This window comes from Pseudopodoces humilis, chromosome 9 (assembly GCF_049639895.1).
Source record: "Pseudopodoces humilis isolate 2021_Gansu_Grassland_sample_001 chromosome 9, ASM4963989v1, whole genome shotgun sequence".
Lineage (NCBI taxonomy): Eukaryota > Metazoa > Chordata > Aves > Passeriformes > Paridae > Pseudopodoces > Pseudopodoces humilis.
In genome coordinates, this window is record NC_142208.1 from 28,267,973 (window position 1) to 28,385,741 (window position 117,769).

General features: G+C 42.9%; 2 protein-coding genes across 5 annotated transcripts; one reads left to right on the forward strand and one right to left on the reverse strand.

Moving 5' to 3' along the window:
• The first annotated feature begins 47,879 nt into the window (after positions 1–47,879).
• ADRB1 (adrenoceptor beta 1) lies at positions 47,880–51,017 on the forward strand. 2 transcript variants are annotated; one of them, XM_088059626.1, is made up of 2 exons: positions 47,880–49,157; positions 50,903–51,017. In XM_088059626.1, the coding sequence occupies exons 1-2, from the start codon at positions 47,880–47,882 to the stop codon at positions 50,981–50,983; spliced, it is 1,359 nt and encodes a 452-aa protein (XP_087915752.1). In that variant the 3' UTR covers positions 50,984–51,017. The 2 variants fall into 2 exon arrangements, with proteins under 2 accessions (XP_087915752.1, XP_005520815.1); XM_005520758.3 differs by lacking the exon at positions 50,903–51,017 and having other exon boundaries at positions 47,880–50,524.
• Positions 51,018–76,757: 25,740 nt separating this feature from the next.
• CCDC186 (coiled-coil domain containing 186) lies at positions 76,758–112,270 on the reverse strand. 3 transcript variants are annotated; one of them, XM_005520759.3, is made up of 16 exons: positions 112,159–112,270; positions 97,742–98,432; positions 95,316–95,442; positions 93,195–93,323; positions 92,063–92,275; positions 91,086–91,205; positions 90,425–90,529; positions 90,038–90,136; positions 89,206–89,292; positions 88,366–88,508; positions 85,725–85,980; positions 84,958–85,147; positions 83,825–83,905; positions 82,595–82,805; positions 81,329–81,548; positions 76,758–80,637 (listed from the first exon to the last, which is right to left on the reverse strand). In XM_005520759.3, exons 2-16 carry the CDS (start codon positions 98,413–98,415, stop codon positions 80,554–80,556), a joined length of 2,739 nt encoding a protein of 912 aa, XP_005520816.2. In that variant the 5' UTR covers positions 98,416–98,432; positions 112,159–112,270; the 3' UTR covers positions 76,758–80,553. The 3 variants fall into 3 exon arrangements, with proteins under 3 accessions (XP_005520816.2, XP_014105911.2, XP_014105912.2); XM_014250436.2 differs by having other exon boundaries at positions 112,127–112,264; XM_014250437.2 differs by lacking the exon at positions 112,159–112,270 and adding an exon at positions 99,443–99,487.
• Positions 112,271–117,769: the final 5,499 nt, after the last annotated feature.

Below are 117,769 nucleotides of genomic sequence, written 5' to 3' on the forward strand. Positions count from 1 at the left end.
ATTTCACTGTGCCTCTCAGCCTGGTCATTTCCTATTTGTGAGATTCTATTTCAAGATACCAACTCCAGCCTCTGGGATTTTTTAATCTTTCTGCATCATTATCCACTGTTGTTGCAAATATTGCACAGCTAAGCTCTGAGGCTTCCCTTAATTTTTCAGAAGGATTTCCTCATCAGAACTGGCAAAGCTTTTCTTACAACACTGAAATGTCATCAACTTTTAGGCTCTCCTGGACTAAGATCACTCATTCCTACACCAGTAATATCTCATTGTTTGCTGTCAGACTCTGGCTGTTGGCTGTTCTGTGCCATTTGGTGTCTGGTGGTGTCCATCAGTTGTAAAACCTCAGTGTAAGCTCCCATGGACATGGGACTTTCTTCTCCTCATGTGTTTACACAGCACTCAGTGCCATGGAGCTTTTCCTGAGAACTGTGGTGATATAAATGGTAATAACAGTTGGTATGACAGGTTTATTTCCCTGGCAGTGCTTAATCTTAGCAAAACAGCTTTTAAAATCGATTTGGGAGCCAGAAGAATAAAATAGGTGACTTGTACAAATTTTTAATTTCTGCTTCCATCATTCCAATGTCTTGATTTTGCCTACGTGTTTGTAGATAAATCTCCCATTGCTTGTCCCACTGAAGCTTAAGCAATGTATAGGAAAATAAATTTTAAAAAAACTTTCCTGAACTGGGGGAATTTTGTCCTTAGTTCAGGAATTCCAGAAGGGCACATGGAGTTCAGCTGAGCTGGATGTCTGTCCAGGTTCAAATCCTAAAGGATCCAAAGATTTTATCATGCTTTTTATAGGGATGTTTAATCACATACTGAAAAAATGTTGAAATTGGCTAGAGATGCATCTGCCTTCATGATATTTCTTGTTTTTTCTCCTCCTCTAGTGGATGAGGAGACAATTGATCAAAACAGATAAAAAACACAGGAGCATTGCACTTGGGGTTTGATCCTGTGATGTGACCTCTGACTTCCTCCAAAACACAGCAGATCCTACACATGTGAGGGAAGGGATGAGCCTTCCCTCTCTGGGCTGCTGCAGAGGGCTCATTTGCAGTCTTTGGGAGGCAAGTTTTGTGGTTGTTTAATTCCCACAGAACTACAGTCCATGGCTTTGGAAAAGGCACCAGGCTGTCCCCTGCACTGCTGGTTGTTACCCTTATGTGGGGATCTGATCAATGCTTGCTCTTAACACCTACCTGACTTTTTGGCACTGAGCAGCTGGAAGGTCACAAACAGTTTCCTGGATTTAATTTGAAGGATTAAGATTGGGGCAGAAAGATTCAATCTCCTCAGCCACAGACTTTCTCTTCTGTATAAGCTGTTCTTTCCACACTTCTCCACACTCAGCATCAGAAGCTGCTTCCCATCATTCCCATAACCTTTGCTGCCTGTGCTCCCACTGCTCCTGCAGAGTGGTACAGGCTCTCAGCTCCCTCTGGCAGGGAGAGGCTCTGGGCAGTTTGGACCACAGACCAGTTGTTCTGAGAAAAAGGCAGAAGTTAAAGCCCTGTTAGCACCAGTTAGAGGGCTCTCTTCCACGGGAAGCTTTCTCAGAAGAGAAGGAAGATGTGATGACCTCTCATTTGCTGCTGTCACTGCCAGAGTTAGTTCATGGAATAAGTGATGACTTCACCTTCAGGATTGCAGAGCTGCAGCCCAAGCAGGTGGGAACAAAGGCATTTCTGAGAGCAGCAATCTGCCAGGTTTGGTGTCTCCTGGTCAATGAGAGGAGGTGGAGAGCCTTGCCTTGAGATGGAACTGTGTGATCCTTCCATGTCAGTGAGGAATTGTGGAGCATTCCAGCTGCACCACCAGTGGAACTACCCTGACAGATGGATGGTCAAAAGCCCTTTTTGTGGGGGAAGTTCTGCAATGACACATAAATCTTCTTGCCTGGTCTGGTTTATTTTTACCTTTAATCCTGAAGAATTCCTGTCTAATATTGTAACCTTGTTTTCTGATGTTTTATTAGAACTAACTTGCAAAGCCTCTTTCCAGCATGTGTGGAATCCTGAGCTCAGCTCTTCAATAAAAGCTGCCTTTTTAACTCTTTCACACCTTCCCCTAGCTGATTTTTCTTTTAAGGTAATAGTGTATCTAAGGAAAATATTGGAAGGAACAGTGTGCTCTTTTTCCTTTTCTCTGAAATGGAGGAGCTTGAAGTGTAAAGCACCTAATACATGACATTAACTAGGGATAGAAATATCTATGACACATAAAATTCAGCAACAAATATTAAGATATTATCTTAGGATTTAACTTTTTATTTTCCAGATTCCCTAACTTTAGTGTATTTCTTTTACAGTCTGAAGAGAGTCACATATATACCTTTCAAGATTAAAAAAAATAAACAGCCTATAGTTAATTCAACTAATATTCTAGTCAAGAATGTAAGGCTGCAGAACCAAAGCTGTCATAAAACACAGCAGAGCCCAAGTCAGGTCTTGTCCTTTATGGTAGTGGGAGAAAAGAGGACTCAGTTCTCAGTGATTATGTATCAGTTTCCTACACTCTCAACAATAAATAAACACTGTCCTTGTTGGTACTGGCTTACTAATATACTACTTTCTAGTATACTTGTCTTTCCCCTGCCCCAGAACATCTATATTCTTTCTCAGATGCCCATTATAGAAGTTTTATAAATTCTGCATTTCCTTATTTAAAACCTTTGACTGCAGATCACCTCTTCCAAGAGAACTGACAGCCTGTTATAAACAGGCCTGCATGATGACAGATATGTGATTATATTTAAATAGCCCTGTCATAAAAAGCATTTCCTAGATTTTTTTTTCCTTAGCCTGATATTTAAGAGGTTGCACTACATTTTCTGTGCTGTTAATGAAAACTTTCTGCAGCGTGAAAAAGGTATTAGAAGCCCTAAATTAAGCATGTAGGTACCATTTATCCTACAAAATAAACATGGAAAAAATGAGGGAGGAGAGGGAAATCTGTAATGCATCTATGAGAGCTTCTCATCGTGGCAAAAAATGTTCCAGCCTGCTCAAAGAGCAGATGAATTTGGATCTCACTTCCAAAGAAAGGCTCCTACTGCTAATCTCTGTGTCCTGCTGTTTGAACTCATCAGCCTCAGAGATGATAAGAATATGTTGTTATGCAAACTATCAAAGTTTATTTACACAACTTCTTAAAACAGATTCTTTCAGTGGTATGGCCAGGTGGTTAATGCTGATTGTCGGATTTTTTATGCATGCCAGCTTGGTAGTACACATCCTCCATCCTGTAAGCAAGATATTGTCTGCTGTACAGTGCTCTGTCATCCTAAATCTTAGGGGTTAATACACTCTCATCTTTAATCTCCTGGAATTCTTCTTTTCCTTTGATTTTAAAACATATGAATATTTTCACAAAGCAAATCCTCAATAAACACAATAAAAAGAATCAAATAACCTAAGCAGCTTTAAGTTCAAAATTAAATTATATATCAAGCAGGAATCTGGCAATGCAGTGCTAGTCTAACATAAAGTCTTTCATCCATGCAAATCCTGTGAGCACTTTACTGCTCCCAGATTGTCAGGTGAGCTCTCTGTTCTAAATATTTTTAAGTGGCTTAAGCACTTAAGCACTCAGTTCTGGGATTCCCAACTTAATGTTTTCTCAAAGGATCTAATTTACAAAGGATGGCTGTTCATCTTCTGCTGTCTATAAACTGAGGCAACAATTTAACTGCAAACCCTTTATAACAGCTGGGAATTGTCAGGTCTTCTGTATTTTAAAAAGCTTTTCTTCTGCATGGGGTATAAATCACAGGATAAAATGTATGAGGGAAAATGGGAAATGGAGATCTTATATGCAAAGGAAATACTGAAGATTTATCATCAGTGATTTTCTGAAATCTGCTTATACAGCCAGGACAATGGTTTCCAGAATGGTTATGGCTGCTTTTCATATTCACAGGTCAGCAGTTTGTGGGGGACCTTTGAAGAGCTCAGACTCAAAGTAAAGGGCATTGACAGTAATGAAAAGTCTTCCAGTGAGCAGCAAACTGCCAGGGGCTGCTGGAAGTCAGCACCACAGTGAGGGTTTGGTGTCACCCTACCCCTCACCAGAGTGCTCAATGTGACTGTGGGAGAACATCTCTGAATCAGAGTCACAGGGATCAAGCTTTAACTGCAGTCCTCAGCACGTCAGGGCAGCATTTTGGAAAAAAAAAAATAAAATTCTTATGCCTAAATCAAGTTACAGCAACTTAAAAAGATCAGTTGGACATTTTGTGGCCTGTGTCACCAGCAGGCTTATCTGAGCGAAGGCCACAGTAACTTAGACCACTTTATGTTTGCTGTGGACTAGAAAACCACAGCCTCAAGGGGCAGGAATAATAGAAACAAAGTTACCTGAATGGATTTGCGAATTCTAGACACCTTGGAATCCAAAAATTTCACTTCACTGTCTCTTTTGATATCACTTCCCCTTACAATGACAAGTACTTCAAAAACTGTGTACTGCTTTCGGCTAAAGCTTGACCTTTACTGCTTTTCTTTTTCAACAGGTGACACCAATAAAATTATACAGCAGACAAAAAAGCTAATAAATAAATCAGAAAAAAAAATAAATAAAACAAATAAATAATCCAGCTGTGTAAGACTTATATTGAAGCTGTAGGAAAATATATACTGGGTAGGACATTCAATTCGCCCCTTGCAATTCTTGAGTGAAAGACCACAAAGTTTGCAGAGAGTTTGCAGCAGATATGCAGCAATATCCAAGAACAGTAAAACCCAGACTTCTGAGAGTGTGTGTGGCATTTGGGAGGACAGAAACACTCCCAGAATATTAGAATATTTCAAGTTGGAAGGGATAATATTGTGAGTTTCATTCATACAGATATCATTCTCACTCAGTTTACATCTACCTAAACACTGCTTGTTCAGAAACTAGAAATTTGTTGGCCAGAAGGTTCCCAAGCAGGGAGTAAACAAGAATTGTCCACTTCATAGCTATATAACACCCATTATAGGTAGTGTCAGTCTGTTCTCAGTGGTCATGCAGACTCCAGAAATATGTCATCACAGCTGACTGGCATTTGGCTGACTGCAGAAAAGAAAAGTACTGAGGAAATTGGAAGGGAAGTGCCTTTTAGCAGGACTTTCCAGAACTGAGTTAAAGCATAGTGCTGAAAAGACAATAACAGACACTTTTATGCTGCACATTTCATCCCCCGATTTGGTTAATCTTGACTAGCTGCTGCCACAACTGAGGCTGTTCTGTGGGTGAGAGGAGTGTCCCTCTCTATTCTGAACCAGAAAGAATGTGCAGAAAGCAAAGATACACAAATTCAATCCAGCCAACGTTTTCATTACTTTATTTATGCTGGGAAGGTGAAAGACAGAGAAGACTTTCTAGGCTATTTTGGTAACTAGAATGATTTAAAAACGTGGCTAGGCAACAGTGTGTACAGACCTTAGGCTGTTCTGCCAGCTCATCTAAGTCATCATCTGCGGCATCACTCGCTATTTGGTTACTAGAAAACCTTGGGGCTGAGCACTTCAGTCATGCTGCAGCATTCCAAGTAATTTCAGCTGGGTTTTTCCCTTTATCTCCTAAGGACATATGGCCACAGAGAATATCATTGGATGAGCAACTTCACTTGCCTTTGTGCTCTGCTCCTCGAGTTGGACTGAGGATGCAATGCCCAGCCTGTGCTAGACACACATCAGCTGCAGAGAGGAGTCCCTGGAGCTGCGAGGTCCCACAGCTCATCATGGCTTGGGTATGACATTGGAAGCTGAAAATCTTGGCTACTGTGACAAGGGAATGAGCAGAGAGAGGCAAGAGCCTGGGCTCTGATTTCCAAATCTCCATACACTGGTAGGAAAGGCCAGTGGTACCTGAGGGGGACCCTCTCCTGGAGCAGGGCTGAGCTGTTGGGGCAGAGCTGCTGTCCCACGAGGAGGAGAGCTCCATCACCTCGCTACTGTGGCCCTCACAAACACAGGTGGGTGCCTAAACGGGAATGTAGAGATTTCTGCAGTCAAATCTGGGCATGGTGCTTAGATCCCTCTGGGCTGGGCACTGGGGTCAGGAAATCTGGTTGCTCTCCAAGGCCTAAACAGGCTTAAACAGCACCTGGGTCACAGTCTGAATTTCACCTTTAAGCACAAGTCCTCATTTCAGTGTTCTCTGAAGTCCTCCTTGAGCTTTTAAACCTTTGCCCTGAAAAGATATTATCTTGATAAGATACATGGTTTCATAACCTTTTCAAAAGTAATAAGGAAGAAAGAAAATGGAGAACCCAAGTTGTGCACAGTAAGGTCAAATACTCAGATCCTTCTCCAAACTGAGCTCATCACACTTGGAAAATTCAGGACATAGCTGTATTGGTCCAGCTTTCCTTTGAAGCATTTTAACCTGATGTCCAAAACAAAGCAGTAAATTAGATGAACCAGTCAGCTGAAATTCGATGTCTTTAGCTGAAACTTGGCATGTAGTTTTGCCAGCTCAGTTATAGATTTTTTTGTTGTTGTTTTTTATGACTCTTTGGCTTTTTTATTTCTCTCTGTGCCTTTTTTTTTTTTTCCCTTCTTTTCTTCCTAAAAATATACTTTCCATTACAAGGAGAGCAGGAAAGCACCACCTTACTAACTTCTCTAATGTAGCCATTTTATTTAAATATTCTAGGCACTAGAGACATTTTCTATTAAACTTACAGGTTTCTTTCTTTCTCTCATTGGAACATGGTTTTAAAAATAAAACTATTTTGTTTCTGAAGTGTATGGAAATGAGTCTAATGTGGAAATTCACTTTGCTCAAATGAAGCTAAACAAAACATTAGAAAAGATACAAAAGAATATGATCCTGATCAATGAAGGGGCATCTACTTAATTTCCATTGCTGAGTTCTGCCATCAGTGAAATGAGTTTTTCTCCAGGTAGGTCTTAATTCAAACAGTGTATGTTGAAGATTTAAGCTTTACCAGTGCACATTTTAGGAGTCACTTGACATCAAAATTAGCAGTGCATTGTTTAGAATTAACAAGGTAGTTTTTTATACAGCTGGTTTGTTCCCTTTCTTTTTTACACCTGGGCCCCATAGTGACCATAGGAGCACTTTAAAAAGCTCTGTGTGATGTTTGCTCATAACACTTGGAATATTACATCTTCACTTTACTTGTGGGTCATTACCATCTTGAGAGGAATGACATGGCCAAAGGTTCTTGAATTGTCACTCTCTTCTCCATCCTCAGCTGGTTGGAGAGCAATGCTGACTACCAGGGATAGTCAGAGCTGCTTAGAAATTGTAAAACTGCTCCTCTTTCTCTGGCTTCTGGATTTTCTGGCTTGTTGCTAGTAATTCCAAAGAATCCATGGTTCTGCAGCCCAGACAGAAATATTTACCTCCCTTCTTGAACTTGCCATGATTTCTTCTCAAATTTCCTTCAATGTCAGTAAGAGAAGCAGAAACAAACAAACCAAAAATATGAACTTTACAACTTTTCTTGGGAGGAAATATCAGCTAAGGCAGCTTTCTAAGGAAGTTGAAATTGGCCTTTTTAAATCCAGCTTTAAGGCTTGACCTTCAGTTCTATAGGTCACATGAGCACCAACAATATTTCTACAGTCATTTTGTTCCAAATAAAACCCCAAAAGAATAACAGCATGCACATTCATGTGGCTACAAAGGGAAGTTTGAATTTCCCAGAATCATGCATTTGAAGGGTTTCCTGTGGGTGATGTTATTCTACAGGCATACCTTATATCTCTGTACCAAGTGAGTGAGAATTAGATGCCACATCCTTTCATTCTTGCAGTCATTTCTTAATCAAGATGGTATCTCAAACTTATTTATCACAGTGAAAAAATAGAACAGCCCCACTAAACAAAATAGTACAAATACTATTATTTTTGTGTACAAAAACTAATAATCAATGCAGTAGTGGTGTGTGTATGTCTTAGTTTATATGCAGATATGTCCTTCACATCTATTTAAATACTTATTTAAATATTAATGCATCAAATTCCAGTTGTATCCTGGGTATAGCTCTCTCAGAGGGGTGTGTCTTGGGCACTGAGCTGTGGAGGGAGAAAACAACTGTCTCACAAAAAGAAAGGTTTTAACAGAATTCAGAATGGAATCCTTATCTCCTTTCCAGCCTTTCCTTTTATTGTAGCACTTTTTTCTTTCCCTGACTCATGGAACAAAAGAAATATAGCTTAATGCAGATCTTATCTTCTGTAGAGTAACTGAAATAGCGGCTCCACAACACCACTGTCCTTTACACAGCCCAGAGTGACTCATTAGCTGTGTCAGGGGCTGTTTGCTCTTCTGATCTGCTCATCCACAGAGCTGCATCCAGAAGCCTGTTTGCACATAGGATTCCTGCCCTCTGTGTATTGATTGCTGTAAATAAAAACACTTCCTCCCCTTTCTCTTGACTGCAGGAGCTGATGTGCTCCAGCTGTGAGGTTGCTGCTGTCCCTGGTGTGGCCCAGGGCTCACCGAGGCTCCAGCAGGAGCAGGCAGATGGTCCATGAAGGAGGGAGGCTGGAGTGTTATTTCAGAATATTAGCCACTGTAAGACTATCTGACATCCGTTTTGGAACTGGGACAGGCCCACCCCATGGGCTTTCCATCTTAAAACCACCTGTAACTTTGCAGAGTGAGCTTTTGTTTTGCTGGGAGAGCATCCAGCCCATGCCCATGTCAGGGCTCACGTCTGTGTGTTTGAGGGGACAGCTGGTTCCTTCTGAAGGAGCAATCCCCCCTCTGCCATCACTGCACAACATGCAGAAAATGAAAGAGTTGAGGATATTCTGCTAATTAGGAACTGACTCCATGTTTTTGCCCTATCAGTCTTTTTATCAGAAATGTATGACTGAACATGAGGAAAATGCTGCCCTTTGTGGCAGTCATAGAGCATGATTAAAATCAGACTTTTTGACTAAGATGCAACTCTGTAAACAACAACAAAACAGACAAGAGCAAGTGGAGTTTGATAAGGGGAGAGAGAGCTTCCTCTCTCTCCATCACACTGCAACTAAACCTGGTTCAATTGCTTCTAGTTTATCACAGTTCAGCCTAAGGCTTTAGAAGTTCAAACACTCATATGATCTTTCTCCCTTCTTTACTCTAAGAAGTCCACACTAGTTATTACATGCTATTTTTATTCTTGGTCCACCTCTATAGAGTTTGAGTGGGAAACCTGCAGCAGCACCAGATGGATTATTTCTCCTTTTACAGCTTTTTTTCTGTGTATGTGTTTGGCAACTCCAAATTTGAAAATGAGAACCCAACCTCCCATTACACAGCACCAATTCCCAGTGGGCAGACTGTTAGAGATGAAATAGCAAATCCCAAGCACTGTATAGAGATTTAAAAGAGGAAAATTAAAAGATGTATCATTTGATTAAGCTCTGTGTCTCATATTTGAAAATTAAAGATAATTATGTTTATTTTCATGTAAGCCTAGAAATAATTCTCTGAGAATTTGAAAGCCCAGAGCATTGTCATTTACTTAGAGCTGAGATTCCCCTATGCAGTTTTTAACAGATTATACACAAACCCATTCTTAACTGGTTTTGAATATCTTTGCAAGTCAGTATCTGCAATATAGATCCTTATTTTTACCATACCCTCTTCCTCCCACTGTTCTACAGCTTCACTGGTGAACAAGCCTGGGATGAAAAGATGATGGATTAGTCCCACACTATAATTAAGTGATGGCTAAAGTCAAGTCCCTGATTTTCCAGACACTCCCTTCTTTTATTTTTTCTCTTCCATTCTTTCCACTGACTATGAAGAATAGAAACTTCCAGGTGAACAGAATTGTTTGAAAGAAATTACTTTAATGATGATGCCTTTTCCATGAATCAATGATGCACATTAAAGATTCAGAATGCACTTTAGAGCAACCCAAAATGTGGAAAATAGCAAGATACCAGTGTGATCTCCCTATAAATTATAGATTGAGAATTAGATTCCACTTCCAACCATGCAGGTGCAAATCCATTAATTTCAGAGCAGCTTCTGCAGGTTGACATTGAAAAAAATGTGAAGCAACAGTTTAGTTCTCTTTTTCTCCACTGCCTATTTATTTCTTCCTTCATCTGTATGTTGGAAAGCCTTCCACTTCAAATATCTGTATAAACTTTGACACAGTTTTCAACCTTTCTGATAGACCCCAAAGAAATTCTAGGTAGTTTTTTAAATGCACACTAGCAAATCGAATCTGTTCTTAACACCCTCTTCCTGCATCCTTCTGAATTGATGAAGCATAGAATCTTTTACCTTTTTTAGGCACAACAGGACACACCTAAATGATGCATTGCTGGTGAAGGAAGAGCTATAATGAAAAACTTTGACACTTCTTTGGACAGACCCTCAATTGTGGTAAACTGAGAGAATCAGCCAGAAGTCAACACATACCTCGAGGGGAGATCTAAGTCACATGCTCTACATTTGAGGAGGTCAATGTACAGGGTGAAAATGCATGTTGATCTATCATTTTGGAGGTAATAAAATTGAGTTATAAAGAATTTTGTGCATTTCCTTCCAAATTTAAATAGTGACCATAGAGAAGAAAGGCCAAGAGCTCCATTTTTATAAGTTTAGAGCAATTCCTGTTGTGAGAATTAACCTGGTGTGGGGTTCATAGACCTCTTTTTACCAGACTTTGCCTCCATGAGTGCAGCAAAGGGAGTTTTCAAGCAGCTTAATGAGGTTCCTGGCCTGCAACTTCTAAGGAAATAAAAAGCATGATTTTCTGTATTCCCTTATGCAGTGAGTCCCAGACTCCTCCATCCTCAGACAGCACAGTCTGTATTTGCAAGAATTTGCAGATAGGTTTAGATAAATTTGTCTGAGTAACAAAATAACATGAGGATTAAGAATTGCCAATAAAATGTGAGCTTTGGTAATAAACCAGGATGTGTGGGAGTTCTGCTCTAAGGCAGCAGTATGTCTTGAGTCAAGGAGACTCAGTGAATAAAACCCTCTCAGCATGGTATTAAATGAAGTCCTTGCTAATTTTGGCTTGGCTTGTGATAGATGGGAATACATTAATTTTCCATAAGCAGGAAAGCCCTGTGTGTTTTCTTTCTGTAGTAATGGAAGTGACAATACATTTAGAGGGCTTTGAGGAGGCAGAGGGAGAGAACAGAGATCTGCCAGTACTTTTTCAGCTGCCCCTCCTTACTCTGGGTTGCTGCTGCAGCAGGGGTAGCTGATGCACATGCTGAAAACTGCCTGATGGTCCCCTGGCAGCCTGTCCAAGGAAAAGGATGACGTTTACAGAAATGAATGGAAAAGACCATTACAACTGTGCTGTTTATCACAAATTATTTTTTACCTCTGAGCTTCATCTTTCTGCTATCAATGGAAACATTCCAGATAATGTGATTTTAAAGGGAAAAAGATGTAAACATTTGGCTTTGGTATGCCAGAGACAGGCTTAATTATCTGGAAACTTGCTGGATATGTCTGCAAACCATTACAGGCAGAATTAAATCCTTTTGAAAATCCAGGTCTTATTCCTCTTTACTGTTCTTTGCATCTAAACACCCCGATAAAGCATACATATTTGTGTTTATTAGGCAAGTTGTGCAATCTCTTTGTTCCTTGTTGGTTTGGCCATTTGTACTCATGGTGTGCATGTTTGATGAAGTGATATTGCCCTACTAATGTTTCTCCAGGGACTCAATGGGCTTCTGAAGAGTCCAACTGAAGTAATTATTTACATCCTTTTGTGTTGCAAAGACAACCTGAATATAATGGAGAGGTTCCTCCTCCCCAGGCTCTATCCAGGTAGAAACTCTGAAGTGACTGAATGTTTGATGGGGCGTCTCTCCAGCACTGCCAAGAAGAAATAGAACTTGAGAAGCATGAACTGTCCCACTCCATCTCAGGCAGGCATGGATCCTGAAGCTTAATAAAACTCCCCTTTGTGTGTGGGTACTCTGCTGGTCACAGAGGAGTGGAGCTTTCTGCCCCCACCTGCTCTCTTTAGCGTGGGGGTCTGTGTTATTGAAGCTGAAGAGCTCATCCAGTCATTACCTGTATTTTCTTCACCATTTCTCTCTGGGAAAAAGAAAGTAAAACTGACAATAACATTTCTAAAGCCCGAGGCTGAAAGCAAGTGATACTCAAGCTCAAGTGAGAAATTAACCTGATTTCTGAAGGGCTGTTTCTGGGCTGCTCCTGCTGCTGCCTTCCTCCTGCCTTTCACTAGAAAACCCTGTATTTCAGAAGAATTTGCATGTTGATGAGCATCTGCAGAAAAGATTATTTATGTCAGGCAAGGATGAACTTGTGCCCATCTCCCCATTTATGTTCTAAAGAAGTTCTCAGATCAGAAGATAAGCTTTTATCTTTTTTTCTCTTTCATTACAGAAAGCAAATTTAAAAGAAGGTCAATGTAAAGATTAAGAAGTCAGGATCAGTCTGAGATCTCTTCCTGAAATCTGTTTGCTCCTGCATTACTCTGTATATATGAAGTGGTGCTTAAATTCCAGGTTCCTGTTAAGGCTTTTTAGAGAAAATCATGGAAATTCACAACCTTTGGAGCTTGTGCACTTCCAGATTGCTGGAACCTGACAAATTACAGAGGTGGAACCTATTCCTGGATTTATAGATCTGGATTTGAGGGTGCTTTTATATCATCCACCAGCCAAAGTTTGTGGTGCTTGGTGGTCTGGTTCAGGCCTGTGTGTGATCCAAGAGTTAGGAAAGTGCACACTCTTCTCTGGAAAGCAGACATCACTTAAAAGAGACTTCTTTGGCTTCTGCTGGAGAAAGCCACGCTGTCAAGTAACCACAAAATGTTCAGCTCACTGTGATTTAATTCTTTTGCTAAGAAAAACAGTTAGAACCATCTAAATTCATACATAATGGACACTGGCCATGATTAATTTTTAATTTAAGCCGTGTGCTATTAGTTATAGCACCATCCTAGATGTCCTGGTCTATCACTTGCTGATCTCACTGAAATGTGACATGCACAGCAAGCCAACTAAAATGCAACTGTGGCACAGCCAGGCTGGCTGACTCCCAGGATTTCCCTGGCCCTGCTCAGGTCTACTCCACTGCCTTCAACTTGCAGTTTTCTCTTCATATTATTTATTGCTGCTGAGGGTTAATTAAAAGGCAAATTCTGCTGAGGTCTAACTCTCTGAATACAAATCTAGGAGGAACCTTCTGAGGTAAGTTAGTAAGTTTAAAAACAGCACACAGCCTTTTGCATCCCTCTCCTCCCCATGTACTGTACAAGTCAGCTGCACAACTACAGTAAGATTTTCAACTCTATGAAACCCCAGAGGGTGAAGCCCTTACCACTGGCTGTGTTGATTAACACTTAGCTGGTGAGCAGAGAGCTCTTGCAGATAGAGCCTCTTCTGCAGGAACATTTTCCATTGCTGATCTCCTCCTGCGTGCTCCTACTGCCAATGACACACAGCACATCATCTTTCCAAGCCATTTTACTTTGTTTTCCTCAAACAAAATGATCTAAGAGTGGCAAGGGTGTGCTTTTGCAGTAGTCTCTGGAAAGGCTTATTGCTGCCATCTGTCTCAGCTCAGCTTAACCTCCACTCCTGCTCTGTAGCCTTATTGGTGCCATTTACTCTGTGGTGAAACACAAAGTCTTTCCACCCAGTATCCCAAATCTAAAAGAAAGTCAGAGGAAAGTGGTGTAATCATGGGCAAAATAAAGTAGTAATATTTTGGGGATGCAAACATTTTGTTTCATTCTCCTTTAAACTTATTTTTTGAAGAATTGAGTTTATTCAATTTTCTCTTTCGAGACATTTAGTTTCAAATACAGTTTTTGCAAAGTAGGCTTTTTCAAAAGGGTGAGTTTCATTTGGAAAACATCAAAATATATAAAAAAAAAATCTTTCACTATTTCCAAGAGGAAACATTTCATTTAAAATCCTGTCAAAGGAAAATGTATTTACATTTAGTAAAAAAGCCCTGGTCAGCTTTTTCAGCTGTGAGGTAAAATCTGAATCAATACAATTTCAGTCCCCCTGAAAGTTGTCTGTTCCAGAAATAGGTGCTGACTGTCTGATACCTCAGCCATCATCCTCCTGAAGATTTACAGCTCTTGTTTTGCAGCTGTCCCAGTGGTTAAACCAGAAGTAGGGACAGCCTGGATCCCTGCACCCTGCATGATTTCTTCTTTTTTCCTCCTTCCTCAGCCTTTGTAAGCACCAGCACACTCCAGGCAAGTGCCTGCCCTCCCTCAGCATCTCTCTGTGCCACCAAGGCTCAGAGGTGCAAATTCAGTGTCTCACACTCCCAGTGGCTGTGGCCCGAGGGAGGAAATTGGGTGCCAGCAGGTTCTGGCAGAGTGATGAGCAGACATCCAGGGAGGCCCAGGGCTGCTGCTGCTGCTGGACCTGCCTGGGACCCCCGGGAGCCCAAGCTCTGTCTGCCCATGCTCAGCTTTCCTGCCCTTTCTCCTTCAGCTCCTCTGCTAAAAGCACGTTTGATAAAAATCTGCTGTAATACAGCCAGTCAGCCAGCAAGATTGAATGTAAATCCAACAAAGTCTCAGAGATGAAAACAACTCTTGACCTTAAGGAAAAGGGGTGACATCTAAACTGCTGCCCTGACAGCAGAGTCTGGGAAATGAGAGACTCGTTTCCCAGATGTAGTGACTTCGTGGCCACCAAATGCCTTCCTTCTTGAAGTATCTAAGGCCACCTGCTGCTTCACTGTTGCTGGAGGGGCAGGAAAAATAAGTATTATGGCAAAAAGTGCTCCTTTTCCTCTGTGGAAGAATTTTTTTAAGTTTAAATGAAAAGCCCAGATTTGTTTTCTTTTTCTTTTCTCTTTAACTAGCAAGAATCTCAACGTGCAGCAGAAAGCTTCTCACCCTGATCCCCAGGGCAATCAGCCCCTTGCCATGGGGGGCTGGGTAGGCAGACACAGCATCATTCCAGTTAATTTCTCTTTAAGAAGCAGCTAAATGCACCAGGTCAGCTTGAACTGCAAATTATGTCTGTGTAAGTCACTGGCACTGGTGACAGTTTTCTCTCAGCTCAGGTGAGGTCTTCCCACTTGCTCAACTCATACTGCAAAGACACTCAAAGTGAGCTACAGTCAACTGAAAACATCAGAGCTGAATAGTCTTTCAAGATGCAAAAAATATAATATAAAATATAATATAAAATATAATATAAAATATAATATAAAACATAATATAAAATAAAAAATAAAAATAAAATAAAATAAAAATAAAATAAAATAAAATAAAAATAAAATAAAATAAAATAAAATAAAATAAAATAAAATAAAATAAAATGGTTTCAGAAGAAGTAGTAGGATCTGCCGAGGACTTGAATTCACACATGATCCTACCATACTGCAGAGCTCACCATTTGTCCACTTCTTTTCCTTTATCTGCCTCATGTATGTAGATAGTAAGAACTCCAAGGCAGGGGGGGAGTTTAAAAGCTGAGGATGTGGTATCTGCACAGGGGGCTCTAGTCTTCACTGGCCCAGCAACACTTGTGGGGTGACTGAAAATTAAATCAGGAAAAGTGAGAGAAAAGAGATTGGGCATTGAAGAATGGTGAAGTGCTGAAAGCCCATGCAGAGTTGAGTTCTAACTTTGTTAGACTGACTAAAAAAGCCAATATTCAGACAGAAACACAGGAAGACAAGAGGTAGCTGAGGACTGTAGAAAAGTCAGGAATGGTGAGTCTGTCGTTCCACGCTCTCATCCTTCACAGCACTTAAAAACGTATTCTCTGAGACGTTTATCCACAAGAAATAAAATATTTTTTTTAAATGACTGATCAGACCCTGGACAACACAGAAAGGTGGATGGGATTGGGAAATCAAAGAATGAAATGGAAGGCTGCAAAGAGGACAGTGTGTTTTCCCACAACCCCTGGTTGTCTCAGCCCAGTCCCAGCCCAGTCAGGCACTTGCTGTTTACCTCACTAGGGTAGAGGAGCAGGACCATGCCTGTTTCTGTTTGAAGTTGCTAAGTTATGAAACCACAGGTTCCACAGCAGACTCAGGTATGAGTAGGCTTTGTTTCCACCTCAAAAGAGCCTTGCAATGGTCACAAGGAACAGAAGATCCACAGTGGCCTTGCCAGAAAAGGTAAAGGAAAAAGAAGAATTCAGCTGCACCTGGCTGACATGGACAAAGCTGTGCAGTTCTTCCTGAGCAGTTTCTGCCAGTGTCATATTTGTGTACAGCAGTTCAGATCGAGGAAGCATGGAGACATTAGAGTCACAGAACCATGGAATTGTTAAGATTGGAAAAGACTTTTAAGTTCACCAGTTACTCATCACCATGTTCACCACTAGCCCACGTCCTCCAGCGCCACATCCACATGCCCCACTTCCAGGGATGGTGACTGGATGTCTCTGAGTATCCCATGTCACTGATTAACAACCATTTCTGTGAAGAAATCTTGCCTAATATGCAGTCTAAACCTGCACTGGCACAACTTGGGGCCATTTCTTTGCTACGTGGAGGAGACACTGACACCCACCTTACTACAACCTCCTCCCAGGTAGCTGCAGAGAGCAACTGGGGATCCCCCAATAAAAGAGCTTATAAACACTGAGTCACAGAGTAGCCTTTTTGCAGTTCCCATAGTTTTCTATTATATCAATTTTGATGCAAAGTGACTTATTTTTCATAGTAATTCATGAGAAGAAAAAAAGGCAAGGTAACTTTGTGTGTTTTAAAACCACTAGGAATGTCAGACAGGTATTTTACATTTTTCTGGAGATTTCTGGAAGAATTCAATAGTTCTTTTTCTTCTGTGGATGTAGTTGTCCTTCTAAGAGGAATCCAGGTGCCACCTCCCTTAGAAACAGCCTAAAGGTAAACCCAGCCTTATACTCACAGATTAAATAATTTCCAGTCCGTTGCCTTTTTAGAGGATTATGACCACTATACATAGCTTAATTTAAAACATTTTTCAAATTAAAGTCTAATCAAAGTGTCTTTGCATCTAACCAGAATATTCTCTGCAGGAAACTTGCTGCTTCATTACCTGGAACAATGGAAAACATTTAAACTGGTACCCTTATTTAATAATGACACTACTCATAGGTCTGGTGTGCAGAGTCTTCTCAGGAGTGTTGTAGCAATGCTCTGGTAATAAAGAGGAAAAAACCCTGCTGATACCTCTGATGGTTCTGGGAAGATCTGCATTACATAAGTTGTTTTCTCCAGACCGTTTCAGTCTCTCCATATTTTTGAATGACTAAAGAGATTTATCGTGTAAGAAAGTTTCCTGATAAGCTACTCAACAAGTTATCACACTCCTTCAGTAAGCTATTAGAAATGGATGGTTCACTTCTACAGTTCACTGCCATTTGCTGCTCCTGCTGAGAAATTTCTGACAGTCTTGCAATAATATAAGACCCATGTGGATGTTCAGATAGTGTAAGATAGGGAAATAGCAACTTTTAGCTGAGACAAGCTTAATAAAGTCACAGTTTTTCAGGTTTCAGAGCAATTGGATATCACATTGCAAACTGCAGCTGGAGTCTTATCTAAAATTGGGAATGAAGCACCTTTCTGGCAAGTTCTGCCATAAACACACAAGTAATTCATTGGTGCTATTCTGGTCTCTTGATGTGAGTCAGCAGGCACACTGGTCATACCTCTGTACACAGGCAAAGGTGAAGCAGCCAGAATACCAAATATCATGCGTGGTTAAATTTAGTAAAAGATTTTATTTCACGCTGTTACTCAGAAAAACTCCTTTACTTTGACAGCAAAATGGGGAGGTATGTCCAGAATTTTGTGTTTTCACTTGAATACCTGCAGGTGAAAAACAAGTGACCACACCTGGCAGTGCTGATTCACCTGTGCAATCCTGTGTTCTCCTTTAACTAATTTAGACATGCAAGGAAGTGCCTCATCTGCATCCAGGCAGAACAAAGGTGTTTGGACACCCATTTTTTGAGATCTGTGGGAGTTAAGCATGCTAGATAATGCACCACCACATGAATTGGCACACATGGTCCAGGACTTTGAGTGATCTGGCTCAGGCTAGGAGTCAGAGGCAGGCAGCTTAGGGGTCTCTCTTCCTTGGAAGAGCCTCTGGCTCACGATTTTTGGATAACTAGTATCTTCAAACTGAGTAAGAATGGAAAGAAATTTTGACTCATATCATGACCTTTAAAATAAAAAAGAAGAGATGTGTGGGATTCTAACTGGATTTTTTGAATTAAACCTGTCTTTTAATACCTGTGTTAACCACAAGACAGTTTCCTGGGGAACTGTTACATCTCCTGCTTCGTGTTAAACAGTTGCTGCATTTTTTCCTTGCTAAGAGAACAGGTATTGCTATATTTCTTACAAGAGCACAAGAGGGTTTCAGTACCCTCTTTAGGTTTATGAACCTTTGTGTGCAATGTTTATCACTGCTAAATATAGATGTGAAAAGCACCGATCCTTCTCATGGTATTTAAAATACAATGGCTCTTCAGCCTCTTCAGTTTTCATCTTGTTTCAAGTGAGCAAAAATATTCAGTGTGCCGTATGTTTTCTGCCTCTGAAAGATGTATGTATCTACAGTAACATCATAAATACTTGTTGCCCTGAAACTGTATAAATATTGTACTTCTGCCCAATGAAAAAGTGATTACCTCATTAGCCCAAGATATAGAGCTGAAATAAACATGATATACAGTGAGGTTGTTCTGAGTTTGGCTGGATTCTTAGTCTGTGAGACCCTTTTTACTCTGGGAAACATAAGACATTTTTTTCTGTTTGCAGAACGAGTGATAACTTGCTCCACAGAGAACAGAAGACTTACGTTGAACTTGATTTCAAAACATTGCTTAATCTTGGGGCACTATCTAGAATGGTCTCTGTTTCAGCTGAGGTTCAAGTTCACGTCCCTTTGATGCTGTAAATGGAGCGAGTTGGACTGGCTGACGCAGTATTAAATGTTCTGTGTGCTTTTATAAGAACAAATTAACAAATTATCTGAGGGCTAACATGCTCTGCTTTACATGCTGAAAATACAGAGGTAATGACTTTAAAAGCTGATTTGTGTTTTCTTTCATGTCCTAAAACATCATTCACGTGCATTGTCATTCTTGTTCCTTGTGCTGATCTAGAACATCAGGTTGTCTCAGCAGAGTTTATACACAAATGGACCAGAAGGCTCAAGTGAGAAATAGGATGAAAACTCTTATGCCAGTATTGATCCCCATCACAGAAATTCACGTGGCCCTTGAAGCAAACACTGGATGTGTTCCTGGACATCCAGCTCTAGGGGACTCTGTTTGAGCAGGGGAGGCTGGACAAGGTGAGCTTCTGAGCCCAACCATTCTGTGATTCTGTGAAGTTCCCATTTCCCCAGGAATCTAAGACCTGTGTTTATTCTAGTATGATTAAAAGTAGCAAGATTGCAGTGTCAGATATATTTATGTTCTGGTTTAGTAACAGATTCTAAAGATTTGCATGGATTTTTAAATTATATTTTAAAAAGAGAAGGAAAATTAATAGTATCTCTTCAGCTCTGCACTCCTTCCAATCATTCATTGGATCAGTTGAAGGTTGTTTTCTTCTTTTTCCAATTATGGTACACTTTTAAATTTCAGTAGGAAAGTGTTTTTAATATTTCAGGATTTGGCTTGTTCTTTTCTGCCTACAGTTTTATTTTTTTACCATATTTCCACATGATATCCCTTTCCAGTAAAGGAGAAGGGGTGCCAAGCCTTTCTGTGTTCATTGCCAGTGTCGGTACAACTCCGGCGTGATTGCATCCGCAGTGCCAGCCAAGCAGCCAAGGAGTTGTTCAGCATGGGACTGTCTGTTCCCAGGCTGGCTGCTTTGATACCTGCCTTTCTGCTCCTCCAAAGCTTCCTGCCTTCTATCTCCAGATCTCTTTAGGCTCTGGTTCTTCTCATAGATCATCTGCAGTACTGCGCATGTTGCCTTCATCCAGGAAACATCCCGCTGCACAAACTGAAATTCTTTCTGTATGCCCATTTATAGTGCTTCTGAAGTGATTTTTTTTTATTTTTTATTTTCTTTTCCCTACATCCAAAACATCCCAGTGACAGGCAAAAAATTGCATCAAATATCAAGGAGGTGATGAATTTTCAGCAGTAAGCCAATGTCTGTGTGAACTTTTCTCCATGCTTCTAATGCTAAGAAGCTAAAGGTTTCCCAGTTACCACAAGAAAAGATTTGTCACCCTTTGGAGAATTTTCCCATGTGCAGCTGGTTATATATGATGCTGTGGGAGGACTAAATCACAAATTTGCTATAAATTCTCTCTTAAAGACAAGATGTACTTTTCAGAGGGCTGAAATATTAGAACCCTTGTTGAACCAATGTAGTTCTTGTATCAATGAAGCGATTTCTGCCATTTATGGGAAATGTGATTTTGTACAGCTTCAAGGTAATATTTCATTCAGGTAGGAAAAGTCCTGTGGCTGAAAACAGTATCATAGATCAAGGGAAATATGTTGAAAAGATCTAGACAAAAATCCAGGCTATTGGCATTGAAGAGATCTCAAAAATAAAGATCTTTTCTTTCCCATCAAAGACAGCTCATGTAGCTGATTTTGGATGGACTGTTTTTGGATTTCATTGCTGCCCCATTAAAAAAAATTATGTCAAAAAAACTCCAAATAACATTCAGACCAACACACTGAGTGCTGAATTGTGGGGTCCCTTCCCACTTCTATGTGGATTCCTTGAGTCATCCAGAGGAGTAACTTCATTCCTCTCCACTTTTAATTCTCCTTGAAGGAGGAAGAGAATCATTCTCTGCCTGAGAGGGGTCAGAGAGAAACCAGAGGATGTGTTCATACAATTATAACATGAGGACTGCCTAATGACACCCACTCCCAAAAGAAGTGTTCAGAGAATCTTAAAGAAGCAAGTTCAGCTGCATCTTCAGGAAATTCATCTGCAGAGAACCCCATTATGATTTAAAAGCCTGCTTAAATGCCAAAGAAATCTTCAGTCTCTGGTTCCTTCCTGTTCTGGAGTAAAATGCAGTACTAGAAGAATATCATCTGTAGCCAATAAGGTGTGCTGCTATTTTATGTGTCAGGTTTTTATGGAGAGGTTTAAGGAGACCAGAGGGAGCTTCTTGAATTATAATGTGCAATCCAGGCAATATCAATTTGGGGTTATTTTCTATTCTTTTCTACTCCTTAATGCCTAAGCTCTACTGATCTTTTTAGCAAGCAGATGCCAACATAAATTTCTATTCTCTTTTCCTTCTTTAGTTAAGTCTGACATACCAGCAATGTAATAAACTCAGCAGATTCAACATTATTAGTGCTGCCAGAGTTGGGACCTTGCCCTGGTAGGATTATAGAGCTTCTGCAATTGACTTCCCTGTCAGCTCACTTGACAAATTAATTTTCTTTTAATTGGTAAAAATTGATTGCCTTTTAAGCCCCTAGGAGTTTGCCCTTATTAATATTACCATATGGGGAACTGTAAGGGAGATGGTGAAGGAATTAGGACACTTGGTGGGGTTTAGAGTAAGATGGGGTAACAGCTGTTTTTCTTTTTTTATTTAGTTTACTGTATTAAACTCCTACCAAAGATGGATGGAGCAAACAGGAGAAAGAAATAACTCTCGGACAGGAAAAACACTGAACAAATACTGCTTTGACTAGTACAAATCCAAAGAAAATGGAATTCTGGCACCTTGGATGGCACAAGGTTTACACTGGGGGAGAGGAGGATTTGGCCCTTCTTTCCTAGGGATTTTTGTGTATAAAACAGTACAAGTGCATTTGTAAACTGGAGCCTGAAATCACAAAGCTTAACACCCAGTCAGTCTGACTTGGTACTGTCAGGAATATGAAGCTGCAAGGAAGTTACTTCTGGTTCCTGGTGAGGCCTCATGGAGAGGCACAACTCACTCAGCATGAAAGCTGATATTTCCTCTGGCATCTTGGGCTTGTACAGGACCAGTACAGCCTGAGGAGCTGGTGGGGCCCTTACACAGAACCAGCATCCCACCCCTGGATGGAATTACAGCTTGTGGTGGTGGATCCTCAACTATTAAATGTGCCTGAAGCATGTGGGAAAATCTGTCTTGAAGTTCCTTCAAGTCTTCATCTCTTCAGTGAGCAGAAGTCATCCCACATGTCAGCACAACTCAGTCAGTAATAAATCCTTGGGAGGCCAAGCTGTGAAAAGTTTATGTTGAAATAAAGGATCTCACTGTGCAACTTCATATGGTTTTGGTTGTGAGTAATGGTAACTAACAGATACCATGAAATCAGCTACAATTAAGGGAAAGAGAAGGGAGTCTCCATGTTGCAAATGGAAAAAGGAAAATGAGTACTTTGGATGTCAGGTAACCAGATGAGAACAAATTTCTCTATTCAACATAAATGGATGAGCACAAACACATTTTCTACATATGTTTAATCATGCATTCACAACCTCTTTTTAGTTTTATTTGGCATATAGGCATAAAAAAGAATAGATTCAAATAGGACAGCATAGGATAGGATAGGATAGGATAGGATAGGATAGGATAGAATAGAATAGAATAGAATAGAATAGAATAGAATAGAATAGAATAGAATAGAATAGAATAGAATAGAATAGAATAGAATAGAATAGAATAGAATAGAATAGAATGGAATGGAATAGAATAGAATAGAATAGAATAGAATAGAATAGAATAGAATAGAATAGAATAGAATAGAATAGAATAGAAATGTTTCTGTTGGAAGGGACCTACGTCAATCATCCAATCCAGTTACCAGACCTATTCAGAGCTGACCCAGTTAAAGAGTGTTAAGGGCATTGTCCAAATGCCTCTCAAGCACTGAAAGGCTTGGGCCATTAGCCACCTCCCTGGGAAGCTGTTCCAGTGTTTGACCACCCTCTCTCTAAAGAAAAGCTGTTTAATGTCCAGTCTAAGCTCACCCTGATGCAGCTTTGACTCAAAAGGAGGGGGTCCCTGTCACCTCCCAGTGATGTTTCCCCACAGCACAGTGAGTGCTCTGTGCATTAGCCAGCTCTGGATATCAAAAATGCCTTTGGAACCTTTGCAGCTGGCACAGCAGCTGGCAGCTGTCAGATCCAGAGCTGAGTGAGTTAATAAAAAGCTTATCCAAGGGGTGATGAGTGGGTCAGAGGCAAACAGAGGTCCAGGGATTTGGCACGAGGACTGCACAACATGGCAAGGCCACAGTGCCAGCCACAGGTTTTATGTTTATCAAGAGTTTTCTTGTATTTATCATATTAGCCTTCTAACCATACATCCTGATGCCCTGGAGACCTGGCAGCAGACCCAGGAGCTATGGAGTGACAGCCTGCCAGGCTCCCAGGCTCCTGTTTGAATGCAGACAGAAGCCCAGGTTGCAAGAAGAATCACTGAGATGAAAATAGCTCACTGCAATATTATAAATTCCCTTATGTCTGCAGGATATAAATTTTGTCCTGCACTTCAGTGAGTCATGTGAGATTTTTATAAACTCATATTAACATTTTTTTTTTTTAAATTGGAGAAGGGCAATGGATTTTGGTTCTAACTTCTCATGTCTTGCAGTTTAAACATCATGATGGTGATATTATTGTTACTCCACACAGACCTTCAAATTTCCCTTTGAAGGAGCACTCAGGATACCTGAATATTTTTTAAATGGCAGGCAGTGACATTGTTAAGCTTTGCAAAGTCAGTTATTAGTGAAATAAGTGATATTTTAACTTTGCAGAATGCAACATCCATGCCATCAATTATAGATTAGGTGTAGCAAACAGTGACTAGCTAATGAAAAGTAAAACTGCAAATTAACTTCCTTTTTTTACAGTGGGAGGAGGTGAGGCAAAGACCAAAGGCATCTTCCTGATACCTTATGGGCTCTCCTGAACTGCTTTGTGTTCTTGTGCTCTTCTGAGGATTTTGCCAGTTTGAAGGAGCTGTGTGGGCAACAGCCACTTAGGATCCCAATTAAGGCTTCTGAATTATGTTCTAATTTGGTTCAGTGTTGCAAGGGTGGAAATTATTTAGCTTCCTGCAGCACCACTCCAAAGACTCAAAATCCTCAGCCAGAAAGAAGGGAATGAGTCCTGTCACACTCCTACCTTCAAAATGCCCTCTTTAGTTTAAGGAAATTCATTTTCCTCCATCACTTCCTTGGAAAAATGGCAAAGAAAGGACCAGAAGAGATTTCCCACTCCCTGCCTTCATACTCATCTATTTCACAGGGTAGAAGTGAACAGATGCAGCTTCTGGCTCACAGCATCTCTGTGTCCTGTCAGGATTGCATTTAGCTGCTGTTCACAACTTCTGGGGCAGTGTGAGAGACACAGACTTCATTTTTCACCAGCTGCTGGGTGTTTTTATAAATAGAACTGGATCAGAAAAACACACTTGCTGCTTTTCAAAGATCTACAGGTTGTTGTAACTCAGTTTCTACTGCGCAATTCACAAATTCAACAGAAATTGCAAAAGTGTTTCCAAGTAGACTTGTGTTGAAAATGAAAAAAAATAATTGCACAGTAAGGATACATGCATCAGGCAGACAAAATGTGCTGTCTTTACCCTCACACTTTCAAAAAATTTGACATGAAGTCAAAATGTATTTTTAGAAACTCTTTATTTTGTCTTCATATATGATGTTTTTACATTTCTCTGCAAGCCAGAATGTCACAGAAGTGGTCTTTTGGGGAAGGGCTGTGACTGCTTGTTTTTTAATGACTGTTGTGATCCTTAACACCAAAGGTTCCCAGCCACACTTTGCTAAGAGTGACAGCTGAATTCAGTTAATTCTCCTCCTCCTCCTCAATGTAAGCTGGCTGAAGGCAGAAAACTATTTGGGACAGGCTTTTTTAAAATGTTTGTGCACTAAAAGTATCTTGCATGATTGCCTGTGCACATTTAATAAAAATGTGAGCTGAGGTTGCTAATTCACAGCCATTATCCCCATAGCATGTGTGGTACCTACTTCCTTTCCATGGGAAACACAGACCAAAAGAATATCCATGGTACTTTAAAAGTGCTTGGATCTAGATTTACAGTTAAAGAATCATGGGTTCTACTCCTTCTGCATAGAAACAGCCTTAATCCTTTGTTAATCTTGCTTAATATCTCTAGACCTAGTTGTAATTAGTTATTCTTATTACTGTTATATGGATCTAAATATGTGCCAGGAATTAAGTCTTCATTAACAGAAGGGAGTCATGCAGAGTTTAGCATTAGGTGGGAAGTGCTGTAGGAATGGAAAATACATATGTGCATTCTTAGAACTTCAATGTTTGTAGACTTGAAGGGTACCTAGCTTACCTGTCTGCCAAGTCCTGCTTTTAAAACTCTTTCAAGCTCTTTTTTTAAAGACCTGAGATTGCCAATGTTACATAAACTTTGGTAATATTTGTTCATGAAAGAAGTTAAAAGCTTAACATTATGTGAAGAACAACTTCAAGTTACCAGCAGCAAAAACCTGTTGTGAAAGGGGAATTTTTTGTGTTGGATGTTTGGTGCTGGTAAAAATATCACCACCCACATAATCATTAATAAAAACACACTTTTCTGCTGGCATAAAGTGTTGTTTATGTAAAGACAGTGTGAGTGGAGGTGAGATAACTCATTGACAAGGAATCTTGTATTTGGTGGAAGAGTTAGGTTAGCAATGACAGTCCCCAGCTGGGTCTTGTGGCCCTCTTGTTCTGGGCTCTGTGGAGACTTGCAATTGGAAGGACCTTCCAAACCTTTCTCTACAAATCTCTGTTGTGCCTCCTCATATCTGACAGCATTTATGTCCTATTCCAGTCCCTAGTTTAACATCTTATCTTTTCATCTTCCTAAACATTTGCTAGTTTCTGGTGAGTTCTCCTGTTCCTGACTGACAGTGCAGCTGTGCTCTGCTGAAAGCACCTGGCACACTGATGGATGTGGATCTACACAGCACTTAGGGCTAATGAGCTCTCAGCATCCTCTGCTCCATGAGCTGCACAGGGGAAACACCTCCACTTTGTGAGCTAACTTGAAGAAAATGTAGAGAGTGAATTGCTTTAGGGAAAAGAATCCACTTAAATGTAATGGGGCCTGAAACAGATAGCTCCTTCTTTCTGTGAACTCTCTGATACCACTTCTGCTATTCTGAGATTATGTGGGGTTTTTTTTAATGTTGTTGAAGCAAATGAAAAGTATCAACTGTATAGTTTCCCCCTTTTTCTCCACACAAGTGAGTCCAGAAGTTCAGATAAGCTGGGAAATTGGTGAGGAAATCAATGATCTCTCATGGAGTGCTCCCAGCAATTCCCTTTCTAGCTGTGTCCCACAGCAGCAGACAGCTTCATTCCCCATGGGCTCTGGGAGGATGTCCCCATCCCAGGGCTCTCTGCAGCTGCTGGAAGTTTTGCCAGGAGCATGGGCTTCGTGTCACACAAACTTCTGATTTTAAGAGTCTCAATTTCCTCACATCCAAGCACAACTTTCCACAGAACGCCCATTACCTCTCTGAACTATTCTCACACACCAGGATATCTTGAATCATCTTTACCTTAATGGAAAGGAAGAAAATACAAGTCTGGATCACTGTAATGCCACTGTTGCCTAGGAAGAGCCATTCCTGCAAGGGTCTTTGATTTGAATTACCTGAGCAGAGCATCCACCATTGCAGGTCCCATTTCCTTACACTCAAAAGGCAGGACAAGGCTTTATGGTGGTAATTTCCAGATATTTAGTAGGCTGTAGCTCCTAAGTTTATCTACAGCTACAAAGAGTAGGATTTGCCTGTGTTACATATCTCAGAAGTTTTGAGAGTATTTCATTATTAAGAATTACAGCAATGTTATCCAAGGAATGTGTCTGGGAATAGAAAGTTTTCCAAGTAGCTGTGACCAGTGTTTAGGACAATGTCAGCTCTTCACTTGACTGGGCAATGAAAATAAGAATGTGTGCCCCTTATAAGAGAAACACACCTGGATTTTGCCCTCTTGGTAATATGTTAACAGATTTTTTTTCCCAGCAAGTGGCAAATGACCATGGTATTCACCATGAAAACAAGTCTCTGAGTGCCCAAACAAACTGTATTTCAGAGATGCAAACTCAAGATTGCTTACTCATTGGGTTAACCAAATGTACAATCTGTTCCATAAAGCTGACAAATAATGAGCCTAATTTCTTAACCAAACCCTATGAGCTTTAAAAGAAATATCGGTATATTTTTTAATTAGCCCAGAAAATAAGGATTAGATTATCCTGTGCAAAGCCGTGGTTTCTCTCTGCTACCACTCTCTAGCCCTGTGTGGGTCACTTCAGGGAAAGGATGATGTCCCAGCTGTGTAGGAGTAAAATGAGAATTTCTATTCTGTGGGAGGCTATGAGAACTGCATGGCCTCTGCTTGCTCATAGACTGAATTGTTTCTGGCCTTTTATTGCCTTTGAAGGGCAATGTAAGATGGAGCAGCTCTGACAGTTCAAAGGCAGCACAGGTGAACCAGCCTGACACAAGAAGGAACAGAATCAGAAGAATATGGCAACGATCTTCATGCAGCTCCTCTGCAAGGAAAGCTGACTTGTGTGCTAAGGATCTGGACTATAAAAAAAGAATCTGGGCCTTTCCTCATGAAGCTTCATGTTATAACATTGGCATCTTAGATGAAAAGCACTAAGCCATCAGATCATTAATACGTTTCACGTTTTGTCAAACCATGGGTGAAAACTCCAAACAGAACTCAGGGCAAAGTTCATTAAGTTGGCAACAGTCCTGGGAACATGAGCCAGGAGCTTAAACCCAGACTCCAACGAATTGTGTTTATCTGTATCATTGCCCAAAATGGTCACAGAAGGAAAACAACAGTGAACACCACCGCAGGTTCAATTCCTCTGTTTTAAGTTCCTTCTGCATTTCAGAGAGGAAAAAATAATTAAAAAGGAAAAAAACCAATAAAAACAGTATGTTGACAAACGAAATGTCCATATTTAAAAGTATGAGTCTGTATTTCCCTGTTCTTGGACAGGGACCAGCTGAAACAGTTGCTGCACCTACAAGTTAACCCATTTTCCCCTTTTTCAAGATTTTGTGCTCTCTCTGCAGAGACGAGGGTCTCTGTTTCCTTCAGTTTTCTGATGTTTTTTATGACACAAAAATGCCCAGGAGCATGTACAGAACACCCTTGAAGCTGTTGAAAGCTTGATACAAACTTTAATGCACTCTTGTTATATCCTCTTGCAGCTGCTGTGTGTCATGCAGGGTTTCTCACTCCCGTCTGCAGGAGATATCTTACCGGCACTTGCCTGCAGCAGCATGGTATAAATCACAGAGACCAAATGCCCTGCTGATGTGAAGGGGTGATATTCTAGGCACACCGTGGGGTTTGTTCTTTTTGTACTGGCAAGCAACTGGGGCTAGAAGTGTGTGTGCATGTGTGTGCATGAGCGTGATGCAGAATGAAGCAGTACCAGAACCCAAATCCTCGTCTTCTCTTCCCTGCAAGCACCATGGTAACTCCCAGTGGTGCCCTACATCATGCTATAAACAGCCAGGAAGGGCTACAACATAATAGATAAGTAGCTATAAATAGCTTTAAGATTTGTCTGAAGGAGGAGACAGTTTTATGTCATTTTAAATTCTGTCAAGCCACCTGCACCTGCAAAGAGTTGCTAAGCATTCCTTCTGCTCAAATATCCAGAATAATAAGTTTCTGTTAGCACTGTGGGGATATTTTTGTGACAAAGAATTCATGTTCTCTTTTAAAAATCATATAATAATGAAATTGATAATAAAGATATGGGCTATTGAGTGTTTTATCTCTTCTTTCCCTGGATTAAGAAGCTGAAGGTTCTTGAATGCCTAGGAGACATTCACTGAACACAGAATAAGTAGTGGCATAGCTAAATCAGCCTGTGGGTAGTCCAGCTTGCAGATGCCCTGGAATGACATGCTCAAGCAAAGTGGGAACTTGTTGAGTTGCAGGTTCCACCCAGACAGAAATCAGCTTTGACCACACCAGCAGCCTCTGACTGAGGCACTCCAGTGCTGCACATTTTTAAGCAGTAACACCCAGCACAGCTGGGACAGGTGCTGCCATGGGTTATACAGCCCAAGAGACAAACACTGCTGAATGCACACCCAGAACTGAAGGCCCTCTGGATTTCCAGAGCCACCAGCTCTAGAAAAGTGCTACACAGGGACTCCTGTCTACTGCTGCTTTGTCAAGAGATACAGGCCACAGGTAACAACATTAGAAAGGCAGGTGCCAACTGGAAAACAGTAGATAAAGCAAGTTATCTTGCAGGCCACAGCTGAAGGAGCCCCTCATGACGGGGCTCATCAGAGCATCAGGAGCCTTGCCAGCAAACGTAAACGTTTTGTGAATTTCTCTCAGTTTTATTCAACTGTCCATGAATAACAAACCACAATAAATGGTGAAAGCTGAAATTTTTTCTCTTGGCAACTCCAGCCAGAACATTTGGTTTCCAGCTGGAAATAGGTCGTCATTTAGAAATTTCATTCCCTTTTGTTCAAGGAAATAGGTTTTAGAACACCCTACAATGCTTGAATCTGAAATGAAATGTTTTCTTTACATCAAATTCCAGAAACTTGTGGGGTAGGGAGTTGGAGAGATTTTAATAATTTTTAAAAATAAACAGAACCATCAATCATTGGAAAAGTTCTCTTCCTGGCTTTGCCTCTGGGTTCTGATGGGACTTGGGGTATCTCAGGACATTTACTAAGCCTTTGTTTTTCCATCTTAATTTGGAGCTATAGCTATCCCTGCCTGTGTTTGTGTTACACTGACCTCGGTGGGCCCTACTCTAATGAAAACTGCAAGAGTTCCTCTGCTCTCATTCTCTCCTCCCAAGGCCCCCTGACAGTCTCAGTCCCTCAGTCTCACTAAAACCATTGATGAACCGTGGGCAAGGGTTCATCAGAAGAGAAGACTGCTCAAGGGAGAGCAGATAAGTTGATCTGAAAGGGCAAATGGGCTTCCTGAGCTGACCCCTTCAGTGCTGTCTCCAGAGCACCAAACCACAGCCAGGCCAACCCTGCCAGATGGGATTGGGTCAGTGTCATCTCCTCAGTCCACAGCTCTCAAGATAACCAGTGCAAGATGAGCCAGGACAGATTGTTTTCCATGACAGACTCTTAACTTCTGCTTCTCTCTAGTGCCAGCAATTCCTTAGCCAATCATATTCAAGATTAGCCTTTTCTGTGAATATCAGCACAGTTTTCCCAGTAATCTTCTAGTTTATTTCCTCTTAAGAGTCCTGAGAAAGCTTCTGCTTGCACAATTTATCCTGACTTTACAGAAATAACAGAGCTCTGGCAATTTTTTTCCAAGTCAGGTTCTTCAACCACTTGGCAGGCAGACCCACAGGGCATCAGGGTAACCTGAGAGGAGAATTCAGGTCTTTGTCCCTGCCCTGGGACCTGCCTTACCGAGAGGGAAAGTGGAGCCCAGGGAGCAGGAGTGAAAGTGCAGCACGTTGTTAACAGGAATGAATGTCATCATCGTGCCACCATCATCTGCCACTGCATGTCTCCATGGCAAGGAGTTTGCAGTCAGGACTGCATTGACTCAGTCTGCTTGGCCTCACAAAGCCTCATCTATTTTCTGCTTATTTTGAGTAAAAACAGTGAGGAAGTGGATGGAATACCGCTTTCTTTCATTGGGTGTTTTGGGAAATGTGATTGATGGGCTGGATGGATGGTGTTAGAGCTTGTGCTGTCACAATAACTCTTCTTGCCTGACAGTGCAGGGCTGCACATCTCACCAAACCTTGTCAGAGTAATAGTAAATAGCCTTTATAAATTAAAGAAAGAGTAAAATAATGATTAGTACCAGGAAGGATAGAAATTCTTCTTGGAAGTTATTTCCTTAATATTTGGATATAATCTACCTTATTCAGGAATATCCTTCTGTATGCAGAAGAAAGAAATATGCTTTTGTGCCCTGCAGCAGAGTCCAACAATGAGGTAGTAAGGACTGCTTCCTGAGCACAAACAAATGGGGTTTTTATCTGTGCCAAGAACCTAATAGGAGCACTCAAATAAAACTACAAGCAGACAAGAAAAAGGGCTCATACCTGAAAGCCTTCGGTGACTCTTTCCAACCATCCCCTGAGCTTCACTAGCCTGCTCTAATGAAGCTTCACTCGAGTTTTGTTTTCTGAGAACATTTATATTCTATTAGGAAAGTGCAAACATCTCTAACAATAGTTTTGTGTCAGGCCACAACTGTAGCCCTTGATGCTAACGCAAGCTATTAAAAGACAAAGTTCAGCCAAAGCCCCGTGGGTTCTAGGAGAGCTGTACAATTTGGATGTCAGACTCACTTCCAGTTTCAGAGCTCTGCTATACAGATGACTTCAAAACTCACAATTCCACCAAGAGAGACTAAAGTTGCAGAGGCCACTAAACTGAGACTGCAAATCAAACACAGTCAAAATGCCAAGATATTTTATCTTGGCAGATAGCAAATAAAACTCACAAGTGTAGGAAAAAAGAAAATTCTGGAGGGACTACATCAGAGCAGAAATAATTAAACTGCAGAAAAGGGGGAAACCTGAATTACAGGCTGAGTTTCACGTCTCTCTGTAAAAAGGTGAGCAGCAGGTGGGGCTGCCCAGGCTGGAAACTTCGGGTTCTAATTCTGGTGGAGTGACACTGGTCCAGATGGGGCTGGGAACATCTGAGCTGAAGCATCAACTGCAACATGGGAAATCCAGACAGTAGGGAAAACCTTTTGGTTGAAGCTGTAGGGAAGCAGTGCAGTAGATTTCTTGAGGATGCCATAGAATCTTCATGAAAAGAGATTCTGCAAAACAAGTGGGGAATGAGTGAGAATGGCAAAGGCAAAGCTGCTTCTCTCCTGGAAGAGGGGCATGGTCCAGAGGAGGCCTCCTCTCCTGCTTTCCATGGTTGCCATTCTGGAATTTGGGCCTGAGTTCTCAGATCCAAAATGAGTTAGATTCAATTGCATCCTCACAAGTTGTGCAGGATCATGGGTTGTGCAGGAAAACAGGGTGCTTTCCATGTACTTTCTCAGAGTGTCTTCATTTTAATTCATTGCCCAGGGCTGCTCAACAGAAAGAAGAAGGCAACACTCCAAGGAAAACATCCCTGAGTGACCTTCAATGCCACCAGTTAATCCCTCTGCTCCAGGGGCCTCACTCCATCCCAGTGCCAGAGCACTGCCAGTTCACACTAGCAGCAAGTTTGGGTTCAGTTATGGGACTTAAGCCAAAAATGCAATAGCAACCACTAACTCCACATCTTTTAGGAAATACAGACTTCCATGCGAGAGTTCCTTACCATTCCACGAGATTTGCAAGCCTATAAAGTATCACACTGAGCCACGTTTGTAACCCATCTAGTCAATCAGGCTGTGATTGCTATTTGACTGCCCCTGAGTATTTCCCTGTAAATCAGTTTCTTATTTCAGAAAGGTACCTTTGGATGTAGTCTCAGATTCTGGCAAATGGCAAGAGTGCAGCAGGGCAAAAGAGGAATCTTGCAGCCATGAGTGGTTTTGCCCAGGTCGAAGTTTTACAACTTGTAGACACAGAGTTACAGGAAACAATTTATTCCCTACAGCTATTTTGAAATCACACCTCTTTCTGAGACTGAATCTAGACGATATTCCATATCCTATCCTTCCTTACAGGGCTAGGAACTAGGGGAAACAGACCATTTTTTGTGAAGAATCCTCTCTGTTTGAAAGAGCCTGCATGAATCTTCGTTTCTCCTCATCATCTGTAGGACTCTATGACACACACACAGGAGGAAAACATTTTAAGTACATCCTCCCAGCCTGAGTTCAAAGGAAAGTGAGTTGGACAAGATGTGCCAAAGGGTTTAACATCTACACCTTTCCTATAGAACATTGTTTTGTCCTTCACACTGTGTGAGGAGACACCCACATGTGTTTTCCACTTTCATTGTGAAAGCAGGAAATGTTTAATTAAAATCAAGCTTTAAAAACCCGCTTTGTTTTTTCTTCATGCTGAAGTAAATCAGCTGCTAAGAGGGAGGATCTGTGAGTCCTGGAACACAAGTGGCCTCACCCAGCAGAGGGATGGAGCTGGAGAGATCCAAACAGATCTGCTGGGATGATGTGTGTGTCCCTGGGGTATGGGAACAAATCGGGTCATGTACCTGAAGGGGCACTTGCGGTGGGCTGAGGAAATTCAATCCAGATGGTTGTACTGGGCCAAAATCTGCTGCATTTATACAAAATAACAGAAAATAGGGATGGCAAGTAACTCACCACAAGATAAAATCCTCCTGCCTTTCTCTGCGTCACCCCGGTGAACCACAGTGGCTGGGAGAGCTGAGGTAAGGACAGCTACAGGTACTGCACCCCAGCATTCTCCCAAACCCAGCAGCTGTGGGTGGAGGTACCAAATTAGTTAAAGAAACTCAGAGCCATGACTGATTTATATCCTCACTGGATCAGGCCAAAAGAAGGACGCTCAGTCTTAAGTACAGATTTTATCATGTGTCCCCTTTCACTTGCCAGGGTCTGAAGGACTTTTCAGTCGCCTTTCAGTGGCCATAAAGTAACACAAATCTTTGTGGTCTGTTTAGTAATGCAGGAAACAGTCCTATGGTCATGAGTGGCTTGGGAGGAAGGTTAAGGCTGCATATTCTTTTCCCAGGGACAGCCCCACTTCCAATTTCATATCATTATGTGTCAAGCACAACTCCATTTTCCACAGAAGGTGGTCTCAAGTGCTTTTTGCTATGGCACTTCAAGTGCCAGGAGAGGTACTATTCTCCAGGAAAAAAGAAAAAGTATAATTGTGTAACAGGAACTTTCCATGTAATGGTTAGAGTAAAGTCCTTGGAGACATCCATCAGACCACTTTGGAGAATTCTGTAGCATCAAGGTAAGCTCTGATCAATATACTCTAAAGAACATAATTATTTCCAGTAATGTTTTCACCAACTCAGATGCTCTTGAAATGGAAGTATTGTTCAAATAATTCAGTGTTTTGGGTCAAATCTCTCTGTGCAATTTTCTTGTAGATGATGAGTGATCCAAGTCAAGCTAGAAGCAAATTAACGTTTGCAATTTTAATAAATTTCCCAGCCAGGTGTTAACTTTCTCATTTGCAAGGAAATTTTGCAGCAGCTTGTCAAAGCTGTGAAGTGCTATTTAAAACCCTTTGGGATTGTCCTATTTATCAACATAATCACTGGCATTTTTCTATAATTTAGATGGGGTCTTTAGTTCTTAGAAGAACACCAGCCAGAATATAGTGCTAGCCAGGATCCCATTATCAGAAGACAACCCCTGCCCATGGAAGCATAATCCCTGTCTCAAACACCATATTAAAGTCAGCTAAAATTGCTTCCCCAGTTACCAATGGAGAATCTGAGGATAAGAAGTAAAAAAGTTACTCAGAAAGTAGGATTCCTTTCTTCCATGAAATTGTAACATCTTGCAGTAAAGGGAAGGCTGAAAGACAATGGATTTACCTAAACATTTGTTGTGTTTATGAATCTGAAGTGGGAAGATGATGGGAAGAACTATCCTGTATATCAGTGCTACAGCAGAAGAGGTTTGTCTCCAGTTTTAATCTCTCTTCTTGTGTTCCCTTCATTCCCCCTTTGGCCCATCCTGACATCATCCATGCTTTAACACTTTGGTCCCTTCCTCCTGTTTTCCCTAGAGAAAGGGAAGTAAGCAGAAGTTGAAATGAGCTCAGGAAAGAGCTCAGGGCAGAACAAGAGCATAAAGTACTGGGGCTCACAGGGCTGAAGTACAGCAGTGTTGTTTCCTCAGCTTCAGAGCTATAAAATGACGAGCAGCAGCACACAAACATGTTGTCATGACAATGAGTGTGATAAAAAATGGGGATTTCTTTGCATGGCTGATGCAATGAGGGAAAGGTAACCAGGACAGCAATAAACACTTGAGAGAGTTCACTGTGTTGAGGAGCAAGGCAGCAGCACAGAGTTTGAAACATAATTAGAGACAAATAATTTGTAATTGATGAGATGATCCAAGCTTTCCTATCTGTATTGAGGGACAATAGTACAGGGTAAGCTATTCCAGCCTTACCCAACACCTGCAAAATGACCCTTCTGCATGGCTGCAGCACCACACCCAACCCATCCAACCAAGAAAGGTGCAAAAAGAACCTGTGGGTCAAACATATAGTACAGTCTAACGCCTTGAGAATGTAAAAGAGGTGAACACATTAAAATTGATAATAATTGCACATGCTAAGTGTGAGCCATAGCACAGTGCTCTCTATCCACTCAGGCAGGGTGAGTTGAAGGGACAGTGTACAAATCCAACAGTCACAGCTTGAAGACCCTGTGTGCTCATCACTGCAAAGCTTTCTGTGAAAAAAAATCTCAGCTCATTCAATTTTTTTTAAACCTTTTTCCCCTGTTTAAGCCTTTTTTCCTTGTCACTGATCAGATCAGTGACATAAGAATGCCACGCCATGACCTGACAACAGGCTGCCTCAAAATGTGCAGTTCTCTTGCTAAAGGATTCTTTATTCCTTCTCTCTTGTGTTCATGAATTATTTACCTTTGATCCTAAGGAAGCAGATAATGGCTCATTTCAGACAAAAGACAAACTGATAGTAAGAGATCTCTCAGCTCATAGGAGCTTGTTTTCAAGTCAAAACCTAATGGCTCAGATCCAGCCAGCTGCCTGAGTTTCTGGATGTGGCTCTTGAGCAAGGTTTTAAGACTCCATCCAGGACTGTGTAATTGATGAAGAGCCATATTTTTGAGCTTCCAGGGAAGACATATCAAGCAATAAGGAATAATGGAGTCCAGCCAGACATATTTAATGAACTTTGTGGATCAGCCCATCCACGGGTCTTCTGTTTACACAAAATAAAATCTCTATTCCTTTCTAGTCTCAGTGTCATCTCTCTCTCTCAAAGGAGACAGTCCTTGCTATGTTAATTCCAAAGGCAGGAATAGGCTGTACCTTTCTGTTTGATCACATTTGTGTTCTGCTTTTTGATCTGTTCAGGATCTCAGCTGCTTCTCTAAGACTGCTCCACAGCCCACTAGATCACACCAGCAGGAAGTTTTTAATGATATTTCTTCTTCTTCTTCAGCTGCTGTAGCTATGTTCAAGTGTCTTGTCCAAAGTCATTCTTCAGGACACCTCCCATTATGTGCTAAATACATTCCCTTGCACAGAAGTTTTTCCCCATCCATGTTCACAGCAATCCTCTCCAGCAGCACACCAGGTTTGTTATCTGTCTCACAGTGCTTATTTTCTTTCCCCTCGCAGCTCACCTTAGCCCATTTCCTTCCTGCAATCATCTTCCTGTGAAATCAACAACACATGCAGCCAATTAAAATTTCAAAACCAGGTCCTCCCTTGAGGGCACACCTGCTTTCAAGCCCAGCAGGGCAAAGCATAGTTCACCAGCTGGGATTCTTGGGAATGGGCATCTTGGGAATGTGGTGGGCAACACTCACAGACAGACCATCTCCATTTCAATCACCAAACCAACAAATGTGGGAACTGCCTAGCTAACAAACTACTGATTTATTTGTGTTGCATCTAGGGAAGAGAGACAGCATATAATTTTGTATTGGAACTACTCTGTGCCATAAGCAGCTCATGGCACTGGGACTAAAAATATCCAAGTTATTGGCTTCCCACTCGTACTGGATGGACAAATCTTGTGCCGAAGAAGCTCTATTTCTTCCTATTCTGTCACACCTATGAAGAAAATGCTGGGGAAGTTTTTGCTTCTTTTTCTTAAGTATCTGCTTGTTTAGTATATATGTTGTTTTTAAGGGTATTAAAGTTCACCACTTTCCAGACAACATGCCACTGTTCTTACACAAAATTTTACTGCTTAGAGAAGAAGCCACATAAGGGTTAAATGTCCAAGGCTGGGAGCACAAAACCAAGTGGGGATTTTAACTAAGGGGCAACCAGGCTCCCTTCCTGCTCAGTCACACTGCTGTCTGCACTGCAATGATTTCATTCACCAAAACACGGCCATGGACAAAGAACGGACTCTGCAAAAACAGCCCCTTATCTGCTCCTGCCTGCCTCTTGTCCCAGTCATGTGTGATTAGTTCCCTGACACAAACACCCCTCTGGAGCCAAGGCAGCTGCAGGAGCAAGCTGTGCTCTGATACAGCTCATGCCTCTACAGCAGTGTGAGAGCAGTAGCTACTGTCTAGCTGAGCCCAGGAGCTTCGCTGTTTATGGAGCTGGAAGAAAAACAGTGTTTGATTCTAAGGGATCAAGCAGACCTGGTTGAGCTGGCAATCAAAATTAAAAAGTTAATCCTGGTTCATAACAATAATTGTGGTGAGTATGAAGTAAAGATTGGCTGCAGGGAACAAACACAGGACTGAGAAAAGTAATTCCCAGGTGGTGTTTCACTGTTTCTTTAGGTTTAATTTGTTGATAGGAAGCAAAGGGGTTCAAAGTACTTGGGGCTGGGGGATGAGGAGGAGGTGGCAATAGAGCAAGTCTCTAAGTGCCATAATTCCAACCCCTTACTGTTTAAGCAATTACTCCTCTGAAAATTAAAACTGTGGGGAGCTTCGTTTCAAATATACTTCTGCCATGTGAGTTCTTGGATATCTGCTGTGCAAGAAGCTCTGCAGCTGCCTTTCTGTGAGTGAGGCACTGGTAGGCTTTCTTCATTCTACGCAAATAGTGTTTTCATTAACATTGATAGGAGCTTGTTCTACTGGAGATCTCTTGTCCTCTGTCAGCCCTGGTTGGAATTAGACAACAGGAGGAAAGATTTGAGAAGACAAGGTTAGAATCATCATCATCATGCTTGGCAGTCATTCCATCAGTGTTCATTCCTGCCATGAATGGACCATGGAAATATGGATATAATATATGCCAAGCTTGACTTTCTGTCAAGCTGCAGAAGCTTTTCCAATGCAAGTGTATTTATTCCAGTTTGAAATATCAATTCCATGCCGTTTTTAAGTTTCAGCTCCAGAAAGTTCATTGAAGACCTTCACCTTTTATTTTCTTGCAGGCTTACAACATGAAAAGCAAAGCAAGCACACCCTAAAAGCTCAAGGAAACAAAGATCAACTAGCAAACAAACAAGCAAAAAATAACCAGAATACAGAGCATTCAAGAAAACTTCAGCTTTTATAAATGTAAAACCTCAAGAGTTTTAGGCTAGTATGATTTTTCTGGGGAGGGTATCTCTGCCACAAAACAGTGTTTGGTGTTAAATAACCAAGAGATGCCTCAATACTTCCTTAGTTAACAGTAATGAGGTTATCTATAAACTTTTGTTAGTGCTACATTTTCTGACCTGGTGGGACAGTCAGCTTATTATCATGTTGCTATGGCATAATTTTCTAGTTTTTTTACACTACTTGATGGTGTTTCTGAAGAATCTTTGAAAACTGAGACTAAAACCTCTTTTCCCTTATCTGCTTTTTAGCACTTACACTGGAATATGACCCAGTAGGCAAAATGTTACTCATTATCAATTATTCTGGAAGGAAAATGGTTTAGCTGATAAAGCCATTAGAATCATGTTTATAGTTTCAAAGGGCAAATAACTAAACAATTCAGCACAGTAAACAAATGCTTAACTTTCCTAAAGAATGGAAAATATGTGTAATGTTAAGGTTGTTCAAGCTTTTATGAAGCAAAGACTCACTGCATAAAAGAAGTTGAAAGGAAATGATGAAAGTAGAAACTGGAGACCATGACACAGGACCCACAGGGTCTGAGGATGAGACATAGGCTAAAGGCCAGTCACTGAGGCGCAGATTCATCCCATTTAACTTCAGGCACTTAAATTAATTGGCTAATGTAGGAAGCTGGGCTCACTCATTAGACAACGTAGAGAAAAAAACTTCTTCAATGAGAATTGAAGCACAGCCAGAACTAACATTTCTCTTTACTACATGTAAGAGAAGTTTAAACTCTAAAATTCAGTGATGTTTCTAACCTGAGACCTCACTTAATTGCATAAAGTTACTTCCCAGCCATCCCAGACTCGAGTCCAGCTGTCTCCACTGCAGCCTAAATGGCTTCATTCCATTCAATGGCTAAATTCCTTCTCCTGTATCCAGCAGAGAACAGTTTCTTCCTCTCTTTGCAGGAGCATTTTACACTGTCATTGTGTCCCCTTAGTGATGTCTCTGGAATAAACAAACCCAGTTCTTTCACTCTTTCCACTCCAGCTACAGTATCAAGGCCTCTGATTGTTCTCATTGCTTGCTTTTGGGATCATGCCACTAGGCTCACACATTTCTAAAAGGTGGCGCCTAAACCTGGACACAGACATTGCCAGTAGGCTAAAGCCAGGTGTTTATTTGCTACTCTATTTTCAATAGAGCAGAGGGATTACTTTATGTCTTGCATGCAACTCCTGCTCCTGGTGATTGTGCAAGCGCAGCCACCACTCCCCAGAGGCCTTGCAGCACGTCAGGATTATCAGACCTCTTCACTGAGACAGAAACAAGGGCCCTGCCCCTTAGTCCTGCTCCCACAAGAACGTCTTTTCATGGCATGGTAACTGGTGCCAAGAGTAATAAGAGCAGGAAATGGGCATAAAGAGGAAAAGACAAGTTCATTGCAATCAGAGGCACCAATCCCACAGGCCGAGCACCAGTGGAGATGCTGAAGTTGCCAGTTACAACCCAACCTTGCAATGTTCCTTCTGGGCAAAGTAATTTCTCCTGTCTGACCCTTTGATTTCCTTCCTAACTTTCACCTAATGGATGTGATTAAGTCTGCAGGAGGGCATTCCTGTACCACAGGCCAGATTCAGTCATTCTCCCACCTCACTCAAAATACCAACCCCTCTCTGTAGTACAACTGCAAGTAACAACTGAAGTAAGAAGTTGACAGCAATGCCAGCTGCCCAACGCAGTCTCCAAACAGATGTGATTCCAGAAACAGTTGAATGAGAGGTGCCCAAAACTGGGAAACAGTGAGATGCCCTAACACTCACGTCAGAAGCCCTCCTGTGTTCCTTCCAGAAGTGCCTCACATGGGTTGGAGGCTCATCCTTTGGGGAACAAAAGCAATGCCATATGATATGGTTTGCAGTGACCCATGAGTTCTGTGGACAGTGCATGAGGAACAGCAAACACGCAGGCATCAGGAAGGCAAAGAGTTCATAGAGAGCCTGTGGCCTGAAATGTGTTTGCATAAACAATCTCCCTGAATTATTATGAATAATTAATGCGTAAAAAGTCCTGAACTCATTCCTGGACGGTCTGCAGAACAGAAGGATAAATAAATCATAAGGAACAAGGTGTTTGCTGAGTGACAATAGCTAAGCTAACTACAAGCTTAGCAGTTTCAGATTGCAAGGCTGCAGTGAACAGCCTGTGGTTACTGTCAAGAACAGCTTGAACACAAGGGTGCCTCAATAACAGCTTTTATATTTAAAATAGTCATAATATTCTGTCTATAGGAGACCTTTCAGATGAGGACTGCAAAGTGGTTCACAGCTATTCAGAATCACAAAAGCCCAGTGAGAGCAAAGAGAGTATTTATTAGATACAATTATGGCTTTGTTACTAATTCATTACAAATTTGTTGGCAGATGCAAGATTTTGCTACTCAGATATGAGGGAGTTATATGCATTAAGTCTAACAGCTAATAGAGAAAACCGTAAAAAAAAAAGGCTATTCTTCTATTTTGTCCAAAAACATTGTATATAAAAAGCAGGCATAGCAAGAATTTCTTGCAAGTGGCCTTTATGTTACTTGGTCATAAATTAATTTAGCTTGAAACCATAGTGAGGTATTTGTATATTATTAAATGCCTTGCTGATTGAAGAGGGTTGGGGGAAAGGGAGGTGTGGTGAAACTGACTTCAAAATCAGGCTCTAACAATGAAAATTGAGATAAGACTCAATAATAACTTTGCTTCATCAGACACTGAACAAAACGGGAGAGGGGTCTGACAGGAAGGCTTTGTTGGGTGTGGGGGAAGTTCGCTGATGGCTTCATCCTGCAAGGGGCTCAGCCCTTTCCAATCTTCCCCAAATCTGTGTAAATCTGACCTAGCAATACCAGGCTGGATCAGAGCCTGCACTCTGCCAGTGCTGCTGGTGTTGTGGCTTCACTGTCCAGGATAAAGTCTTTGGGGACCTGGCAGCAGCAGCACCATGTGCCAGGGACAGTCAAGGGTCTGGCAGGAGCTGCCAGCACCGGACCCACAGCGGATCGTGAGCATCCAGAGCACTGCCACGCTCCAGCACCCACACAACACACTGCTTTAAATGCAGGAGACTCATTTAGCTCAAAAAAATACTCTAGGACAAGTCATGATGAAAAGAAAGACGTTGAGACAAAAATCAGACTCACTGATTAAAGGGTCACTTCAGCTTGCCTTTTTCTTTTCCCTAGTTGAAACTGTTAAGACCATAATTATGTTACTGAAAGATGTAGATATATAGCTTTAAATCCTGACCAGATTTCCAAAAGTACAGAACACATATTTATCCACTTTACCTCCAGTAAACAGGGGAATGCTGGGCACTTCACCTTACCATACCAGGTGTCTGTTTCCAAATGCAGACTGAAGAGATATTTCCCAATAGGTGGTACCTAAAAGGGGACTTGCCATCAGAAATGTTGCTTGCAGAGCTGGAGTATCATAATTAATTTGTAGTTACAAATTTATAAGCAAACACATGAAAAGTGAGGCAATTTACCACCATCTTACGATGATTTTATGACAGACTGAATAAATAAAAAAGGTGCCCTCGTCCACAGCTACTGAAAAGCAAAAGATGCAGATGTGACAAAAAGCTTAATCCAAAGAAGCAGTTCCACCCAGAAATGGTCAGCAGAGGTGTCTTGTAACCAGTAAGAAGAGGTTATTAGCAGCAGATGTGTTACTGTGAGCATTGTTTTAAACACTGGGAATGTGTTTAGGAGCTACCACAGGATTCCAGCATTTTTTCTTCCCCACTTGCCAGAGGCTCAGCTGCAAGTCAGTCAGGGCAGTGCATTTACTGATAGGGGGTGAGCTCACCCACACGAGAGGTAGGTGCAAGTCAACCATTTATTCTGTGATGAATGAAGCCCAGCAGTTTTCATTCAGTGACAGGCTTTGACTACATCTGAGGTTCATGTTAAGGAGGTTTAAACTTCTCCAGTAGTTTCCAGAAGCAGGTATCAAAGACATTTATCAGAGAGGTACAAAGCAACAGGTTAGGGGAAAAAAAAAAACAACACGGAATGAAACTGTTGCAATTGTTGCAATATATTTTTCTAAGATTATTGTTAATAGCTGGGTTTTCTTATGTTACTTGATAGCAGCCTTGCATGGCTCTGCAAGATCCCCATCTAACACTGATGCATCCTACTATTTCTTCCTCTTTTAGCTAATCCTGTATTTATTTGCACCAAATACAAGCAGTCACTGAAAAAGCCTGTCACTGAATATTTTAAAGTGACAAAAAAGATATGTTTCAAAATTAAAATTTGCAATTCAGAATCTCCCAAAACCTTATAAAGGCATTCTTAACACCACATAAAAAGAACAACTATTTAACTTTTTCACATGCAGTGACACAATCTCAGCTCTTCAGAGATCTTTCCCATGGTACTGCCCTAAGTTAGCATGAACCACAACTGACTTTTCTTGCTTAAAAAAAATCCAGAATGTATTTTCTCGCAGTGGGAGCCCTAAGCCATGTCCCTACAGGATCCAAGGCCTCAGTGCTGCATCTGGAGACACTCAGCCAACAGCACTTGGCTGACCAGACCTCTAAATCAGTGACAACCATCACCCACCATCACAGGCAGCTGGAGCTGACCCCTCAGCCGTGCTGCTCGAGTCAGTCTTTTGCCATTCAGAAAATAGATACAGATTTCCCACACATCCGAAAATGCTGAATGAGTCTTTTTGAATATCCCAGGCACTTGTTTATGTGCTCTAGTTATCCGTGATGTGAAGGGGAAAGAAATGGTCTCTGGATTCCACATTTCACCACCCAGCATGTTGCTGGACACCGAAACACTGCTGCTGTGCCCTTTCATCAAGACCACACCTCAAGATGTGGTTTTAAGGCACCAGATTTTTACCAGGTAAAATGTGAGGAGGAGTTTCCCAAAGCATGCTACTGTCATCCTAGAGATGGGTAAGCATCAGGATGGAGAAATAAGGCAACTTCTTGCAGCCAGTATGCATTGAATCAGGAATAGACTAACATGAAATCTCAGAGGGCTCAGTCATCACTCCTCTGCTGTCATCTCTGACCACAATCTCTCTGTATAAACAAAGGCTCTGGCCACTGCAGGGTTTTCTGGCCTGCTGTAAAATGTTTTGCCACCCTTCTCACAGGAACTGCTGATGCTTAAAAAAGAGCTAGCTTTTTCTCACAGTGACAGTGTATCTGTGGAGGAGTCAGGATGTCAAGAAAGTATAGGGGGATGCAGACAGGAAGACCTGGCAGCTTGAGCAATTAGTCAGTTGTAATCGGGATTAATGAGCACATTATTATTGCTCCAGATTAATATTAGTCCAGATTGCAAATAAAGTCCATTCTGGGAGAATTGAATGGTGTTGGTCAAACTCAGCCTTCTTATGAATTTTGACTTTTTAGCAACAATGAAACAGGTTTCAGGAGACAAAAAACATGACCTGGCTGTTCTTCAGCACTGTTTTTCTGAGTGTGTGAGAGAGAAACAGAAAGATGTATTGCATCTCTTTTATCACCTGAAGGGAATTAATGAATCAGCATGATTGTAACACAGTCTCTTGATGACAAAAATACTGAAAACAATGGCTGGGTTGCTGTGACAGGGTCTTCCAGAGCATCAGGATTTATTTATATGTTTTCAGACTGGTTTGGAGCTTTTCAAAATGTTGGTATGCTCAGTCCTGTACATGCTAAAGATCATTTCAGCCACAGCCCTTGAGTGAACTAATAATTAATGAATTAAAGAGCATTCACTGCTTTGGACTCCCAAAGTCAAAATCAGAGTGTGCTTCCTAAGGTAGCTCACACTTGTACACAGCATTCCCCATGGAATTATGGTATCACACACACAGCATAGGGCTGGAAAGCAGGGACACTTCTGTTCCTTGATACTTTTGCTTTATATTTTCATGATATTATTTAACTAAAATCGACTACATACAATATTTGGAGCACTGTCACATGTGCTCAGGAGATAATGTCAATGGAATTGCGTGTTGTCACAGGATAACAGCCTCCTGCTGCTGCTGAAATGCCAAATTGAAGTCGAGGCATTTATGGAAAATAAACGTCAAGTCAAAGCCAAGATGTTTATTTTAAAAACAAGAGACATGGATCTTGTGGCAATGTTCCATCATGTCTCTATTTCTCTAATAACAAATGTCCAGTGTGAATAGAGCCAAGTGATGATTTCTTCCTGGGCCGTCAGGGAGAGGGTGAAGCCTGATCACTTCACATGAGGACTCACAGAGTTGTTTCTCACCTGCTTTCCTGCAGGTTTCAGTCAGCTGTCCAGGTAGCAAACACAAATGGTTTATCAGATATCTGCATGCTAAATTTGCAAAGAGATTTAGGAAGACAGTAGGAAGAAAAATGAACAGCAAATGCATTTTTAATTTGCTTTTAGGTAGTTCTTTTTCTCCAGAGAAGGAACGACAACATGAGGCTCCCTGAAATCAATGGGAGGATTTCCAGGCTTTTCAGTGGACTGATTAATGCCTTAAGGGAACAAATAGCTCATCTTTTTAGAGGGCATTATGTTAATAAGAGTGGTCCCTGAATTTTATTCGTGGAGGCATGGCTGGACCAAGCCTGGGCAAGGAACACAAGATCCTTCTGGGTCATAAGGGGCACCACGAGGCACAGAACTCAGAGCAGCCCTGGAGAGAGCAGGATGGCCTACAGCAGCAAGTCAGAGCTGGCAACAGCAAATCCACTGCCCTAGCTACAGCCACAATGAAGGAAGGGGTTAATCCCGGTGCACAGCACCATTCCCAAATTCCTGCCCCATTCCTGGTGCTGCTGGAAGGGACAGAACCCATTCCACAGGACTCTCACCTTGCAATCTGTTTTGCATGGAGGGAGGTACACAAAAACAAGCTGGAAGCTGTGCAAAGCATCTCAAAGGATTGGGTTTAAAAATACACCCAGGAAACCCACTTCAGTTCCTGAAATGCTGCGGTTTCACAGCTCATGCCAATAGGGTTCCTGAAATGCAGCACATTTTGATTCTTATTGGACCTACCTGTCATCCTCTATGCAATATAAGACTGATCTCTCCTAGTAACTACTGACAATTTGGGCTCTCTTTTTAAATTTTTTTTTAAACTTCCAGAGGAAAAAATAAATTAGTTGCTCATTAAAAACCGTGATTTGGAGAGCAACAAACCATTTTAGTGCTGTAAGCTCTTCTCTTGACCTAACCTAACATCCTTAACTAATATGCAAACAAAGGGAAGTATTTAAATCGTGTTAAAGAGCTGTCTGAAAGGAAGAATCAAACCAAAAAACCTAACAAAACAAAACAAAAAACACAACCAAACAAAAATAAATAAATAAATAAATAAAAACCAAGGAAATTTGGAGTTAAAGGAGATTTGCAAAAGGTAATGCTCTGAAAGGGGTTAAATCTAAAGTGAATATTTGGCTGCTCTGTGTTGCAAGGGCCAGAGGGATGTTCTGTACAGAATTTGTAAACTTGCTTATTTTTTCCTTTGGAGATACATTGTTTCCCAAAGACATTCTGGCTCCAGCTCTGATCTGGCGTTCCAGATTGATGCGTGTGGAACCAAGAAAGACACGGAGAAGCAACACACAATTATGTGTCTTCTGTTTTATTGCGTACTTGCTAATAATTTCCTTTACTCCTACAACCTTTAAGCTTATCTTCTCTTATGGTGGGAAGAGACCTCCTGCTGGAGATCTGATAGGACAGCTCAATAGGCAAAGAGCTGGCATTTTATTAGTTTACGGTATTTATTAACTGTATAAAGATATTACAGCCATAATGGATCTGGGCAGATGACAGATGGATGGTGCTCCAGGAATAGCAAATAAAACAGCTGCAGGCTATCCCCACCACTGCTTCACTGTCATCTTGGGAAAAATATTTAAGATTTTATCAGAATTTTTTCTGGCTGATTTTATGCTAAAATGGACTGTACACATTCACAAAATTCATCCAAGCATCTTGTCTGTGAAGGTTTTGGTGCAATGATGCATCATGGACCTCACACTTACTTTAAGTGTTCCAGCTAAATGTAGAAAAGAAAAAATTGTTTCTACCCCACAGCTCCACTAACCTGGTTTCATATTATTACTTTTTTTTAGATCAGGATTACAGATACGAGACCTGGGCAAATACTCCTAGAAACAGCCCTTCTGCTTTTCATTTGGCATAAGATCTCCCTCTGTTCTTGAAGATGTCATGCTTCCTTCCCTTCCCACTAAAGAGGGTCATGCTTTGGTCCAGCAGATGACGAGCAGCAAAGCAAAGTCCATGGGAACATGAGGGAATGGTTTGCCAAGCAGCAGGTCCATGCTGGTGTGTGGCCTTTAGTCAGGGTTAAATAAACACTGTGTAAATAAATAAATAATTTTTCCCCAGGTTGTGACCTTGTAAATCAAGCCTAAGCCTAGAAGGGATTTTTATGGGCCAGCTGGAACAGCAGAGCAGTCTTAGCAGAATAAATATATAGGGGGAAGAAAATAACTGTGCCTTCCAGTTGCTCCCAGAGTGCTGTGGGGAACATTTGGTGCTGCTGTAAAGACATGCCAATGATTTAAAAGGCAGGAGAGAAGGGACATTGTTCTCATTTACTCTGTGGTTGCTCCACATTATTTTAAGAAGTTTAAAACAGGAATAAAATGCAGTAAAATGCAGTCTTACAGCTTCAGAGCAGAATAGAGAGCCACACAGGTGAATGGAAATCTAACCAAACAAGTTCCTAGCAGCAGGTTTCACAGAAGGGGATGGGACCTGGGCAGGACTTGCTCAGTTGGTTATTCGGGCATTGCAGCCTCCTGATGTTTCAGTAATTTACTGCTCATTACCAAATAATGGTACTAACATCATTAATACTTCGAGCAGTCCCTAGATGCAGTGTGTTTGACCAGACTGCATAAAAGCTACTGCACACATTTTTGAAAGTCCAGAGACACTCATTCAATACAGCAGAGAAAAGCCAGAGAAGGGAGCTCCCACCTCCCAACCATGCAATGGCTTGGTCCAGCAGGGCTGGAGGAGATGGGAAAAAGAGGATTCACAATGGGGAGATGCAGGGACAAGCGATATCCGCAGAGCTGGGAGAGGAGGCACTGGGGACAGGGGGCTTGCAAGCGCGACGCTTGTCCCTGACGGGGACATCCAAAGGGATGCAGCCAGTGCTGGCATTTTGCTTTTTCCAGGGGTAAGGAGAAGTAACTTCTGCTCCAGAAGCCGGTAGGAGGCCACCCTGCCCGTATCCCCTGGCTGCCCTGCGGCTGCCAGGCACAGACACCCCTTGCCCAGGACATCCACGCTGCCGTGAGGAAAGGGGGCTCTGTGCTCGGCAGCCGCCGGACAGGCAGAGCGTAGCCAGAGCGAACACGGGGGATCCTGGGGAATTCGGGGCGGTACCGGCAGGAATGGGGCAGGAATAGGGTCAGAGATAAGCAAGGATAGGGGCAAGGAGAGGGGCAGGGATGGGGCAGGGGTGGTACAGGGATGGTACAGGGATGGGGCAGGGATGGTACAGGGATGGGGCAGGGATGGGGCAGCGGTACCGCCGGTGCGCGGGCGGGGCGGTTCAGTCCCGCTCCCTCGGTGCCGATTGGCGGCGGGCGGTGCTGGGCGGTGCCGGGGCGGTACCGGGGCTGTATCGGGGCGGTACCGGGGCTGTATCGGGGCGGTACCGGGGCTGTATCGGGGCGGTACCGGGGCGGGCCCGTCCGGCGGCGCGGCGCGGGGCCATGCGGCAGCCCCCGGGCGGTGGCAGCGGCGGCGGCGCCGCCTTCCTGCCCGCGGCGCGGTGCGGAGCGGCGGCCGGAGCGCCCCGCACAGCCATGGGCGATGGGTGGCTGCCTCCGGACTGCGGCCCCCAGAACCGCTCCGTGGCCGGGGTGACGGCCGTGCCGCCCGGGAGCAGGCAGCTGCCCGCCGCCGAGCTGCTGTCGCAGCAGTGGGCTGTGGGCATGAGCCTGCTGATGGCCCTGGTGGTGCTGCTCATCGTGGCCGGGAACGTGCTGGTGATCGCGGCCATCGGGAGGACGCAGCGGCTGCAGACCCTCACCAACCTGTTCATCACCTCGCTGGCCTGCGCCGACCTGGTGATGGGGCTGCTGGTGGTGCCCTTCGGGGCCACGCTGGTGGTGCGGGGCACCTGGCTCTGGGGATCCTTCCTCTGCGAGTGCTGGACCTCGCTGGACGTGCTCTGCGTGACGGCCAGCATCGAGACCCTGTGCGTCATCGCCATCGACCGCTACCTGGCCATCACCTCGCCTTTCCGCTACCAGAGCCTCATGACCAAGGGTCGGGCCAAGGGCATCATCTGCACCGTCTGGGCCATCTCTGCCCTGGTCTCCTTCTTGCCCATCATGATGCACTGGTGGCGGGATGACGACCCCCAGGCGCTGGAGTGCTACCAGGATCCGGGCTGCTGCGACTTCGTCACCAACAGGGCTTACGCCATCGCCTCGTCCATCATTTCTTTCTACATCCCCCTTCTCATCATGATCTTTGTGTATCTGCGGGTGTACAGAGAGGCCAAGGAGCAGATGAGGAAGATCGATAGGTGCGAGGGCCGATTCTACGGCAGCCAGGAGCAGCCGCAGACGCCCCTGCCCGCTCACCCTCACCACCAGCCCATCCTCGGCAACGGCCGAGCCAGCAAGCGAAAGAGCTCCCGCATCATGGCCATGAGGGAGCAGAAAGCCCTCAAGACTTTGGGCATCATCATGGGGGTGTTCACCCTCTGCTGGCTTCCCTTCTTCCTGGTGAACATCGTCAACGTCTTCAACAGGGACCTGGTGCCGGACTGGCTCTTCGTTTTCTTCAACTGGCTGGGCTACGCCAACTCCGCGTTCAACCCCATCATCTACTGCCGCAGCCCCGACTTTCGTAAGGCCTTCAAGAGGCTGCTGTGCTGCCGCCGGAAAGCCGACCGGTGGCTGCACGGCGGCGGCGGGGAGCTGGCCCGGCTGCCCGGGGGCTTCATCAGCACCGTGGGCTCCCCCGAGCGCAGCCTGGCCGGGACCTGGTCCGACTGCAACGGGGGCACGCGGGGCGGCAGCGAGTCCAGCCTGGAGGAGAGACATAGCAAAGCCTCCGACTCGGAGTCCAAGGTATAGGGGGGCGTGGGGGGCCGCGTCGGAGCCGGGACAGGGGGGAAAGGCAGGCAGGGAGACGCGCAGGAGCAGAGAAATCCCCGGCAGCTGCTGATGGTAATGCTGTTGCCCAGCAAAGCGATCCCTGCCTTGGCAGGGGGAGTGCGGGTGTTTACTTAGGAATAAAAGCAGGTGAACTGGTGTACGACATACCTCATCCGAAACTACAGAAAACAGGAAACCCACTGACCGGAGAACAAAGGAAATAAAGAGCCCATCCCGGAGACAGCCACCTCGTCTTTAGGAGACGCGCTGTCGCGGGGACTGTGGCGGCAGCGGCCGCGCTCGGGTGACTGTCCCAGGACCGTGCTGGTGGCCGAACCAGCGGGTGGTGCTGGCCCTTGCGGCCGAGTTCGGCTGCAGCTGGGGTCCGGCCACCCCCGCCTGGCCCCGGGGCTCATCCCCTCTCCCGGGTTGCCGGGGTTTTGGGAGGCGCGGGGTCGGTGCTGCAGGTGCTCCGGGCGCGGAGCGCGGCCGGCGAGACGGAGACCTGCTGGCAAGAAGAGTTTTAAGCTCGGAGCAGCCGTGCTCTCCTCGTCTGCAGAGTAGCGAGACAGAAAATAATGAGCAATGAGGAGCACTGGCGTATTTTGAAAGGGGGTAAAACAACCCGACCCACACTCTTGTGCTTATTCCCTCTGCATCAGCCAGCAGTGAGTTACTGTGCTTATCTCCTTCGGCCAGACAATAGCAGTCAGGCTGAGAAACTTCTACCTCAAACTGTGCATATTGTACAGGGGAATGAACGGAGCATGTTTATATTAAACAGCATATTTACATCCCACTACTAGGGTTTTATGACAAGGGCCGGGGAGGAGCGGGGGTGAGGAACCTTCTGCAGCTTGTTCATTGCAATTACAGATGAACCGGGGGAGAGGGGAGAATCCCGGAGACGAAAAAATGTACTGCACATTTTTTTTTTTTTTTAAATGGCGACAAAGTCGTTTTTTGCACAGTGTTAAAGGAGTTGTAAAGTTATTTGAAGATATTACTTGCACACACATACACACATGCAGATTGAAAAGGAAACGGAGGTTTGAGTAACACCGACCCTGAACCTGATTTCTGGTTTTGTCTGATCTGTTATAGTTTTATTGAGAGTGACTTTTTTAATATTATTTTTTGAAGGTACTGTAAATATATCCATATTATAAATTAAAATATCTTAAGAGACTTTAATATTTTTATTTTTATTTCCAAATGCCCACGTGAATCTGCTGTTATTTTAGCACTTGTGTGTCATTTCCATTTTTCTCTCTGTGTGTTTTATAACATATTTATACTTGGTGCAATTTACTACTGTGTAAGTAATTGGTCTATGTGCAATAAATACCATTGCAGCACAAGCAAGTGTGTCTCTATAGGTTTTGAAACTATACCAACCAATAATGAGAAGAACAGCATTTGTTTTTCTCCAAAGATGGCTCAGATTACCAATACAACTTGATCTAATGGCTTTTCCTGACAGTGTTGCAAAAAAACCTGTTTGAAACCCAGTATAGTTGTGTTCCAGTTGCACTGAGGTCCACTGACTTCCCTTATTAATAGGAAAAAATTAATGGCTAAATTAATGGCTAAAGACAAGGTGTTTCCACTCTGATAATGAATACTCATTTTCTTGAACTATTCCTTTCTGGGATATATTCTTCACTTTTTTTTCTTTTTTTTTCTTTTTTTTTTTTCTTTTGTTGTTGTTGTCATAGGAGTACATGGCTGGGAGTCAGGAGACCAGAATATTTAAGATTACAGAGGACGCTTATTTTGAAAGCTTAAATTGGTCTTGAGTAGAAAGAAATCTCTGTAAGCATTACATGCCACCCCACAAGTAGGTCCACTTCATGCTGACAGCAGGGCTGATCCTGCCCTAGCAGGTGATGATAACTGAATGTTACATTTTTCATTGCTGTAAGTAAGGAGTTGCAGTGAGCAGAAGTGCTGCAGCTTTGTCTTCCTTTATTGCTTTATTAGACCTTATTATTATAAGGTGTGCTCTATTCTTGTGGTTCCATAAAGTTTTTCTTTACTGAAATGAATACATGGCAGACAGAGAAGCAAAAGGACAGTGCAGAATCAAAGTGAAGTAATTTTTAGTTTTATTGAACTCAGGAGTATAGTTTAATTAAATATCAGCTCCCATTAACAGCACTCCCCAGAGCGAGTTCTTCAGGGTGGTGGCTCACGGTTTGTTTTGGAAACCAGTTGTTCATTTTTCTTTGTTTTCAAAGTTAAGGAATTTGTCCGTTGCAATTTCTTATGTTGCATTTTCAGGGGGGAGAAAAAGAAAGTTACTCTTTTTATGCAAATACAAAATAAAGGGACTGGAGAAGTAAAAAATACTTTTCTATTGATGTTACTGGAGTTTGATGTGAGCTGCAGTTAATGGTGTCTTCCTTGATAACAGTAAAATGGGGTCCTTAAAATGCTGGGGTGACATCAGATCAGGAGCTAAGTGAGGTGGGCTCTGCCACCAAATGATTTTAAAAAACCAAAAATCTGGTTTTATCTTTGATTACAACAAACACAGCAGGACCAAAAGTGTGCACTGGATGGTGATGTCTGATGCCAGCAACTGCAGCGAGATGTTGGCTGTGCATGTCTGGGATGGGGAGACAGTGGTGCTTTCCTTGTGCATGTTGGGGATCACTGAGCCAGGGCAGGGCCAGGTCTCTGCCTGCTGGGTAGAGCAGGACAGGATCCCAGCATCTGCCTGGGAAGTGATGTGGCTGTCAAGCCCTCGTCCTCAGCAGGGTGCTGGATCCTGAGTAAGCACAGTGCCTACTGCATGGAGCAGGACAGCCTAATGGACTTGGATACTCTCATAAATCAGTTCACACACTCACTTTTAACTATCCAAACACTCCTGTCCTTAGCCTTTAAAAAGTGGTGACAATTTTGTCTCAACAGGGTCCAACTTAGGTGGGAAATTTATGGCCAGAACTTGCTCTGTTTGCCCCATGGAAGAGCTGTGCTGGGTGATGCATCTCCTGGACAAGTGTAATGGCGCTGAGGTAGGATGGGTTTAGCCCACTGACCTCAGAAGGGCCAGCTGTGTCAGCAGAGCAGTCAGGGTTCATCTGCTGTTGAATTTTGCCAGTTGACAACCTGCTGAAAGAGTCTGGAGGCTGACACATTGAGTCCCTTTGTAGACAGCTGAAGTAATCCCACTGGCAGCCTGCACAGGGATGCCAGTCCATCTTGCATGGCGTGGAAAAGGCAGTGGCACAGTGACAGTGAGGACAGAGCAGGACATATGGCACACACATGTGCGAGGAAGGGGAGGCTGCTGGCGAGCAGTCTGCTGTGGATCACACTCAGAACAGGCTGTTCTCCGCAGAGAAGGATACTCTGAGAAGTGCTGTGGGGCAGCTGAAATACTCCGGAGGCAATGAGTCAAACACTCGGGATGAATGTATTTTTTTCTGACGAAAACCAGACATGGATTAGCAATTGGAGCTGCAAGTCAGAAAGAAAAGGTGGTAGGCATGCGGCTGCACACGTACGTGGGCAGGAAAGCAACAGCAAAGAGCTGCAGGCCTGCAGGAGAGGGAGACACAGGTAAACCAGAAATCCGCTCAGAGAAAATGTCCTGCAGCTGCCAGGACCAAAATTATTTGGCGAGGATGCCTGGAGACTTCCACATGGAAGACGCCTGATTCTCCAAGGCGCCGGCTGCGCTCTGTGCAGTGTTTGCTCAGCACTTCTGGAAGGAAGGCTGCCTCTCTCCGTGTGTTTAAATGGGAATAGACCGGGTTGGAGGAGTGGATTCAGTTTTCCATGTGTTCAGGGAAGTTGAGGCTGTTTCAGACAAGCAGCAGGCTCTGCAGAAGAACTCCCCACCAGTGAGAGCTGCACAGAAGCCCTCCTGCAAATCCTCTGCACTCTGAGACTGCAACCCTTAGCATCCACTGTCTGTTCTCCAAGCAGCATGGAACTATGTGAAAAAAGGTGGCTTAGGATCTGAGCTGTGCATTTGACAGCATCAGCTGGGTATTTGAGTTGCTGCATGCACTGGTTCTTCTGCAGATGCTGCTTTCCTTCTTGGGTATCCACAATTCCTCAAGTATAAGAACAACTTCTTTATCGACTTTTTTTTTTCCTAAACCCTATCTGAGACTAAGGTTTTATTAATAACCTCTAAGTGGCTATTTTGCAAACCTTCCTTGTGCTGCATACTTTCCTAATTTATTGTAATTTCCCGTCTGGTGGAGTGTACTTACTTCCTTTATGTAATGTATCAGCTGCAGGGCTGGAAATTGGGCAGCTATGAACTGAAAAGAGCAGACTTTCGTGAGGCCAAATGCGGTCAGGCATCATCGCCACTGGGAGCAGAATTTGACCTGATAATCTAATCTCATACGAGAGTCTATCTCCAGAAAAGTATTGTTACCAACAGCAAATGACCTCTGCTAATGAAGCTGGAGCAATTAGTCCTATTTAAAGCTGTCGAGAAAATGTTAACTGCTAAATAACAGTTAGTGCTGGATAGTTCAAATAATGAGTGTTTTGTTTGCTGGTGTGTGTTAGGTGATGTGTTGGGAAATAATTATCCTTTGACTAGAAGCCAGCTTTGTACTAATCAGAAAGGAGAAGTCATGTTCTGTTTGAAGTATTATACCTAAAAATAGTTCTGTTACCGCCACATCAACAAGCAAGATGAAGCAAACTCACGGCAATGTACACACCTTCCTAACATTTCACTTTTCATCCTAAAAACTCATTGTTCAGCTGGGACTTTCTGTTTGTGTCAAGAGCACCAATGTGATCTCCTGCAATAGCACTAAGCACACTCCCCCCAAGGAGCATTATCCTATGCACCACTGACTCGCTTTCAGACCCTGCCAAATTCCCAAACGCCCCAGGAGGAAGTAAGGATTCTTTCTCTTTATATAAACAATCACACATAATGTAAGATCAACAATATTTGTGACAATCATGTTGCAGAAGAAATCGATCTGCTTTTTCTCTGAGATGTTTGTATGCCTGCCCATCCGCGAGGAGCAGCTGCCCATGGAAACAGCAGGTGATTTATCCCCACAATTCACCAACTCCAGCCTGTCAAACTCTGCTGGGAAAAGTGGCCAAGATGGGAAAAGGATAAAAAAGGCGATGCTGGTGAGCAAACACAGGATTGTGAATGCAAAAAGAAAAACTGGGGTGTCTTTGGCCATGCTGTAGGTGCTGCCTTTTACTGGTAGAGTTGTTGGTTTGGAGAGGGATACACCAGGCAGAGGCACTGTGGAAACACAGGTTAAGAGGTATGAGGTCAGACATTCCATACAGGACCATGCCACCAAAGGACTGGCAGCTGAAATATGCCCAAAACATTCCTAGAAGTTTTTTTTCCTATTCTTTAAGGATAACAGCAGCAGACTAAAGCACACCTGAGCAGCTTTCAGCTGATGTAAAGCCACGCAGCTCCTTGGCCAGCCGTGGACACACTGGGCCCCCTCAGCATCTCCCCCTCCTCTCCAAGTGGCTCCAGCTGAGTTTTGTTGGACCTGGAGCCATCCCCCAGCCTGGAGCCACCCTCCTCTTCCGTGGTGCCAAACGGGAGGTGCCCCGTGGCCTTGGGGGTGGCAGTGCTGCGGGGTGTCCTGGGCGCGCTGGCACTGGCTGCCACCGTGCCCCTGCCCTGACTCATCCTCTGTCCTGCCAAGCAGCCACAGAATCGGGCCCACAGTGCTGGAAATGGAACAGTGCTTGGGTTTGTTATGTAAACTGGTGATCAGCTTCCTGGTTCACCAAAAGCAGCAGCTTGGTACTCACATTTGCTTCACAAGCCAACTTTCTTTTCTTCCCTGCCCCACTTGGCTTCCAGGTTTTTCATGGTAGTGTTTGCTTGCTTGGCCTTAGCACCCAGCAGCACAAGGTTTTTTTGTTTGTGCCCTGGCAGTTGTTTGAATCATGAACTGTACCAGGTTGTGGGCAGTTGTCTGGGTTTGGTTTTACCCATTCCTTTCAGTATTGATGCTCAGAGTTATGAATACTGGCTGCACCAGAGTGCAAAATTCCCCAATAAATAGGAAAGGAGTCCTGACCTCCAGGTTCACAGCCTAAAGAAGAAAATAGAAGCTTACCATTTGCAGACTTTTGCCATTGCCATGATTAGCAGAGCATCTCTGATGTAATGGTGTACCCTTCCCATCTGATCCTGTGTAATGCACCGAATCCTGTTGTCCTTAATGAGATTAAATGAGGATTTTCTACTAGTTCAGTGCCTTAGCCATTAGCAACTGTTGTGTGTCTCTAGGCAGTGATGTATCTTTGCAAGCCTGGCCCAGTGTCTCTCTCAAAGCTAAGGTATTTGGCTTCTTCCTACGAAATTTATTTTCATAATTTGTCTTAAGCTCATTGGCACAATGCTTTGAAAGGCAGATCTAAGTGTATACACCAAAGAGGCAAACAGAGACACTAAAGAGCTCAGAATCTCAGCAGCTGCTAGGTGTATAAACATTTCAGCTACCAACAAGCCATTTTGCAGGGCCAGGTGAGTCCTGCAGCCCCCTCCAAATCTGCAAGCTGGCTTCCCTCAGAGGGGGACCCTGCCACAGTAAGGAACAATTGCAGAGACAGCACAATAGCACATCACAAAAGGTTTCTCCAGGTGGTAAAATTTGAACAGTGCTTTGCTGGCAAAATGCAGAGACCTCTTGTTAAGAAGAAGGAATCAAGAAAAGCCCCTGGCGGGATTCCTAGCGGGGAAGGGAGAGCAGCGCTCAGGGTTAAAGTTTCCATGTGCAGATGAGGAGCCCCGCAGTGACTGCTCCAGTGAGGGTCACGGATGCCGCTGCTCACCCTCTGCCACTCTGCTCCCTTTCGGGTGTGTAATGTGTGCCCCTCTCACCTGCCCGAGCGCCGGGCGGGACCCCAGAGGTGTCCAGAGACACAAAGGTGAGTGTCAGCCTGCCTGGCCACCCCGTCCCTCATTGTGCAGAGGAGGGAGGAGCGCTTCCTCTTGGACTGGAGCAGGTAAACTGGGAGATGTCCTACAGAGCTCCCATTGTTCCACAGCTCGCAGAACCCGCCTTCAGCCAGGGGTGGTTTGTTTTTCTGTTCTTCCCTTAAATGCTCACTTGGGAGCCGTCAAATAGAACCTCAATTAGCTCGCTTAGGACACGGAGGGCGGTGTGGGGTGTGTTCCCTGGCAGGCAGCGCTCCATCCTCGCTGCGGGCACGGGAGGCGGCAGGGGCGGTGTGGGACCTGTTGCTCACACACAGCATCGCTGGTACCCTGGCAGGTCCCCATGGCCAGACTAGGACAGCGCATCCGGGCTGGATCCGACACAGGAGCATCTGTAGGGATCGCTCACAGAACAGCTTGTGTCAAACACTCGGGCTTTTTGGAGCTTTTATCTAATATGCAGCACAAGGCAGCTGCTGCAGTAATTGCCAGTGACAACAGGTGTTGTAGCAGTGCTCTGAACCACCTTGAGAACTTCCACAGGAGAGGTTTTGTTCCTGTTTCAGTGCCAGGTAGTTACCAGCTGTCTGATAAGCCTGTCTGTGGTTTTCAGCATCAGCCCATCCAAGCCAGGGCTGGTGCTTGCCCCCTCTCCTCCTCCCCCCAGCCCTCAAGACCCATTGCATGTCCTGCTTCCCAGCCTGGCTGTGCTGCCTGTGGTGCTGCATGGGCAGTGAGCTCCTGTGGCTGAAACCCAGCCCTTTCAGACAAGGCTTGTTTCAGCTGAGCCAGCAGGTTACACGAGCACGGGTAACAATTGCCATAGGAAGATGCAGAGTGATGGGTTAGGGATCATCTGTTCTGGTAGCAGCCCTGGTTTAGATCCATCTCTGTGGTCACAAATCTCATGTCCAGTGGTGACGCTGCAGAAGCTGAGACCCAGACCAGCCCTCTCTGGCCATTGTTTTGCTTGACTGGTGCTGAAAAAAGAGGACTCACCACCCAAACCTTCCCTCCCTTTCAGAAGCTGCTCTGAATATTCTATTCAGGGGTTTAGTGACTAAGCCATTAAGCTTCTCACTGTATGTGAAAAGTCAAAATAAATTTAGGTTTTTACAAATACTGGTGCAATAGGGGGATAAAAAAAAAATTGAATTCCGATTATTTCCAAGACCAAAGCGTGGGGCATGGGACAAACTTTTGACAGAGATTGGGACCAGGGCAGCTGGAAGAGCAATTCCTGTGGATCTCAGCACCAAACTGTCCTCAAATGCAAGAGAGTGACATGGCTACAAGCCAGGGACAGTGGAAAAAAAATTCCCAAGGAGGAGCAGCTCTGTTTCCCAGTGTGTATGTATGAATCCCAACACTTATGGGCACCACTGAGCTGTTGGGGGCTTGTGAGCAATCCCCATCATCTGTGTCTGCTGGTGAATGGTGCTTAGCTGCTTTTATTCCTGCACACTTCACTTACGTGGGAGCAAGGAATGTGGTGATAAAAAGGCTGGAATGGTTTCAGTTCTGGATAGTTTCCATTAATATATTTGTCGTTGTATAATGCTGCCATCACAGTACAAAATCCAGTAAGGTGCCTCTTAGGAAGGTAGAACTTCTCTACATAGCTGTAATTAGGTGAGTGGGGCTGTGGAGCAAGCTGGGCTTTGATCAGACAATTTTTAATTGCACCAGATGTGTTTGGGCTATTGCATGGTACGAATTTCTTTGCCTTTAGGTTACAAGGCACCTCATAAATTAAATGGTTGATGTTGTCAAATGCATGCCATTAGCACTCGGAGCAGATAATCCTTCCCATGGCCTCATCAGAGTCTATCTCAGAGCCTGTCTCCAGATAAGGGCCTGGAAGAAGAACAATGGTGCTCCAGCTCCCAGGGGCCTCCACTCTTCTGTTCTGTGCTTCAGAGAAGAAAAATTATCATTATCTGCATGGCTCAAGCTCCCTTTGAAATGCAGTTATTTTTTACTCATACACTCCCAAGTATTTTTTACATGATATCAGTGAGAAACTTGAAACCCCCTTTGAGAAGAGAAAGATTTCCTGCAGCCCTGCTACTAAAGAAAATAGATAGATCAAGTAGTAAAGTTCAATGACTTACTTAGCGTTAAATAAGAAAGAGAATAATGAATTGGATTTTGTGTGCCTGGTTTTCCTCTGCAGGGAGCAGTCAGGCTAATGGATTTTCATTGCCTTGTGCTTCTGTTCATCAGCCTAGGTGAACTCAAAACACTCTTGCCTTTTTGTGTTCTCCTTTCTCTGCCCACTTGTCACAACTTCAAACATTTGGAGATTAGCAAACACATAGATTTGTTGCCATCAGCACCACCTTGACTGGGGAGGAAAACACAGGGTTAACCCCCTGCACCCAGTGATGACTTTTGGCTGCATGGGCATCTGTATTTTATGCCTGGTAGCTGTTAAGTAGACAATTCCTTACCTAGGGTGGACACTAGTTTCCTACTATTATGAATTCAGGCTGTAACGTCCTTCAAAAAAGACATTATTTCCCCACTGGGTTCACCAAATATTTGTTGGGTCTCCAAACCCTCCTCTTTGTTTACAGGCTTTGCCAAACATGCCGTAAGGATTTTACTGGGGAAGGAAGGGAGGTGGCGGAGGAGGAAACGATTACAAAGCTATTTAACATAAACAACTTTCTCCTGTAAACTCCAGACACGGCTTGGCCAGGAAGAGGTTAAAGCTAGGGGGTGGATGGGGAGACTCATTAGGGCAAAGTAATAAATGCCAAATTGAAAAGCCCAGGGAAAGACACAAGGGAAGAGATGAGCTGACCCTAAATGGGACCCTAAATGGATTCCCTGGCTTGCTGGAAGCCCTCTGCTGCTCTGACCTCGGGGTTTGGACCTGGTTCCTCCCTAAGGCATGCCAAAGCTGGGGGATGCTCAGACAGAAATCCTGCAGAACTGATTGGGAGTCATATTTCAAAGGTGAACCTGAAAGGTTTCTACAGAGCCAGAAATTGCTACTTCCTGCCCCAAACCTTTGCTGGGTCTGCCAGCGCTGCCCAGAGCCAGGGAGCTGCTCTCTGCCCACTTGGAGCAGGATTTCCGTTTTCCTACCAGCCTTGGTGCCTCATGCTTTGTGATCTAGTTTTTGTCTGAATGGGAAATGCATAATGACAAACTGTTTAAACAACTTATGGTACAAGGAAACTTGCTGGAGTAAAGTACAGCACTCTAATTTATTTCCAAGGAAGTGATGCACCCTCCAAAAGCACTCCACTCAAGTACTGCAATTCCAAGTGCAGGTTAATTGCTGGCCATCCTCAGTGCTGCCTTCAGCCCTCATCCAGGCTGGTACTCAGGCACAGTTGAATGCCTGAGGTCCAGGGAAGGTCTGGCTGTTAGAGCTGTGCTGACTTGCTTTGCTTGTGTGGGTAATTCTGGTCATCCTGGTGCTGGGGAAGGAGAGCCCAGGAGCCACAAAAGCCACAGAGGAATTTTCTTGTTCTATTTCCAGCCCTGCTTTTTAAGACACAAAGGGCTTCAGATCAGATGCATTTCTGAAGCTTATCTGTGTGAATATTTCACTGCTTATACAAGCAGAACAAAAACCTTCAAACCTTCTGAGGTCTATCCATCAAGAGCCTTATCTTCCCGTGTCACAATTTGGCTCCTGGCTGATGTTGCTTGGAGCCTCCTGCCACCAGCTTCCCATCTTCCCTCTCTGTGCTGCTCCACAGCATCCTCCGCAGCCACCCTGTGGTCACAGGCTCCCTGCCACTTCAGCGATGGCCTCTGCACTGCATGCAGGAGCAGCAGACCTGTGCTGCTGCATGCTCTGCAGCCAGCCAGCATCCTGATGAGCTGCATTTGTGCTGCTGCATCACAGCCCATCATCTGCATCCCCCCCACACACACGCAGAGTCTGGGATACAGCCAGAGCCACGGCCAGAGCGGAGCACACCAACTCTGCCTGGCCCCAGGAATGAAGAACATTTGTCTTTTCTTACGGGATATTAATGAAGCTTGGATAAAGGAATGCTGTCTCCTCTAACTGAGCTTCCAAGACTGAAATATCCAAGGAGAATACTTCTGATCCTCTCCCACCTGGAAGCTGCTGGTCCCCTCTGGCAGAGGCACCACTGACGTGGGGCTGCTTAGAGATCTCAAGGAGCACCTTAAAAACCCAGGCAGGCTCTCCCCCTTTGTAGCTGAGCATGGTACCTGAACCACTGGGAAGCACCAGGAGCATGGCAAGAACACAGGAGAGGCATCAGCATCATCAGCCATGTGTGAAATTCCTGGCCAAGTAAAACAGCTGCATAGTCAGACTTCGTGCCCAGTTTGTGCCCTGTGCCATTGAGCAGGACAGTCTCTGCAGAGCCTTGTGCTCAGTACCAGGGCCACAGGACTTTTCTTGCTTTGAAGCTGAGCTGGCACAAGAAGTTGTCTGCAGCCATCCTGTCAGAGCCATGGCCAAAAACAACAGGGTGAAGACTTTGGAAAGAGCCACCCATCCACAGTGTAACTGATTTGAACCGGGGACCTGCCTGGCTCAGGGCTTGAGAACAGCTTTTACGCGGGTCAGAGGTTGAAATCCTGAGCACCACGGTGGGGATCAGAGACCTCTGCTGCTTGGTACTGCCTGGACTCAGCCCAGATGTAGACAAGCTTCAGCATCAGGGTGGCCTCTTCCAACAGGGACCATTTTCCTACAGTCCTTTTCACAGGAAAAATTAATGTGTGCCCTGTTTTTGCTCTCCTCCCTGTGGTTTTAATTTTTTTCTCTGTTTTGATGGTCAGAGAGGTAAAGCTAATTCCCATCTCAAATAAAACAATTAATTTGTCTCAGTAACAAGAGGCTAAATGTACTTTTTATACTGTGGTGTATGATAAGCTATTTATAAATTTCATATCACTGCTGGATCCTAGTCAGAGTTTAAAATAAAGTTTTAATTTAACCATTGTGTTGACAGATATGATAAATACATTTTTTTTTTCTATAAAACCTAATTTCAGCAGTGTTTTGCAAAAATCATTAGAAGCTAAGGATTATTTCCCTGGGCTTTTTTTTTTTTCTTTTGCTTTGTTTTTCTCCATGTTCCAGTGTTTAGTTTAATGTTACATTCCATTATAGGAAAAAAGTAAAAATTTTGTCTGTGGTAATTTGTTCTCCAAGGCCTCTGCTTAAGAGATGGAAGGATTTTCCTGAGAAGACCAATGGAAAGAGGCATCAGCTCATGTCACAGAGGCCTTGGGGCAGCTGCAGCACCTCTCTGAGGTAGAACCAGCTCTCAGAGCACTGCTGCAAAGCCCACTGGCAATTTCACAGTGATTGAGCAAATCTTGGTATTTCAGGTGACCCCACAAGAGAGCCAAGAGGGCACAGTGGGGCAGGTTTCATGTCTGGAAGCTGAGTTTAAAACACAAGTCTTCCATCTACAGGAGGGTTGCATTCTGTGTCCCTTCAAAATTTTTCTGGACCCTCTCCAGTTTCCCTGCTTCCCCACATCAACAGCTTTGAAGAAGATGTCTCTTTCTGCAATCAGTCATTTTCATTCTGCACTAAACAGCTCTGACATCAGCTACCATTGTATTGTAGATGCAAATGCAGCACAACAGAGCCCTACATGTTGTGAGGTGAGCGGGTCAGACACTGTCCTGGAACAACAGAGAAACAAGAAATGTTGAGAAGGAAAAAAAGCTTGTTTTAAAGTGTTTTAAAGCTGCTGTCTGTCTTCTCAGCCTTGCAGTTTACAGCCTGTACTTCTCATGCTGCCTCCCTGTTAGACAGACAAACAAGAGATGAAGCTATTTGGGGAGCAAGTCTGTGTTCTGCAGATGTGAAAATACTGACACTTGTGTCTATATGGACTGGCCTTTGTCGGTGAGGAGCTTCCAGAAGCTCAAAATACCCAGGAAAGGAGCATGCAGAAGGGGAGAGAGGTCTTCTTCTGGTGGGCTGCCATGTCTCTCAGGCTGCTTTCATGGTGATACCCAGAGGACGTCATTGATGCAGCCAGCTACAATAATCCTTTCAGTGGGAGCAGGTGCTGGGGGATAATCCTGCTGTTTTCCTTGGTCACAGTTCTCTTCAGTCACTAAGACAGAGCAAACAGGATTATCACAGCAGCCATTCAGGAGGTGAAGTTTTTGGTGGCGCAAGCCCAGGGCTCTGTGGACATTTATTTCCGAGGGAGGTGCTGGCTTTGCAGAGCAGTCTGCTGGCTGCTCACGAGGCTCTCACTCACACTGCCCCTCAGGGATGAGGGATGAATCCCAGGTGCCAAGCTCCTGCTCTCTACAGCTCTCCCAGGATATGCCTTCCCCAGTATCCTGGACATGTGTGGGATGGAGGCTGCCCAGCTGTGCATTGTCCCAAAACCTAGCTGGGCCAAGGCACTGGAAAAGGAGCTGGGGGAGGACAAGGGGTGCCAGCTCTGCTTGGGTTGCCAAATTTTCTGTAGCCAAGAAGGTTTGAGGCACTACAGACACCCTGGGGGTTCACAGTGACCCAGTCTGACTCTGAAACTTCAGCTCTGTGCTTGTGTAAGTGCAGACTCGTGCCTCCAGCAGACTTTAATGTATTGTCAGGTTTTATTTTAAATCCCTGGAGTGCTGCACTCATCCACTCCCTCCCAGCCCATCTCCACTGCTCTTGGACCAGCCTGCACCCCTGGTGACTGTCCTTGCCATGCAAAGCCAATGCCTCTCTGCTCCTATTTCACCTCCTTTTGCTCTGCTGATAACAACCCCTGACCCCACCGTGTGATTCCCTTCTCCACCAGGGAAGGGAGGGCACGTGAGGTTCTTGGAATCAGCCTTCACACAGCCTCTGTGCACAAACACCTGCTCCCCACTATTGGTTTGCTTCAGGACTTCCCTGACCTCTGATTTCAGTATCAGCAAAGCAATTGATCTTGGCTTCACGGTTTTGTGGCAATCTGGGCCCAAGGCTGTTTTAAATAGCAAACTACGAAATAAACATTTGTGTACAGCATAAAGACACTGAACTGGAATAGAAACCCAGGACGTGCCGGGTTGTCAAAGCTGCAGCTTGCAGCCGTGCTGATAAGGCAGCTTCCAAGAAATCACCCAGCCCTTGAATTCTAGAAGCTCTCTCTTCCCAGGTCAACAACCTTCTATGGACTCAGTCCTGGTGTCACTCTACAAGCAAACACAGGCCAGGCAGGACCTTCTGCATATGGTACAAAACAGAGAACCTGTGTTGCTAAGAAGGGGACCAGGCACTCTCTGGCATAGGAACCTGAAACACACAATGAGAAGCACATTGGTAACTCTGGCAGTTTGGGAAAGCACAAGAAAAATGTGTTTCAACTTCGTTCTTCTTTGGGCAAGCCTCCTTTTCTCAGAGGGGCTGAAGGTGGTGTTGGCTGAGCTGCTGCTCTCCCCGTGCCAGCTGTAGGGTGCAGTGCTGCCACATTTGGGCTCCCTCCATGGTCTTCCCTCTTCTGGAGGAGCACTCCACCAGCTCTGCATCCAGGCTGCTCCTCTGCTGCTCCACACCCTGCTTTTGGCCAGCCTTGACTTCAGACAGGAACAATGGCTCTTTGGAGAGCAGATTTGCCAGAGCATCCCACAGCTCTGTTAGTAAAAGCCTTCAGTGTGGCTCTAGTGGGAACACAGGCAGGGCTAATTGGACCCAGTTGTTCGGCTCCCTCATTTCACAGGGGTGTTTTAAAATATCTTATGCAGGTGCAGGAGTTGACACAACAGAGCATACACCGTGCTAGAGTCTGTCCAGCTTGTGTGTAAACACCACTAGTCCCCTTTTCAAACTCTTAGGAGTTGTTTCATAAACACAAAATACTTCACTTAATTTCCAAACCACGTGGGGTTTTCTCAGCCGGGCCAGTGGTGGAGGACACAGCACCAGCCCCGTGTCCTGCAGAGCAGCCCCAGGTCCCTGCCAGGGCTGGCAGCAGAGCCAGGCAGAGGCTACCACCTGCTGGGCCCTCCTTGCTGACTGCTGCTCAGAACCTCTCCACGGTGCCACTTGCTGCCTGGCAGGAACACTGTGTGCATGGCACAAACCCCTCTGGCCAGCCCTGTGTCGCTATCAGAGCTCTGGACACGTAAGCCTTGTAAGCAGTGAGGATGCTTAGTCAGTAGCTTTGGGCACCTGACCTGTTTCTTGCTCATTTTTTGTCTTCCAGAGTCTGTTTCTCTTCCTTATTGACCCCACAGAACAGGGTCATCTTTCTGAACTGAAGCAAATTGCTAGAATTTTGCTGAATTGAGGAACCTGTTATTTCCCCAACGAAACTTGCTCCTACCAAAAACCAAAATGACTCCTCCAGCAGTCCATAGAAAGAGGGAATAAAATTAATGTATACTGGATGGGGACATGCCTGAATTTGTGTGGGATCCCACACTTGCAAGGGGAATCTGGAAAAGTCTTCATGGGAAACACCCTTGCATGTTTAGGGCTCTCCACATGAGCTGGTGGCAGCGCGAGGCGCCAGCTCTGCCGTGCAGTGTCACCGTGCAGGCAGCACTCACGAGCAGCCAGGACAGCTCACAGGGCTGCTGCTTTGGGGAGAGTGCAGAGCCTGGCCTGGGCAATCCAGGAAACACAGGGTCATGTTTGTCTCACTCAGGTGAGTTCTGTAGCTGACCCTGACTCCTGCAGACTTGAGATTAAGGGACTTGGCACCTGTTCTGTATGGGCGCTTTGTGCATCTTGCAGTGCCGAACACTCGCTGCTCCCAACCTCTCCAAGGGGCTCGTGATGCTGCAGCACGTGCATTTCTGGGGCAGAGACTCTGGTTTTGCACCAAGCACACTGAATGCTATTGACATAGTTTCTTGATTGAGCCTTTTTTGTTTGAGTTGCTCTACCAAGCTGCACTGAGCCTCAACAGGGCATGCTGGCCTGCACCATCAGGCTTCATCTTCCCAGTTAGCCAGGCTCCGGGAAAATCACTGGAAGGACTCCAGTGGCTTCAAAATAGGAGTTGACTCATGCCCCATGAGATCAAAACAAAATGTCTCTGCATATGAAAAAATATTATGGAAACTGTATCATTCATGCACGAAAGCCACACTTCAAATTTATCATATAAAATAATATTGTAAATGGAAAGAAAAAATTGCACAAGGCCTGGTGTGCATGAAAATTATTGGCATGTGAAAATGTCTCTTCCCATAAACACAGCTGTGGTCTGGTACACAAGCAGGCATCCAGAACAGGGAAGCTTAGTCCCTTTCTTCTCTTCTTCAAAACTCTCCTGTTCTGTAGGAGTAATTAATTTCCAGACTCATCCCTTGTATTGCCAAGAGTGACCCAGAGCAGAGCTTAGGCTGGAGTGACCATTATGAGGTGGTGTGGCAGTGTGACAGGCATTTCAGGAACTCACAGATAAAGCAGCAGCACCTGAGAGCACTGCCTGGGACAGAGGTGGTGCTCAGAGCACCCACGGCCAGGCTGCAGCTCTTGGCTCACTCAGGTCTTCGTGGGAGCTCTGAGTCTGGGGTCAATCCCAGCCCACTGGAGCTGGCCAGGACGTGGCCGTGGTGCTCAGCAATGCAGAGACCCCGCGATTCCCTCAGCCGACATCTGCGGCTTGGTCACATTCCAGCAAGAGCTGATTGCCACGCTCCAGGGAGCAGGATTTAGCATATCACCTTGAGGAGACAAGCAGAGGATGCTTCTGCAGGCACAGCAAATGAAACTCTAAGGGAAAAAATGAATTAATGTGGGTATTAACCAGCAATTTGTCATACAGCCTCTAGAGTCAGCTTCTGATGCTGTGAAGTGTGCCGTGAAAAGCAGTGGATGTTTCTGTACCTCCTCTGGCTTCTCTGAAGCTCTTCAGCACTGGGAGCAGGTGGATACCACCGAGCCTGTTCACTGCTCAGCAGTGGAGAAGCTGGGATGAGCACTACGGCTGCTGCTGCTGTCCCACCTCTGTGCAGGGCCATGGGGCAGACTGCAGCTCAGGTTTCCCTCTGTGCCATGCTTCCCTCCCTGGGTGGGAACGCCAGGAGCTGGCTGAGGGCACTGCAGAGGTGCTGTCTGTCCCCTCCTGGGCTGGCCCTGACACATTTATCACTCTGTAGTGCCTCAGTGTCCCCTCCCTGTGACACCCCTGTGGCAGAAGGATCCCACCACACACCCTCCAGCAGCTGGGCCTGAACATAAACACAGTCAAGAGTCCAGCGACCCAGAGAGCCAAGTGAAATAACCCACCTGCATCATTTGTCCACTGTTGCCACAAAGTTACCCATTTTTCCCCAAAGGACATGCAGTTCAACACTGCTGGCCACACTGTGCAAGCCCATCACTGATCCCCATGCTTACAGAGAAGAAGAGCTGTGAGATGGCTGAGAGGACTTCTGGCTCTCATGGTCTCCTGCCCCAGTGTTACGGGGCGACTGTGGAACCTTCCTCAGCCAACTGGGCTCTACTGGTTCCCTGCTGGAGCAGAGAGCTGACTGACTGACCCACAGCTGACACCAGGAGATACCCAGCTGCGATGACTAAACTCTTCTTACATTCCAGAAATCCGACAAATAAATGTTTCTTGAAAATAAGCTGGTGTTTTGTTCTGGGAAATGAGCAGACCATCTTCCTGGTTGCTTGTGTGCAGAGGGCAGAGCCTTGCAAGGACCTGCAGGGCACCAAGCAGCAACACCAGCATCTTGCTTGCCCTCCCTCCCAGCTGGCCTCTCCTCCTTTGATGAGTTTGGAACGAGCTCTGGAGGTCTAACTGCGGAGAGTAATGATGTGTGAAAGCTCACTTTCATTTTTCACTCTACTTTTTTGGAAGGTGGAACATTTTAGAGTTGACAGTACCATGCTAAAGCCATATGAGGCAAGTAACTATTTTTAACCAGATGGAGACTATCTGAGAGTCTAGTGCTGGATCATTTCAAACAAGGAAGAAATCATGGAATCAAATGTAGGAGTGGGAGGGATGGGGGTGGAAGGCTTTTATCACACACTTATTCCAATAACTGTCCAACTGCTTCAAAACTTATGACCACTTAACTGAAAATGCCTGTCGGGTCACTTCAAGTAGTGGCTGCATTTTATGAAATGCTCTGAGAGAGAGGCAGCTCCTCAGGTTAGAGCAGCTTGAGAGGCTCCCTGTGCTCAGCAACCCCCTTTGCATCCTGCAGCATGCTCTGAGCTGTGCCGGATGGGAGAAGACACTTGCCCATCTTGGCACTGCCCTTCTCTGGACCCCCATCACCACATACTAGATGGGTGCAATGTGCTCAGCTCTTCTGAGGCCACAGCCTGAGGTGAGAGGAGAAAGGGTGGTCCCAGCCCTGTTCTGGATGTCCTTCCACCTGACAGTGAAAAGCACTGCTTCTGCCTCCCTTGCTCAGAACAGAGGTGGTGCTCCACATAATGAGAGTTTGCCAGGTGAAATTTGCCTTGTGGATAAACTGAGGAATTTTCGTCACATTTCCTTTATCTGACACACCTCAGAATTGCGACAGCAGGACTTTCTCACTGGCAGCCAAGGACTAAGGCAGCCCCTCACACAAAGAAAGGGAGAACCAGGTTACAACTGCCTGACAGGACACGACCTAAATGGTGTTAGAAACCTGTCACCCTATTTGTGTGAATGCACATTTACAGGCACTCAGAGCACAAAGGGTGGTGACCACACACTTGATGTTTAGCTTTGTGCTGAAGTCTGTTTAACTCTGTTGCAGGTGCAGCATTGACTGGTTCCATGCAGGAATGTGGCACTGCTTGGGCACACCCTGGTGCCAAAACAAGGGTTGGGAGGAACATTTCTGGATCAACCTCGCCAAAAGTGAGGCTTTGTGGTCTGCAATGTTTTCCCACTTTGCGAAGGGAAATTGAACCTTCTTCCTTGACCTAGTTTGGTACTTGGCCACTTCTCAGTACCACCACAGTCATGAGTGGGATACGTGCCCTTAGCCCCCTTTAGACAAATCTCTTGGCTCTGATTTCCCAAAATCTGCTGTTCCTGGGATCCTCTACATTGAGAACAAAGTCAAACCCTGCCCTGGCTTTGCACTTCAGCATGGCTGGGGCAGGGTGTGCAAAGATGACACAAAGGCATTGTGAAGTTCCATGTCTGCTTGTCACACAACAAAACATAGTCTCTTAATCTGGGGAGACAGAGAAGTTCAAATTAACTTTCTCTTCCAAGCCATCAAAATCATCTACAGAAGGAATCTTGCACATTTAGAGTACTTTTAGCTCCCAACTCAGTGACACCTGAAAAGAACATATTGTCCATGGTAGGTAGGCTGCAACTCTCTCCAGCATTTGCTGCACTGCAATTGTCTCTGCAACATCCTAAATGTGAGCTATGAGACCAGGTGGACATTCTGGCTGCAAAGACACAGGCAAATTTAGCAAAAGGGACAGGATACATCCCCTTTAAAAGGAGTCAGGGTCAGCATCTTCATCATGGAGAGTGGAGTTCGGGATAAATGATGCATGAAACTCAATGTTTTTAAGAAGAGTTGTGACCTGAGATGGACATAGCAGAGGCTGCTGCCACCTGCAAACGCCTCTGCACACCCTGGTTGTCACTGCTGTCACTGCAGCTGTCACCTTGTGGCTTTGCTCTTCCTGTGCAGAGAACAGCAGTGAGCAGCAAGGCTTGCAGTGTTCCCTGCTATGTCAAACGCAGCACAGGCTGCCGAGCTCACATGTGGGCTGTGACACTGTGGAGAGAAGACTTGCATCTTCCATGGGACTTGGCTTTCACTTGGGATTCCCATCCATGGAGAAGCTCAGAACTTCCTTCCTAGACCTTCTCATCTCCTTTTGTCTGGTTATTTCTGACTCACCCCTCATCCTGAGGCAGGGCTGTGGGGAGGTGATGGCTCCTGCTCGGTGTCAGCCCAGCCAGGCAGGGCACAGCCCAGCCTGCTGCCAGGCTGACCTGGGCCTTTGGCTTGAGGAAATGCCTGCTCGAGCTGATGTCACTGGACTGGTGACGTACTTGCACACCACGTGTGGCTTGTCCCATCCCTGCCCCTGCAATCTTGAGTAACAGGGACTGACACATGTTTTTTCCAGAAAGCAATCTCTTCAGATAGAATTAATTCTGTGATTTCCAGGTGCTTCCTCCTCCACACAACTGATGAAGACTTCCTGAAGCTAACAGCCAAGGCTGCTCAAAGCCAGGACATTTAAATTAATCTTTTGTTCTTGGGGACTTTCTGTAGCTTGATGGCTCTGGGTGCTACTTCTTTCTCACTCACAGACCCAAACAGATCCTAAAGCTGCCAGCAAAGAGGGTTTTTAGGGGGAAGAGGAGGCCAGGGTGGGAAGTGGCTTGTCTGTGGCTTTGAGACTGTGGGGTGGCTCCACCGAAAGCTCTTTGCAAAAGCCTCCCTGTAGAGCTGCTGTCTGTGTGTGGGGTGAGGGCAGCCTGTGAATCCAGCCTGGGGTCCACCACAAATGGCCTCAAATGAGCCTACAGCTGCACCCCAGTGTCTGAGTCACCAGGAGACCCTGAGGATGTGGTAACTGAAGGTTGTGTTTAAAGGCACCAGATGACCTCTCCTTCCCAATTTGAGAGGGTGCTTCTTGAGAAGGATGCTTGCTTTTGAGCAACTCTGAGTCCCGTAGGTTCTCTGTGCATTAAGGGGAACTGAGATTTTGATGGGAACACCTTGTGTTGTGCGTCTGTTTCCTCTCTCCCACTTATCAGGGGTTGGATCATGTTGCTTATTTTAAAGTCTAAAATGCAGATGAAGCTGTGAAGCATGAACAATAAATGCTACACGTCAGCAGATACCCAAGAAGCACATCCCATTAATAAGGGGTGATGAGTGAATAAAATGCCTTTCACTCCCTGATCAAGAAATTTTTATTCACTGTTTTTTAGCATAATTTAGTGTTGGGTCTGAGCCAGAATGTTTTTATTTTTGTGTGGATCTACATTTGCATTTTCTCATGGCTGTTCTATAACCTGACTGCATTGCCATTATATAAATGCTGGCATCACAACATTTTCAGAGCCTGTAAAAGGCATGGAGCAGAAATCTAGAGAACATACCCCACACCTGTGTCCTACCTCCAGTGCAACTTATCTTAAAAGATACAACCCCTCCTGACACTGATCTCAAAGATCCCTTGGTAAAGTGTATTTCTTCTTTTTTTCAAAAAATGCTAAGCATTTATTTATCCAGCTTTTTGCTTGAGCAAGAGGCAGTGTCCTGGTGCTGAGCTGTGTCTTTCTTGCCTTGCCCTCCTCACCAGGCACGTCTGTCCTAGTGGGGTTTTTAAATGTGGAGGATTTTAAACTAACCAGTATAAAATGTACATGAACATGAAGCCTTTGTGGCTACTGCAGTATTACCCTTAAGGGACAGGCCTGGTTGATGCTTTCAGTGAGGTCAAGTCCCTCTTCTTACCTCTGGTGTTACTTGTGTCTGCCCTTGTGCCCTTGCTTGCCTGCCAGCCGGGAGGTCGACACCCCTGTTACACAAGTGAATGTCGTTGGTGTTTTCCTTCTTGATTGTTCTGTGTGTAATTTGGATTCCACGAGCAGCACTGAGCTTATGTCATTGTATCATTTTAATGGTGTTTTTCTTGGCTGCAGGTCTGATTTTCTTGGCCTTGCAGTTAGGGCATCTCTGCAGACATGGACACTCGATAGCTGCAGGCGCCGCTTCCCCTTTCGCGCACCTTGCGCTTGCCTCGTGAAACCAAACTGCAAAGGACCGGCTTTGCAATTCCTCCCTTGCCCATTCACAGTGGCCAACACACTCCCCTGCTCCTTTCATTTTCACGTATCAGTACTAGGATTAAAGTTGTTACTGTTCTACATGAAATCTTCCAAGTTTTCATTACAGCAGTGCCTAGAAGATGCCTGCAAGGATCAGGAAGAATTTGTTCTGCACAGGCAAAACCCAGCACTCCTGGTTGTCAAGTGCTTCTGCTGTAACCTTCACATGGGACAATAAAGGGATAAGGACAAGAAAATCATCAGGAAATGATGGTGCAATATTACCCTTCATGATAGATGCATATGCTTGGCATCAGTCATTTTCAGATTTTTGTCAGCAGCTGTGGAAAGGGTTTTCAGAGAAACTTGGAAGGCTATCTAGGTGCTTCAGAGTGGTCACATTTTGCTTGACCTTTTCTGGGTGCACATCTTCCCAACAGAATGAGTTTGGGACTGTATTTTTTTCCTGGGCTGTTTAGCAAAGCCATTCCTTATTCCTGGTAGCTCTGCTTTCAAGGTATCTACAGCAACATAGGTACCCTAAAACAGTAGTGCAGGGCTCTTGATGGATTCATGCAAATCCTCACATTTTTTATTCCCTTCCTTGAAAGAGCTGACAGTCAAATCATACATGTATGTTTTGCAGTTGAGTTGTGTTTTCTTATATACTACCTATTATATTTCTTGCCTGTGCTGTTTGTAAAAGAAAAACAAAGCAATCAGCTCCCCCCAAAGCAAGCTCTTTCTCCTCTAAACCCATGAAAAGTTAAAATCTGCATCTTTATTTTCTCTCCACCTGCACTTCTGCTTCTGTGCTCTCTGCCCAGGGATGGTCCCTGCACTGCTGTGTCCTGCTCCTTGGAGGAAACATGATGTCAGGAATCACAAAGCTGAGTGAGGTCTGGCAGGGGTCCCTGGCTCCCACACAGGCAGTGAACTCCCAGAAGCATGGAGAGGAAAGAGGGAAAGGGAAAACTGATGAGGCTGCGAGCCGACACACAGACTGGAACAGGCAGAAGCTTCTCAGAAGGAACCTCCAAAGTAAATACGATTGTGCAAGCCATTTCTGCACCACGTTTCCAAAGAGAGACTTTTCTGTTTCCCTTTCCTATATGGCCACTCAGAAGTGCATGTCTGGATGCCCCAGGGTTGAACAAAGAGAAGTTAAGACCATGCTGTCAGCTGCACTCCAGATCTGGGCATGCAGCACCCTGAGCTCATTCTGCAGAGGAGAAGGAAAGCCATGACACTCCAAAAGCAACTAGGGTTTGCTCTTGTGCAAGGATGGCCTTTCTAAAAAATAATTTCTCTTTCTCTCCATGCCTCAGTCTTTAACCAGTTAGCCAGTTTCCTTCCTCTCCCCTGTATGTTGATTTTAGGCCTTTTTGGGGGACAAGCAGCATCCCCCAGGAGAGGGACTTGGGGGTGCTGGTGGCTGAGAAGCTCAGCATGAGCTGGCAGTGTGTGCTGGCAGCCCAGAAAGCCAGTCATGTCCTGGGCTGCATCTAAAGGAGTGTGGCCAGCAGGCCAGATTCTCCCCCTCTGCTCCACTCTGGTGAGACCCCACCTGGAGCACCCCTGCTATGAAAACAGGTGGAGAAAGCTGGGATTGTTCAGCCTGGAGAAGGCTCCAAGGAGAACTGGGAGCACTTTCCAGTACATAAAGGGGCTACAGGAGAGATAGAGAGGAACTTTTTATGAATGCTTGTAGGGATAGGACAAGGGGGGGGGAATGGCTTCAAATTGAAAGAAGGCAGGTTTTGCTAGATATTAGGAAGAAATTCTTTACTGTGAGGTTGGTGAGGTACTGGCACAAGTTGAACAGAGAAGCTGTGGATGCCCCATCCATGGAAGTGGTCAAGGCCAGGCTGGATGGGGCTTGGAGCAACCTGTTCTAGTGGAAGGTGTCCCCATGGCAGTGGGCTTGGAAATAGATGGATTTTAAGGCCCTTTCCAATCAAATGATCCTGTGATTGTATGACATGAGGGATCAGAACCCCAGCTGACCTCACTGGCAGCTGTGTCTGAGGAAGGTTCCTCACTGGTCCCAAGGCATCCACACACAGAGGATGGTGGCCAGACAGGAGCTATTCCTCTGTGCCTCATCCAGCCCAGTGGTGATGGAGCAACAGCACAGGAGCCTGTGAGCCTGCTCTGAATCATCCTCTGGAAGGCCTTCACTTCCTTGCTCTCTGATCCAAGGCTGCTTTCTTGGCAGAGGCCTCCCCTCAGCAGTCAGTGGTAAATTCACTGCTTTGGTTGGTTGGTTGGTGTTTTTCCAGTGTTTGCTATGATACACAATTAATGAAACGTAAGTACCTCCATTTACTGCTCTCTAGAGAATCCCTTGGAATACAAGCCCTGGCCTTTGGGGACATTTCTATTGTTTCAGCTGCCACCAAAGCCAAGGGAAGCTAAATCACGCAGTGTGATGGGAGGGAGCTCACCTGCCACTGTGCCCTGGCATTGCTTGCAGTTGCCTGAGCACTGTCTTTAATGACAGACACGCCACAGTAGCTCTGGCATTACAAGGTGACCACTGCCCGCGAGGTCTGGGCTCTGTCCCCAGCCCAGGCAAGGTCAAATCATTTTGAAATAGTTGACTGATCTTTCAGCATCAACAAGCAGCCTTGGAAGACTGCAAGGAAATTCTGAGAGGGGGAAATAGTTTGACATAATTCAGGTAAACAAAAAAAAAGCAATCTGCAAGCCTCGTGCTACAGGCCTACTGCCAAATCTGCCACGTCTCTTTTCCAAGGGCTTCACCTGCCTGAGGAGCAAAGGTGACTCAATCCAATCTGTGTTGTCAGGTCCTGGTTTAGAGGTGTGCCTCTATTTTTGAAGTGCCTGTATAATAGTCATTCTCTGCTGGCAGGAGGCCTTCTTTATGCAGTTGGTATTGGGGTTGGACAGCCCAAGAAAGACCATGAGGGCTCCCAAGCACAGTGTCCCAGGTACCTGGACTGATGGCTGCTCTCTTTAGCAGGTTGGTTTAGGAAGCAGAGACTTTCCTCTGCCAACCCTTGCTGATGGAAAACACCTGCTTGGCACTAGCTGGATCTTTCTAGATCCCAGAAATGTCTGATTAAAGCCAAGCAAAACAAGGGGCTGTGGATTCTGGGGGAGGTTGTACCTGGAGCTGGGTTTCACTGCCAGCTGTCCTGCCTTGCTCAAGGCACGCTGGCTGTGCAGCACAGAGGATGTGGGAGCTGTGCAACCACCTCGGACAACCTGCAGGTCACAGAGCAGCATTGCCAGGGAAAACAAATACCCTTGTTTGCCTCAAAAGGCTGAGCCATTACCTGCAGTGCACCAAGAGCTGCTAGGACAGCTTTGGGAGCAGGTGGATAGGCAAAGACCTCACTGTGGGACAGTCCTGTTCCCTGTGCCAGCCACCCCCACGGGTTTGAGTGAGCCCTGGGTCAAAGCAGACACGTGGCAAGGGGAAGGGACAAGGAGAAGGGCACCACAGGTTTGGTTGTCAGCAGCCTGTGTCACTCCACATGTTAAGTCCATGAGAAGCTGGCAGCAGCTCATTCTGATTTCTCATTTTATCTCATGGCTGAAGATCCCTTCTCCAAAGGGGTGAAGCCCTTAAATACTTTCAACAGTCCATCTAATCAATCTTGCTCTGATAATTTAATTACTAAGATGAAGCCAGGGCAGTTGATTAGTACAAGCTACTTACAGCACGAACAGGTCAGAGCTCTGAGCCCAAGTTCAGTTTTTTTCACCTCTTTGACTTGAAAAGTTTTCAGAGAAATTTTCAGGACCACAACACAGGTCTGACCAGCACAAGGTCTGTTTTTGCAGGCATATGCTGCTTTTACCCAGTGTTGATATAAGTAATTCTCACCTTCCTCCTCTCCCCTGTACCAGGCACTGACTATAGAGTTACAATAATTTAAGATCTATCATTTTCAGAGTATTTTTAACCACTTCCTTTCACAGTGCAGCCTCACAACCCCTTCTGCCTGGCTGCAGATCTCAGAATAAACTGCCTTGCATTTGCACCCTGCTTCAACACATCTCCAAAGGCAGCAGCAGTTCCCAAGAAGTGTGGGTTGGATGGCCCAGGGCAGGGTTTAAGGACACACCAACCACCCCAGAGCAGGCAGCAGTGCCTGCTGGGCTGGGCTGTACTCACCTACCACGTGTCAAACACCAGCACACTTTGGTCAGAGCTCACAGACTTGGTGCTTTCATTTGCTGCTTTTCCTTACTCCACACACACAGGATTATTTTAAAGTAGAAACTTCCTAAGAAGCTCTTAGACATTCATAGGACTTGGCCTGTTGTGAGCAAGGTGCTTCACTTGAGGCATTTGAGCAGCCCTGCTGAGATCAGTGGGCAGCTGCACATGGTCAAGAGCCTGGTGAAACCCAAGGGCCAGAGATTTCCTCTACTATAGGACATCTCCTGGAGCAGAACAGCAACAAACACATCTAACAGCATATTTATACATGTTAGATGAGAACAACTTGTTCAGCAGTGCTCTGCTACTGCAACAGTTACATTTATGCATGCAAAAATCCCACAAAATGTGGCACAGACCCACTGTGGTTTGATGCAAAATAGCCTAAAAACAACCACAACAACAAAACCTCCAGCAGAGCTCGCTATTAAAAATCCCCTTAAAATAAAGCAAAGAGAGAGAGAGAAAAATGGCAGTGATGATTTCCTCATTCACAATCAGCCAAAGAGAACTGCTAGCATCTGGTTAGATATTTATCACACGGTAGCTGCAGCATCAGGCTGGCTCACTTCAGCACCGAGCACTTCACAGGTGCCGTGAGACCCCTTCCTCTGCACACAGAGCTCAGCTGGGTCAGGCTCGGACACAGACCCAAAAACAGGGCTGGGAACTTGTTTGACAAATGGCCACCTGAAAATAGCACCAAAGCAAAAATTAGTATTTGAGGAAGCTTAGCTTCAGGCTGTTGTTTCCAAGCACCAGCATTACATACTCAGGAAGCACAAATAAACCTTGATTTTTGGTCATACCTGTCCAAACAGGTATACCAACTATACCTGCTATGGAAAATGGAAAAAGCTGGAAGAAAAACTGTGAGCTGCAAAACAACTTCAGCATAGGGTCATGCAGGTAACTGTAACCAGAAAAATTACTGGGAGCCCTTGGCCTGGTCCTGGGAAGCTTGAGGCTGTTTGCCATTGAATTTCAGCAAAAGATAGGACACCCCCTTCTCTCATTTAAGGTTCTCTGGGAGATACTAGAACAAAGTCCATGAATTATCCCCTTCCCTGTATTCATTTTCCCTTTTTCTGGCTCCCTGCAAGGGCAGCACAACCCTTATGAATGCCATTCCCAGGTTTTTAATATAAGCAGTGCCAGCAACCAGACACGATCACTTAGTATTTTTATTAAAAAATACAACCATGGCTAAAAAACAAACTCTGTTAGATCTCTACAAGAGAATAAATAAATCAGAGGGGAAAATGTGGAGATACAGCCAGGGAGCCACTCCTTGATGCTGAGACTGTGGGAGTCCCATAACTCACATTGTGGAAGGAAAAAGCACCGAGGGCACTCAGAGGGACTGCAGCCCTTGACTGCAGCACAGCTGCCGCCTGTGCAGCGCATTCCCAAGGGAGGAATACAGTGGGAGAGGTGTTTTTCCCGGCTGCGCTGTTCCTGCCAGTGGCAGTACCGGAGAAGAGGCACTGCCACCTCTCGTTTAGCAGCTGCAATAGGCGAGCAGGGGCTGGCAGCCAGCACGGGAGGGGCAGAACCCTGCAGCACTGCTCCCATTCCCTGCTCAGTCAGACCCATTCGAGGGCAACAAGATGGGTTTTGGCAAGAACAGGCTGCAGGAAGTGCAGCTGCTTCTAGCCCTGAGTTTGTTCACAGGCATCACGAGCTCCCACCCAGCACAGACCCTGCTGCCACCCCACCCTGAGAGCTGCCAGCACAACTGGAGCCAGGCAGCAACAAACAGTGGGACAAATCAGAGCAAACCAGGCTTTCATACATTTGTATGTTTATTATTTCAAAGTACAGTATATACACAAGGTATAGCAATACCTTTGAAAACTTTATACAGAAACAGGTATCTACAAAATTAAATCAACAGACATTTTGTGTATAGGACTTACACACAAAGATTGGAAGAATCAACAGCTTCAGTTAGAACACAGAAATGGGAAGGAAAGACCCATCCACCTTGGAAAAGTTCTAGATACCACCCAGCTCCCTCTGCAAGGCAGCCACCTGTCCCTGGTGAGACAGGGCACACCTGCTTCCCACCCACTGCTGGTGTTCACAGTCACAGTGACTGGCACAGGGAGGGTGAAGGCTCCTTGGGACAGGCCTTGCCCTCTGAACCCCTCCCTAGATTCAGGTCTCTGCAGCATGTGGACACTCAGTTTTACACTTGATGCACTGGAAGCCAGGCATACAGTTTTTAAAATTTTTCTTCTTCAGTTATGAACAAAAACACTCTAATTAAAAATATTTTAAGAGAGATACTATAGGTGTTGCCAGCAACAAGTGAAGATAATGAGAAAATGTTCAAGGAAGAAATCAATCTCCAGTTTTCTGGACACTATAATTAAAAATATTGCACAAGTCAGTATGGCAACAAGCCAGTGATTTCTATAGCATAAAATGGTACTCTTCAGGTCAGAGGGTCTGGCTTCTGACAATGACAGTGCTGGATTTTACAGAGGGTGGAAAAACATAGGCAGCTTTTTGTAGGGCCTCTAACAACATCTGTTTGTGCGATGTTTGAATTAAAAGAGCACCCTGAGTATTTAAGAAACAGATGTTTAAGCTTGTAAGACACAACCAGCCACAAGCTTGGAATTTTCAAAAGCAGCCTGTGGCAATTACACATCTAATGGACACTGAATTTCAGTGACAGGCATGTAGCTACATGCTCCAGGCTGCCTTCATGATTCGTTTATGAATCTACCAGTTTGTCTCTAAAATTCAGTTTATCTGAGGACAGTTTTCAGATTAATCATACAATTTCCAAAACAAGGTAAATGGGATGAGATTGCTACACAAGCCTCGCACCAACCCTGCACCAGCTACTGCTCACCTGTGTGAGCCACACCACACAAACACCTTTCCACAGAAAGTGTTCTCACTACTCCACCAACAGCATCACACTCCTGACAAGCTACCCCATGGAAACAGGACCAGCAACACTTTATGGCTGATACATCATTGCCTCTCAAAAAGGAGGAACATCCTTATGCCAAGTTGCTGGCTGACCCCATCAGGTATTCATCACACCCCGTGCTGACTGGAGAGTCAATGTGCAAGCCAGAATGACTTTTCCATCTCTAACAGATACGTTTAAGGTAACACCTGTGGATGACAGCTTTGGTCCATGAAAACACCGTGCACGATAAACAAGGTGGTACTTTGGCTGCTTTGTGTGTCTCCATAACCAAGGAATAAAAAAAGTCTGAGAAGTTATTAGTGCTACAAAGAGCAAGCAGCATTTCCAGCAGGGCAGGAGGACAGCTAACTAGGTTTCTCAACTTAAAAGGAGAAACAACCATGGCAAAAAGAAATAAGAATTTTGACAAAGCCATTGCACTGATTCCATCTGCACCACACCCCTCCTTCATTCACACTGTACACCTGGAGAACATACATTAAAAGATTACAATATTAACATGGTATCTAAAATACTGGAGTCATTCAGCTGAATGCCTGAAAACATCCAGAGATCTGGTACGTTAAAGCATGAAAACACAAATATACAAGAGCTAAGCTATGTTTTAGCATGCAAATTGTTCTAAAGTACTTTCTCTCAGCAGAAGAGCCAAGCTCAGTCATGAGCAACTGTCTGTTCGCTTCCTGGAAGCTGTGACAAAATCTGTTTCAGCAGAGCCAGGTATTTTCCTCTTCACATCACTTAAACAACAGTAAAGCAGAAGTAGTCCCATCACTGGACTGGCCCAAATTTCTTAACATCTCAGATAACCATTGCCCTCAGGAATTAGAAAAATAGATGTGTAAAAACCCACCCAGATTAAAGACTTGCAGTTTCTATATAATGCTTGCTCAGGTTTTACACAATTTGCTCCCATTCTCCCTTTCTAAAGGAATATTTAATCCTTTGACTAGGAGGTCGCCTTGAAGGGACCTGATCAAGGATCTTGAAGCTCTCTGGACCACAAATCAAGTCTTGATCCCACAAGGACTTTCAGATATGCCTACCTTTAGACTAACAACGAAATCCCACTGTCTTGAACCAAACTATTCAAATTAAATTAGGTTCTTTTGCTCTATTTATTACAAAGCTCAGGCAACTCAGTGGCATCTGAAAATAGAGTTCACATCCCTAACTCATTCAGTCTGATCAATTATCCTCTATGCTGCCAAATTCAGGTCCCTCATTTTGTGTACGAGGCAAACAGTACCTGCAGTAAGACATTCTCCCCACACCCCCCTTTTTGATTAAAGTAGGCAAAGCATTGTTATTGTAAATGTACATTGACTTTTTTTCATGGCAATAGGAAGTTCAAGTATTTAACAAAAACCTGAAGTACGTATTTACATGGTGATCTGATCAATTGATTTTGGTCAAAAGGTGATAGATACAGAAACTACACATTCACTTGCTGGAATAAAGGTATTTCAGATCCAGTATGTTACTCATCCTGGAATTAAAATGTGGACATGATGTGACTAAACCAAATCTTGTTACCTTGATACTCTTCCTCCATCACCCTCTCAGCCACGAAGGACTAAGTAACAGTTTTCAGTTACTTTGACTAACTAATTCCTCTTAACAGTAAAATCAACGAGGGGCAGAGATTTCTGTGCCACTTTCACAGTCCAACAATTGATTAAAATCCCATTTAGATCTATTTCTTACCATTATAGTCACTAGTTGGTCTAGCCACAGCTAATGAGAAAATTTCATTAGTTTCCATTTGTCTTTGAGAACAGATGCAACCACCATGTCTCCATGTACTTACATAGATTTACAATGGGCAGCTTAAACTCCTTAAATGCTGTTAGTTATGCAGAAGCCCAGAAAACTTTATTAACCAATTATCTGATATCAGACTTCTTTTGATCCACATGTCTAAGAATCAAGGGTTTACAAGATTTGCCAAACTGACATTGGTTTCAACTACATGAACTCAAGAACTGAATCAGAACACTTTCTAATTCCTTAGTTTTACTGCTGTTTCACTCCTCTGGAATAAAGAATTTCACCAGTTGAATGTTAATCTAAAGCAAAAAATATGCAGTATCATGGCCACCACTTAAAAACCCAAATTTTGTAACAAAGCATTACTCCATGCATGTGTCAAAAATGCTTAAATCAACCCAAAGATCAGAAATAATATGCAAGAAAGGAAACTAATGTCTGAAAGCCCTTAAAGCTCAGTAACACCGGATATGTTCAATAGCAACTAAGACATAATTGGCTTTATTTTTCTTTTCAAGCTCCATCATTAAGAGACCAATTAATTACACAGTGCAGAAATTAAAATCTCATGGCAACTCACTCCAAACATTCTGCACTGCAAAGCGTCTGTATTTCATATAGAGGTTTCAGGTAAATGTAGTGTGCAGTGAATTTCAGCAGTGCCTCAGGCTGGTACTGGGTAGACAGAACCACACAGATGCCAAACCCTGTTGATTTCTTACACGAGTGAGCCTGTGTGACCGAAGGCTTCTTCTGCAAAAGCCCAGATGCTTGTGCTGGCAGGCAGAATGTAAAACACAGTGGTCTGTAGCACCTGCCTTTTCTGCATCTTCACATTGGTTAGTCCCCAGAAGCTTTAGTTATGTCTTCTTTATTCTCTGTTCCAGTTCATGCTTGTGTTTAATAAGTCGTTCTATTTCTGTTCCCAGAGTTTGCAGGTTTTCCTTTGTGGGGGGGAGAAAAATGATAAGGTAATTTATACAGGGAAATTAGTCCATCAGCACAAAATGCACTAGTAAGTCAAAATTACTGTTTATGTCAGCAGGTTGATACTTTCAAGTATTCAGAACAAATGCAAATAATTAGAGTCAGAAGAATCCAAACTTATTTCAACAAAAAACTCAAAGCTCTTGGCAATCCTTTTTTGCAGTTACCAGTATTCTACAGGATGTCTAGAAGGTAGAATGCTCATTCCCCTAGCATTCAGGAGGAATGATAATTACAGGAAGAGATCTCCAGCTTGTGCAGAACCCTGCAGCCCAGCTGGCAGCCTGCACACCGTTTTCCAGCCTGTCACCTCTCCCTGGCAGCAGATGTGCTGCCCCAGCAGCTCAAGAGGGCCAGGCAGGCAGAGCCCGTGCTCCTGGCTCCACACGCCCAGGGCAGAGCATGGAGAGACCTACCCTGCTGAAGGCACAGAACTCATTTCAAGTAGCAGCCCATTGGTGCAGCATACTCTGAGGGTCTTAAACTAGAGGTACATGGCATCATGTCACATAACTCCCTGGTTAACCCTATGCCATCAATGGCACTAAATCACAATGAGCTGAATTCTGAAAAGCCTGTAATAGCATGCAGTGAAGGGGGCATCTGAGTACCACAAGAATGTGCAGAAGAACTGGCACAGATACTCACTTTCAATGTGATATTCTTCAGTAATGTATCTTCTAACACAGCCTGAAGCTTCCTGTTTATCTCTAAGGAGAGCTCCAACGTGAGTCCACTGTCTGCAGGGTGAGATGTATACAGAGATGCCATAATCCCACCACGCCTGCTCAAGTGTACTTTGTTGAAGTCAGAGGCCTCTGATGACAGTGTTCCAGCTTCTTCCCGCAAAATATAACTCTGAATAATTCTGGAGGATAAAAAAATAAAAACATCACAGCATTACAAGGCAGAGAAGAGTCAGATGCTGAAGTAACTTCAGATTCTTGACATAAGTGATTTTATTATCAAGCAGTACTGTATTACCAAAAAAGCAGTAAAAATCTACTCCTGCAATTTCTATGTCAGAGGAAAACCTGCGATACCAATAGTGACACAGGAAATGCTGGTAAGCCAAGAGACCAAAATATGCAGGATTTACTTATTGAAAAGTATTCTGAATAGCTAATAGGAGAAGAAAGGTAATTTAAAAGGTCTACTTTCCTTTGCTGAAGGACTCCAGATATGAAACCTTAACCTTTCTACACATGAGAAAAAAATGACAAAGTCACGTCACAAGTCTTCCCAAGTTGTGATCACATTCTGTGAAATGGTAGCAGCTGGACATACATGTATGGACTTATTAAACAAGGACTGTTCTTAACAGGCAATAGCACCTTCCAGAGGCAGCTTTATGCCAGCATTCCTTACCCTCCTAACTGAAGTTCCAGACATTAATTATCCTGTAAGATGAGATTTTCATTTAAGTGGAATCTTGTCTCACACATTAACCACTGACCACCTTTGGCTCAGATACATCATTTGTTTGATATATATACCAAAGTACCATCTGGAATAATGCAGATTCTCCTTCCAAAACAAACACAATCAGCACCCTTTTAAGCACATGAGGATTATGGACTCTTCTGTTAGCCATTGGCAGTAGTCCACCTCAAACCAGCGACCTGCTGAGCATTTTGTTCCCAAAAACCCACTTGTGACAGTTTATTCCTCCTGAAAAAATTCAGTAATAGTACTAACAGCCAAAAACTTGGCAATTATTATAATTGCTGGGAAAAGATAAGGAAAAAAAAAAACCTAACTAATTCCATCTTCGAAATCTACTGTCACTGCAATGTTTTTACTGTTTTAAATGTTTTCATTTAGACAATTACTTTTCTTACACAAAATCCAGAATACTTGTCTAGTGCATCAGCTCAACACTGAAAACCTGCATGGACAGAACACAGCACATACTTTGTTTTTTTCCTGATTTCCTCCACCAGCTGTTTAATGTGATCCTCCATAAACTCCATCTTCTCATTTTTTCGAGCATGTGCCTTCTGCAGCCTTAGTATTCTTTCAACCAAGACAGCCTTGTCCACCTCTGGGAAGCTGTCCACAGCCACTGCAGAGCCAGTGTTCTCAGGCGACCGATCCTCGTTGCTGCTCCGCGCGTTCAGGGACCCTGCCAACGCATCAGTTTTTGTAAAAACTCCTTCAGATCTTAGGAGAAGTGTCCCCAGCAGAGTAGTGCATGCACTCACTACTGGTCAGGAGCTGAGGATATCTTCCCCCAGGATGCCAGTTCCCCTTTATGTTAGTGGGGTTTTCTCTAAAGGATCCTTACGGTGTTTAAATGTGACATGCTGGGACTGCCTACTGTGGGTGCATTGCCTTCGGTGTAAGTGTGCTGCTCCCTTCAGGAATGTTCATTCCCACTTAAACACCTTCATCTAAAATTTACTCTGCACAAGACTGAGCTGATTTTAAGTGTGTGTTTTGGAATAAACTAAAATTACAATACTATGAAAACTGTACAGACTCACAAAAGCCCTATATATAAACACTCTGCAGCACTGATCACTTAGAGCTTGCAGTATTTCCTTTACTTTCTGTTATTCCTTCTAAGCATTTGTCTCTCTCACACAGTGAGATTACAGGACATCTGTACAGAACTAACCCAACTTAAAAGCCAAAGATATCAAGGAAGGAAAAATGCTGTTTTCAGTTGTAAAGATCATTGCTTTAGTTCTAACTGGATAGAAAGTAATGAATATTACATAAACCCACTGATGTCTCTAATGATGCTAATTGATTTCTCATTTACACAGTTACAACTGTCAATAGGGCAATTAAACAATGTTGGAAGCCACTGCTCATTTTTATTTTGCCTCTGGCAGCATGTAAAAGGTCCTCTATAAACTGGAGTCCTCTTGAGCTTCCTCCAAACATAAAAGCAACAAAATATAAAGGCAGGTATTTAAAAAGAACCAAAATATATAAACATCATACTTTAATCTCATAATAAGCACCTACAACTGCAGTCAGCCAAGTGCATTTTGGTGCTTAGAGGCTATTTTGTCAGTTTTAATGGGAGGCAGCCCACACACTGAATATGCACAAACCACACAAAGAGCAAGCACACTGTGGCAACCTTGTTAAGACTGAAGGGCTGTTTGGCAGCCCTGCTATGTGCTCCATTACCTGATGAACTGGAACGGCTCCCCATGCTGCTGACTTCTTTGTCATAATTACCATTTTCCATCTGATCCAATTTCCTACGTGCTAAAAGTATTAACAAAATGATGATTACCAATAGCAGAGTAAGAAGTAAAAATTACAGGGTTACCCAACATACAGAACCTCTAATCATCTCTCACCTGCACTAATTTAACATGACATGACAACTGAAAGACAATGTTAGCAACTAAAAATAAAACCCAAACAACTTCCTATCTCTCTCTGGCCTGAGCCATGAAGCACCTGGATGTAACACCCACCATGATCCCTACACACTGCTGTAGTTGCCAGTTGAAGGGGTAATGTCATATGTAGGCTTAACTGGGACCAGTAAGACTTGAGTTTGATTTTACTTCTGATTAGGTCTGCCATGTAAATTACTACTGATGTTGGCAATTCTGTTCCAGCGTCTCATAACTGTACCACTACAGCAGTACTTGTGCCAGAAGTGTGTACTCATTCTGTAGGGATCAAGAGGGAAAGCACACACACAGCTGTTCTCATATGCACAAAAAGGGACATGGAACTTGTCTTGCACAGTGCCAATACGACCTCTTCTTCCAAACACACTTCAAACATATTTAATTATCGTCAAATCTATTTGCATTCAGAGTGTATGCATTGTTGGGTATTTGACGACTTCTATTTGTAGACAAAATTAGCCATCAGTCTCTCCACATCCAGCTTTAAAAATTGAAGTGTTCTGTTTAATGTACTAAAAATAACTAACCAGCAATTCCTGATACAGGCAGCAACTAGGAAACTTCTGAATATAATTTTACACAGACCATGATCCATATATATATATTTCAGTAGTCAGATACATCATAACAAAGACTAAACTCTTTTGAAGTAACTATTTCATTTTATGTCTAAACCCACTTCAAAAGTTACATTTTAGACTGAAAATTAACATAAAGGCCTGTAATTGCAGTTTCCACAAGATCTAACTTGCTCACTCTCATTGTCTTCAGGGACAAGGAGAGCTTGAAGGGTGACATTCAAGCAGTGAGCACACACAGACAGGACCTGAGTCTCTAACAGACACTGAAGGGGGTCATATATGGGGCTCACTCATAAGTGAAAATAATCTCCACCTAGCTGAAGTTGTTTTGTGAGGTCTTTCAGGTTTGCTGCATGCTTGCGTTTCTGGGTAGCGAGGTCATCCTTCAGTTCATCCACGTGGGTCTTTAGTGCTGACACTTCTTCCTGCTCTGAGGCCAGCTGAGCCTGCAGGGTCTCAACCTCTGATTTTCGCTGATCCTCCTCCTTCTGTAACTTGATGGCCTAAAATTGGGATTTTACTTTCAGTCATACACAAAGAAATTCTAGCCTAACCATAGTGCATGCTCAACATCCCTAACTGCACTTTTCACCTGGGAATCATTCACACTTCACACTTATTATTTAGGCTGAACACTAGCATTTCACATGAATAGTAAGATTCCTCAGCTACCTCCAAAACTTCTGCATGATAAAGTACAAAGTCACATTACTTTCCATGACACACTAAGTTTATTAAAAATTACATTTATCTGACCTGAGGAACAGTTTACAGTAATAAATTTCACAGGCAAATTAGAACCTTGTGTCTGTTTCAATTACACCTGCACAGAGAACAACTCTCTGCTCCCAAAAAGCCAGAAAGAGCAACACAGTGACACCTCCTCATTCCAGTGCAGTGTGCCTCAGGATGCCTTTCAGCTTGAGAACATGAGGTGTTCATATCCCTCTGCTACTAATGGCAGACTCAAGGAGCAATTGCAGTCAGGCAACTGAAGATATAAGGTGGCATTCATGTGCCACATCTTTATCTGCATCAGACATCTTACTAGAGCAAAAACAAACTGCCCACTGTACTCACCAGATCACTTTTAGCCTGTTGAACACATTCCAGCTGATTCTGCAGCTCTCTTTCACTGTAAGAAAGCTTATCCAACTGGCTCTGTAAGGAATTGTTTTCAGACTGAAGCTGTGCATTCTTACTGGTTAATTTCTCAGTGAATATCAATAGTTCAGATTCTCTTTTCCGACTACCTTCAATGTCCTTCTGAAGATCAGCAACCAGAGAATTGAAACCATCTATTTCTTCCTTTAAAGCATTGATTTCTTGTTCATCTCTGTCAAAACAATTGTATCTCATTAGGGATAACCTGAGCTTAAAGATATGAAGCTTTATTGCAATAAAAGCATTCAGGTCAAGTCCAAATAAGGCACAATTTGGGGAACAATTAATGACCCTGGGGTATCTATTAGTCACTGGATCATTTCAAATGTCAAGGCAGTTTTCACTCTGTTTCACAACATGCTGCAGTACTGAAATGACAGATTTCTGCATCCCACAGAAGACACTCGGGCAGTAGCTCCTCATCTCTCCATGTTCAATTTCTCCATATGACCTTCAGATCAGGGTACAAACAAAACTCTCGAAACCAGACCTGGTAGGTAAGAGGAAGGCTTGCAAATCCAACAAAGGTGGCAAATCTGTAAGAGGCCTTCTCTTTAAGAAACAGGGAAATGCTCCTGTTTGGATTTCTCTAGGACAGCAGTATGGTGATTCCTGACACATCCTTATCCAAGCCCTGCAGTTCTGAATCAAAGGGCCTGTCCTACTGCACTACTCCTCCCCCCAAAAACAAGTCCTTTCCTCTACAAACCAAGTTTTTGTTTCTACTGAAAGACTCCCATTAGGAAACTTTTGATCTATCCTATCCAATCCACCTGAGTAAAAAATGCTACATCTTCAGTTATCATCAACATTCTACAGAAAGTGTTTGACATTAATTCCAAAATTTAATAGCTGTTAACAATGTTACAGACTAAAAACATCCCTCTTTGCTCTTGCAATATTTGTTCATTAATTCTTCAATCATAAGGGATTTTATACACTTTTTCTAAAACTTCACTTTCTAACATCAGCAGAAAAAAAACCTCACCTTTCTCACAGGGAGTGTGTATATTAAAATTTAAAATTAAAATTATACAAACAAGAGCACACATTTAATTTCCTGACAGACATTGTAATTATAAGGAGGATCAATTCACTTTAAATCAACAATCCTGTATTGATTCATTTCTCCAAGACGAGCCGAGACACAGTCATTTGTGCTGCAAAATATCTCACCTGCAGCTCTCATTTAAAAACCTGTGCCAGAAGGGTATGCTTGTATTTTATATTTTCAAACACATTGCTTCATTGTGACAGGAGAAATCTCTGCCTAGCAGTCAGGGTTGGATCAGACAAAATTAAAGACCTAGACCATTCTAAAAGAGATGTCCAGCTTATCCTTAAAATTTTGCAAATGAAGGAGACCAGGGAACACTGGAGGTGAGCAGTATCCAGATCAGCCATGAAGTTCTTCCCAGCATTCAACCTAAAATCACATTCCTCCAGTGAACAAATATAGCTGAACACTCACTTTATAATATAGCCTTTATACATATCAGCATGTCTGCCTTGAAATCGAAATAAATGACAATATGAAATTTGATGTAGGGATAATAAATGTATGGGAAGGATATTGAAAAAAAATCCAAACTGAATAGGAATGAGAGACATATTTAAGCATGTCTCAATTACTGAGAGGAAAATATAAGTGGAAACACACACTTGTAGTTTCACACTTGGATTACAGTCACTTCAATTCATTTGACAAGATTACAAGTGAAAAATAATTGTTACTGATCCAAGTGTAGGCTCCAGTGGTTTCTAGCCCACAGCCGTTTCCCTGGGAAGGCTGATGACACCATGACAATACAGGTGACCAGCACACAGCAAATGGGAAGTGGTTGACTGCTAAACCCTGAGGAAGGCCTATAATTACAGAAATACTTTTCAATAATAAATAAGAACTGTTTACCAGCATAAGAGAGACAGGCATATAGGTGGATCTGCCTATTTGACATTTATCTATCTCCATTTATGCAACACCACTGGATCCAGCAAAGTGGCCAGCATTTGTATATCCCAGTCCATATGTACCACACAGACACAGGACCATGCTCAGACACTCCTGAAATGAGCCCAGCCCTCCCCTGAGATTATTTCCCTCACATTCTTAGATGAGCAAACTTTGATGCAGCAGAATGAATTCCAGTCCATTAGAAAGACAAGTGTCCCATATGCTGTCTGAGTAAAAATCTGTCAAGTAAGTAAAATTCTTTTCACTAAATACTTCCCATTCATTGACCACAATTTTAAAGCAATTTATCTTTCCAGTTTAATTGCTCCCTTCCATCTTTCAATAAAACAAGCACTGCGAAGACTGGAAATCAGGCACTTGTTATTCTGATAATGAGAGACACTAAACTAGATTCATCAATCTCAATCCCCTTGTTTTGTAAGAGGCCACCAAGGTTATCTTCAATATTAGCAACACTGATTTAAATCAGGACAAGCATTCTTCAAATTACAATACATTTAAAGTATCAATAACTTCAATAAAACAAACCCTTCCACATCTCAGATAATCTTTTAAATCATTACTCAAAGTGCACAGCTGTACCTCTGATGTTGATCCTGCAGCTGATCTACAGTTTTGACTCTGTCCAGCAAATTCTGAATCTCACTTTTCTGTCTATTTATTATTTCTTTGTACTTGGATAACTCATCTTCTGTTCTTAAGCGCTCATCCTCTAGACACTTTACCTAAATGGAAAAAAAAATAAAACCAGAAACTATTTAGTTTCACAAACTTCAGAGCTAAATTATTCTGATCATATGTCTAGACTGTTGTACAAAGCTCATGTGTTAATTTTTTGGTGGTTCCAAGTAACTTAAAACAATATCCCTAAGTATTTCAGATCAAATAGAGCCAGAAAAACAAAAAATTAAATACAAGCATGCTTAACTTTAGTTTTGTCCAAAGGCTCAAACTTATCAGCCTAATGGATCAGAGTCCACAGATATGATGTTTCCCCAGTTACTAAGGCAACCCCTTACTATGTCTTCCTCCCTTTTTCCACAGTGCTATTACCTCCTTACCAGAGGTCAAAACTCATTTCACAGTTAGGAGAAGCTTACAAGTATTTTACTTATATTAAATTTAGGAAATTTAAAATATTTGCAGGATTACAAATTAAAAATGTTTCTCAACTTTTCAGCCAAACCAGGTGCACACCGTGAAGCAAAACACTGCTGTGTTACAGATCAGCTCACAGTCCCTTAAAAAGGCTATCCAGAGTCAACAATTAGGTATTCTTTCTAGTCTCATGCCAGCCAATCTCTAATCACACAGTTTATTCCTGAAGAAGTAAAAGTCCAATTAGGAATGGAATGTATTCTTGTTCCAAAAACCCAGCACTGTGCCTTCAGCCCCACTCCAATCCAACTCAGCACACTTTACCTTTGTTCTCAGTGTTCGAAGCTCATCCATGCCTTCTTTAAATGTTCTCTTCAAGTCTTCCAGTTCTTTTATTTTTGCATGATGCACCTTTTTAGAGGATAAAAAGCTCATTGAGAAAACTAAATGTACAGTGGCACCTCAAAAAAAATAAAAAATGTAGGGCAATATAGGCCACTACAAAAACTGAGAGGGCCTGAGGCAGAACAGGTACTCCAAAGACTTGGCTTACTTCTTCAAAAAGGAAAACAAAACCTCAAAGCTTCTTTATTCTCAGGAGAACTGAGAAGAATAGGGAGACTGCACACTCTGGTTTTAAGCATGCAAATCTATGGCACAACAGGCCCTAAGAAAGTTCTGAGCAAACTGGCACCTCTGAAGATCGCATGTGCACAGATGAGCTGTGAGCAGATACATCATCATCATTAGAGAACTTCACTTTCGGGCTAGTAAATGTCTACAAAGAACAGAGGCTGGTCCTTGTCTCTCCTTGCCATATATCTTGGCAAAATACTGATCAGAGAAAGACTTGACTCAAATGAATTTATGCTTCTAATTACAGCAACATTCATGTTTATAAATGAAAGAGAAGTTATTTCACCTTCATTATATCATATTATCCCCCTAACTTTGTTTTTAAAAAGGTAGTACCTGGAGTTATCCCCCAAAAAGACAGTGCTGGAGGGCAGACACCTGGGAATTATTTTTAGACCACAAAAAAAGACAAAACTCAAATAATCTGGCGTAACTGTAAACATCTTAAAATAAGATGCTCAAAATTACAATCTCATGGAATTCTTAACCACAAAGTGGTCTCCACACACCACATACTTACCTCCAAGTGATCAGACTTCTCCTGAATTTGTTTCTCTAGTTCTCCTTTAGTTACTCGGAATTTTGCATCCAATTCATTTGATTTGATTTCTTCTGACTCCTAAAGGGATTGAAGAAATATAAGTAGATTTTAGAGTTTTATGTTTCCCTTTCTATTCTGAGTGTACAGACAGCTTTTCACATCACTGAGTCCTTCCTGTAAGCATATCTCTGATAAGCCTGACCATGCCAAGGAAGAAGCCCACGCTGCATGCCAATCAAGATAAACATTTTCCCTTTTATTTAACAACTTTCCAATAAAGTAAAAAACCTAGCTTAAGCTAGAAAGAAATGAAAAAGAAGATTCAGGCACTAAAAATAATTTGATCTCTTGAGAAAATGTGCCTACCTGATAGGATTTTATCATTTCTTGACAGTTTTTCCTTATCTGATCTCCTTCTTCTTTTGCTTCAGTTAATTTTGTCATTGCATCTTTGAGACGTTCTTTGGTTTCCTACAAAAATAGTAATTAAAAGAATGGGTTAACCCTAGTAAAACCCATTTACTTAACTTCATCTGAGAAGCACATTTCTCACAATAAAACTTTCCTTTCAGTCTAAAAGAATTAAGAAAACAAAAAGTCCAACACTATTTTTCCCCTTGCTCCCATTCAACTGTTAATTTATGTAATTCCATTTTACCCAACACTGAAGGCATAACAAAAGGATATCTTGTTTATGTGTATATTTTTAGATAGCACATTTAATTCTATCACTTAAAAACTAAAATAACAGCTATTTCAAACAAATAACCACCCCCAAAAAACAAACTTAACAACAAATTAAAATTTGATGACCAAATTAAAGAGAATCCACCAATACATTCTCCCTTCACATCCTTTCAACATTTCCATTTCAGTATCACTATTTGAGAGCACTATTCTGATTTTTGCTGCAGGTATTCAAACTAAATAGAAACATCACATTAGAAACAGTACATAAAAAGTAAATACTACAACAACTACATTACTCTGTATTTTCATGTAATGATATCAGCACCACTTCACGCACCTTGTGTGAATCCATTTCTGTTTTCAATTTGTTCTGAGCCCATTTTACTTTGATAACATGAGAATTGATTTCTTCCTTCAATTTTTCTATTTCTCTGTTGAGTCGAGTGGCTTCACCATCCTGAGAAAATTTTATAGGTTTTTTATAGAATTACATGATACAGTGTTTCTACAACAAAACTCCTGTCCAGCTATCAAGTTGGTTTCTTTTCTTAACGTCTGGGTTTTGCAAAATCATGCACATATTTCATAATGCCCAATAATCCTTTAATCCAGTGGAAAAAAACCCCATTAGTGTTGTGGTTTGAATAGCAAGGTAAGGCTGCATTCCTGTTAGTATATGTTAATGTTACATATCTGTGAAAAGATAAAGCACCACAGAGGTAATTTTTGTTTCAGAAGTGTAGTTTCTAGTCATTATTAATTTTTGGATCTTCCACATGAAATAGAATTGTAAAACACAGCTGTGAAGAATAATACAAAAAGACTGATCATTTAATAATAATCTCTTGATGCTTTCTAAAAACAAGTGGCAAAATTTTGGACGAAAAATTCTATTACTTTATTATCAATTTTTAGTAGTACAAAAGAGGAAATATAGAGTGAAAACACAGAAAAACAACAAAAAGACTGCAATAATTTAATGCCTTGCAACCTTTAAAAAAAAATCTGAAGCTAGGAATTACTTCAAAATCTAGATATCTGCAACAACTTGTCTTCTCAATTTTGTAAAAAAAAAAAAAAACAAACCCTAATGTTTCACAAACCAATATTCAGGGAAATATTAAAAGGAACTTCAAAAAGATTGTGATGAGACCTGAGTAACTTTTTCCCCTTCTCTTGGAAGAAAGGCACTTTCACAGCTGTCCAGCAAAACTAAATGAGAATAGGTTTCTTTTACCAAGTACAACAGCAAACAAGTGATAAGGTTGTTCTGACAGAGCTTTTAATCAAGTCACACAGCAGTACTTGGAGTACCTTAGTTTCAAAGAGCTGGTGTAATCTTCCTTTTTCCTGAGAAAGTTGTTTAATTTTATTTGTAAGCTTTTCTATTTCTTTGTTTGCATCTCTCAGTCTTCTCTCAAGGACCTCCTTTTCCTTTCGGAGGTCAAGTGACTCCTTCTCCCCTCGGACATATTTCATCACCATGGTCTCCTTTTCATGGCGAGCTTCCTCACATTTCTTATTTGCCTTGGAAAACATCAAAACACAATGAATCAAACCTTGTATTTCATAATTAACTGGATATTTGTAGTATTGCAGTGGAGTAGCATAACAAGGCAGAACTCAAAAGCTCCAGTTTGACAAAGACTAACATTCAATCCCTCTTAAGCACTGCAATTACTCCTGCTTCTAACACTAAATGTGTATCTAAGCAGCTGCATCTTTGCAGCTAAACATCTCAAATGAGTTATCAATACATTAGTAATTTCTTGTTTAGAAGGAAAGTAGTATAAAGTTTAGGAACAAAATAATTTTGCACCAGTACTGGTGTTCTGTCTTCCTTCATCCACATGACGACTGGACAATCATTATCCAGTGGCTTATTTTTCAGTTGGCTCCCTTTCCGTGGCTTACTTTTACAGATTCCCCCAGCACTAACAAGTTGTGCTTCAAATTAGAGAAAAAAAAGTAAAATCAGACACTGAGCTTTAGAATACATACAACAGAGAAAATATTTTAATATGATATTAAAAGGAAAAAAAAAATCCCAGATTTCAGTAATACATAAAGACAAAATATGAGCTTTGTGCTGGAATTGAGAGAAGTATTAATTTTCTGACAGCCTGTCTGAAAAAAGCTACTGCCAGCTTTTAGCTCCTTTTGAATCAAGTTCAGTTTACAGGTAAAGAAAATGAGATTTCCTTGAGGGCTGAATTCAATACATATAAAAATAGGTATTTTTTAAAAGAGTTATCAGGCACTCTGAACTGTTAACATCCATTTGGAAATTTACTGCTGACAGTCATCAAAAATGCATATATAACTGGACACGAGGAGTTCTAGTTTTGGAAATTTTCATCTTACATAGAGATCCAATATGTTTCCTACAAAAACCAAGTTTGTTCAATAATGTAGATGATCAGTTGTTTAAGTTTTTCCATATTACCTGTTCCATTCGAAAGGCCATCTCTTTATGCAACTGCTGAATAGTATTTTTGGCTGCTGCATCTTGAGTTACAAGTCTGTCTTTGCTAGCTTTCACTTCTTTATTAAGCTCTTCTATTCTTGCTTCCAGCTAAAACACAACATCATGATATAATTATAGGGAAAAATAACTCTTTGATCATGTTTTATGCAGGCAGGTGTATTTCACACAAAATTAGATGCTTCAACAGATATTTACCTGTATTTTACACTTGTCAAGCTGCAACCACCCATATCAACATCTAGCTTTGCATGACTACTAAAAGCATGAAAGATGTCAATTCTCATCTTCAGTGAGAGTGAAGATGCTTCAAACCAAGTAAAACACAAAGCACAGTAATTTACTACACAAAGTAACAGCTTGACAGCAAGTGCTGAGCTGCCAGAGCAGAGCTGGCTGCTGTCTGAGGTTGCTTCACCTTCCACCATTTTGTTCCTATCCTTGAGCCATATCCTTCACCATGCAAACCAACCATGCATCCATACTGATTTGGACTGGGAATTAATTCATTGAAAAATCTCTCAGCAAATAAAGATGAGCTTAGTCATCACGCTGGCACTTATTTCAGCCACCCAGTGAACCAAGTCCAAGACCCGATCCAGCTGAAGAATAATCCCCAGTGTTAACTGGAACACTTCCCAGAGCGTGCTCCCTGCCAAGCCATGCAAGTCCAGCAGGAGCAGAGTGGTGGCTGCAAAGGCTGTGACACTGCCCAAGCGTTGTTCAAATTGTGCCTCATGATTCTCCTCTTGTCCCAGGGGAAAGCCATGTCACCCAGGTTAGGGGGTTTTGCTTTGGGGGAGGTCTCAGGATTGGTACTGCAAATTCCGTGCAATCTCAAGCTGCTGTGTAAGAGGCAAGAACCACCTAATTTGCTTCTGTTACCATGACTTGACCACACTCTGTTCAGCTCTGCAAATGCATCATTTTCCAGAGACAAAGCTTCACATGTACAAGCAGGAAGGTACAGTTTGTTTAGAGCTGTGACTGCAACCATGGTTTCATTTACATAAAAGTTACCATAAAGCATTATTACAGAAATTCCAACAATAAAACACTACCATCACAAACGAAAAAATGCAAGTGTTTCACTGCAATGTCTCTCACAACTCCAGGTGCTATCAACATAAAACTATTACAGTCCAAAAGAGTATTTCTGAAATCACTTGCAAGCATGTAGTATCACAAACACCCTCACAAATACTTTTTTCAGAATGGAATAAAGCAACTGCTGCATGATAGAGCTTCATTAAATCATACATGACTCATGAGAGAGCTATCATTGAAATACAGACACAAAAGAATTAGGGAGTTGCTCATATGGGTTTATTCAGGCACAAGCAATTCCAATTTTTAGCCCAAAAATAACACTTTCCAATTCAATTTTTAATCACACCGTGTATTTTCAAATATTCTCTGAAATCAACTATGAATATATTACATGAATGTATTCCTCTAGAACACTTCAAGCCTGACACCCTGCTCTGTGAACAGATTTCTGTATGATGATGTAGACACCAACGAAGAAACCTGACAACCAGGATAGTGACCAGCACTTGGACAAACAGAAAGTAGTATTTTAACTCTTTCTCTTGCCAGATTTCCAAAATATAACCTGTAATCAGTTTATAAAGCTGGTCAGCCAGCTGCAGGGACATCAGCAGATAGCTGATAACAGACAAGCAGTGACACCTGGTATGAAACCTTTTCCTCCCACACTAAAACCAGCCTACACCATGGTCCTCCTTGGCCTGCCTTGGTTCTAACAAGCCCCTGAGAAAAGGACTGTATTTAGTACCTGCTACTACCACAGCAGAGACTTCCAGATACAGAACACTTAAGGGATGTGAATCCAGAAAGTCAGTTTATCCAAATTCACTAAAGGCTTTAAGACAATTTCTTGGAATACAAGAGTATATTTATCTTCTTAAAATGCTTAGGATAAGCAGCATGGGCATCCCCACCTTCTCTGTGCTACCAGGGTTTATCTGTTCAACAGTGACAACAGTGACATTAGACACAGGTGAAATACTAACCAGCACTTCTGTTTTGTTATCTGTGTACCTTTCGTTATCTTTGTACCTGTTTAATAATGCTGAGGTGCTGCTTTTCTGTTTCTGATCGTTTTTTCAACTCATCTTTTAAGTTGTCCTTTTCTGAGCAAATTTCTAAAATCAGTTCCTGATGCTTTTTATTTTCTTTAATCAATCTGTAAAGAAAAATAATTAAAGAGAAGGTACATCAGTACTGGATTTTTTTTCATTGCTTGTTTTCAATCTTGAGATACATAGTTTTTGCTCTTCGATCTGCAAGTTCTATTGGAAGCCAGAAGCCCTAAAAAAAAAAAATCATGAAAGCCTTACAAGAAAAAAAAATAAATAATGTTGTGCATGTGGAATGTAACTCCAAATCAGCAAGCAGCAACCTCCTTGTGAGGAAACTGCTCATTTCCAGCAGTTTAGGGTTGCTGTGGCCCATAATGACATGGGACATTTGGTAATCCTTCGTAAATGTTAGTAATTTTAAGGTAATGTAAGACAGTAACTTCCAGTCAGATAGTCTTACCAGTCATTTGTCTGAAAACACAGAGATTTCATTAATTTCATGGATTTCTCAGAACCCATGGAAGATCACAACTTGGTAAGAAACAGAATCCTGATTTTTTTAAGTCCTAAGTAGGTAACAAGTATCCATGCCCATCCATGCTCCTTTAAAGTTCAATTTTTAGCAATAGTTCCAGTTCAGCTGTTTGAAGCCAACCTGGACCTAGTTTGACATTCTAGCATAAAACTCAGAAGTTACATTGTCAGAACTGCTGAATAAACAGTCTCAAATGTATTGACAAGTTTGCAGATTCTATTAACTGATGGGTATTTTAGGCAACTAATTGCATGAATTTGTGGGAGGCATGCATTTACCTAAAAAAGATACTTAAATATCCCTTTATCCCTGCCCCTTTGTTGAAAAACAAAATCTCTGAACAAACTAGTCTCCTAAATTATAAGGAATTCAAAACCATCAGTTACAGACATTAACACTTGTGATCTGCTTTTTAATCTATTAATGTATATTCCAGGATTACAAATTCTTAATTCACACCACAGCTGCTCACATATATATATTTAGATCACAGGAGAAAACTGGGCTATTTCCAGAATGATGTTACACAAAATTCTCCTGATCAGGAGTAAGGGACAAAACAAACCAGAATACCCTTTGGACCAAACACAAAATGTTCCACAGCAGTTTCACACTCTTGACGTGAGTATCCAAGTATAAAATGGTTGCAGCTGGCCAAAAAAAAGACATGTTTCTACATAAAGCCTTCTGCATGTATATAGAACATACACACATATAAAAACACTTGTGTCTAAGCAAGTAATTGGTCTATGGCTGAAAACGCTGTCCTGCCTCTGAGTTTACCGTGAATAATTACAATTCTTTACCTCATGGTCTCCTGGAATTACCCCTCTCTACACACCCACCACTTCAGATTCCCACTCCTCCTCTGTAACTTCTGAATGTCTAACTGTGCATTCTCAGCTTTCCTGTCATCAACTGACTTTCCTCACATGGATGGTTTCTGTCAGAGGTTAACTGGTGAAATGCAAGAGAATACTTTCCCTACTGGGAATCTCTCCCTATATCTGGTTTCCCTTCCTTTGATGTCCTCCTATATCATGGTGTTGGAGAGCCTTATAAGAAAAGAAGGACACTCATTTCCAGCTCTGCAAAAGGAAATAAAGTTAAAGGAATATAAAGGAAATAAAAAAAGTTAAAGACTACATTTTGTTAGCAAAAAAGTCATTTCTGAAGAGGCAACCAAGTATTAAACGCCAAGTAAGGAATCATGAAATCAAGCAATGAACTGGCTTTTGATGAACAGAAATATTCATGTTGAATACTGCCTAGTAGAACTATTAATCCCAGTTTATTATAGTAACACTTATAAGCCATGCATTTCAGAAGTCCTCTTATAAAATGTGCAAAAAGTAGTTATATGACATTTCCAACTAAAACAATACTCTCATCTGATTAACAGCTTTGCTGGATGACAACAGATTGAATACTACTTGAAAAAGAAACAAGTAATTTTAAGCATAAATAAAATGCCCATTGTGGCAGTTAGTATTTTCAAAGATTCATTTCTCCACAGACACATATGGACTGAATGAGTCCTAGGCTATTTTTAAATCACCATTACTGCTGCAGTATTTAAGTAATTCTAGACATTGGCAAGCTATTCAATTACACAGTTGGCTATTCAATTCCTGCCAAATCCTGCAAGAATGCAGACATCTAAGCACACACTTTTATTTACAAGAACATACCAAAACTAAAAATGATTCTTTGATTAAAAGAAAGTTTTAAAGAGCTCATTAACTATCCTCATATCAACTCAAGACAACTTGCTTCAGACCAAATTGCTGTACGCACGTGCACACAACATGCAGCCAAAACTGTTCAGCACACACCTCCAACTGTGACGCACATACTCAAATACTCACTTTGTAATAGTTTGTTCTTGCTGCAGGTATTTATCTTGCACACATTTTTCAAACACAGCCAAGGCATGTTCACCCTTCTGCACACCATTGGGGAGCTTTGGTTCCTTTGAAAAATCTGTGGAGAGGAGCTCAGACTCTATTTCCCTTAGCAAATCCTCCTGTGAGGAAGTCTGATGTATTGTAGAAATAAGCTTCTTTGTGCAGTCTGTGTCGTAAGGGCTTTCTGAATAGATTTTATCACTCGATTTTTTCACAAAGTCAGTTTCCTCCCTTAGATCCTGTAATATTTCCATTAATGATTGTTCTGTCTGGTTAGTTTTTGGATGGTGTCGTTCAGGTTCTTCACAAGGTAGATGTTCTGGTTTTGTGGAGCTTTCTGCCTTTCTTTCACAGTGGGCATTGGCAGAGGAGCCTGCCCTGCCACACTGCTGCTGTCCTACTGCTGGGGCCCCATTGCTGCTGATGCCAACAGCTGCTGCATCCTGATCTGAGGACAATGAACTCAATTCCCTTTCCAAGACGGTGGCATCCCCTCCAGTGCAACTGATGATTGGGCACTCCTCCATTCCAGGTGTTTTGTCAGCCTTCTCATTATCTGGGGACTTGAAAGAGGCATCATCTGACAGGCTGACTGGCTCCAGTGTGCTCTGCATTTCTGGTAAATATTCCTCCATACTCTTCCTTTGGAAATCTAGATGGAGAATTCATATTACAACATATTATACACAGTAACAGAAGAGATTGAGATAGGGGAAATAAAGGCTACCAGAAAGTAAAATTCAAAGTGCAAAAATATTCAGATATATTATACAGAGTATAATCTTGTTGATCTTTCAGCCCAACTTTTAAGTAAATGCTCCAATACAAGTTCTTCTAAGAGAATGTGTGAATTCAGGGATAGCAAACAGGAAGCAGAGATAGTAAAGGCCAAGACAATAAAAAAGCAGAACTTTTTAGAATTAATAATTCTATCATTTAAATCCGCAAAAATTTCAAGTAATCACTTCAAAAAAAATACTTCATGACAATAAATAACCCAAAATAATTAAGCATCCAGGGTCTTACAGCTTTCACTTCCCTACACATGATTTGAAAGCAACAATACATTTGACTTACTCATTTTCACAACACAGGGTGACTCCCCAGTCCAGCCAGCATATCCAGTTTCCTTACTGTCATGTCCTTACTGAGCATTCATACAGAAAAATGCATCTGTACCCAAGAAACTAAGGGAAGGGGCTGGGGGAGGATGGGGGTGAGATTCTCTTCTCCCATCTGTTTTCAAGCAACCAAAATCCCCTGTGGAAGAGCACAGATGGTCTGTGGCAGATCTGCTCTCTCAAACAGTAGCTTGCAGAGCAAGGACTTGAAAAGCTCAGCAGAAGCTCCCTAGAAGCACTAGAAGGACACCTTATTGAGATCCAAATAGTCAGAATAATTATGGTAGAGCCTGGGTATATTACTGTATCTTCTTTTTCAGGAATCCCAGATGGTCCTGTATCTGAAAAGACTACTGTCATTTTTAGCAAGCACAGGAAGCCCTTATCTCCACTGGGAGAAAATCATTACAGCAGTCCTAACTCTGATATGCAACCCTATCCTCCTACACTGGATAATTTAGACTATTTATAAACAAGGCCAACTTTTCATTTATAAATTCAACTCTGCTATTCCAAGAGATACCTCAAAGAAGGTGCTTACTTGCCACATCAAACTTGTTTCCATCCTTGCTTTCTGACTTGCTCAGCTCTCCCTCACACAGCCACACCGTCTGAGCCACTCAGGTACTTGCTCCATGCTCCTCCCTTTGCCTCAGCCTGAAAGGAAACACCTTTGTGCTCTTTGGCTTCACTCAACTCCCCCAGAGTGCTGCCTTATGAACCAACACTTCCTACTGAGGTTCACACTGTTAAAACACAGGGGTTTAATGAATCCCATTAGGCCTGTCACCAACTGCTACCACAGTCACCTTTCACTGTTAGACACAAAAAGCAGCTCCAGGCCATCTCTTTCTACCAGGAAACACCACCCCACAAAACACCGGGCTACAACTGGCCTTTAATCAACAAGAGGGAAACACATGGAAAACTGAGCATTCAGCTGACAGTATGGAAGGGATCATATCACAGCTGGACAAGAGTCACAAATCAGCAAATGAGAACCACATTTTAAGTAACAGGCAAACAACTTTTCCTTTTTTTTTGTTTCCAAGCAAAAAAAATCCCCAATGATACAGCCTCTAACCCAGTACAAATCAGTAGGAACCAGAACACAAGTGGTAATGGAGAGGTACAAAGGAGCACAGAGATGGGGAATGAGAGTGTCTATACAATGTGACAAGGATTCCCCCATTCTACAAGCAGACCTTCACTAGTGTTAATAAAATCCCTGATTACCCTTTGCTTCAAAATATTTATATTTAGGTCAACACTGGAACCAGCAAATCCCACTGTTTGGTTTGTGCCGTCCAAACAAATGCTCTTTTGGAACCCATCTATCCTTTGATAACTTCTGCTAGTAATAAAAGTTCACAATGTACTACTGTTATTCTCAAACAAAACAAACCCAACTGAGTCTCAATGTCAAAGTGAACATAACTGCAAGGAAAAGTATTCATTTTGATAGTAGCAGAACACATTAGTTCCTACTTAATTAAAATGCTGTTAAAAACCAATGCTTTCAGACTAGTGCACTTTAAATAATCTATTAACAGTAAGATAATTTGCAAATGATACAGTTAAGATGGAAGGAAAATTCACCTTCTAGTATCTGTTCTCTCTTATCAAAAGTAGTTTATAATCCATACACTCAGCCGTAAAAGATACTGTATTAGCATAAAGCTGAGGAACTGGTTTTTAATCTAGTAGTTACTCCACTCCAAGAACTTGATGCTTTCTCTGGAATGATCAGAGAGTTTTTTTTACCTCATTTTAAGCCTTTTTTAAAGTACCTTCTGAAGTGTTACAGAACCTCCCAAAATGTGCAGTTGTCTGATGTACTACTGCCTCAAACCTGCTTGTGACTGCCCAGCTGCTGCAGTTCCCTTCCCACAAGAAAGGGAGTGGTAAAATCAAATACATGAACTTCCACATTGGTTGTTAACATAAAATTTCCAGTCCAGTCAGCAAACTGGAAGGTATTTATCTCCATATGGAAATAACAAGTGAAAAATACAGCCCTGTTAAGAGAGTACATTAGGAAGGTCACTAGGTTTCCTTTTTATTGTGTTACTTCCTTCTGTAAATAATCCTGTGAATTAGTATTACAAAGACTAATCTACATGGAAGCAGAAATACAATTATTTGCACAACTCAGCCACTGAGGAAAAAAAAGCCACTGACTCCATATCCATAATAACTTAGTTATTATTAATCATAAATAAAGTGTAGGTTTTATATCAAACACACGAGGAATTTGAGTAATGATTATACAAATCAGTTAAAGCATAAAAAGTAAATTATGGTGATTCAGTGCTCCCTGCAGTCGTACTTTAATTTTCAGTGGTACCTAGAATATAATTTACCACATTAAGTTCACAGTCTTTATGATTCCAGTAGACTGGATTTAGCCTTATCTGCCCAAATCTACCTCCACCTATATGCGTCTATTCATGACATACATAGTTCTTTTGTCCCCCTACTGTCACTGAATAGTATTGGCTTTTATGTTCTAATTACTAACACTTAAACAGAAATTAAATAATTGATCACAGGATCACAGTTTATTTTCACACCAGAAATGTCCAGACAAAGAAGTCATGTGGAGCAGCTGTCAATGCAAATTCATACTGATAGTCAAATGTCTCTTGAATATTCAAAGTTTGTTCTGCCTACCTTGGGCAACTGAATGTAACAGATACTTCCTATATAATGCCAAAGACAGAAAACTGCAGTGATGTCATTGAAGAAAAGACTCATGGTTTGTAAGCAAAACATTTTGTGTGATTGCCAGTCTAGCAGTAGCCAGTTGAGATGAAATGTGCTAATATTTGACTGTTTCACATCAAAAATACAAATCCATCAAGCTCCAGATAATATTTGGACACCACCTGATAGGAGCTCCATGCCTTTCCAGGTTTAACATCCATCTTGTATTAGCCTAGTCATCCTTACAAATTACTTTTTCAAAATTAGGGATGTAGTAAGGTTGTGTACACTGCATTAAGGAAACACAATAGTTTAGTGCCTCTTATGATGTCATCAGAAGGCACCAAAAACAATCAAAAAAGGTTGACTTGACAGAAGCAAGTGAACTGGCTTATATAATGATACGCTTAAGCATCAAACAATCAGTGTGTTGAGTGACAGCAAAGTGCTGGGTTCTTGCACTGTTTTGCAAAGCTTCTACCTTCAACCACCGCTCTGCTCCTTCTTTAGGCCTGCCCATCATCTTGACAATAGGGCAGAAGTGTGATGTTTATCTCACTTGAAGCACAAGTCCCTTCTGCTTCCTGTGCCACAGGAACGCCTCAAAGCAGCACTGAGTGGCCCAGCCCAAGCCTGCTTGCCCACATGCCATGAATGACTGCCATCCATCTAGGGCAGCATGTGGAAAGCTCTGTCACTGCCTTGTGACACTTTCTGCAGCTGTGACAGGACTCTTAGCCGTGACTGGACTCACATAACTGGTCTGACCAGTCATCCTCCTCTGTTTTACAGCCCAGAATTAGTGTGACACTCAAACACATCTTCCCCATAGTCCTGCTCCTTTACAGCAGAGGAGGCAGCTGGCAGTGTTTTCCCCCAATGTAGTGACACAAGAGCCATGCAAGTGGAAATACATCAATTCAGATCCTGGTGATGAGAGCAGCAGGAATGAGGAATAGGAGCACAGCTCAGCCACATTTGCAAAATATCTCCCTATACATCAGAATACAGGCGAGTTGTACCCTTTAAAACCAAAACTGCGTTTTTTTTAATAGCCAGTTAAAACATCTGTTTTTCTCATCACAGATGTGTTCTTCAAGGATGCAAACAGCATACATTTCATCGTTATTCACAAAATTAAGTTTAAATCTGCATCAGCACATATGACCTCCAATGTAACATCTAAAATGAGTAAGTAGTTAAATAGCTGGCACAGAACGTAGCAGTAAAGGCTGATACTGGCAAGGGTTACAACCATTTATCACACTGCTTAAACTAAAATGTGCTTATCTGCTAAACTGCTGCTAGCACAACTGACTGGAATCAAAGGAAGGGAGCAGAGAGCTTGCCAATGGAGTGTGTGAACAGCACACCAGCTTTTGAATACAAATGTCTCCCAGGTATGTCAGGGAATGCAAAGACTCAGGAAATAGCAAATTTTTAATTCACTTTCTGTTACGCAAGAGAAACACCTTCTATAAACCGCTAACCAAATGATAAAATTAAGAACAAATAAGACAATGAGTCATTTAAGCTCTTCAAGGAAGTACCTGATACAGTCTAAATACTGATTATCCTGGGAGAGCATCAAAAATTTCAATACACACTCCTGTAACATGCCAACAAAAGGAAGAATAAAATTATTTCCAATAGCTACTACCTTCAGCAGCAGTCCAGAGAAGATTATGCTGTAACAGCAAATTCTCACTTCAGAGTCCATCCACTGGCACAGAGAAAAGCAGTTTCGGTAACACTCAGTCCTCCTCTTCCCTCTGCTGAAAGTATGTGCACTCCTAACTTCTTAAGGAAGCTGTTGGCACCCTCATCCCTTGGCTGTTCATGCACTGTACTGGTTGAAAATCCTTCCCCCCATGGCAATACTGCTAATTCTAATTAGGAACACCACCTTTCTAGCTCTAGCCTGCTATCCAGCGAGTACAGGCACATGCCAAGGTTCTGGTATGTTTTAATTTCACATTATGCTATTTCAAACTGCCTGTCTTTTCAACCCTCCTATTGAATGCAAACGTGATTCTTTTAAATCCCTGACTACAAAGGTCTTTGCTAAGCAGATGCACTACTAATGCTAGCATTTAATTTCATAAAATGGATAGAATTTGACCCAAGCATTCAATCCTTATGTTGTAAATATTCAAGGAGGAAATTACCTTGTTTCAGCCGATTTCAAAATACATGTGAGATGACAGCTAAAGAAACACATTAAATGATAACTATAAGAAACTCTGAGATGTAGCTCTCAAGAAGACTTCACTAAAAGGGGAAAAAAAGAAAGTGTGCCTTGTCACCTAGTAACTATCACAATGGGGCTCTTTACAACAAACGGATTAAAGAGTGACAGAAGTGTGTGCCTGGGTGGTTCTGTAAGCAAACTTAAGGTCAAGGTCCTGAGAAACAAAAAAAATCACTGCTTCAAGAGTAAAAAAATATATTTACACCTCAATGCCTAAAAATACTGCAGAGAGAGGGGTAAAAAAGGGCAGGAAGGAATAATGCTTCACTGGTGTGGCCATGTACAAAACCTTGTTCAACCCAGGCTTGATATGAAAGTGAAGAGCATTGAGATAAGTGACTCTGAGGCACAAAGCCTTCTGAAAGGGGAGTAATAAGAACTTAATACAGCAAATGCAGTTTACTGGACACCAGACACATTCAACTACACATTACATAACATAATGGCCAGTAGGAGTCAATTATTTTAGCTCCTTTCAACAAGAAAGGGTTTTGCATCATCTTTGGATGATGTTTTCCACTCCTGGCTGTGCTCCTAAGAGAGGCCTTGAAGTATAGTCACTGATGAAGAGGGAATCATCTACTCTCCAAAATGTACACATTCAATCCACAAAATCATGAAAAAGCAATTCTCACATCAGCTCAGACCATACATGCTCTTTATCTCTGGATATAAAAAAAGCATCCAGACAGGTTTTATAGGATATGAAACAGGCTCATTTTTAAACAGAAATATGAGATAGCTTTCCTCTTTCCATTTCATATCAGTCACTGCAGAGTACTCAAATTTCCTTCAGTTACAGACTAAAGTCTCAAAACTACTCAAAGCTGCCATAGAGTTGTGATGCATTTCAAAGAGCAGGTGGGGGACAAGGAAAGAAGTGATGAAGTGCTCCATCAGTCACAGGCAGATGACTCCAACACTCAGCAGTGTCCTAAGTACCATGACATGGCCTGGCAAGCAGCTCAGTGACAGAAAAACCTGGTGACACCAACAAAAGCAGACAAAGTTCCCAGAAGTCCCTACTGCTCTTATAATGATGCCACCTCAGGGCTCAGAGTTGCTCTGTCACTGCAGTGTGAGCTGTAAACTTGTTATGGAATCATTGCACACCTCTAAGCAAAGTCCACGTATTTACAGGAAAAACCTATCTAGAAAATAAGGCCCTTGAAATTGCTTCAGAGCAATTCTCTTAAAGCTGTAATATGTGATCTGTACTTCCTGGTTCCTTGTCAAGAAGTGGATGATAGCTCACAAAATTTGTGCTGTTGCACTTTGTTTTCCATGATGGCACATTCTGAAGGTAAGTTTCTCTGCAAATTCATCTTATAAATCCAAGCAAACATCCTTAAGCAGTAGTCTCCTCAAATGCTCTGTAACTCTCAGTATCCTTCCATATTGGTTCTGGTTTCTGAACTCTGCAGTTCAGGTTTAGTGTCCAGTGTCAGCAACCAGAAGGGATGCTTGTCCTTTGGAGAGTTTCTTATGGAGACAGCTAGAAAAGGGGGTTATTCTTAACATCCTCAGACTCCTCAGTGAGAGCAAATAATGACTTCTTTTCCCTAGTACCACAACAAAAGACTGGGCAGCAACACATAGCTCAAATAACCAGCTGTCTGTCCCAGGCACTTTTACTGCTCTCAGTAAAGCATTCCAACTGATTTTACAAACATCTCTGCTCTTCTGTGTCCTCTCTAATTCAACCAAAAATGCCTGTTTATGGGTTTATAGAGATTTTTGTTTGCTAGCTGATCCTAATGTTGTAGAAGCAAGACATGTAAAAAAAGCTCCATTTTGATACTGAAGATGTTGGATGCAGACATCTATGAATCCTTCCAGTTTTGGCAAAACTGAATTCAGGAAAACAGTTTAGGAAGTTAGGATAGAGACATAGAGTTTGCCTACATATATAGAAAGTTGTGGGATTTCCCTCTGCATAGCCCAGTGCCAGATGAACAGAAAATTCTACAGCCCAGCTAAACCAGAGAGAAGTGTAATGCTTTCACAATGACTGCCCTGATTGCTCACCTGCAATACTTCAGAAACCTATGTAGAGCGCTGAAGCACCTGAAACTGTAGCTGGTCTAAAGAGATACCAGGTATGGCTCCTTTTTATTACTCTGGCTTTCTAATAGCCCTCCAATCAAGAGGCCTGTTCATTGATAAAATATCTGAAAAAAGTAATACTTTTAACTTAGTTGTACAATCTTTCAAAGATTAGCCAATAATAAAATAATAAAGGTTAAAAAGCCAAGATACACACATCAAAAGGCTACTAAAAATCTCCAAACTACCAGCTAAAACTAGAACTGGGAGATCTGGCAGACTTTATTTTTTTTTTTTACAATGAAAAGCATTATCCTCATACAATTTTAACTGCAAAGAAAATACTGACTTTTTTCCTTTTTCACCCAATAGCAAATTAAAACGCAGTCATGTGAATCTGCAAGAGGAAGTTATATGCATTTCACAGCTGTTTTGAAGATTCACACTTACACCTCAAGAAGTCACATTGTAAATCACTGTCCCATTACTCCAGCTCTCCCTCTATCAGGTAAAGCTCTCAGCAACCTGCCCAGACACACCTGTGGACTGGACTCAGCTACAAATGAAACATCTACTATTTCTTACAGTGTTCTGTGTCTTGACCTGTAAAAGCACTGAGCACAAGTAGTTCCCCATCTTAGCAACAACGTGGAGGTGAGCTGAGACTTCTGCTCTTTCTGTTGGAATGGAATCTAACATTTACTTCACATGCAAGCAAGGACTGTCTTTTACTAATGCTGAGCAGTGTTTCAAAATGTACCTTTTTTCTGACACGACTGTCAAATTCTTATAAAAATCAGCAATGCCCTAAATCTATCCTGAGACAGCAGCTTTATATTTAACCACTGAAAGCTGTTATTCAACAATAACTATGATCTTAAAAAGGAGGCTAGTGAACATGCCAACTCAGAATCAATACATACTCCACCATTTAAAATACTCAGCCTCCTATTCATTCACATTAAAGAATATATACTATTAAATTCCAATCCACAGATTGATTTTTATACATGGTTCATTACACTCAAGCAGAATCCCATCTTGGAAGCACCTCTCTTCATGTAAGCAGCTACTAAAGCTCATGAAGCAAAGATAAATACGTAACTTTACCAAAAGCACATTTATCATTTATAGTGCAATAATAGGTTGGTTCTTTCCCAATCACTGCAGCATAGACTAAAGGCTCTGCTAAACAGATTGTTTTATAGTGCCTTACATTTCCACTCATGCATCTACAAAATGAAGTGACATAAGACTGAAATGTCAACAGTCAAAAGACTTTCATGATAAAGCTCTGATGCTCACCAGAAGACCCTACTAAAAGCAAAAACTGCACGTGAGCACCATTTGAATGGGTCAGTCACACATCCCCTCCCCTCTTGCAGGTTCCTGAGCAACAAAAAGGGAGAGTACAAGTGCTTTAGCCAGTTCAATTGCAAATTCAAGAGTTAATGTGAGATGCAGTATAATCCAGTGAAACATCGGAGATGGACTTTGTATTTCAAAGACTTAACAGGATTTATTGGCTGAAGAATACTGAAGAGAATAATGATTTGTAGAGTTTTCTTGACAAGTCACACACATATATATGAAGCAACCAGCAACCCAATGTAAAAAAGCTTCACAAATGCCCCAGCATTTATTAGAAACAAAACTTAACTGAACAGTTTGTTCCACAAGGGTCTGTTCATCTCCTTTAGCTATCATGCTATAAAATATTCCATTAGAAACACAACAGAATGAATCACAACAGAAAAATAAAGTACTTTCTATTATCCTTAAAGACATTATCCTAAGCCAGAGATATTGAAGTAAGCATTAACAGCCACACAGCAGTTAGAATCAGTTGCCATTTTAATTCAATTTCCAACCTATTACACTCAGGTGAGAGATGAACCCGTTAGACAGTTTATGTGCCACCAAGTGTATAATGACAACCCAACAAGATTTCTTAGTAACTCTGGGGTACGAAAACATTTCTAGCTTCTTACAGTTGTGTTATTGCAAAACCCAAAAAGCCTCTCTTCAAGAACTTTTCACTTCTTTTTTACACAATAATCATTGCTTAAGTAAATTAAAATGCTTTTCTGAGTCAGTGCCAACCTGTCATTGCATCAGAACTCTTGGTAACAATTTTACATGACAAGACTAAAAACAAAATTGAAGAGAAGTTTTATAGTTTGTTTTAGCTCACTGTAATCCTAATAATACTTTTACTTAAACTGATCTGGACAGACTGACCATACCTTTCTACTTCACTTGCTGGGTGAAGTTTTTGGTTTCTTTTTCCTAAGGCTAGTTTTTTCCATAGCTACTGTCTACTAGTCAACACAGTGATCAGCAAAACACACTTTCCTATTGTTTCCAGTTAATACCCAGCTTACCTGTGTTTTGCATGGTATCTTTCACAAGAACTCTGTCACAAATGGCTTTCTCACACTAAGCATTACATCACCAGGTAACACTGCAGAACAGGGAAGCTCAAGTACTAGAGATAACTCTGTTTTCCACTGAAGTTTGTTTAAAAAAAAAAAAAAAAAGGATTCTGCTAAAGAAATTCTGGCTTACCTAAGATACAAAATGCAGCTCTACTGTATAGCAGCTGTGTAGAGAGACAAATCAAAGGTTTGAACTAAACTGAAAGGGACTGGGATAAAAACCTCCAAAAAACCCAGGTATTTTACATAATCTAATGTAAGATTAATTTCAAAGTCCTTCAGGCTTCAAGTTTATATATTTGCTCACAATTCTACATCCAACAATAATAGTAGCAAGAGTAGCAAGCTACCCAAGTTATGAAACACATTAAAAGGATATGAACTGGATTGGAAAGCATTACACTGCCTAAGAAAAAGACAGAATTCTTAAGCTGAAGAAGGGATGATGTTGATCACCTTGTACTCCATACAAAAAAGAGGGTGGCCATGAGGTCTCACACACTCCCAGTCATCCTGTATTTAGAGACAGCACATACAGGAAGCAAAAGAAACATACCAGAGTTCCACCCACGCTAGGTATCCCAATATTAATTCACTTTTGTCCAAGATCAAGTCAAAGTGGAAAAGCTGGCTGTACACTGGGACATGGAGTCCTCCAGCCCAGGAAGAACTTGACACAGCTTCTGACTCAACTCACACAAAGACCTACTTTGATTCACATGCTCCAAGGGAAGGAGTGGAACAGTGACTGTATCCAGTGGGTACTCCAGGATTTCATTGCTTTTATCAGTTTAACACTTCAGCTCAATTATTCTTCTCAGGTTTTAATGTGACTTCATTAAACACCAATGACAGTGCCAAGGTGCAAAGCTCAGCGTTTCTATCAATTCTTTGAACATGAGACAAGTACTTTGGAATACAAGGTTTACTCAAACTTTGTACTTGCTCTCCTTTGCTTATATCACAAGTTAGATAGGTGAACAGAAATGTACAATTCCTTCAAGGCAGCATCAGGTGTTCTATCAAACTCATGCATATGGTTAATATTATGGTCACATTAACTCTTTGTCTGGAGTCAACTCCAGAGCATGACTCCAAAAAAAGTACATCAGTTAAGGTTTACCAAGTAAGGCTGGTTTGCTCCCATCATAACACAAGTCATGGGGTACACCTTGAAAGTGTTGGGGTTTTTTTGTCATAGGAGCCCCAACATGTATCAGGGGAAAACAACACGTTAGCTACAACATCCTTTTACTGTGAACGTCACATGAGGCTTGGATACTTCAGGGTTTGCACACAGACTTGTAATCTTCTGTGTGTCTTCAGCACAGAAGAACTCCTATTCCAAGTCAATAAAATGAGTCTCTAAGTCAGCAACCAAAGAATGCAATGCCAGCAATAGCACTACTGTCACCTTTCAGGTTTTAACACCCTGCCTTCAGTTCTGCTTACAACAAGGCCAGGAGCAGCTCTGTCCTTACTAGAACCCTGTTTGCATTCACCGCCTGACACTGATAACATCACCTGTACAAAGAAGAATGTGTTAAGGGAGGGGAAGAAATCAAGTTTCTGACTACACAACCTGGACAAAGCATACATTTTATGACAGCTCTTCTACACCTATAACAGAGCCATAACTCCTGTTCACACTACAGAAGCCAGAGCTCTGGCAGACCTTCTTACAATCCTGTACTATCGTGTCATTGGTAACATATCAATCTTGGAATATTTGGCACTGGAGATTGCAGCATGTCCTTCCAATGGCTCTTTTCAAATGTTGTTTCCAGAACATGCAAAAGGCTGTAAAATTCCAGCCATGGAATTACTGTCTGTTTGGACACTACATACTGAAAAACACCATTTGGGGGGATGGTAGAGTTTACTGTTTTCAAACCTTTCCTAGAGTTTCTCCAGTATCCCTGAAAACATGTAAACACTTCAATCCTTTAAGGATGTGAAAAAGTCAACTGTGAGCTCTACAGAATAGTCGCTTCCATTACTTAATCTAAGAGGAAGTATTATAGACAATATTATAACAGTATCAGTATTCCATGTACTTCTTGAAATTAGGGTCATGATTTTCCCCTCTGTTCTGACACTGATCTGTTTCTGATGAGATTTTTTTTTTTCACCCTCAATTTGAGGGTCTTGGACTATGACTTGAAGGTAAGTATTATCCATGAGGCTATCCAATATTGTCTTTGGCAACTGGAAAATAAGTACAGAACAAGTCAGCTCAGAACTAAGTACAGGATATTGCCTCCTGGAACCCACATCTACTAATTTAACATGCCTAACAAAACTATTAAATCCAGAAAAACTGGATTTCTGCCTTTCTATTTTTTCACAGCTCTTTAAAAAGCCAGCTTCAGGAAATTCAGTATTAGCTTCAGGTAGCATTAAGAAACAGAGCTGCTAATTAGGACCAGATTAACCACTCTCTGTATTTGGTTCCTCAGTCCTTTTCTCAATCGTTTGAAACAGTGAACCTTACAATGCCAACAAACATATGTCAACAACTCCAAATCGAGTCTTATAAAATGATAGAAAAATACTGTTTTGAAACCAGACAAGAACAGATGAGTGAAGATTTTCAGAAAAAGAAGAGCTCAAAGGCAATATAGAACTAGTTATTTTTTTATATATAAAACAAATGACATTTCAAATGTCATCTTACATCCTCTTGAAACATCTTCATACTTTCAGTTTCTCATATCTTCAGAGCTTAACCATCTCCTCCCTAAAGTCAACGGCAACATAAGCATTCACAGCAGCCAGTGATTACATTTCCTTGCCCATAGAGAAACACAGCTGCGGCTCACAGTTTCAACCATTTCCTTATACAACATATTGGGACAGTGGCCATACCTGGATTTTTAGTGCATTCTGCTTGCAACACTAACTTCTAAAAAGCAGTTTTACAAGGATAAAGCAAACCAGCACTAAAGCCAGAATAGCATACTTCTCACCTTACACACAGATCTCAATTCCCTTAAGAAATCCTCCTTTGGTCTGCACAGAGTTTTGCTGGTAGTATACATGTATCAGACTCACCTGTGCAGACTATTTTCCGGGACAACAGCCAAAATCTGCAAGCCTACATCATAATCATTTTGCTAAAGTCCTTCTTTGAAACCTAGAAGGACAAGCAGCTTTTACAAATACCATCTGCAAAAACAAGGACACGTACCCTACCGCAACACCGCAGCAGTCTCTAAAAAATAACCATCGTAACAGTTGTTGGGCTTTGTTATCTAATTATTTACCCATACAGCAAAATCAACACGCAGCCAATGGAACAGCACAACCTAATTAATATCGCGGAGAAGAAAGCTGTGCAGAAACAAAGAGACTGCGAGCCAGCACAGGAGCCTGCGCTACCCGCTCGGAGGTCCTGAGCAGGAAGGTGTTGCTATGGCAGGTCCTCATCCCCCGGCCCTGCTGGCACCTCGCTCCCTCCTCCTGCGCCTCGCCCACGGCCCCGGCGCGACCTCTGCCAGCCCAGTGCCGCCACCTGCACAGGGAGAGCCCCCTCGCCACCCGGGCTAATTCCGCCTCCCTCCCGTCCTTCCCCCGCCCCCGCAGCCGCGTCCCTCAAGGTTTATCACCCGCTGACAGTGAAGCGGATCAGCGGCCCCGCGGCCCCTCCCGAGCCCGCCGGGCATTCCCGTCCCGTCCCTTTCAGCCGCCCCCACGAGAAGCCCGGCAGTGCCCGCGCAGCTGAGAGACGCCAGCTCCGAGCATCCACCCACCCACTCACTCAATCACCCACTCACTCACTCACCCGCCCGCCCTTGCTGCGGCGCGGGCCCTCACCCGGTCGCTACTCGGGCGGCAGGAGCGGCGGCAGCGCGGCCATGGCTGGCGCAGCGCGGCCCCGCCCCCCGCCGCCCGCCCTGCCCGGCGCGCTGACACATCAACAAAGATGGCGGCGGGGGCGGGGCGCGGCGGCTGCCGGGGCGGGACCGGGGCAGCCCCGGTCGGCGGGGCCGGCCCAGCCCCGCGGGGGCCGCGGCTCCTGCGCTCCCTGCGCTGTCGCTCGGGACCGGCCGGCCCAGCCCCGCGGGGGCCGCGGCTCCTGCGCTCCCTGCGCTGTCGCTCGGGACCGGCCGGGGCCGAACGGGCCCCGCCGGGACCAGCCGGTGACTGGGGACCCGTCACGCTGCCTTCTCTCGCCCTCGTACTGCTGCTGCGTTCTCACCCGCGCCGCCGAAAGCCCGCGATCCACTGACGGTGCTGAAAGCTCCGAGCGGCTGGATATAGGACATAATGCGGTGGTATTAGTACACTCTAGGGGACATTTAGGGTGGACATTAGGAAGAATTTCTTCACAGAAAGGGTGATCAGACACTGGAACGGATGGCCCAGGGAGGTGGTGAAGTCCCCTGGAGGTGTTTTTAAGGGTAGCCTGGACGTGGCGCTCAGTGCATGGTCTGCTTTACAAGGTGGTGTCGGGTCATAGGTTGGACTCGATGGTCTCAGAGGTGTTTTCCAACTGAATTCACACAAGATAATTTCAGGCATACGTCTAAAAATTGTTTCAATCTGGATTTTTTTTTTTTTGTCATTTAAATATATGACTACGTTAACAAGGAATCTCATGTCAGACATTCATTCCATGGCACTATCTAAAACCACAGCCCTGAAGCAGCTGCCTTACAGGAGCGATTCTTCACCCCAGCAGCTTTCAGAGAGATGGTTACAGACATACCTCTCCTTTTTGAAAGATCCAGTGCACAAGTAATGACAAATAGAATCTTCTCGCTTAAGTAAGCCGCATCTCATTCTCCATAACCAACCCCTGCACCCACATGCCATACAAGAGTCAAACCACTAATGTTAATAAACAGCTTCACTTAGCATCTGCTGGGACTTCATTCCTTATTCTGATTGGATTAAAAAAAAAGGTGAAAATTTTACTGGGCATCAAAAATCTGGACTACATTTCAATGCTGGGATCAGCAGTTTTTCAGCGGAACACAAAGCTTTTTGGAATCCAGAGCACGGCATAAATGCCATTTTATTTAATAAAAAATAAATTGAAAAAATACCTTAGCAGACAAGCTGTTAAGTGAAAGCAGTTGTATTTGCTATAGCAGCTCAACTAAAATGAGCACTGGCATCTCTCCTGCAGCATCATCTTAAACATAACAATAGAAAAGCAAGTTAGAATTACTGAATAATTCAGGTTGAAAGGGACCTCAGTAAATTATCTAGTCCAATCCCCTACTCATAGCAAGGGTAACATTGATGTTAGATCACATTGTTCCTTTATTTTGGCTAATCTATTTTTATATACATATAAAAGCATACACATTCCTACATAAATGAAATCATCACCTACCCAGTGATGATTTCTTCAGTTTGTATCATGGATGACCTTCAAAGTAGAATGTGCTGCATAACTTCACTTACAAATATTAATTGAGAAAGTTATTTCAGAGTAAGTTCTTTTTCTCCATATTCTTCCTATGCATTTAGAGCCGCAACTGCAATTTTGGAGGTCCTAGAAAATGCTCCTTGAAACCTGTTCTTTAACCCCAGCCAGCAACTCGGGCCCCCAAAGCTGCTGGCTCACTCCCCTCTCCAGTAGGGCAGAAGAGAAAACTGGAAGACTCAAACTTCTGTGTCAAGATAAAGACATTTTAATGTGACAGAAAATAAAATAATAATCATGATAATATAAACAAACCCAGTGATGCACAATGCAATTTTTCATCACTTACTGACTGATGCCCAGACATTTCCCAAACTGTGGCCCCTGGTCAGTTTTTCCTCAGTTTATGCACTGAGAATGATGCCATTTGGCAAAGAATAATCTTTGGCCAGCTGGGATCAGCTGTCCCAGCTGGGTTCCCCCCTCCCCCCCAGCTTCTTGCTGGCAGGGTATGAGAAGCTGAAAAGTCCTTGACAATAGTGTAAACACTATTTAGAAACAACTAAAAACATTAGCATGTTATCAACATTGTTCCCATCCTAAATCCAACACACAGCTCTGAACCTGCTACTAGGAGGAAAATTAACTCTATCCCAGCCGAAACCAGGACAAAAAGTTTTAACTTATTCTTAAAAACAAGTGTTTGATCTTAAAGAAAATCAATCTGCAAACCTTTCAGTACAATCACAACTATAAATCTTTCAATGTGCATTATTTTGGGAAAGATAATACTGCTTCAGGTAACTAGACAATGTCCTAACCATCACCCCTAAAGCTGCAAAGGAGTCAGTCATATGAAGGCAGATGTCTTTAAAAACACAAAGCTGAAAGCACAAATGGAAGTAGGTTGCAGAGAACACTCATGCACTCAACTTTAACCTCCAAATAACATTTCAAGGGCAAGTGTCTAGCCCTTGCTTTGCTCAAATTATGCTGTGCATTCCATCTTGCTAAAAATACATAAAAAAAATCAAGTGTGGAATGGATAGGTAAAAATTGTCTCTTTTCAGAAAGCAGTGTCATGCAACACTCACTTGCTAATTGCCATGCAACACAAGTCCAAGCTTTGCTTTCAGGAAGGGTTCTTTGCCACTGCTGCTGCTGTTCTGCAGCTGAGCTGCAAAGTTCACACTGCTGCTCTGTAACACGGTCACTTCAGTGCCCAAATGCTTCTTTTCTTATTTGGTCTTCTAGTTATTTAAAGACAACTGCAGAGACATCAGTATACTCTGGCCCTAGTCTTTTTAAGAGTTGTGCTTTCACTTTGCTGTACACTTTGTCTGCAGTCCCACTGATGTTACCTATATGTGGTTTAGTGTGTTCTAATAGATCTGGCAGAATTTAATCTGGTTTTTGTCTTTTAGTCTGGACTTTTTTTTAGAGAAGGATTAAAATCAGGTTAAGAAAATAGAGCCTGGTTAGTGAAGTTCTTTTTTAAAGGCAGAAGAAAAGGATTTTTTTGTACTCATCTGGACTCCCCACAGCTCTACTCCCAGAACTGATGTTGACAGTTCTGTTTCTTGTAATATCTGTGCTTAAAATTTTCATCTGAAGAGTATCTTATCCCCAGGAGGCAGCCACATATACCTAGGGAATGATAACAACAGTTCACAGAGGGAGTCCTTCCCCAAACCACTTGCATGTGTATTAAATCAGAATGAATTACTGTGCCTCTTAATTAGCCAGCCATAGCTCTTATTTGGCATGTAAAATGCTGAGGAAAACAATTCCTGAGTGAGAGAATTTACCATCTGAAAGACAGACAGTCCTACACAACAGACTTGTCTGCTGCAGACAAGCTCTGCATTGCAGAGGCAGTAGCAGAATTTGGCCCACATATTCAAAAGGTTGTAGTTCTGGCTTTTTGCTCATGCTTTGTTATATAAGAAAAAGGAAAGTAAGTGTTCATCTAATTGCTCAGTTTCCAAATGACATTTGTTAATTATCCAGAGTATTTCTATAGTTTTGCCCATTGAAAGGGCTTAGCAACCTGTGTTTTTTCCTTCAGCTAAAGAAGTGTTAGCAACTTTAAGGGAGAGCAATGAGGTGGCTCAAACAGCAGATGTGCTGAGCAATACACTCCTCTGAGACCACTGGTGTCAAAGGGCCATGTCCATGAGGAGGAGCTGGCAGCAAAGTCCAGCTTGTCCAAATCTCATCTTCTGTATTTGTCAGAGGGCTGGTCTGTTGCAATGTAATTACTGCAGGCTGAATTTCACATGAAGAGTTATTATTTTCTTCATTGGGAATTACCTTCATTGTTGTCACCCTAGGACAATTGTGTAACTATTTTATTCTGAGCAAGCACAGTTTGCCAGGGGCCTTTAGGGAGCACCATTCACAAAGCTCCATCTTCCCTCCACGTGTCAGGTAAGGACAGCGTCTCTGCTGAAGCTGTTTGCCACCACCATCATGTCTGACCTATACATGGTAAATCCCAAGTGTCACTACAATCATTCAAGTGCTCTGAGTAAATTACAATTGGAAAAAATTATTTTCATTACACATTGCTTGGCTTGTCCTTTTTCAGCATGTAAGCACAGTGGTGTCTCAGCTGGTTCCTGGGCATTTAGATCCTAGAGCTAGTGACACGCTGGAACAGTTATTACAGTGAATGTAAGCCCAAGGCTCTTGCTAACAATTGCAGGCAAGTCATACCAGCCTTGTGCAGCTCCTGGGATGTCACTTCTGATCAGCCTCCATGCTAAGGGCACTCTCCTCAGCTACCTCTGACACTCAGTTACCCTGCAGGGAGACCTGGATAGGCTGGAAGAGTGAGCTAACAAGAACCTTAAGTTCAACAAGATCAAGTGTAATGCCTTGCACCTGGAAAAATGTAATCCAGAAGTGCAGCATAGGCTGGTATCTACCTATCTGAGGAGCAGCTCTCTGAAACAGACCTGGGGTTCCTGATGGACAAGCAGCTCACCGTGGGACATCACTAGCATGGATAAAGAAGTATTTGCCCCATTCAGTGCTTGCCAGGCTGCACCTGAAGTGCTGTGTTCACTTTTGGTCCCTGCTACACAGCAGAGATTTGGACAGGCTGGAGAGGGACCAGAGAAGAGCTGCAAAGAACATCAATGTTTGAGAAGCTTGATACAAAAAGAACAGCTGAGAAAAATGGGCTTGCTCGGCTGTCAGAAGAGAAGGCTCAAAGGAGGCTTTATCACCACATAACAGTATAAAGGGTGGCTACAAAAAAGATGGAAATTCCGTTTTTTCACATGGACTCCCATGGAAAAGACAAAGGCTAATGGATACAAATCACTTCTGGGGAGATTTCAGTTAGACACAGGAGAAAAATGTTTTGCAATAAGAGAAATCAGCCATTGAAATAACCTCCCCAAGGAAGTGGTGGATTCCCCGATGCTGGACGATTTTAAGATTCAGTTGGAGAGGGTGCTGGGTCATCTTGTCTAGATGTTTTAAGCTAAAGAAAGCCTAATTTTTTTTTTTGTGAGAGAGAGAGGTTTGAATGACAGAGAAGTATTTCTTAGTGCCTTACTGGTACTAGTTCTTCCTAGGCATGAGGATTACTGGGCTAATCTTAGGGACAGAGGAACAAGGGGAAGAGAGATGATGGAGGCTGCATGATAATGATTGCCCTGTCTCCCTGCAGTCTCCCACATACGAGTGTGCCTACTCTGATACACACTGCTGAGCAATTTAGCACGTGGATTTCTTGAAATCCCACAATATCCCCCCCCTAATTTTCCTTCTTCTTGTAAGAGCAGCCTCTGATCCACTCAGCTTCTGCTCAGGCTGGAGGTTCATGTGAGCCAGGAAGAGTCTTTCTTCTGACTTTAGTAGGTGGTATCTAAACCACTGAGAGAAAACTCAGCAGCCCTAATATGTGTTGTTCCCTTTTCTTCTGAGAATGCTTAGTTTGGCAGACAGGATCCTAGATTTAAATACAGATGATTTAGACTGAAACGCTGTCACCGCCAGATGCCAAATGGCTTAAGGCAAAATAGCTGTGCTTCAGCT

Bases quoted from the DNA above. Each gene is read 5' to 3' on its own strand.
- CCDC186 (XM_005520759.3), bottom strand. From the start codon at position 98,415: ATGGAGGAATATTTACCAGAAATGCAGAGCACACTGGAGCCAGTCAGC. The intron at 83,906-84,957 runs GTGGAGATTATT...TAATACTTTTAG, and splicing joins CACAAAACAACTTCAGCTAG to CACGTAGGAAATTGGATCAG. The intron at 80,638-81,328 runs GTGAGTATCTGT...CCCCCCACAAAG, and splicing joins TGAAGAATATCACATTGAAA to GAAAACCTGCAAACTCTGGG.
- ADRB1 (XM_088059626.1), top strand. From the start codon at position 47,880: ATGGGCGATGGGTGGCTGCCTCCGGACTGCGGCCCCCAGAACCGCTCC. The intron at 49,158-50,902 runs GTATAGGGGGGC...TTGTTGTCATAG, and splicing joins CCTCCGACTCGGAGTCCAAG to GAGTACATGGCTGGGAGTCA.